The sequence below is a fragment of the Schistocerca piceifrons genome, chromosome 7 (genome assembly GCF_021461385.2).
Source record: "Schistocerca piceifrons isolate TAMUIC-IGC-003096 chromosome 7, iqSchPice1.1, whole genome shotgun sequence".
Taxonomy (NCBI): domain Eukaryota; kingdom Metazoa; phylum Arthropoda; class Insecta; order Orthoptera; family Acrididae; genus Schistocerca; species Schistocerca piceifrons.
Genome location: NC_060144.1, coordinates 20,587,251 through 20,712,398, shown reverse-complemented (window position 1 = coordinate 20,712,398; position 125,148 = coordinate 20,587,251). Strand labels below are relative to the sequence as shown.

General features: G+C 43.8%; 1 protein-coding gene and 1 non-coding gene across 2 annotated transcripts; one reads left to right on the top strand and one right to left on the bottom strand.

Moving 5' to 3' along the window:
• Positions 1-28,314: 28,314 nt before the first annotated feature.
• On the top strand, positions 28,315-81,402 carry LOC124805386 (myrosinase 1-like). The gene is made up of 5 exons (XM_047265948.1): positions 28,315-28,431; positions 28,517-28,697; positions 37,298-37,392; positions 81,043-81,195; positions 81,292-81,402. The coding sequence occupies exons 1-5, from the start codon at positions 28,315-28,317 to the stop codon at positions 81,400-81,402; spliced, it is 657 nt and encodes a 218-aa protein (XP_047121904.1).
• On the bottom strand, positions 79,811-79,894 carry Trnay-gua. Its single transcript is given in 2 exon segments — positions 79,811-79,845; positions 79,855-79,894. It is a non-coding gene; the product is annotated as a tRNA-Tyr (tRNA).
• Positions 81,403-125,148: the final 43,746 nt, after the last annotated feature.

Sequence of the window (125,148 nt, the reverse complement as noted above, 5' to 3'; positions counted from 1 at the left end):
CACCCTGCAAGAACGGTGATAGGTGGCGTAGAAAGACTCCTCAATGATCTTGGGTGTCTCCATATCAACTAGATGACTGAGGCAGCCAAGGAGGAAGAAGAGATCAGCGCAGAGAAGGTGCAGAAATCGTGGAAGTACGTAGTCCTGTCCCGTCAATTGATCAATGCAACGATGGTGGAGGCGGGAATACCCAGCGCATTTGTCTAATGGGATAGGCTGTGACCTTGCCGTTAGGAGGTATACAACTCCTCGGAGTTTTATTTATCGACTGCTATGAATTACGAAGGAAGTTGTCAGATAGTATCGCACCAGATTTGTGGCTCCCTATCCGACAAGGATGATAAACTACACGGCTCGACATGTTTCACTATCACTTTCACTCCTTAAGCACATATCACCATTATTGTGTTCCTAATGGATATTGCCACAGAATCGAGCGTATACAAACCATATATTCTACTAACTCGTCTCGTAGAAATGCTAATATTCCATCTGCCACTTCTTTCTCACCCTGCGAAATTCCTTTCCGTTCTGAAGAAATGTCAAGTTCGGCAACTGTTGTTGTTGATGTAATGCAATTTTTGTTTGCTTATCGTTGCCATTGTTCTGCTTTGTATTAACACTGTAGCACTGTTGTGAGTTACTCGTTGTCTACACAATTCAACTACTCTCCATCGGCTCATGCCGGTCTTGTCATTGTATATCTCCAGTCCCACCCCTGTTGCTATTAGCAGCCAATATTTTGCTTGCATGGAAGACATTATGTGGCATACGCATCACTGGCCTTTTGCGACCTGGCAGTCAAGAGGTTCCTTGTAAGAGGAAAACGAGGGTAATGAAGCAGATTCATCAGATGTTCTGACGACAGAGGCGAGGACAGAATTAGCGGTAGAAGAAGAGGATCAGGTACTGAAGGATGTTGTGAAGATGATGACGACAAATGGGAAGGTGTTTGGGCTAGCGACTCCGAAGATGATGAGATAGAGTACGTATGGTTTATTATTTAAGAAAAGGCCGCTAGCACGTTTTACACACTTCTTCATTCAAAAGGATGGATCAACCGGTGCTAGATATACCTTAAGGTGATGTTTATTCGAGGTGAGTAGCAAAGTGTGAACGAAGAATGTATGATAAAACACCAGGAAAACATATGTGCTACAGATACAGCGAATGCAGCTGTTCTGGTGGTTGAGACGGAGAGGAAAGAAGAAAGAGCACTGAACAGTGATGGTGAGAATGCTATTCGAGTTATGAGGCCTTAATGGGCGGTAAATGCTGGAAATAGGGGAACATATGCTACAAATTAGTTCGTGGCAGTAATATCAACGTGGATGTCTGCGCCAGTTAAAAGTGTATTTATAGTTAATCAGAAAGGCGTGAGAAGACAGCTTAAGCTTGGTGAAGGTGGAAAGGTTCTGTTAAAGATGAAGGAAATATCACGAAAAAGTAAGATCATGAGTCACATATTTTTCTGTGCCTACTTTGGACTGTGCCGAGTTAGGAGAATTATTCATGACAATGTTGTAGTGATCGAACCCATCAGGAGCTGCAAACTGAAGGGATGGCAACACATTTCCCACTTCAAATGGTTATAGAACAAAGGTAGTCTGAGATCTTACAGTAAGTCTCACATCCATGGGCAGAGGTACACCTGAAGAGAAGGAAGAGTAATCTGACTCGTGTTTGAACAGGAGAGGAATTTTGGTACATCACACTTAGCGAAAGGTACACTCAAACAAATTAAAATATGTTGAGATATTTAAATGCTGATAAAACTGAGAGCGCCCAATTTGCCACATTAGTCCTTTTATTGTAGTCGCTCAGACACTGGTAAATTAACGTGTGGATGACCTCCAGTGAGAGTTGGATCATAGTAGCAGAATGGAAGATGACAAGGATAAAAGCATCGAACGAGATACTGGATGAATGTTCCCAATCAGGATTGTCTGCCTAGTGGAATTTTCTTTAGGAGCCAGCAATGAGATCCATTGTGCCATGTTTGCCGATAGCATGGACACAGCGAGCCTTGATTTGCAGGTCATGATGGAGTACTGTGCCAGTAGGGAAGGGAGACAGTTGTGGGATACACTGGACCATTAAGGGGGAGAGTTAGAGCACCGACGCGCCACTTCACTAACAGATACATGAGTCACATGAAGTGAAGGTGCAGAATTTTTCGAGTCCTTATTATAATGTTCACAGAAAGTACAACTATCATCTGGAGGAAATCCATATTTGTGATTATAAATGTGATGGGAAAGACATCTACGGTCCACAGAAGAAACGAATAAGTAAAGAATAATGTAATTTTAAGAGATAGAAAGGTAAAGTTGCGAGTTCACAGATGTTGTTGTTGTTGTGGTCTTCAGTCCTGAGACTGGTTTGATGCAGCTCTCCATGCTACTCTATCCTGTGCAAGCTTTTTCATCTCCCAGTACCTACTGCAACCTACATCCTTCTGAATCTGCTTAGTGTATTCATCTCTTGGTCTCCCTCTACGATTTTTACCCTCCACGCTGCCCTCCAATACTAAATTGGTGATCCCTTGATGCCTCAGAACATGTCCTACCAACCGATCCCTTCTTCTGGTCAAGTTGTGCCACAAACTTCTCTTCTCCCCAATCCTATTCAATACTTCCTCATTAGTTATGTGATCTACCCATCTAATCTTCAGCATTCTTCTGTAGCACCACATTTCGAAAGCTTCTATTCTCTTCTTGTCCAAACTATTTATCGTCCATGTTTCACTTCCATACATGGCTACACTCCATACAAATACTTTCAGAAATGACTTCCTGACACTTAAATCAATACTGGATGTTAACAAATTTCTCTTCTTCAGAAACGCTTTCCTTGCCATTGCCAGCCTACATTTTATATCCTCTCTACTTCGACCATCATCAGTTATTTTGCTCCCCAAATAGCAAAACTCCTTTACTACTTTAAGTGCCTCATTTCCTAATCTAATTCCCTCAGCATCACCCGACTTAATTAGACTACATTTCATTATCCTTGTTTTGCTTTTGTTGATGTTCATCTTATATCCTCCTTTCAAGACACTGTCCATTCCATTCAACTGCTCTTCCAAGTCCTTTGCTGTCTCTGACAGAATTACAATGTCATCGGCGAACCTCAAAGTTTTTATTTCTTCTCCATGAATTTTAATACCTACTCCGAATTTTTCTTTTGTTTCCTTTACTGCTTGCTCAATATACAGATTGAACAACATCGGGGAGAGGCTACAACCCTGTCTTACTCCCTTCCCAACCACTGCTTCCCTTTCATGTCCCTCAACTCTTATAACTGCCATCTGGTTTCTGTACAAATTGTAAATAGCCTTTCGCTCCCTGTATTTTACCCCTGCCACCTTTAGAATTTGAAAGAGAGTATTCCAGTAAACATTGTCAAAAGTTTTCTCTAAGTCTACAAATGCTAGAAACGTAGGTTTGCCTTTTCTTAATCTTTCTTCTAAGATAAGTCGTAAGGTCAGTATTGCCTCACGTGTTCCAGTGTTTCTACGGAATCCAAACTGATCTTCCCCGAGGTTGGCTTCTACTAGTTTTTCCATTCGTCTATAAAGAATTCGTGTTAGTATTTTGCAGCTGTGACTTATTAAGCTGATAGTTCGGTAATTTTCACATCTGTCAACACCTGCTTTCTTTGGGATTGGAATTATTATATTCTTCTTGAAGTCTGAGGGTATTTCGCCTGTTTCATACATCTTGCTCACCAGATGGTAGAGTTTTGTCAGGACTGGCTCTCCCACGGCCGTCAGTAGTTCCAATGGAATATTGTCTACTCCGGGGGCCTTGTTTCGACTCAGGTCTTTCAGTGCTCTGTCAAACTCTTCACGCAGTATCATATCTCCCATTTCATCTTCATCTACATCCTCTTCCATTTCCATAATATTGTCCTCAAGTACATCGCCCTTGTATAGACCCTCTATATACTCCTTCCACCTTTCTGCTTTCCCTTCTTTGCTTAGAACTGGGTTTCCATCTGAGCTCTTGATATTCATACAAGTCGTTCTCTTATCTCCAAAGGTCTCTTTAATTTTCCTGTAGGCGGTATCTATCTTACCCCTAGTGAGATAGGCCTCTACATCCTTACATTTGTCCTCTAGCCATCCCTGCTTAGCCATTTTGCACTTCCTGTCGATCTCATTTTTGAGACGTTTGTATTCCTTTTTGCCTGTTTCACTTACTGCATTTTTATATTTTCTCCTTTCATCAATTAAATTCAATATTTCTTCTGTTACCCAAGGATTTCTACTAGCCCTCGTCTTTTTACCTACTTGATCCTCTGCTGCCTTCATTACTTCATCCCTCAAAGCTACCCATTCTTCTTCTACTGTATTTATTTCCCCCATTCCTGTCAATTGCTCCCTTATGCTCACCCTGAATCTCTGTACAACCTCTGGTTCTTTTAGTTTATCCAGGTCCCATCTCCTTAAATTCCCACCTTTTTGCAGTTTCTTCAGTTTTAATCTACAGGTCATAACCAATAGATTGTGGTCAGAGTCCACATCTGCCCCTGGAAATGTCTTACAATTTAAAACCTGGTTCCTAAATCTCTGTCTTACCATTATATAATCTATCTGATACCTTTTAGTATCTCCAGGGTTCTTCCATGTATACAACCTTCTTTCATGATTCTTAAACCAAGTGTTAGCTATGATTATGTTGTGCTCTGTGCAAAATTCTACCAGGCGGCTTCCTCTTTCATTTCTGTCCCGCAATCCATATTCACCTACTATGTTTCCTTCTCTCCCTTTTCCTACACTCGAATTCCAGTCACCCATGACTATTAAATTTTCGTCTCCCTTCACAATCTGAATAATTTCTTTTATTTCATCATACATTTCTTCAATTTCTTCGTCATCTGCAGAGCTAGTTGGCATATAAATTTGTACTACTGTAGTAGGTGTGGGCTTCGTATCTATCTTGGCCACAATAATGCGTTCACTATGCTGTTTGTAGTAGCTTACCCGCATTCCTATTTTCCTATTCATTATTAAACCTACTCCTGCATTACCCCTATTTGATTTTGTGTTTATAACCCTGTAGTCACCTGACCAGAAGTCTTGTTCCTCCTGCCACCAAACTTCACTAATTCCCACTATATCTAACTTTAACCTATCCATTTCCCTTTTTAAATTTTCTAACCTACCTGCCCGATTAAGGGATCTGACATTCCACGCTCCGATCCGTAGAACGCCAGTTTTCTTTCTGCTGATAACGACATCCTCTTGAGTAGTCCCCGCCCGGAGATCCGAATGGGGGACTATTTTACCTCCGGAATATTTTACCCAAGAGGACGCCATCATCATGTAATCATACAGTAAAGCTTCATGCCCTCGGGAAAAATTACGGCTGTAGTTTCCCCTTGCTTTCAGCCGTTCGCAGTACCAGTACAGCAAGGCCGTTTTGGTTATTGTTACAAGGCCAGATCAGTCAATCATCCAGACTGTTGCCCTTGCAACTACTGAAAAGGCTGCTGCCCCTCTTCAGGAACCACACGTTTGTCTGGCCTCTCAACAGATACCCCTCCGTTGTGGTTGCACCTACGGTACGGCTATCAGTTCACAGATACAAAGATAGATTTATGATAGATATAGTTATTGAGTTTGAGGATCGCTGTGGGGTATTTTCCATTCTTTCCCTTTATCGACCATTTGTTGTTCAGGTACGTGTTGTGTGTTTCAGAGCAACTACACATCATTTACAGAAACCATCATACGTTGAATGATCCAGGAACAAAACGGATGAATGTAACGACAAAACGGAGGTTCTGTCATTAAAGAAGAGTGTGTACACACACATGCTGCATGCAGAGTAGTTAGTCTTGCAGTGTGGCAATAAGTACCTTAAATTTTGCGTCACTTGTGTAATAGAAAAGGTTCCCGTGTTTGCATGTGTTAAACATCAATAGCATGACTACCAATTTGTACACATATACATCCATGTAAATCAATCACTTCCAATATTAGACTATGAAGTTAGACATTAGTACGCACCACTCTGCTCATGGATGCCACACAAACCGAGATTGTTCATTTTTAAATGATAGTGGAACTAACTTTTGTACAGTAAGTTAAATGATGGAAACACCTCTCAGTTTTAATTCATAATGGATAACCATTTTTCCTGATCAGTAACCCACGTTGAGTGGCATGAGTACTTTGTAACGACCATTTCTTGTACTTCTAACATGCAACTACGTAACTCTGTTTGAGGACAGATTGAGGTGGGCTTTGGAGCGCGAATGAAATGACAGCATAGCTGACCACATTGCCAGCAGCAGGAAAGCAGCGATCGTGGCCCACATGCCTCGGTGCGAGCATGAGAAGGGACTGGGCCAAGTTCTACTTGGAGGCCCACGATGAGTCCCCTGTCTAGGACAGCCACACTCTGCACTGTGCGCCACACCGCATGTTTATGGTTGGTGGCACAGAACCAGGATTTGGCTGCGTACAATAGGGATTTGTACCCGCTGATGGTGATGAGCAGTCATCCACATGACACAACTGATCACTGTCCAGTAATCCTCCTTAGAACATCCAAAACTGATGTCTGATGGCAAAGTCAAGAGGCAATGCTTCGGATGTCAACTCTTATCACAGTTGTAAAACCAGACAGCCCCTGCGACGATTGGAATAACTTGCGTGTGGACTGCACTCATCTATAACAGACTTTTTCATTGTGCTGTCCACACAAGACATATCATAATAATAAATATCAAGTGCAACGCTCACCTCGAACTTTTGCCTTGGTGTACACATAGTGCAATTTGAGAGTGATGCAAGTGCGATTGCATCCATACAGTACACATAACCAGTTTTACTCCATCTGCTTGTGAGTATGAACATTGCTAGGCAACTCACTGAAACCAACCAGAAGGACACATCACGTTGTCTTACTAATGCAACTAGATCACTGATCATCCATCAGGTCCTGCGGTCATGAAGAACAGAAAGGCAGACATTGGGAGAAGTGTAGATAAGAATAAGCCAGTCCTTTATTTCAAGCAGGCTATGGGCACGAACGGTAATACACACATCAAAAAAAGTTTTGCATAACCTCGGTTCCGAGAGTTCCGGAACCTGTATAGAAAATTGGAATAGAGATCAACATAAACATCATTTCCGCACTTTCTATTCCTCATGAAAACCACACATATCATGTTGTACCACCATACAGCGAGACCTTCAGAGGTGGTGGTCCAGATTACTGCACACACCGGAACCTCTAATACCAAGAAGCACGTCCTCTTGCATTGATGCATGTCTGTATTCGTCGTGGCATACTATCCACAGGTTCATCAAGGCACTGTTGGTCCAGATTGTCCCACTCCTCAACAGCGATTCGGTGTAGATCCCTCAGAGTGGTTGGTGGGTCATGTCGTCCATAAACAGCCCTTTTCAGTGCATCCCAGGCATGTTCGATAGCGTTCATGTCTGGAGAACGTGCTGGCCACTCTAGTCGAGCGATGACGTTACCCTGAAGGAAGTCATTCACAAGATGTGCACGATGGGGGCAAGAATTTGTCGGCCATGAAGACGAATGCCTCGCCAATATGCTGCCGATATTGTTTCACTATCGGTCGGAGGACGGCATTCACGCGTCGTACAGCGGTTACGGCGCCTTCCATTACCACCAGCGGTGTACGTCAGCCCGACATAATGCCACCTCAAAACAGCAGGGAACCTCCTCCTTGCTGCACTAGCTGGATAGTGTGTATAAGGCGTTCAGCCTGACCTGGTTGCCTCCAAACACGTCTCCGACGATTGTCTGGTTGAAGGCATATGCAACTCATCGGTGAAGAGAACTTGATGCCGATCCTGCGCGGTCCATTCTGCATGCTGTTGGGCCCATCTGTACCGTGCTGCGTGGTGTCGTGGTTGCAAAAATGGGCCTCGCCATGGACGTCGGGAGTGAAGTTGCGCATCATGCAGCCAATTGTGCACAGTTTGAGTCGTAACACGACGTCCTGTGTCTGTACGGAAAGCATTATTCGACATGGTGGCCATTATCCGTAGGTAACGGTCATCCACTGCAGTAGTAGCCCTTGGGCGACCTGAGCGAGGCATGTCATCGACAGTTCCTGTCTCTATGTATCTCCTCCATGTCCTAACAACACAGGTTTCGTTCTCTCTGAGACGCCTGGACACTTCCCTTCCTGGCACAAAGTAACAATGCGGACGCGATGGAACCGCCGCATTGACCTTCTTGGCATGGTTAAATTACAGACAACAGGAGCCGTGTATATCCTGCATGCTAGAATGACTGGAACTGATCGGCTATCGGACCCCCTACGTCTGATAGACGCTGCTCATGCATGGTTGTTTACATCTTTCGGCGGGTTTAGTGAATCTCTGAACAAAGGGATTGTGTCTGTGATACAACATCCACAGTCAGCATCTATCTTCAGGAGTTCTGGGAACCGGAGTGGTGCAAAACTTTTTTTGATATACGTATTATCTAGCCCTTTGACCAAAATACAAATGAGGGCAAATCAACCAAACGATATCTTAATACAAGCTGCAAATTGGTGACGCGGTTTTACAAAATGTACTGTAAAAGCTCTCCGAACATTAACCCATATGTAATCGTGACATTTCTGATTGCAAACTTTCAGTCAAGACCATCCGTGTGTTGAAAAGTGTGTGTTTGCTCGCAAACAGTACAGTGTATTTTTGTGTTTTTCTTTGACGCTTTTCTTTTTAGGGGCATATTTAATTTAATTTGTGTATGTGTGTGTGTGTGTGTGTGTGTGTGTGTGTGTGTGTGTGTGTGTGTGTAAGTGAGTGGGTAAATGTATTAGCAGCAGCTACCCTATAGGCCCATTCTGAGACATGCGAAAACACGTTCATGTGAACTGCCTACTTCATGAAAGAATCCAGAGGAGCATCGTCAGCGGTGTTGCAAGTTACACGGTTCTGTTACCTGGTAACATTTAAGTGTGTTTGTTGCATGTGAAAATAATTGTACTCTAAGTTGAGCACGTCAGTGTTACATTTTCTGCAGTTAAGATGGCACACCAATCAAGTTGGTTTTATTCCGGATTCCAGTACATCATACTATTCCCCGGTCTCCTTTTAATGCGACGGCCTTACGCCACCTTGCTGGAATGGCTTGTATTCCCGCATTGCTACCAGTCTACTGGTCGATGTCGGAGCCAACAACTTGCTGCATCAGTAACCCCCCACCCCCACCCATCATCCACGTGCGGCTTCCCGCAGAGAGCATCCTTCATTGGGCCAAACTGATGGAAGTCAGAAGGTACGAGATCCGGGCTGTAGGGTGAACGACAAAGAACAGTCAAAAGAAGATTTATGACCTCCTCTCGCGTGCGTAGACTCCTGTAGGGCCTTACGTTGTCATGGAGGAGGAGAAGTCCGTTTGCATCTTTGTGTCGACTATCACACTGACGACGTTTCTTTAATTTCTCAGCAGCGTACGGCCGGCTGGCACACGGGAGATCGGACAGGTTTGCGTGACCTCGTTGCCATGGAGACAGACTCCTCACCCGACGAGTCATTGTGCTTTTGTTCACTGCCACACCTTCGTATACATTCTGCAAGAGCCAATGAATATCTGTGATGCTCTCGTTTCCCGCAAAGATAAACTCAATAACAGCTCTCTGCTTGGAACACACCTCCGTTACAGAAGCAATTTTGAAGGCTGCATATAGCGGCGCCACCTATCGGAATTTCACGGAACTATAGGGGCTGAAGCGTGAATATTCCACCATGTCCCGCAACAAATTCTATTTGATTTCAACCCAAATTAGCCGAGAAAAAAAAAACTTGCTGCATTACTTATTGAACACCTCTCGTATGTTGAAAGGATACTATGCCATTGTATTTATATCTGTTTTATACACAGTGATTTATCGTGAATAATGACGCTAGGGAGAATATATAAAGTGTGAATGATTTGCGATTATAATATAGGAAGTGTGTATGTCTAATAAGTAAATGTTCAAGTGATTTTGAGTATGAGAAATTTGAGCCATCCATGTGTGTATGAGATTCTTAACGCAATGCCTTTTCTCTTGACTGTTCTAAAAGTAAATAGTAGGTCTGAGTGGAACTTTGTGAGCCGGTGCGCCCTTAAGTATAGATAAACTTAATGAAATTTTACCCTCACGAAAGCAAATAAGAGTACTTATGTGGATGCCCACCCGGCTAGCCGCTCGGTCTAACGCGCTGTAAGGCGTGCCGGTTCCCGGCACGTATCCGCTCGGTGGATTAGTGTCGAGGTCTTGTGCGCCGGCCAGCCTGTGGATGGTTTTCAAGGCTGTTTTCCATCTGCTTTGGCAAATGCGGTCTGGTTCCCCTTATTCCACCTCAGTTATACTATATCGGCGACTTCAGCGCAAACACTGTCTCTACGTACGTGTACACAACGCTTACTCTACGATGCAGACATTTGGGGTTACAGTATTCCGGTATGAGACGTTCCCAGTGGGAGAGGGGAGGGGGGGGTCCACTGGGGACCGCGAACCGCACAATAGCCCTGGGTTCGGTGCGGGGCGGCGGTGGGGTGTGTGGACTACTGTGGCCTTCTGTGGGGTTCCACTGAGCATTACGGCAGGACGAAGCCTCTCCGTCGTTTCTAGGTCCCCGATTCAAAACACACACACAATACACAAATTCGTGTGCATGCTTGTGGTGAAGTGTGAATGTGAATTTAATGTTGTGGCTTGGCAACCCAATTCCATACTATAATGTGTGCCATGATCTCCACAGAAAGAAGACTTTGTCTTGGGACTGCAGTCCGAGAACACTTTAGTAATGCATACGGAGATGTGTCCACAGTTCCTGGGGTGGAACTTAGAATTCTCAGCCACTGCCGCAGCTATCCTCTGCACCTTCACATTGATCATCATGGGTCTCATTTGCGTACGTCGTGACGAAGGGACAGCAAAGTTATTTGTTTGAGGTCAAGATTTCGTTTTCCTAAGTATCCGCTTACTCAAAAGAACTGGTACTTGTACGTACTTTTCTGGATCTTTTCTTTAGGCTGTAGTGATCTATTCAGCAATCATTGGCGATTATCGAACACATAGTTTTTGTATCATCTATATTTCAAATTCACCCTCCAGCGCCAAGGTTTTTCGACATATTTTTAGACCCTTGTGCCCATTTGAAATTATTCGTATTGTTTATTCAGTGGACAGGATCACATTAACGCATCTAGCAATAAATCGGACTGTTATGAAACCTTTACTTTCATATAGTAGCTAGATGGAAACTTTTATCGGTATATTTGTGTGAATTGCCTTACCCATATTTTCCGTTTAATTGGGTCACCCCTGTTTAATTCAGATTTTTAATTAGTTATCCGTTGCGTGACTTTGCTTTTACTTCTCGCACGATATGATGGGTAGCGATCTGTTCAGTGTATAGGCCACTGGGTTCAGAGCTGACGTCTTAATGCTAAATGCTTAACTAATACTTCACACAGGCTCCACTATAAAAATGATTTCTCTCTGTCACTCAAACACGAAGGCTTGTTTACCTGGCTTACTTTCACTCTGTTATCTCGTATGGTGTTATATTTAGGGCAGAGCTGTGGACTCACGAAGAATATTGTTGATCAAGAAACTGGCACTCTGACTGATCTGAGGCGTCAGTTCACGAACTATGTGCAGTCGATTATTAAGTATTTCTCACTGCTAACTCTGCGGTCCTCGTACATATATTCCAACATGGGATTTATTGTTGACAATGTTGACACACTCAAAAGAAACTGTAACATCAATACCACACGCAGAAACGATATGCATCTCGATAACGTTTCCCTAAGCACTGTAGAGAAAGATGTACACTTTTCAGCAGGTTTCATTTTCAAGGCGCTTCCAGAAGAATTGAAAAAAAATTGAGTGGTTAATCCCAAATATTCAAACCCGAGTTCAAAACTTTCCTTCTTGTGGCACAGTTTTTCTATTCTGTACAGGAATTTTTCGCTGTAGTTGAGAACTTTTCTTTGTCGTTTGTTATTTATTCCTATATTCTGGTTTTTCTTTAGTTTCATTAATTCTTTGCTTATAAATTTTCTAATCGGCAGTCTCGTAACTACGTACTGCCTCGTCCTATAAAAAGCAGCTTTGGCTCACATGATCGCATGAAAACTAATAGATAAATAAATAAATAAGTAAAACAAACAAACAGATCCATTGCATCCTTAGCGCTGTTCTTCGAGTAAACCTTTCACGGTGTTCGCCGCATGTAACAGACCACGCTGTTTCTGAAATATAGCGTGTGGAGTCACCAGGGGAAACTTCAGACACTAAAATCTCCTTAATGTAACGTCTGTTTCTCACACTTGTCACAGTACTTGGAATACTTCGAGATTATCCACTATGCCATTAGTGATGGGCACTTCCAATGTATCAGAGGCAAGATCTACTTCCTGTAGCGCAGGTGTTTCCAATCGACACAGGAAAGAGCAACTTGATACTTATCCGACAAGTGTGTTCGATAAAGAAGGACTTGACATTTGCACTTATCAGTTGATATGGTACATCGAACAAGTGGAGTACTGGCAGACACTCAAGGATCCTGTTTAATAACTGAGTGGTGAATCTAGGGATGTGCCGCAACCCACTACACATCGCTTCCATACAGGCCGCGAAGACAAATTTAGACTAATTACACGGCGTTTAAGTAATCATTCATCCAGTGCTCCGTATACAAATGGAACACGTCAAAGACCTAATAAATGGTACATTGGGATCTACCTCCTGCCATGAACTTCACAGTGGTTCCCAGAACAAAAATATAGATGCAAAATCGTTAATTTTGCATCCCCTTCTGGAGAAGACGCTCAGCGATATTACCATTTCTCTGTTAATCCATTAGCAAATACAGTTTATTTCATGGTCTGCGAACATATGGTACACTAAACAATTACACTGAAGTTGATCATGAAAGACGCCAAGCCCTTGTTGATTTGTCTTCTTCCATTTACCTTCCAATTTCATCACTCATTCGAAATGTCGTCGGTGGGAGCAGGCCCATTAAGCCATGGAGTAACGTGTGATCGGTTACTGACAAGGGAACCTTCCCATTGCACCCCCCTCAGATTTAGTTACAAGTTAGCACAGTGGATAGACCTTGAAAAACTGAACACACATCAATCGAGAAAACAGGAAGAAGTTGTGTGGAACTATGAAAAAAATAAGCAAAATATACAAACTGAGTAGTCCATTCGCAATATATGCAACATCAAGGATGGTGTGAGTTCAGGAGCGCTGTGGTCCCGTGGTTAGCGTCAATAGCTGCGGAACGAGAGGGCTTTGGTTCAAGTCTTCCCTCGAGTGAAAAGTTTAATTTTTTATTTTGAGACATTTAACAAAGTTCAGGCACTCACACGTAATCGACTTCGCTCTCCAAAATTCCAAGACATGTTCAGATTTGCTTGGACAAGTTAGGTGGTGGACAACATATTCCTGTCATGTGATGCACATGCCGTCACCAGTGTCGTATAGAATGTATCAGACATGTTTTCGTGTGGAGGAGTAGGTTGACCTATGACCTTGCGATCAAATGTTTTCGGTTCCCATTAGAGAGGCACGTCCTTTCGTCTACTAATCGCACGGTTTTGCGGTGCGGTCGCAAAACACAGACACTAAACTTATTACAGTGAAGAGAGACGTTAATGAACGAACGGACAGATCATAACTTTGCGAAAATAAAGAAAGTAAACTTTTCACTCGAGGGAAGACTTGAACCAAGGACCTCTCGTTCCGCAGCTGCTCACGCTAACCACGGGACCACGGCGTTCCGGAACACACAGACTCCTTGATGTTGCCTGTCTTGCGCATGGACTACTCAGTTTGTATATTTTGCTTATTTTTTTCATAGTTCCACACAACTTCATCCCATTTTCTCGATTGATCTGTGTTCAGTTTTTCAAGGTCTATCCACTGTACCAACATGTAACTAAATCTGAGGAGGGTGCCATAACAAACTCATTAAACAATCACGGTAGAAGGAAAAGCCAGTGATACCTTAGTAACAGCAACCCATATGCGGTCAAGATGAATGTCATCGGGTAAACGTTAGCGACTACTTTGCTCCATAAGCACCTCGATTCCCTGCTTGCAGCAGAGGGACGTCTGGCACAGGTCTGTTGTAGATTTCGTGTACGCTGCGGACAGCAACAGCCACTACTGTGAGAGATGGATACCTCGCCATAATCATCAGTTGCAGGGTTCAACAGCACAGTCTGCTTCCATCGCAGATGGGAGGACCTGGATGTCTTTCTTTCCCACCAGGATCAGGACACCAACGTTCCTGACGTTCCAGAGGCTTGAATGGAGCCTGCCAGGACTAGAGTCCAATATCGTCGAACTTCACGACTACACGGCAACCGTCTTCACGTTACAAAGGACGACGAAGGCGGGTGGTGAGCGGGAGGGGAGAGCACCTCCCAAGTCGGCGTGTGTGAGTTCAGTACAAGGGCCACCGTCACTCAGTGCCGCGGCGTCACGGCACAGCCGGGTCCAGGACCGCTGCCACAGGCGAACCTCCAGAGCAGCGGTCAGCTGGGAGAAAGTGTGCGGTTCAGCTGTCTCGAAGGGGTTGAAGGTCACTTACGACGCGATTCCTCAGCGGGCATTGACAGACGGTGCCAATCACGAGTCAAGTTGGAAACAAGTAACTAATTCTGAATCTTTTTCCGCTGTGTTTACCGGCGACCATAGGTGACTACCATCCTACTGAAGAAAACCGGCAAGGAGCTATCTGGGAGAGTGCCTCCTCACACAGAACCAACTACACTTACGCCTTCCCAATAGTCGCCTCTTGCAAAATTGGTGTCAGGAAGTGGTTGTGCTTCTAACCCTTGCAGAATCTACATCAAAAGGCTCTACGAAGTATTCCGTACAGAGCAACACCAGTAGTTTCAGTTGCGATGCGACTCACTGAAATCTTTGTTTCTCACACAAGCATGGTTAGGTGGTGATCATATCCAGAATAAGATACAGTTACTTCAGAGTTACTTTTTGCAAAGCCAAGTATCAGCGTTTAAGGGGAATATTAGTAAAACGCATTTTTTTCGATAGATTGTAAAATTCGTAATTTGTCTAGGCACAGTGCGCCTTGTGATAGGTTTATTCTCGTAATACATCCCACATGCGTATGGTCATGCAAAAGAGAGCTTTGTTAAGTGTCACTAGGTTTCAATGAGACGAAGTAATAAGTAAGTTTTGATATTCATTGCAGTGTATATTGTGTGTGGTATACAAGGGTTACTGTGATAAAAAAGGAAACTGCACAAATATGGCTCAAACGCCAGCAGCTACTACAGCAGACATGATATCAGCTCTGACAGAACAGGTTAAATAAATTAAGAGAATAGAACGAGCAAATGACTCAGCAATTGTGCAGTCAAATGGGAGATCCTTCACAATCGGGTTCTAGTGAAGTTTAATCAATACTGGCAGTACTTTCCCTTTCTGTGGATCTTGTACTCACTGGTCTTATTTCCCTTTTCTATGGGAACACATCAGGTGATGTCATTATTTTTATTCAGGATGTTATCAGCCGCCAGCTTGTGCAATTAGTCTGAAGAAAGATCACTGCAGAAGCCCAAATTACGCTTGCCGAGTAGGACGTACATCATGTACCACGAGGATTCGAGTAAAATAACCACATTTACAGATTTGACAGATGGCTTAAAGCAACGATACAGAAAACAAAATAGTGCTCGTTTCTTTCGAGAAAAGTTAAGTAATTTGAGACAATTGTTAAATGAAACTGTTGAAGCGTTTTTGGATACACACGCAAGGTCAACGGTCAAACTTGTGACTTGACTAACACACCGGACGCTGAGGATTGGGCGCTGGATGTATTCATAAGGGGATATCTCCAGAAATTTCTCGCAGAGTGAGAATGGAAAATCCACAAGTAGCAGCAGCGCTGTAGGTAGCCAATTATCTGCAAGAGACATATAGTGCTACTAAGTCTCAGAATGACCAGAAAATGTTTGTGTCCAACAAAGAATGTTATCGCTGCGGAAGGAATAGTCATTTTAAAGCACAGTGTCACAAACCGCAATGTTTTAACTGTCAACCGATTGGTCATAAGACACAGGAGTGTAGGTCAAAGAAACGGGGTAACTATAATGGGAAAAAGAAATCGTTAAACGACAACAGGAATCTTCATTCCATCGAGAAGCATTCACATTAAATAGAAGTGCATTCAATGCACACACAGAGACGGATTGTTCGTTGGTGGCTTGTTTGAAATACAAACAATATGAATTTTTGGTAGATACTGCGGTACACGTATCGGTCGTCAGTCTGGACCTCGTGGAAAAGAGCAGACTACAAGAGCCAAGGTACAGCTTGCGCGCAACAGGCGGCGATGCATTTGATTCAGTCGCGACAGCAAGGCTTGGGTTTAAAATAGAAAATCTAAGGTTTCGTAAGCAAATAGGAGTGTTGCCGACTGTGGACAAGTTGTTGCTGCGATACTTAGGTCTGATTTTGTGGTTAGGCATTGTGCTAGAATCAATCATTCGCAACAGGCGATTGAACTCGATGGTAAGTTCTTCCCATTGGGTTGAACAGTTGCAGATGCTTCCATATGTCAAGACGTACCCGTTGCAAAGATGGCTTCGAATAAACAAGTGCATTAAAAGCTGTTTTGCGTAACACAGTACCAGCAGATAAGAAAACCTAATCTGGATACCTGTAGATAGTAACATTAAACAGAGTGCAGTTTATTTAGTAGAACCGCTAGCAAGTAATGACTTGTTGGATGAGGGTTGAAATGGCTCTAAACGCTATGGGACTTAACATCTGAGGTCATCGGTCCCGTAGACTTAGAAGTAAGTAAACCTAACTAACCTAAGGACGTCACACACATCCATGCACGAGGCAGGATTCGAACTTGCGACCGTAGCAGCCGCGTGGTTTCGGACTGGAGCGCCTAGAACCGCTCGGCCACCACGGCCGACCATGTTGGATGAGCAACATTGTTTTGAACGTAGGTTTACAATACATACAATGGATATCAACGGTCAGGTTATTTTAGCAATAAGTGTGGGTGATTTTGGGGGAGATGAAGTGAGTCTTCCAAAGGGATTACTGATAGCCATGTTGGAGGTTCTCGAAGAGGAAGATATTGAGGATTCTAGGGTACGAGGTAGAACACAGCAACCTGTCGACACACCTGCATTGCAAGAAAAAGTTAAAAGTTAACACTTTCAGGGTAAAGACAGGGCATTGATGGAATCAGTCTTAATACGCTATAAGGCTTTGTTCCATCCACAAGGACTATTACTTGCTACATGAATCACAAAGCATAGAATACCAATAGGTAATCGTCCACCAGTATTTAGAAAACAGTATCAGCTACCTAAGCATTTACGGCCTTTGGTAGAGGAAATGGTGAATCAGCAATTATCGGATGGGATTATAGAACATAGTGATAGTCCATGGTCGGCGAGTATCATGATTGTGAGTAAGAAGTAACCAGATGGAACAAAGAAATATCGGATTTGTTGCGACTTCAGATTCAGGATATGAAAAGACAGTAGGAGATGCATATTCAATTCCTAATATTACTAACATATTAGATAATTGGGCCAGTGGAAATTCTTTTTTAACCCCAGGTTTAAGAAATGGATATCATCAAATAGATCTCCCAGATAGCTCCATTTCAGTTTTCCTCGGAACAATTGTAATGACGTATGGTCGCCAGTAGGCGCCGTGAAATGTTGAGAATTGGCCGCGCGGGGTAGCCGTGCGGCCTAAGGCGTCTTGTCACGGTTCGCACGGCTCCTCCCTCCCCCACCCCCCGTCGGAGGTTCGAGTCCTCCCTCGGGCATGGGTGTGTGTGTTGTCCTTAACGTAAGTTAATTTAAGTTACATTAAGTAGGGAGCGATGACCTCAGCAGTTTGGTCCCATAGTCCTTACCACAACAAATATTGAGAATTGGTTAAATATTTCCATAAAAGTACAGGTAGCGTCTTGACTCGTGGTTGGCATCATCTGTCAATGCCCGCTGAGAAATAGCGCCGTAAATGGTCTTCAGCCCGCTCGAGGCAGCTAAACCACACACTTCGTTCCAGCTGGCTGCTGTACTGGCGGCTCACCGCTTGTGGTGGTCCTGCCCCCGACTGTACCGCGACGCCGTGGCACTGACTGACGTCGGTACATGTACTAAACTAACACACGCCGACTTGGCAGGTGCTCTGTCCCCTCCTGATCACCATCCTTCGTCATCCATTCTACCGTAATGACTGCTGCTGTGTAGTCGTGAAGTTCAACAGTATTGGCCTAACATCCAGGTAGCCCCCATTCAGTCCGCCGGAATGTCAGGAACGCAGCTGTCCTGACCCTGGCGGGACAGAAAGTCATGCAGGTCCTTCCATCTGCGATAGAGGTAGCGGTAGCCATCTCTCCCAGTAACGACTGTTGTCCGTAGCGTGCAGGAAATCTACTGCAAACTTGTGCCAGACGTCACTTCACATCGACCAGGGAATCTAGTGCGAACGTCATGTATGCCACTGAGCCGTCTGACCGACTGCCTTATGAGCTAAACTGCTGGGCTATTTATGGAGCAAAGTAGTGGCTTATGTTTACCCAGCGCCACTCGTCTTGGCCACATAGGGCTTGCTGTTACGTAGGTATCAGTGGTTTACCTTCTACCATGCATAGAACTGCTTTGTAAAGCTCTTGGTACCATTTGTCGCATTCGCCTTAGACTTTCTTTCGTCAGATGCGAAGGTGACGTGACACAGTTTGGCTGCTGTCCCACTACATTCTGCTGACGTCTGCTGCCTGGCTCGCCAGAAACGCCGATGTTGTGTTTTGCCCTGATCCAGTCTCGGTGGTGAAATGTTTTCATTGCGGCCGCCTCGTGCCATTGCTGTAATAGAGTGAGATAGCTTCGTTCTAGCACTTTTATCCATTTGGTGCCCTAAACAAATCTGGCATGTAACACCACGATCTCTCCCTTGTCATTCACAAACGAATCCCCAACTTGAACCCGTCATCGTCCAATTACTTATAATCTTGACTAGGGCTACTGGGAGATTGCGACGTTAACTTTTTATCAAGAATGCCTAAAACATCTTGTATGTTAAGTCGCCATTCGACCCGTATTTCTCCCCTCTTCAGATAAGATGAAGACTAAAATCTTAAACAGGCCTTGCCGTAAAGCAAAGGGTGCTGTTATTCGTCGCGGTGGGACTTTCAAAACTGAGACGGTTGAAACTCTTGCAGTGTGCCGTTTAAAACGGGGACAGAAATTTAGTGACCACCTCTATATAAAAGATTAGGATACTACTGACGGCTTAAAAACCACCAAAAGATTTAAAATCACAACATAACTTTAAGAGCATCTGTCCAGTCATTTCCAATACAAGCCTATGGATAATACAGCTCTTCAGTTACTATTTCAAAAAGTTTCACATGTATCAACTCGGTCGGATAGAATGCTTTTAAGTGAAGGCCTTATTGTGGATGACATTCAGGCAGTGACGGCTTTCAAAAATGGCTCTAATCACTATGGGACTTAACATCTGAGGTCTTCAGTCCCCTAGACTTAGAACTACTTAAACCTAGCTAACCTAAGGACAATACACACATTCATGCCCGAGGCAGGATTCGAACCTGCGACCGTACCAGCAGCCTGGTTCCGGACCGAAGCGCCTAGAACCGCTCGGCCACATCGGACGGCAACGGCTTTCCTGTGAAGTTTTGTGTCAAGTTATATGCTCCTTTAAATGATAGTTTTGTTGTCAGTGCGAACAAGATTCACAGAGCCATCGTTGCCCCACAAGAGTTTTTTGAAGGTTTGATTGTCCTCGCTCCGAAAGCAGTAGCCACGCCCAGCACTTCCACCTTGAGGCTGACAACTCTGTTGAATGCACATAACAAAATCATAGCCGATATAACTCCAACAAACTGAAACTTTCGTTGAAGAATGTCGTAAGTCCTCCTCAAACGTGCGCCGTACCGTGGCGGAATATTTATGACGCAGTGTTTCGTACCGCGACTGCATTGCTTATGCCACTACACACAATGGATACAGGGCCGCTGTTCTTTCCATCGATTTTGAGAATGCGTTCCATAGAATTAGTCATGAATATTTAAGCAGAATTATGAGGAAAATGGGATTTGAAACGACTCATAACATTCTCCAGGCTGCAACATAACACGTAGTCATTAATGGGCGTCCTGCAGCCGGGTTCCCAGTCACACGATCTATTAGAGAAGACTGCCGCCTTTCAATGGGCCTTTTCGCTATTGCTATAGACTCCTTGCTTCGTAAATGCAGCAAAGAATGTTGAGGGATTTCCATTGGAACGACCTCTTGATCTGTAGAGCTGAAACAGGTGACTTATGCATCTTTACAGAATGATATGAAGATGTTGATGTGCTTCATTCCATCCTCACACAGTTTGAGAAGGCATCAGGGGCAGCTGTCAGTCCGAGATAATCCGTGTTGTTGTCTTTAACCCCCGTCACGAAGACTGCGCGGCGTGGCTGGTACATCATGAAAGACAAGCACAAAACCCCTCGTGTGTAAATGACGGCGAATGCGCATAGGATGGCGGCTATAAATTGTCACAACTGCGCTTCACTTTACTCAGAGCATCGCTGAAGCACATGCAAAATGGAACACGCTGTTAACAGAGAATAGAGAAAGGGATGATAGTCGGAACCTACATTCTGTCGAAGGCGTGACGCAAATGTGTGGCTTTCTGCCCACACAGCACACACCATTTTCTCCTCTCGCTGACGGAAAAACTCCCGTGTTTGACCTATGGAATGCCTACAGAAAGAAGCAATGTACACAAAAATATCGAGAACGGCAGGCTAGATTTCTAATCAACCCCACTGAGACAGAATTTATGACGACTGCTCTCCAAACCGTAATTTAGAAGCCAACGGCCATACAATGTTGAATACACCGGTTCTCGTCCGATCACCGTAATTTAGAAAATTACCCGATTTCAATTGTTTTGACGACGAAATCCGTGGAGGAAGGAAGAAGGAAAATTGGGTGTAACGTCCCGTCGATCTGCAGTTCATTAGATTCGGAGATCAACCTCGAATTGTGGCATGGAGAGGGAAGGAAATCGGCAGCGCCCTTTCAAAGAAACCATCCCGGCATTTGCCTGGAGTGATTTAGGGAAATCATGGAAAACCTGAATCAGGATGACCGGACGCGGGTTCGAACTGTCGTCCTCCCGAATGCGGGTCCAATGTGCTAACCACTGCGCCACCTCGCTCGGTGGAAACGTTAGATATGAGCTGTAGTTTTACTCCCTTTATTTCATTATTTTCTATTTCTTAATTTCTTGTCCATCCTTGACATTGAGTTGAATTACTCTACCTAGGATGAAGTAGATGGTTTTAGTACATTTTCCTTCGAACGTGGACTTTCAATGTGGCACTTATCATTCGTTACAACAAACTTTCTTTCTCAGCCTTCATCGAAAAATTGAAAATTGTGGTAAGTTCCTATGGGAGCAAACTTCTAAGGTTATCAGTCCCTCGGCTTCCACACTACTTAATGTAACTTAAATTTACGCTAAGGACAACAGGCACACTCATGCCCGCGGGAGGTCTCAAACCTCTTTTTTTCTAATCTCATTTTTTTTCGTTAATGTTCGCTGCACTTGTCCGGGGCGGACGTCCCGTGACACTTGTTCAAGTTCATCGTTGCTCCGCTCACTCAGTTTTTCATTACAAAGGGCAGCTAACTCTCCAACCGAACACGCTGAGCTACCTTGCCGGCAATGGCAGTGATCATTCGTTACAACAAACTTTCTTTTTCACCCTTCATCTGAAAAGAACCTCCGACGGGAGGTGGCGCGCGAACCGTGGCAAGGCGCCCAAGACCGCGCGGCTAGCCCGCGTGGCCCTTCATCAGCGATGGATGATTTGAACAAAACAGAACAGAATTTTTTTCATTTTGTTAAATAGGTTTTGAAGTCACCTGTTTGGGAAAATTCATTCTAATGAAGAAGAAAGTTTCGTTATCGCCCGCTTTTCATTTGATATCCACAGACTGCTCTTCCCTTAAAAAAATAAAAAAATAAACAAAAAAATAAAAATGTGCTGTTGGCTCCCTTCATTTTTTTCCTGGCTATTTCCTTGTCACCCTCTTCCCCCTTTTATCCTAGAGTACTGATGTGTTACTGAAATCTCTATTGTCAGTTTAAATTACGGTGATTAACATAAGATTCTAGATTAACGAAAATTTGAGGAATACGCGTGCGAAGAAAACTTCCAGAAAAACTTTAGAAGTAACAGAACTGTATGAAACTGCAGATATTTAATCGAATACCAAAGATGCCATTGTTTGGCAGGAATGTAAATTGCGAAATTTGTTAGTAAAAGTTAATGTTTTTTGTTAAAAAGGAAAGGAGCTTTTGGCTACTTTCTTTTCAGCAGCCGCTCATCGTTCTTCTCTGCCATATGGGCCACACACCCAAGCGGCATTCGCGCCAGGTCGGGTCGGTAGGGGACAGATGTACGTAAATGCGGTGTGCAGATTTCGCAAATACCTCCAACTATATTGTGTGTTTGTGTGTCACAGCGGATAGCGATAGCGGTGGCGCTTTCCAGCATGACAGTCTCATCTCATGCCGACCGGGGTGGCCGATCGGTTCTAGGCGCTACAGTGTGGAACCGCGCGGCCGCTACGGTCGCAGGTTCGAATCCTGCCTCGGGCATGGATGTGTGTGATGTCCTTAGGTTAGTTAGGTTTAAGTAGTTCTAAGTTCTAGGGGACTGATGACCTCAGAAGTTAAGTCCCATAGTGCTCAGAGCTATTTGAACCAATTTAGTCTCATCTCACTCAGCCAGCGTCCAGTCCACACTTTGCTCGGCCGTGTGTAATTGCGCCAGACGACAGGAACAATGTCGGAAGCCGGACGCGCGAACGGCCGGCGGTGCATCGAGCTAACTTGCGCCTTCCGCGTGTGCGGGAGCGCCTATTAATTAGGCAACCGTTTACGCTTTATCAGTCGTTCGGCTCGCGCCATCTTCGCGTTGGATGGCCAGAATACACCCGTTCTAAAAGCATGTACTGTGGTGGAAGGACTTGCTTTGCATCAAATATGACCCGATTTCGTCCGAAAATTGCGACTGTATGTGTCTGGAGACGGGACGTAGGCGACTTCTGGCGTGCCTTTACGTTACATTGGCGCCAACGGCCATACCATGTCGTATACACCGGTTCTCATAGGATCACCGAAGCTAAGCTACATCGCACCCGGTTAGAACTTGGCTGGCCGCTTGGAAACACCTCGTACCAGAGGTCTGGTTGGCTTATGCTGTGTGCGGCTAGTTGTTGAGCTCTGTGCCTTGATTTCCCCTCCATAAGCTGTTTGAGCAGATGTTCGTGTTTATGTTCATTGAGTCGTCATGGTCGCCTTATTATTTGGCTCTGTGATTCTAGGACTAGTGTACTGCCCTGTCTGCTCTGCATGATTTTGAAGTAACTTGTGTTTATCTACTGCCCAGCATTCTCTCTGAAAAAAATTTGAAGTGACTAATGTTGCTATGGTTATGTAGCGTGCCCAGCTGTCACACATAGCTACATCAAGGGCTTACGCCTTATCTAGTTTTTTTATTGTGTTTGTTTTAAAATTCTCATGCAAGACAGCCAGCTGTTACTGAATTTTAATATTAGTTTTCACGATTTTTTAGAAGCTGGTGGTCTCTCTTATCACTATTATCCAGCTCTTTAAGCATGTTGTGAGTTCCAGCTAATGGTAAGACCCTAGCGCGTTTATATTTATATTCCTTCCTGGAAGAGATTACAGCTCCCTTTCAGTAATTCTCTGTTAGCGAAACTTGTTTCTTAGGGTGTATCAACTTATTGGAAACGCTCTATAAGTGTCATCACGGTTAAACCACAACTTTTACTTGTAGTATAATCCAGTCAGACACTTTTCTTTCTTGTCTGTTAACAGCACTTACAAAGTTGTTTGGACAGTGTTCCGTGTCAACGGCTTCTTTCCTAGCGCGGCTTGTTATTCGTTTGCAGTCGCGTGTCCTGGCTGTCTGTGCACAAGCTGAGCATCATATGTTAGCTGACTTGCATTATAAACGAAATTAACTGACTGCACAGGAAAATACATATTGTACCCTTGTTTTAAGATTTATTGTAATTCCTGGGTGTAAGCCGTTTGGATAATCCCTAAAGGCCAGTTGTTATTTTTGTTAATATTTATCTTTTGGTGGTCGGCCTAATGTCTTGGATTCGAATTCACTTGAAGAAATTTATCTAGAACTGTTTTAATTGTTTTAATTGGCTGGTTTGTTTAAAATTGTTAAATTCAAAAATTTTAAAATGACAAATACTGTGAAGGTCTTATGTCTTGAATTTGTTTCAGGTTATTATTATTGTAATTCAATGGCTGTCTCATGCACCTTTTTGAACGCCTTCATGTTTATAATGACAAATTATCTTTAATTTTCCTGCCTGTTTTTCAAAGGGGACCTGTTGTTACCAAAAAACTATAAAAATTAATGTTGTTGCCCAAGGATAAATGATGTTAGTTGCAGGGGCCTAATCCTTCCATGTCATTTCTCCAGTCATGCTAATTCCCAATTTCGAAGATGTCGGACAACCGTATCGCCTCAATCTCCTTAGTATTCGGGGCAACCACTGCGCACACAGCTACCTGTGCCGCAGTTCTGCAGTGATGCCTGAGAGCCGCGTCTGTGTTGTCCAACGATTTTCTCTGATGTATTCATCAACCCGATTCCGATGAGTCTAGTCTGTTGCCGTAAGCCGGTCGTCCACTCCGAACAGTATCACACACGTTGAGGTCAGCACAGTCGTTCCCTTCATTACGAACAAAAAAAACCAACGTCGCACGCTACTGATGTCGACACAATCATCACCGAACACAGTTTTCATTCTTCTACAGATTTCCATTGCAGCCACGTTTCCCGCTCTCAGAAGCTCGATTACAGGACGTTGTCTCTGATGCAGTGACGCAGTTACATTACACACCGCTATATAACACACTATAATCCGGAGTCCTCTTGCGGCGGAGGGTTGCAACTTGTGTCAGCGAAGCGAGAAAGTCGACCGGACCGATAAATATGCATGAGACGTAATACCTCGGCCGGTACTGAGAACAGAATAAAAGATTGGGAGCCATTACTGATGAGCGCGCCCTCGTGAAATAGAGAAACGCAGACATTTATCCAAAGAGCCAAAAGACCCGACACAGCACCGGAAAAGCAGCAGTTGTGTCAGGACAGTGCAGTTGACTTATCTAACCAGCTAATCACCGTGGATGAATCCTGCTTGTATTGCTGTCATCCTCAGGACAACGAACAAAGCAAACAGTAAAAGCATTTCGAGTCGAGTCACCATTGCAGTGAATGCCCGACCATCATCGGCAAGGTGCTGTTGAGCGTCTTTCGGGACTGTCGTGGAGTGATGCTAACAGATTTTGCTTGTAAATACCAAACAGTGATAGGCGCGTACTATCTAAATCTCCTGACGAGGGTACGTGAAGCTGTTAACACCAAAAGTCGCGGGAAGCTCTCTAAGGGGGTGTTTGTTGGTTGGTTGGTCGGTCAGGGGGAGGGGACAGAACGGTGACGTCACCGGTCCCATTCGATTAGGGAAGGATGGGAAAGGAACTCAGCCGTGCCCTTTCAAAGGAACCATCCCGGCATCGCGGAAAACCTAACTCAGGATGGTCGGACGCGAATGCGAGTCCAGTAAGCTAACCACTGCACCTCTCTCGCTGGGCTGTTTGTGATCCACAAAAGCGCCCCGGCGCATTCTGCACATGCTGGTTCTGGGGGCTAGCAAAGTTTTCCTCATTGTCCGTATTCCCAAGAAATGGTACAGAATACTTTCTTCCTCTTTCCTAGGATGAAGAAACTGTTGCGTGGCAGGCATATCCAAAATGATAACGAAGCGATTTTTTATTTTCTTGAACAATCAAAATGCAAACTTCAACAGCCAACGCCTCCGTCCTTGGGAAAAATGTCACACCTGGAAGGATGAGTTTGTAGATAATGCGTAACACCAAGTTTCACTCTCATAGCTTGACTTTATCGCAGTGATAAGTAAAACCCTATGACTGCCCTTCGTAAAACGAAATACATTGAGTTATCAGCATTGTATGTCACTGCAGAGATAATTGAATTTGTACCACTGTTCTTTATATTTGTACAACCCGTACAGTCAGCTATCCACATATCTTTCTTTATGACTTACGTTGATGGGAAGGGTATGTGTTCAAATAAAGTCCACTGCACCAGATGAAGTCTGCGTTCTAACAGAAACAACTGTCTTGAGTTCAACATAAAAGAATAGATCAGGATACGAGGAACCTGTAACAAGTACCATAAAAAATATGAAAAGGGTGTATTACCGACTACTTTCTCCACATCAAGGTCTTTTCTTTCCATATTTTGGAGCAGCAAGTACTGACCAAAACAAGACAGGAAATGTCTACTAAACATCGGGTCTAGAACGCATACTTTACGAGCTATGAGCACTTGCTCCTCGTCGTTAGTGTGAACCGACTCTTCTCCTGAACAAGCGCTCATAGTTCTCATAGTTCTCTAGTTAAGCAGTTTAGAGCCCTTGTTTACTAGACATTTATTGTTTTTGTCTAAGAAACCTGTCCCTAAAGTTTATTGGTGTTTTCTTAGGCCGCTATGTACATTATGTTCACCTACCTAACTGCCGGTATGTCCACCTTTGGGACGCATAAAAACGGCGACGCCTCGTGGCATGGAAACAATGGGTCCTTGGCAGGTCTCTGGAAGAAGTTGCCACCACATCCACACACACAACTCACTTAATTCCAGTAAAATCTGGGGAGAGGGGCTAGGAGTCCTCACGTCACATTCAATCACATCCCAGATGTGTTCGATCGGGTTCACATCTGACGAGTTGGGGGCCAGCACATCAACTGGAACCCGCCACTGTGTTCCCCGAATGACTCCACCAAACGCCTGGTCTTGTGACATGGAGAATTATCTTGTTGAAAAATGTCACGCCATCGGGAAACATGATTGCCATGAAGGCTTGTAGTGGTCTACAACCATTGTACGATACTCCTTGGCCGTCATGGTGCCTTGCACGAGCTCCACTACACCCGTGAATGCTCACATCAATGTTTGCCGGAGCGTAATGGAGCCGCCATTAGCTTGTCTCCGTTCCGCAGAACAGGTGTCAGGGAGCTGTACCCCTGGAAGACGACGGATTCGCACCCTCCAAACGGCATGATGAAGAAGACCGTGCAGCGTTCGGCCACTGTGACAAGACCAGTCTCGATGATCACGTGCACATTTCAGTCGTAGTTACTGACGTCGTGGTGTTAACATTGGCACATGCATCGATCGTCGGCTGCGGAGCCCTAGGAGCCCTACCGTCAGGTGTGTTCGCTGCACTGTGCGTTCAGACACTCTTGTACTCTGCCCAGAATTAAAGTCCAGTGTTAGTTCCGCCACAGTTCGCCACCTGGCTCATTTAATCTGTAATGAGTAGTGGCCGCCCATCCTCTAGACATGGTTTCACCTTGGTTTTGCCACGTGTTGACGGCATTCACCACAGCACTCCTCGAACACCAGAAAGGTCTTTCCATCACAGTATGTCCTCGGTGAACCTCAGACAGACAGCGCCCCTGACTACCAATCTATTCTGTGAGCCGTGCATGTTCATTTTTTCTACCGAAATGAAAATCAGAGGTACAGGTAGTAGGCATTTCAAACTTGGTTTCAGTGCTCTAAACCTTATATCTCGTGAAATACTGTAAATAATGGAAGTGATGCCACTGTTTCTGTTGTGATGCTGTAATGCAGTAATACTGTTGCCTGGACTGTCCCGGGGCCTTGTGTAGGCCCATACTTGGTCTGCATATCACGGCAGAAACTGATGTGCCATTACAATCTTTTAAAGTCTATGTATTTCAGGAGGTACGAGGTTTCGAACAGTGGAAACAAGTCCATCATCGCTACCTGCACCTCTAGTTTTCATTTCCTCAGAAGTATACTTGTGCCCTTTAAAAAAACGTAATTTTGCGTTGAAAATGGTATTTGAGACATTTATGGATTGTGCATGTCTGCCCATTGCAGGAGTCTCTGGCATAGATGCATCCCAATACAGAGAGAGAGAATAACTGATATATTAACGGTGTTCCTAAATTACGGAATTGGACGTGATCGTTAATGCAGAACAGAGACAGTGTTAACATCTCAGAAATGAAATTACATTAAGATAACTGACAATGAACTGTGAAGGGAGCTTTCTGCCTGATACATGGAGAAACGTACTTTTGCTACAGGTGACGATGTACCACTGGGACCTACCCCAAGCGCTGCAGTACCTCGGTGGGTGGGTTAACGAGATCATGGTCGACTACTTCGCGGACTACGCCAAGCTGCTCTTCGACAATTACGGAGACAGGGTAAGTTCCAGTGAGGCAGCGCTCGTAACTGGCCGCCGACCTCATCTGTGGCGCCCTCAGCTCACGAGTGTCTCTGGGTGGGCAGGTGAAGTGGTGGATCACGTTCAACGATCCCGTCATGAGCGTCTGGGGCTACGCCATAGCCGGCGTGCCGCCCGGCCTTCCGGCGACGGGCGTCGGCGACTACCTGGCGACGCACACGCTGGTGAAGGCCCACGCGCGCGTCTGGCACCTGTACGACGAGCAGTACAGAGCGACACAGAACGGTTCGTCCACTTTGCTTTAAACCTGTCTTCGGTTTCCACGTGGGTGGGTGTGAAGTGACTGCAAACAAAATTGATACTCATAGTTTGTTCCTTCTTGATCAAATCCGGTATGCTGAATGCTCTGTGTACACGTGTCTACATATCTACATACGTGTGCAAGTCAGTTTGTGAGTGTGTGGAAGGAGGATCGGTCAACTCACCTCGTGTCTCCCTGTGGGTGCATTCTTCCACTTCCTTTTTACTGACTTTCTTGACTGTAAATACGTGTTATTCCCACATCAGCACTTCTTGTTTCTCTCGATCACACTTGATTTCTTGGACTCATTTTCTCTACCACACATCTCAGATTTGAATGTTTTATTCGATTAAATTTACGATATACTGTGAGCACCTGCTGCAAACAATTCGAATTTGCGCCAGGGTTTGTGCGGTGTCTCAAATACGCAACTTCATTCAAAATAATTGATGCTGTTGCAGATACAGTCGGCCCGTGTGTCCGTGCGGTTCTAGGCACTTCAGTCTGGAACCGTGTGACCGCTACGGCCGCAGGTTCGAATCCTGCCTTGGGCATGGATGTGTGTGATGTCCTTAGGTTAGTTAGGTTTAAGTAGTTCTAAGCTCTAGGTGACTGATGACCACAGATGTTAAGTCCCATAGTGATCAGAGCCATTTGAACCATTTGCAGATACATTTACTTAAGACAATCTTCCTGATAGCCTGATATGCTAGCAAACTTGGCCACATCGGCACTCAACGCTTTTCTCCAGTTTGGAGAAATATCGCTGTTCAAATGTCAGCACTATCCAGGTAAACAGCATCTCAGTCTTATTCTCAATAGTTCTCTCGGCTGGGCTTTTTTTAACTTGTTTCTCTCTTTCATCTCGTGTTTGCTATGCTCTCTCCAAACTTCTATCAATATTTACTCGTCCACTGACTATTCCTTTCTCTTCTTAATAACCACCACTAATTGATGCCCCAATATTAATTGTTATCTGAACACTACTATATTTACTTATATAGCCATGTTTTTATTAGTTTATATTGAATTATCTATAGTGGGATATCTAATTTTAACAGAACTTTGTCAAAATTATGATATTTAATATTCGTATTATCTTACTTAACTGGTTTCATAGCAGCCCTCCCTTTTTTATTTTTTTTATTGTTTTGTTTCTACTATCTATGTTGTTTCACACATTATTTTTCTGTTTCTGCCAATTTTGTTCTTTTGGTCACAAAAGAAAATTTTTTGTTTTCCAATATCCTTCCCCTGCAGTTCTTTTTTGAGCTCTGATCCCAAGTTCTGCTGATCCCTCCATCCAGGAGACCAAACAATGGATGTTTGTTTTCACAATCATTTCATTTCCATTTTCTATTTGTATCCAAAATAGATTTACCTTTCCTCTCACAATTTTTTCGTATACGTTTCAATTAAATATAGGTTTTTTCTTTACATTATACCTATTATTTTTAAACCATATTTTATATATCTCTTATCTCTCTGGCTTATACCTCGTTATGCATTCAAGCACACACAGTATAATGACCCAGATTTGTCTTTCAAAAAGGTACATTTCTCGTTATGGATACTTTTAGTTAAAGCACTGCTGAATTTAGCTGAGTCAAGCCGTCGTTCTGCTGCAACGTTTTCCAGATAGTTTCCTACCTGTCAACTTCAAGCAGAGTGTCAGGTTCGTGTCCTCTCCGTGTTTTATAGATGCTGGATCGCAGGCTTCTTTGCCTCGTCTTCGACGGCAGCGGCTATCACGCGCCTCCGGAAGGGGAATTGCGGTCCACGGGGCGGGATTGTGGGAGGCGGGGGGGAGGGAGGGGGGTGGACCTCACGGCCGGTGATGGTGGGGGCTTCCTGCGTCCTGGCCCTGCCTTCGCCGGTTTCGCATTCGAGCGTTCTTGTGGTATTTCTGTTATCGACTCATACCACGCTGTGCTAAGTTGGAAACCGCTATCTCGGTTGACAAGATTATAATGGACTCGTTTCTACACAGCCTCTTTAAAAACCAAATCCCAGAACCCGCTCGCCCTCCATACCATATTTGTTTGTTCGAGATCAAACATATGGTTTTCGTTGAGACTGTATTCCGCCACTGCAGGTTTCTCCGTTTGGCCTAGGTGAACGCACCTAACGTGTTCTGAGCAGCACTGCGATTCACATCACTGAGTCTGACCGAAGTAGTGTTTGCCACACTCGCAGCTGATGCTGTAGACTCCAGCTGTCTGTATTCCTAATATGTTCTTCACTGGGCCCAGCGTATTCTTGACTTTGACTGATGAGCGACAGATGGTTTTAATGTGCTCTTTTCTAATATCCTGGCAACCTTTGCCGTGGGCGGCCCAGCATACGGAAGGAACGCCAGACGCGTACTGTCTTCGTCGCTTACTTCTCTCGTTGTTCTTGCTCAGTTGGAAAGCGCATCTTATCTGCGTCTCAGCATAGCCGTTCCTGCGAAACATTTTTCGTCAAGTTCTGCACTTCGGAAACTAGATTCTCCTTGTCGCAAATGTCTCGTGCTTTTTGCACCAGTGTGGTGAGCACGGATTTGTGTTGTGTGGGATGGTGGCAGCTATCCACGTTAAGGTACAGGTCGGTTTGTCTTCTTCCTCTAAACAGAATGGGCTAACGTGCCATCAGTCTCCTTCTTTATCATAATGCCGAGGAAACACATCCGTTTTGTTCCACCTCCATGGTGAGTTTAATATTTTAATGTATGTCGTTGAGGCAGTTAAGAAATTCTTGTAGACTTTCTTCCCCATGCGGCAAAATCACGAACGATTCGTCCACATAGCGGTAGAACACTTTCGGTTTCATACACGTCGTTTCAAGAGCCGTTTTTTCGAAGTATTCCATGAATAGATTTGCGATACGTGGCGGCAGGGGGGAACCCATGGCTACTCCGTCTAACTGTTGGAAGAATGTGCCTCTGACCACGATGTCATCTTTGTCCAGACGTCCCTCGAAGTATCTTCACAAAATCTGTCGAGTTTTCGACATGGTGGGGACAATGACACACGAGAGGCTTCAATAACTGCGCCATGTGTTTGGCAATTCCATAAGTTGCTCAATTTATTGTGTCTGCTATTGGACGTAGTGGAACTCTCTTCTTGTATATATCTACAAGCGTGACGATATCGTAGCTCTGGGATACAGCCTTCTAACCATATCCTTGTCCATGCCTGAGTTGTTTAGCAGTGAGATGGTCTTCTCTGTCACAGCTGATGTAGGACCCTTTGTAACCTCCCAACAGAAAAAATAGGTATAACATTCACATTTAGCGTAATCTTCCAACAGTTTACTACTCCGTAACCTCACAATAATAACGTGACTAACCTCTCAATAAAATTGTGGCTCACTTATAACCTTTCAATAATTGACTGTGAATTTAAACTGGTAAATTTTGAACGTCAGCAGTGCTGCGTCATGGCCATTCTGAATAAATTGAAAATTCTTACCTCAATAAGGATGCCGGATAAGGCGTATACATCTGCTCCTATAAGAAATTTTTCTGGCACAGCCCAGTGCAATGCTGGCCGATAGATTTGTCATGTATAAAAAGAAACGACTGATTTTTCTTTACAATAATCGGGATGACCATGGATTGGAGAAATTAGTAAATTCTTTAAATTGAGATGAACGACTGTCAAAGGTTTATTTTTATAAGAAAGATTATTACTAAGAGATTTTTTTTAAAAACATTTACATGGGACTTGATATAACAATAGTACACATGCGCGAGGCTGCTTTTACTTTATACTACAACGCTCAGGCACCGCCATCGCTGCACACGACTGTCCCAGCCAACTCGATACACCAGACTGCTAGCTACTACTACTACAACTACTACTAACACAGTTCCTACTGCAGCCAACACTGCCCTCTGGTCTGAGATTCTCTTATAGCTTACATATCGCAGGCAGCGCGTGAGAAATCCATCGAAATTACATCTGCTCGAGTGCACTAGCAATAAATTCCTTAGTCATGGACCTCTTACATCTTTTTTCACTTGTTTGTAAGCTGGATTCTGTAGGACGATCTCAGTCTTCTGCCAGTAGTCAACTGATCGTAGCACTACTGTCACATTGCCTTTGTCTGCCGCCAGGACGACCATATCTTCGTCTTCTCGCAGGTCGCGTATCGCCCTGCATTCAGTCGTGGAGATACAGATTTTCGGCAGGAAATGACACGAACGCGACACTTCGCCTGAAGATGACAAGTAGAAAATTTCTTGAAACGTTGTTGCAGAATGACGCTTTGACTGAGCTGATAACGCGAGAAGATTTGCCGAGAAAGTCTAAATTATGACACTGCTCAATTGTTTACGAAATATTTCTAATAGAGGCGCTTTCCCATTTGACCTGTATTTCCTATAGAGGGTTGCAGAAACAGTCTGAAAAGCTTGTAAGGGTATTTCAGGATAGGCTTCTACTGATAAATACTTGTTAAGGAAAAAAGTTTATACGTTGCACTGTTTCCGAGCTACAGTACTTTGAGTTGAAATTAGTCAATCAGGTTGTTGGGCACGAAAATTCAAGCGGAGCGCCAGATACAAGTAGTGTCATATACAATTAGCGTAGATGATAGCGCGCAAAACTGCTCAGCCTTTGCCTTGGGTTCGATCCTTGTTACCGTACCAAGTTCGGTTCTTGTGTCGTTCGATTTTAGGAAAACAAACGGCGAATACGTTTTGCGGCACCGTCTCTGGCGGGCCGCATGAAATTGCTCGCGCAACAGCCTGATTGTCTAATTTCAATGTTAATAAACTCGGAAATGGTGCAACGTATCGAATTTTTTCTTAACTACTATTTCTCGGCACAGCCTACCCTACAACACTCTTACAAGCATTTCAGATTTCTTGACCTCTTAATTCCTTTCTGGCTCGAACAGCTAAATTTTATAAATTTGGAGATCGAAGTAGTAGATAAAGAATAATAGTTTTACAGGTAAGACTTAAGGAAAGATTAATTTTGTTCTATATGTTGTGTTTAATAGTGTTTTCTGTATGAAGGTTACAAATTTTATAAATGAAAAAACACGTGATACTGGAGTAATATTCCGCGATATTTATTATTTTCCCAACTACTTTTTGACTGTTATGCCAGTGTCAGATACAAACATAAATACGTGAGCAGTAAAAGTTTTGTGGAGATAAAGATTTTAAAATAGTGGAACTACAGAGTATCTCAGATGATTTCCGAAGATGGAAAATGTTAATGTTTGGTTTTGTATTAAAACAAGAGGGATTACTTCATTAAAACTGTGATGTGAAAATATTTAGTTTGATAAAATATGTAACTTATTAAATAATGAACTATGTGAAAACCTGAAATAGTTGTTCTAAGAGGAAAAATAAATTGAATAATATGTAGTAAACTTTGTAGACGTGCTCCAAGCTGATGACTGAACCAGGTAATCTTGTCCTAAAAAGGTCCCATCTTGCAAACAGGTACAGTGCAATATGTGGGACTAAACAGGTAAATGAAGCAATTTTTAATAGAGCAAGTGAAACTACCGTAAAATAAAGGAAAAAATTCAGCATTTCAGTACGAGGGGTAATTTAGAAAATAGTCTCGATGGATATATACCACATATGAAGCGGTTTCCTGATTGCGTCATTTTGGCCACCATATTTTATCACTCTTATTCATTTTAAGCACATTTTTTTGACGACGCCTAAGACCTCGAAATTGGTCGCAAAACAAACTAGGGAAATACACTCCTGGAAATTGAAATAAGAACACCGGGAATTCATTGTCCCAGGAAGGGGAAACTTTATTGACACATTCCTGGGGTCAGATACATCACATGATCACACTGACAGAACCACAGGCACATAGACACAGGCAACAGAGCATGCACAATGTCGGCACTAGTACAGTGTATATCCACCTTTCGCAGCAATGCAGGCTGCTATTCTCCCATGGAGACGATCGTAGAGATGCTGGATGTAGTCCTGTGGAACGGCTTGCCATGCCATTTCCACCTGGCGCCTCAGTTGGACCAGCGTTCGTGCTGGACGTGCAGACCGCGTGAGACGACGCTTCATCCAGTCCCAAACATGCTCAATGGGGGACAGATCCGGAGATCTTGCTGGCCAGGGTAGTTGACTTACACCTTCTAGAGCACGTTGGGTGGCACGGGATACATGCGGACGTGCATTGTCCTGTTGGAACAGCAAGTTCTCTTGCCGGTCTAGGAATGGTAGAACGATGGGTTCGATGACGGTTTGGATGTACCGTGCACTATTCAGTGTCCCTTCGACGATCACCAGTGGTGTACGGCCAGTGTAGGAGATCGCTCCCCACACCATGATGCCGGTTGTTGGCCCTGTGTGCCTCGGTCGTATGCAGTCCTGATTGTGGCGCTCACCTGCACGGCGCCAAACACGCGTACGACCATCATTGGCACCAAGGCAGAAGCGACTCTCATCGCTGAAGACGACACGTCTCCATTCGTCCCTCCATTCACGCTTGTCGCGACACCACTGGAGGCGGGCTGCACGGTGTTGGGGCGTGAGCGGAAGACGGCCTAACGGTGTGCGGGACCGTAGCCCAGATTCATGGAGACGGTTGCGAATGGTCCTCACCGATACCCCAGGAGCAACAGTGTCCCTAATTTGCTGGGAAGTGGCGGTGCGGTCCCCTACGGCACTGCGTAGGATCCTACGGTCTTGGCGTGCATCCGTGCGTCGCTGCGGTCCGGTCCCAGGTCGATGGGCACGTGCACCTTCCGCCGACCACTGGCGACAACATCGATGTACTGTGGAGACCTCACGCCCCACGTGTTGAGCAATTCGGCGGTACGTCCATCCGGCCTCCCGCATGCCCACTATACGCCCTCGCTCAAAGTCCGTCAACTGCACATACGGTTCACGTCCACGCTGTCGCGGCATGCTACCAGTGTTAAAGACTGCGATGGAGCTCCGTATGCCACGGCAAACTGGCTGACACCGACGGCGGCGGTGCACAAATGCTGCGCAGCTAGCGCCATTCGACGGCCAACACCGCGGTTCCTGGTGTGTCCGCTGTGCCGTGCGTGTGATCATTGCTTGTACAGCCCTCTCGCAGTGTCCGGAGCAAGTATGGTGGGTCTGACACACCGGTGTCAATGTGTTCTTTTTTCCATTTCCAGGAGTGTACATAATTGATAGCGCCCAGGAATTCGCCAGAAGCATAAATTTCATCATTTTAGGATTTTAATTGTTCTCAGCAGCTTCTAATAGTTTTCTGGGGCTAGACTAATGCCAGCAGTTTATACACATTGAAGTCAAGATTGGTGTAAGCAAGGTTAGTTGCACAACCAACCAGTAAACTTGAAAAATTGTTTCTTCGCATTTATTTTCAAAAATGATATTCAAAAACCAAACCATCATTGGATGTGGTGCAGTGATATGACAATGGATTTCAATTACCTATGTACCAATTCAGATTTAGCTCCTTTGTGATTTCGATAAATCACTTAAGGTGGATGCTGGGATGGTTCCTACCGTTCCTCAATCGGATCCTGGGCCCTACCTGTAACTGTCTCATCATCAACACCATCTTTAATCTTCCTTTTTTTTTAGACACGTTTCAGAGTTCAGAGGAATGATGGATCTTAAATCATGCAATAAAACATAACGAATGAAGTACTCATTCTTCAAAGTAACTTTTTGGTCAATTGCACACAGTGTGCGGACTGTCTAACTGTAACTCGTTTGTAATGTAAAAATATTTAGTTTGACAAAATATGTAACGTTTTAAATAATGAACTAAGTGAAAATTTGAAACAGTTGTTCTGAGAGGAAAAATAAATTGAACAATATGTAGTAAAATTTGGAGTCGTGCTCCAAGCAGATCATTATAAACGCCATCGTACCAGTGTTTATTGGGATCCTTGGAAATATTTTAGGTTTGTGGTGAATTTTAACAGATGCAGCACATATACACACTGGTATTAGATTGGATGTTGTACACAGAAGTCTTCAGATATCTCTAAACTATAGAGCAAGGAGCCTAAGGGCTTTACGTCCGTTTTTTTTTTTTTAATTCAAGTAATTTACAAGTATGCTTATACATATAAAAATTGTTGCATAGCTAGATTTGTTATTATGAGCATAAAACAAAAACAACTTTAATTTTACCAGTTGTGCCTCTCAAATAGGGACATCTGCCCCGAATCAGACACGTTTAAAACTAATACGTAAATTGTAAATATATTTGAGAAATCCGTTCAGTAGATGTTGCTAGTTTCAGAAAAAATGTCATTCTACTGAGTTATTCACGGTTATATTAAGTACTTCCGCCTCTTTCAATAATAAGAGAAATAGTAATCTAATGGCGCCAAGTATGAAGAAATGACCATGAAAATTATTATAAGTGTTTCTTTAAATGTAAATCAGGAACCAAATCTAGTTTAGACAGTTCCTCAATCGTTTCAGTATCAACTTTGTGTGATCTATTGTTGGAATTGCACATTCAACAACTTAAACGTAGCACAAATGATGTACAATAACTGGTATTATTTTCTGATGCGAAGCTAAAGGAATTCACCCAGAGGTAATGAAATATTTAATATAAATAACAGTTTTATCTCAAATTTGTTTCAGGTTCTGTGGGAATGACATTTAGCAGCCCACATTACGAACCGTATACAAACTCTACTGAAGACGTAGAAGCAACTGAGAGACAAAGACAGTTTAAGGTGAGTCAGCGAAGTGTTTGAGAGAGCTACAAAGTTATTAGCTACCAGTCAAATTGTAATTATACGTGATTTCATTTTATGACGATGTTCTTCAATATCCTTCTATTAACGAAAAACAAGAAACAGAAAATTGTGGCTATAGACTGGGTCTAAATTCCAGTGAACTTGTGCTACACTATACTAAAATTATGCTTACCTACCTTTCTTACTGGGCCCAGAAGTCAGCTTTCGAATTCGTGTGAAAGTGGGGTCCGCTTTAACACCCTTTATAGAGCATTCTCTGTTTGACATATTTACGGCACGTCAAGAAACCTCGGGAGAAATTAGCCAGAGAAGAAATCTGTTGAATCTACCATCAACTACAAAACAACATGTGTAGTGTAATGTGCTGCGAATACATAGAAAGAAAGATCCCTTATCATTTAGCTAAAAATATAGCAGGTCAGCAACTGGAAGCAGTTAATTCCATAAATTATCTGGGAGTACGCATTAGGAGTGATTTAAAATGGAATGATCATATAAATTTGATCGTCGGTAAAGCAGATGACAGACTGAGAGTCATTGGAAGAATCCTAAGGAAATGCAATCCGAAAACAAAGGAAGTATGTTACAGTACGCTTGTTCGCCCACTGCTGGAATACTGCTCAGCAGTGTGGGATCCGTACCAGATAGAGTTTATAGAAGAGAAAGATCCAACGGAGAGCAGCGCGCTTCGTTACAGGATCATTTAGCAATCGCGAAAGCGTTACGGAGATGACAGATAAACTGCAGTGGGAGAGACGCTCAGTAGCTCGGTACGGGCTTTTGCTGAAGTTTCGAGAACATACCTTCACCGAGGAGTCAAGCAGTATATTGCTCCCTCCTACGTATATCTCGCGAAGAGACCATGAGGATAAAATCAGAGAGATAGAGCCCACAGAGAGGCATACCGACAATCCTTCTTTCCACGAACAATACAGGACTGGAATAGAAGGGAGAACCGATAGAGGTACTCAAGGTACCCTCCGCCACACACCGTCAGGTGGCTTGCGGAGTATGGATGTAGATGTAGATGTAGATGTGCTATATAGACTACGACTGAGATGCGGTAGCTTCTGGTACTCTTGCTTGAGAGAATGTTACTATTCCGACATAGTCTGTGCCTAGCACCGCATCACAAATACTCATGACAGAAAACCAAGAAGTCAGAAGACGGCTTCCCTACCAGTTCTGTACGACGTTACGGAGCCCGTGGTAAATATAATCCTTACAGACTCGAGCATAAATACTCACACATGAAGATAGAGCGCAGTAAAAAAACTCCTCTGGCAATTGGGTCTTTCAAAGAAATAGTTCAACATGCAGAGCACTGCAACTGGCATGCGAAAAACCCACTTCACAAAGTTAGAACAATATTATCCATTCACTAACCGTATTGTGTCGCAGCAATATGATCCTCAGTAGTTCAAGGACTCACTCTCGGAAACGACGCAAGAGGAGCACATGGCGTAGGCGAATTTACTTGGTCTGGATAGAAGCAAAATCCTGAATGAGCAAATCAGCCCCTGAATTCATATTTCACTGTTTAATGTTCACACTCATACAAAATAAACTTCTCGAAACTGTCTTAATTCTAACTGGCTGTTTATTCTACAGTGACTACTGGACGCTAACGCTGCACCTGCGTGTCAATCTTCTCCCCCCCTTCCCCCCACCCTAGCTTCCCTCCCCCTCCTCTCTCCCCAAATCCACCGATTTTGCCTCTATGCCCTCAGCTAGGCGAGAATCCGCACAGGCGACCATCACTCGCAACTGTTACATCAGGCCGGCCCTTGTGATGTCCATCGTTACTGCACACACTGCGATTGACACAAAATTAGGCGTTACTAATACCGCCAGATGTAAAATTTAAACATAACTGTCCCATGGGATTTACTGTAGATTTGTTTCTCCACAAAAACTATTAATTTTCATCTCACGGTTTTTCTTCCCTTTCCACTCAGTTCAACAGGACGAGTTCATTCTCTCCGCTTGTTGGATGTCTTCGCACATAGTGCACATTGCATTTTTTGGAAATCCCAAGTCCATCCACGCCCATGTTCTAGAACATTCTCGGCGCCCTGCACAGTGCTCTCACAGGGACCCTTTCCGGTGACGCTCCGACTAAGTGTCGCCAACTACACCAACAATGCGCCTCTTAAGTCTTCTCCTGATGCGCCTCTGAATGCTGTTACCTTCTGGGGACGTCCCTCTGAATATGACGTATGCTGTATTGAATATAATCAATGTACAGATTACTTATTCCTTTTTAACCACAATAATTGTACATCCGACCCCCCCAGCACGGAAAATATCGCATTTCATTCAGGCGTATTGAAAGACTCATCTATTGATCTTAAACTCAAATTAAAATTTACGTTTCTTTCTGGGATTAGGAATGCTAATGGACACAAAGATTCCAGGTTAGCTTAAGTCACAAAAACAGTATAGTTGCCACGTTTCACCTGTTAGAGACTTCTATAGAGTAAACTGAGATGGCGGGATGTTCAACACACCAGCAACTTCCTAAGATCTCATAGTTTCATGTTTTATGTTCAACCGTTTTTCCGTTGTCAGATTCCAGCGCCCATCACAGTTAAATTTTCGTCTCACTTAACGAAATCAACTATTTCTTTAATCCCGCCATACACTCGTTAAGTCTCTTTAATATCTATGGTGCTAGTAGACACACTTGTACCAATGTGATGGGTCTTGGCTTTTATCTATCTTCGCTATGCATTCGTCATTCCTTTCACAGCCTTCACCGACATTACAACTTTTTTCTTGATTATTTGACCTACAACTCCGTTACACCTATGATCTCTTGTTAACAACCTTCCACCCACCTGGACACGAATCCTGTTCTTGCCACCACACTTCATTAGATCCCATTATATCTAACTGCGACATCCACAATGAGATTTTCATTGTGCAGCGGAGTGTGCGCTGATATGAAACTTCCTGGCAGACTAAAGCTGTGTGCAGACCGAGACTCGAACTCGGGACCTTTGCCTTTCGCGGGCAAGTGCTCGGCTGTAAATAGCCATCTTCGGTGCATTTTCGTTACAATTCAACAGACTCCTGGCAGTTTTAATCTCGCAGGAAGTTTCATAACTGCGACATATTAGTTTCTATTTTCAACTTCTCCAACCAGTCCTCACGATCAAGGAATCTAAAATTCAACACTTCGACCTTCAGAATACCAGACTTGTTTTATCCAGATGACATGCTCCTGAGAAGGCCCCTCCTAGAAATACGAATGAAGGACATTCCTATCTCCGAAATTTTTTAACCAAGAGCAACGTTATCATCACAGAACCATTAATGTAGAGCTGAATAATCTCGGAAAACATAATAGCTCTAGTTTCCCCTTCTTTTCAGCTGTTCGCAGCACCAATATAGGAAGACTACGTAGGATAATGTTACAAGGCTACATCAATTTTGATTCCATTAGTAACCGTTGCGCACAGCGACTGTAGATTATATGGAAGAAGAGGCACACAGCAGTCAGTCACAATTCCATTAGTTTTTATTATGCTTTCAGATATAGATTTCGGCTGTAAACAGCCATCTTCGGTGCATTTTCGTTACAATTGAACAGACTCTTGGCAGTTCATGGCACCATATGTTCTTGCTGGTGTATAGTCACATGTCTATTTATAGCCGAAATCTAGATTTGCAGGCTAATAAAAACTAATGGCATTGCGACTGACTGTTGTGTACCTTTCCTTCCATAAGACCACGTCAGCCAATCATCTAGACTGTTGCCCCTGCAACTATGAAAAGGTTGCTGCCTCTCTTCAGGAACCGCAGGTTAGTTCATCGTCTCCACAGATGTCCTTCCGATGTGGTTACTTACACGCTACACTCAGTTGCATTTTGTTGTTTATTCTTCAGTATTAAACTGAGGGACTTTGATTTAAATGTGCCATAGCCCCCCACCTATCTACGATATGATTATAATGGCTGTAGAATGTCTGTTGGAACATCCCTTTTCATATAAATTTTGGGCGCGAAGTGAAACTCTTCCACATTTAAGAACGTGCAACTCATTTTATTAACTCTAAAGAGTTCTAATGGAATCCAGTTGCGTTTTCTATGATCAGATCTTTCGGTTCTTTGTCAAAATTGACCACTGATCTGGAAATCCTGTATTCTAACTGGTCGACATTTTACAGACTGTTCACAATGTACACACATCAAAAAAAGGTTTGCCTCGCCCCGGTTTCCAGAACTCCAGAAGGTAGACTTTGACTGGATATTGTATCACAGACACAGTCCCTTGACTGTTCAGAGATGTCACTAAACCCGCCCAAAGATGTAAAAAAGCCATACATGAGTGGGTCCGACAGCCGATCAGTTCCAGTCATTCCACCAGGAAGGAGGTACGCGGCTCGTATTGTCTGCAGTTCAAGCTGCCTAGACGGTCAATACCGCCGTTCGATCGCTTCCGTATTATTACTTTGTGCAAGGACGGGCTCTCAACAAGGGAAGTGTGCAGGCGTCTCTGAGTGAACCAAAGCAATGTTGTTCGGACATGGAGGAGATCAGAGAGACAGAAACTGTCGATGACATGCCTCGCTCAGGCCGCCGAAGGGCTACTACTGCATTGGATGACCGATAGCTACGGATTATGGCTCAAAGGAACCCCGACAGCAACGCCACCATGTTGAATAATGATTTTCGTGCAGCCACAGGACGTCGTGTTCCGACTCAAACAATGCGCAATAGGCTGCATGTTGCTTCACTCCCGACGTCCATGGCAAGGTCCGTCTTTGCAACCACGACTCCATGCAGCGCGGTACAGATGGGCCTAACAACATGCCGAATCGACCGCTCAGGATTGGCATCACGTTCTCTTCACCGATGAGTGTCGCATATGCCTTCAACCCGACAATCGTCAGAGACGTGTTTGGAGCCAACCCGGTCAGGCTGAACGCCTTACACACACTGTCCAGTGAGTGCAGCAAGGTAGAGGTCCCCTGCTGTTTTGGGGTGGCATTATGTGGGCCGACGTATGCCGCTGGTGGTCATGGAAGCCGTCGTAACGGCTGTACGATACGTGAATGCCATCCTCCGACCGATAGTGCAACCATATCGGCAACATATTGGCGAGACATTCGTCTTCATGGACGACAATTGGCGATCCATCGTGAACATCTTGTGAATGGCGTCTTTCAGGATAACGGCATCCGTCGACCAGTGTAGCCAGCATGTTATCCAGGCATGAACATTATTGAACATGCCTGGGATAGCTTGAAAAGGGCTGTTTATGGACGACATGACCCACCAACCACTCTGAGGGATCTACACCGAATCGCCGTTGAGGAGTGGAACAATCTCGACCAACAGTGCCTTGATGAACTTGTGGATAGTATACCACCACAAATAAAGGCATGCATTAATGCACATGATATGCCACTGGATATTAGAGGAACCGGTGTGTACAGCAGTCTAGACCACCACCTCTGAAGGTCTCGCTGCATGGTGGCACAACATGAATTGTGTGGTTTTCATGAGCAATAAAAAGGGCGGAAATGATATTTATGTTGATCTCTGTTCCAATTTTCTGTACAGGTTCCGGAAATCTCGGAACCGAGGAGAGGCAAAACTTTTTTTGATGTGTGTATTTCTAGAATGTATGGTAGATATTAGTATGCACATCGATATATTTTTGCGGGAAAAAATTAAAACGTAGCATTTTTCGCTCATTAGGTTGGGATTTTCGCCCACCCTATCTACAGTCAGGAGGGTGACTACCCTGCAGTAGTGCGGGAAAGGGTGGACAACAACAGCAAAGCAGAAGGACTAGCGCGCTCAAGGCTGCCAAAATTCACGCAGGAGGAAATCGAATACATTAGAGGTGAGTGATAACTGTGCTATTCGAGATATTGTGGAGTTCTCAGCAGCTGCATTGCGGTTGAAAGAAATTTCGAAGAAGGGCATTATGAGAAAAGCATATCCATGATCATAAAATTGCCAGAATAGGTTTTCGTTCATTATTTTACAAGGCATGTGAATGAATTTAGTCTGCATTTATTCGCCATTTGCATCTAAAAATCTTAATATATTCTTCAAACGCGATTGTGATCCCTCTTAACAATAAGACTTATAATTAAATGTTGTAATAATTATCCGTAATCCACGTTTCTGTTTATATGAACCGCGTAGTGATACATTTTTTTGAGTAGGTGCAGGTTTGTAGAGAAGCTGCATTACTTGACCCTATATGTTGTCTTGCTATATCTGTACAGGAAATTTCGACAAAGATCTTAGAGCTGCCGATATATTACCGATAGCGTGTTTGTAATACTTATTTCATTTAAATGAAGCAGCTGTGCGTTGAAGTCATCAATACAATTAATTATGTGAGCAACTATGTCTGCATTCGATTTTAACTACTTCATAACAATATTATTCAGTCGCTAGAATTGTTCGATTACGGTTTACTACGTTCTGAATGCTAGAAAGGTGGGAGGGGCGGGGGGGGGGGGGGGGAGTGATTGTGGTTGGGATGCGAAAATACGTGAGCCTTTAAACCGCTCCAACATCTTGAATTGAGACTCTTCTTCTACAGAAGCTGTACCGTGCACTCTGATCTTTGAACAATGCCTGATCTCTCCTGCCGGCTGAAATAACCGAAACCCACTGATAACCGATTACAGGGCGGTCAGAAACTGTCTGAGAAGCTTGTAAGGGTGTTGTAGAGTAGGATGCGCTGAGAAAAAATTGTTAAGATTAAAATTCGATACGTTGCACCTTTTTCTAACTAATTAGCACTGATCCTTCCTATTTCATTTCACGTGTAATAGTCATGCGCAAGTACCAATGTTCAAACTTTTCGCTACAGCTATGGGGAAATGGAATTTGCATCCTACGATTCTTATATCAGTCCAGACTTCACTTCCAGGTTTCATTCTACTGCCTTCTAAGTCTGAAAAGATTATTGATGGTGAAAATTTCAGACCTAGATCATTACATTTATCAACAACTGTTTGAAAGGCATACTGAGTTTTCCTCTGTCCTTCAACAAAGGAGAAGACCAATGGAATATAATGTCCATTAACTAGCCTGATTACTGTAAACAGTTGACAAAGAAACTTTGTGCAACACTAGAATATTCTATCAACGTATAATGTCGCACTGAGAAAGTATTTTAACTTTTTCGGATTCACAAAGAAGAACAATAGAATATAATGTCCCTTAACTAGCATGATTACTGTAAACAGCTGACAAAGAAACTTTGTGCAACACTATAATGTTCTGTCAACGTATAATGTCACACTGAGAAAGTATTTTAACTTTTTCAGATTCACAAAATATTACAACATTCTTCTTGGTATTATTTTCTTGCAAGAAATTTGTCCCATTAGTAGTTTCCACATTTAGCGTGTTGATAACATTTATGAACCCCTTCAACATTCTTTGGCAATTTCGGCAGAATTTTCCGCCTACCTGGGTAAATAAATTTACGAAAGCTGTCGAAATTTCTGTTATTTTTTGCTTATCTTCTCTTTTTAAATTAGCTTTCATGGACTCTCACAAAAATCTTCTATGGCTTTTCTCTTCATCATACGAATTATTTTTTTGCCTTCGAATTTTGTCATAAGGAATTTCCGTGTGGCCAAGGTCTTCTTGAATCTCCACGACATCCAGTTTCATAATAGAAACAGTTTTAATAAGGCTTCTGCAACCCCTAAAGATGCATGTGCATTGTGCTCTATCACTTTTCAGCACTTTTTGAAACCCGAAGGTGTTACCTTTCGGAAGTAATATTTTCCCTCCCATTCTGCTTAATGAAACTGCAAGCGCGTCGGAGCTCATGTCCACTGTAAAAAGATCTGAGACACGAGTCCATAAACCGCTATGAGGCCTCGGGGATATTACCTGCAGGCCACTTGTCTATTTCGAGAGGAGTGGGGCCTGTTACCTGTGGACCTATTTGGTTTCTGGAGGTACAATTCCTGCATCCGTGTAACCTACAACGCACGAATACTCGGTGTTTACCACTGAATACCAGTATTTGAGAATGAGAGCACTTAATCACTTGCAACACACTTTACACTTAATTTGAAACGGTTAAGAAATGTTTCCTCGCTGACAAGCCCCAAAAAAAGAAAAAATAAAAAAAGTTTATCGCTTACTACATTTTCGCAGTTAATGCAGTAAAACTGCGGCATGAAGCATGATGCTTTAATTTCTTACTTTTGAACGACTAACTGTATTCACGATGCATTTTTGCAGACAGTTTTCAAATATACCACAAAATGGACCCAAAAAACTACACTAGTGTCCTTTAAAATTGCTACGCCAGGAAGATGACGTGCTTCAGACGCGAAATTTAACCGACAGGAAGAAGATGCTGTGATAAGCAAATGGTTTCTCATACTCAAACAGCTGTTGACCGGCGTTGCCTGGTGAAACGTTGTTGTGATGCCTCGTGTAAGGAGGAAAAATTCGTACCATCACGTTTCCAACATTGATAAAAGTCGGGTTGTAGCCTATCGCGATTGTGGTTTACCGTATCAAGACATTGCTGCTCGCGTTGGTAGAGATCCAATGACTGTTAGCAGAATATGGAATCGGGGGGTTCAAGAGGGTAATACGGAACGCCGTGCTGGATCCCAACGACCTCGTATACTAGCAGTCGAGATGACAGGCATCTTATCCACATGTCTGCAACGGATCGTGCAGCCACGTGTCGATCCCTCAGTCAACAGATGGGGACGTTTGCAAGACAACAACCATCTTCACGAACAGTTCGACGACGTTTGTAGCAGCATGGACTATCAGCTTGGAGACCATGGCTGCGGTTACCCTTGACGCTGCATCACAGACAGGAGCGCCTGCAATGGTGTACCCAACGACGAACCTGGGTGCACGAATGGCAAAACGTCATTTTTTCGGATGAATGCAGGCTCTGTTTACAGCATCATGATGGTCGCATCCGTGTTTGGCGACATCGGGGTGAACGCACTTTGGAAGCGTGTATTCGTCATCGCCATACTGGTGTATCACCCGGCGTGATGGTATGGGGTGCCATTGGTTACAGGTCTCTGTCACCTCTTGTTCGTACTGACGGCACTTTGAACGGTGGACGTTACATTTCAGATGTGTTACGACCCGTGGCTCTACCCTTCATTCGATTCCTGCGAAACCCTACATTTCAGCAGGATAATGCATGACCGCATGTTGCAGGTGCTGTACGGGCCATTCTGGATACAGAAAATGTTCGACTGCTGCCCTGGCCAGCACATTCTCCAGATATCTCACCAATTGAAAACGTCTGGTCAATGATGGCCGAGCAACTGGCTCGTCACAACACGCCAGTCACTAATCTTGATGAAGTGTGGTATCGTGTTGAAGCTGCATGGGCAGCTGCACCTGTACACGCCATCCAAGCTCTGTTTGACTCAATGCCCAGGCGTATCAAGGCCGATATTACGGCCAGAGGTGGTTGTTCTGCGAACTGATTTCTCAGGATCTATGCACCCAAAGCGCGTGAAAATGTAATCACATGTCAGTTCTAGTATAATATATTTGTCCAATGAATACCCATTTGTCATGTGCATTTCTTCTTGGTGTAGTAATTTTAATGATCAGTAGTGTATTTCAATGTACGAGACATAGTTCAGAAGGCATGACGTCATAAACACTGAGATGCTTGAGAAACTGCTGCATCATGCATGACGTTTTAGTTTATTGCTTGTTTACTAGCAACTACATTTACAACACATTTCACAGACAGTAGCCACATGTACCACACGATGTACCTGTGAAGTTACATCATTGTGCAGCATACAGTTCAGGAGACATGACATCTCAAACATCAGTCTGCGTGAAACTGAAGCTGCAGGGTGAAATTCGCTGGAGATACAAGTGAAACATGTGCACAAACAGGTGTGAAATATGTTAAATATATGTGCAATATATCTGACATGTGCCTACACAAGCAAAGAGGTCGGTAAAAAATACATGTTAAACCACTGGAACGATTTCAAGTAAATTTGTATATTTGGTACACATATTATTGGTCAAATTGCATGCTATGGAATATCGTCTTAGTTACGTGACTGGCTTCCTGATTTCCTGTAAGAGATATCAGTTCGTAGAGGTAGTGTTACAGGCCCTCTGTTGTTCCTTATCAATAAAAACGATTTAGGATGCTATCTCAGCAGCAGTCTTGTTTGCAGATGATGCTGTCGTTTATCGTCTAGTAAAGTCATCAGTTGATCAAAACAGACTGCAAAACGATTTAGAAAAGATACCTGTATGATTTGGAAATTGGCATTTTACCCTAAATAACGTAAAGTGGGAGGTCATCCAAACGAATGCTATAAGGAAACCGTCAAACTTCGGTTACACGATAAATCAGTCAAATACAAAGGCCGTAAATTCAGCTGAATACCTGGGAATTACAATTACGAACAACTGAAATTGAAAGAATAAATAGAAAATGTTATGGGGAAGGCGAACCAAAGACTGCGCTTTATTGGAAGCACGCTTAGAGGATGCAACAGATCTATTAAAGAGACTGCCTACACTACGCATGTCCGCCCTCTTTTGAAGTACTGCTGCGCGGTGTAAAGTCCATACCAGATAGGATTACCGGTGTACATCGAGTAAGTACAAAGAAGAGCAGCACGTTATGTATTATCGAAAAATAGCGGAGAGAGTGTCTGTGATATGATACAGGATTTGGGGTGGGCATCATTAAAACAAAGGCGTTTTTCGTTGCGGCGAAATTTTCTCACGAAATTTCAAACATCAAATTTGTCCTCCGAATGCGAAAATATTTTGTTGACACCGGCCTATATAAGGAGAAATGATAGTCATAATAAAATAAGGGAATTACTGTGTAGGTGGTTCGATGAATCCTCTGCCAGTCTCTTAGGAGTGATTTGCAGGATACCCATGTAGCGGTAAATGTACAGTCTGGAATGACATACTGTTAGGATAAGAACCACCAACCACTATTGGGGTGAACGTGATAACGTGGAGACAGAAGGGGGAGGAGTAAGTGGACAGATAGCTATGGGAAAGGCGGAGATGGGAAAACTGGAGCTGGACAGAGAGAAATGAGCAGAGAGAGAGAGAGGAGAGGAGGAGCTGGACAGAGAGAGGAAAGAGTGTGTAGGCAGAGACAGGTTGCCGAAGAGACAGGCAGACAGAGGGGGGAGGGGGAGATGAACAGAGGAGGAGAAGGAAATGTATGGGAAGGGGAGGAGATGGATAGAGAAAAGAACAAGGAGACGGGGGAGCAGGAGTTGAATAGAAAGAGGGGCGAGAAGGAGGTTGACTATCAGAAGACTGGAATAAATACATACACAAGCACCGCCAAGTACTCAGCTACTGAGTATTGATTCGTAAAGGACCACGAATTAAATTGAGCATGTGTTAGCTTTCTGGTTATAGCATCCAGCGCTGCAATTAGGACGTTTCCTCTGTTCTGTAATTCTTTCCTGAGAGCCTAAAGAACCTGTAAATTATGGGACTCAAAATATAAATCATGAATACATCTTTATCACAGCCCAATAATGTGTTAAATCTGTCCGCGTGATATGTAACCAACAGCAATTGCCGAAACAGATCCGTTCACCTCTCTTGACCGGACCTGAAATCTAATCATCTGCGAAGGAAACTCGCTTACTATCAATGTGCTGTGAGACTGGAATGCATTAACTAATTTCCGACGCACCCCCAGTGTAGGCTGGCAATGGCAAAGAAAGCGTTTCTGAACTAGAGAAATTTGTTAACATCGAGTATTGATTTAAGTGTCAGGGAGTCATTCTGAAAGTATTTCTGTGGAGTGTAGCCATGTATGGAAGTGAAAAATGGACCATAAATAGTTTAGACAAGAAGTGAATAGAAGATTTCGAAATGTGGTGTTACAGAAGAATGCTGACGATTAGATGGGAAGATCACATAACTAATGAGGAGGTATTGAATAGAATTGGGGAGAAGAGGAGTTTGTGGCACAACTGGATTAGAAGAAGGGATCGGTTGGTAGGACATGTTCTGAGGCATCCAGGGATCACCAATTTGGTACTGGAGGGCAGCGTGGAGGGTAAAAATCGTAGAGGGAGATCAAGAGATGAATACATTAAGCAGATTCAAAAAGATGTAGGTTGCAGTAGGTACTGGGAGATGAAGAAGATTGCACAGGATAGAGTAGTACGGAGAGCTGCATCAAACCAGTCTCAGGACTGAAGACCACAACAACAACAACTCAGTGGTCGTGCACCGTAAGCTATGCTACGATGTTCAACATGATGGCGCCCATGCCTGCAGTTTTATACGCCGTGAAAGGGTAACATAATTGAATTTGCAATCATAACGAAGGGAAAATATAACGTACATCGCCGTGATCAACATCCATTCAACTAAGTGTAAGTAACTTATGAGCTTCCGTTTTCTACGTGCAGGCACACGCCCAGATTACTACTTGCGGAATGATGGCAACAAGTGATGCCAATATAATCTCGTCTCAATAACTAAGCTTCACCACGACATGTGAACTGAAATGGTCCAATCCAATCCTTCATTTGTGGTAGAATCACCATAACAGCACAGACTTCCACCAGACAAAGGCAGTCTTCTCTCTAAAAACACGCCTTCACAAATAACCACCCAAGCGAAGCTGGAGCAGACCATACATCGTAATATAATGATCAGCTCTCTGATAAGCTCTCTTTGAGACAAGGAGCTAATGGGCTGCAACCCGTCAAAAATTCCCGTCGACCGAAAACAAACTTGTTGTGTTGGCTTAAGAGCCAACACCGTGTTACTAATGGAGGCCGAAATGCACGCGTTTTAGCTCACGCAGGCTGGCATGAGGAGGGAAGGACTATACTGACGTGAGATCTGGAACATGACAAGGAATTAGAATTCAGAAAGCGGGCGTAATTAGTTTGATACTTAACTTTAATCCAGTAATGATGAACGTCGCTCTTGACGGTACATGAATCACAATATCTGCTCAGAATACATTCTTATAGTAATTGAACATGGCGCCTTGCTAAGTCGTAGCAAATGACGTAGCTGAAGGTGTGGGGCAGCGGGTGAAATAATTGGTTATATAATGTAGAATGTAATCTAGAAAAAAATTTATGCTCAAGGCATACAATCATAAATCCTATTTAATTTCAATTTATTATTTCTGGGCCGGAACACTGAACAAATGCTCGGAGCATTCCTGATACATTTGTATTTTATTTACTTAGCTGACTCATCTTCGATTACCTTATTCTTAGAGATATTATTAGTATATTTGGTTAGTGGTTGTCTTCTCAGCTTCTTTGTACATGTGAGTAACTTATGGTAATAGTACAGTTCTGAGTGTTTAAAACACACTACGTTTAGTTGACTACTAAATCCACTTATTGGTCCTCTGCTGCTGTGTCAGTTCCACATCTGCAATTATGTACTTAATTCATCGAAGTGTATTTATGCTGAGCTATAAATAATGTTTCATGTCTGCCATTATGTTACTCAATTATGTTGCTAGTGTATGTAGTGTGTATCAGATCGAGTGGAAATGGATTGCCACGTGAGCAAGCTGATCAGCTGCAATACACTATAGATATGAAATAAATGTGCTATCCTATGCTTTAAATGTTAATAGAGTGAGTGTTAAATAAACACTCACTCTATTAACATTTAAAGCATAGGATAGCACATTTATTTCATATCTATAGTGTATTGCAGCTGATCAGCTTGCTCACGTGGCAATCCATTTCCACTCGATCTGATGCTGAAACCACAGGTAGTCTCTCTCGACCTACCACTAAAGTGCATTAAGTAATTATGGACGAGCGTAAAGCTAAATTCCTTAAACCTATAGGACACCATGAGCTGCTCTGTCTCATCTAACATAAGGGTACCTATGGTCGCATTCACGCCTCCAACTCATAACCTCAACACGTGTAGGTGTGTCCTGTCACACACTACACCAAATAACAGCCAGCTCCAACCTTATAAATATTTCAAGGACGTGTCCTTCACGTCTCAACCACAAACACTGTTCAATTCTATTACACTGCCATTCCTTGCTACACAAGGTGAGTTCATTTTTACAACTTATCTGCATATTTTTCATAACACTTAGCAATCTCTTTTACTGTTAATTAGTTAGCTCTACAGCATACAATAGGTTTCATTGCCACTTCACATCCTGCTTGTACACAAATTTGTATATTTTTTTTAAATGTCATTGTGGGACCATTTCCAATAAAACAACAACTTTGTACTTATAATATTACCAGGGTTCTATACATACTTGTTACTCAAATACATTTGTATCTTAACTATGTCATACTTCCCTGTTGCGTATGTCACTGTTAGGTTTGTCACATTAGGTATTTTCTTCACTAATCGGTGGATAGAATGGTTACAGAACTCATGGCTTGATAGCCATGACGGAAAATTTTTGTATTGCAAAGAAGGAGTCGAAACTTTGGTGGATAGGAAAGATGAAGATTGAGTGAAATCTGAAATGGGGAAGAAGATCTCACACAGCTGGGACTGCACAGCTGCCACACTGTGTAGAGGTTACAGAACAACCTCCTCCCTACAGAATTCATTAGTTTATTATTGGCTTGATAACCATAACTGGAAATTTAATGTGTTGGAAAGAAGAGCTCGAAATTTTAGGTGGATAGAAAAGATGAAGAGTGAGTGAGACCTGAAAAGGAAAGATCTCACACAGCTGGGACTGCACAGCTGCCACACTGTGTGGAGGTTACAGAACAACCTCCTCCCTACAGAATTCATTGGTTTCAGAAAATTTTCGTATTGGAAAGAAGGAGTCGAAATTTTTGTAGATAGGAAAGATGAAGAATGAGTGAGACCTGAAAGGGAAAGAAGATCTCACACAGCTGGGACTACACAGCTGCCACACTGTGTAGAGGTTACAGAACAACCTCCTCCCTACAGAATTCATTCACTACCTATGAACTTCTTTAGGTCGATCACGTTCTTCAGACCGAATAGCTTTTTACTCTTGTCCAAAATAATTGCTTCTTCTTCTTCTGTGTTTAGCTTATTTTTACTAAGATTAACATCTTCGTCCCAATACCTCCTATTTTTCAGAACTCGTATAGGCAGCTCCCAAGTTTCGTCATTAGTTACTACATGTTTATCAATAAAAGATACCGTAATTACTCCGGTTATCGGCAAGTCCATTTTTAACTGACTTCTTTCAAAGTCAACAACACTCTGATATTTTGACAAGAAATCTATGCCAATTAAAACCTCAATACTGAGACAACGTACATTGATACCCAGCATATTCACTAGTATTATAGGGTGGCCTATTCTAGTTTGTACAGGTGGTTCCTCAAACTCATCCAATAGTTCCTTTTGGATTTGTTTCCAACTAAAGTGATCGACATCTGTCTTCATGTAGGTCAAAGTGTGTAGGGGTTTCCTGAATTACATTTTCAGCTGCCTTTTCCAGCCGGTCTATTAATTTCAAATCGAAACACCGCACGACTTCATTACATTTAGTTTGCTGAACATGACCCAAATTACTGTAACCTGAGCGATTCTGCGCCTCCAGACCGGGCATAACACTAGTTACAGCTAAACCACTTTCATTATTATCGTCGGGTTCCTTCTCAAGTGACAACTGGTCACAGCAACTGGGTTCATCGACCCCCAACAGGCTATCCTCTACAGTCTCACTTGCCTCCTGTCCTAAATCTATTAGTACAGTATCAACATCCTGCACAGGCACTTTAGATAAGAGCACATCATCCTCATCGTAAATATAAGCATGAATTTCTTCTTCTTCTTCACCTGACAATTCAGTATTTTGTAGCTCTTCCCTACCATTACACTGTTGCGCCTTCTCTTTCTCTTCCCACTTAGAAAGCGTCTCTAACACGGTATCTATCAAATACTGTGAGTGATCTAATATTTCTGCTGTATCCTTAGATGCTACCGACCCCTCATCCACATGTTCAGTCTGAGTATTCTGATCTGTCTTACCAATTACTGTAATTACTGGCTTAGGAAAAGTAACCGCCTGGTGAGCGCCAGTGTCCTCATAGACGGGAACTAGTTTTCCTGCCTCGGCCTACAACTGTTTCCTTTATTTCCATTATAGCTAACTGGCACAGCATTGCTTTCCACACTGTTGTTTACCTGCATAATTTTGTTCAGAACAAAATTACTATCATTTGGATGCCATTGTTGGTTCTGATAATTATTTCTCCAATTCCTACCTCTCTTAGGATGGCGAACACCTACTGTTCTGATGTTTACATTGCCATTCTACTCGTTCTTAAAATTACTATTAGTGTTATTAGCATTTGTTATTACATGCTTGCTCCTCATTGGCAGCCACACGCTCTACATGTTCCAAATATTCAATGAAGCGATCCAGACTGTCTCTAGGGGCAGATATAATTCTAGTTTGCCAATAACATTGCTGTTTGGCTTCAAGACCTTGTATTATCATTTCAAGTTTTAGCTTTTCGGCCAAATGTGACAAACGTGAGATCCATGACCTAGCAAACTCTTTAATAGATGCCTTGCCTGCATTGAAGCGTTTTCCACTCAAAAATTCTCTCAACACTTCATTTTGCTTATTGCTAGACCAATACTCATTAATGAAAGCTGTCTTAAATTCCGCTAATGTTTTACACTTCAACATAACATCAGCTGACCAACGTATGGCGTCATCTGCTAAATGGTTTCTAATAAATGAGATTTTCTCTCGTTCAGACCAAGTTGGTGGAATCACATCTTCAAAATCGTTCCAGAAATCTAGTGGGTTGATATTTTTATCTGGATCGAACCGCAAGAACTGCCGACACCCGATGAAAGCGGCGTTTGCAGCTACAACTTGTTGCATACTACTATTACCAGAAGTTACTGAAGCTACTTTACTCTCAATGTTAGCAGTGTTAGTACTGATATTTTCTACTCTCATTTCAACATTATCTACTCTTTGCACAATATGAGTAGTATCAGTTTTGATTGCGTCTAGTTCTGCTTGACATATATTTACTTTTATATTAACATCTTTAAACCTATCTGAGCACAGTTGAGATTCCGCTTCGATCTTTTCTGTTAACTTGTGTTCCAGCTTCGCATCTTCCATTTGGAAGTCTTTGCGAACCTCAGCAACTTCGGATATTACTGCTTTATACATTTCAGAAAATTGTTGAGCAACCTTTTTCTTAATATCCTCATGATTGTAATCAATTTTATAATTCAAACTGTCCAGATCCTCTTTCAACTTATTGCAACCAGCCTTGAAGGTATTGTCCATTACCTCCAATCGTTTATTCAAATTAGTTTGGCTGGCCACAATCTCATACTTTAATTCAGTTGTCATTTTAGCATTACTGGCTGACATTTTTGCATTACTGCTTTTGATCTCAGTTATTTCAGACTTTAATTCAGCATTACTGGTAGCTACTGCTTGTAATATAACATTTAAATCAATAGCCCCAGTATCTTTGGGTTGCTCACTAGCTGGCTTCTTATCACCCTCAGGTGACGAAAAACTAGCTCCAACACCAGAATCATCAAAACTAAATGAAACTTCTGATTGATCAGTCATATCTAACTTCTCCTGTTTAAACTCTACCACCTCTGATGACTGTTTCGTTTTTAACTCATTAGTTAAACTATCATCCAACAAATTAACAATTTCTGATTTCTGCTTTACTACAGGGGTCTCTATTATTGAATCATCACCCCCTTTCGCACTACTGTCAGGAGACAATACTTCATATTTCACTTTAACATTACTATTGTCAAGCATATTTACACATGAACCATTGTCTAGATTTACAGTTCCCTCAACAGACATAGGTTCTGATTTAAGTTTAACCTCAGTTTCCTCTGGCGGTTCCGTCGCCGACAGTCTTTTAGTGCAGGTTAGTAAAATTTTTAACAGCTTTTCACTTAACTTAGTTCCTTCTGCACGGCGTATGGTGTTGCCGGCGCGGCGTACGAGGATTACTGATGCGACGCGGCACGTTAAACTGCAGACGGCACTTCAACGGCTACTGTGTGTTTGCGTGACCCGCAACTGCAGGCGCGGCTCCGGTTGCTCCAGAGGATGACTGCGGTGAGGCGAAACTGGCTTCTCGCGATGCCGGCAGTGCTGCTAGACTCAGTGCCAGCTCCGTCAATCCAGCTGCGTTGTTAATCCAATTGCGTCGTCCACATGCACACGTAACACTGTCTATCACTGTTCCATTGCTCAGTTGCCTGTCGCATTTCACTTACGAATCCTAATATTTAAAAATCACTTTCACTTTGACTCAGTTTGTTTCCTGGCCGATTAGCAACATAAGTGGGGCGGCGGGTGTAATTAATGTTATATTAAATGTTCAATGTAATAAAGAAAAGATGCATTTCCTGGCCAATGCACCATATGTGGGACGGTGGGTGGAAATTAGTAGAATAAATATTTTGTGTTTATGCTGTTGTTTGCCGTTCTCAACACTGGCTCTCTATCTACAATATTTTCAACCATAAAGTGATTAGCAAAATGTGAAGCCTGTAATTAGAATTCCTAATGCCCACTTCATCTGAGAAATACATTTATAGCTACAGCTTATAGCTCTGAGGAATTAGGAGATTGTCTGGGATTCATAATCAAAAACCATTCTCTCTAAAAAGTTCACTATATTCTGAAAGTCACAGACCAAAAAGAATCCACACAATCCAACTACCAGAGCAGTTCAGAGGATAATGAACTGATGCAACTGTAACTGTTCAAATTAAATGTTTAAGTGAATGCTCGCCATAATTTGATGATAATGTTCATCAAACGCCATGCTAAATAATGGTAGAACGTCTGTCCCGCGGCGGCACGTGAAAATACGACATACGCAAACTGAAGATAGATCATTAAAGTCATCCCAGAATTAACACTTTACTCGAAAACGATTTCATGGTTACACGTATCCCGAGTAACTTATTACGGCATCCGAGGCTGTTTATAGCAATGATACCGACGCGACGCGACTCCCGGCACAGGTGGTGCAGTAATCAACATCTGGAGAGAACTGGGGCCTTCCTCTCTCGTGCATCGTTCTTATATATAAAGCCGCGGTGCGGACGGCTAAGAGAACGCCTGATCAAATCCGCTCTCCCGACTAGCCGCTGGGCTAGTAATGCACCACTTTAAGTTATCGAATAAATTATTGCTTCCTTTGCTGATGGCCGATGAAGCTCTTGATTTAAATGTGCAATCAGCACACAAGTAAGTAATCATAATAAAAGTCTGACGTGGCTAAGTCAAATATTTTGGGCGAGAGAATTAATTTAATTACGCTACACGCAGCAGACGAGCTCTGAACTTGCCCTTTGGAGATATGCTATCGCTATAGTTTTATAGTTATTCAGTTGAAACTTCTCACATCTTTATGATTATAGCGGATCTCCCTTCTACTTAAATTTAAACATCCTAGCTTTATTTATTCACTTACTTAATCTATCTGGTTTCCTTAATTTTTAAGACAAAAACCAGAAAATAATGAATTTCAACTAAAATTTTAATTTGTGAGATCCAGAATACTGTTTCTACTAAATTAATATGCAAAAGGAATCTAAATATAAATTTTTAAGTTTCTAACTCTTTTCTGTTGCGCCAATGATTTTTACAGAAAAACATCCAAATTTCGAAAATGGTTAAAGTTATGGAACTGATATTCAACGCACATTAATTTAGTATTACTCCTGACATGCTAGAAACGTTTCAGGTTATTTACTTAATTTTTAAAGTATTGCGCAACATTTATGACGTCAGAGCTAGTTACTGGCTGGCACACAATGGAAAGACTGATGTGAATTTTATATGGCGTGAGTAGGCTGCTTCCCTACAAAGGCTATGCTAAACTGTCGTCTCTGCAAATGAGAGCGTATGTAGACAGTGAACCATCGCTAGCAAAGTCGGCTGTACAACTGGGTCGAGTGCTAGGGAGTCTCTCTGGTCTAGACCTGCCGTGTGGCGGCGCTCGGTGTGCAATCACTGATAGTGGCGACACGTGGGTCCGACGTACACTAACGCACCGCGGCCGATTTGAAGGCTACCACCTAGCAAGTGTGGCGTCGCGGTGACACCACTAAACTGACTCCGCAAAAAAGTAAAACTGTTTCAGTGACAAGCAGAGAGGTTGCTGCAGTACTTTTTTCGATTAATCGAAACTGATTACAGCAGACATGAGTATCGTAGGCCCTTATGCAAAGATAAATGTAGCGATGGGCTAGAAGAAATATCTAATGGTAAGAAATGGGAGTGCCAAATGAACAGGCAGCTTTCAACACAACCAGTAGTACCATGGCCTCGACTAACCGAAGTGGCGCGGTGGTTACCACACTAGACTCGCATTCGGGAGGACGATGGTTCAAACCTGCGTCCGGCCATTCTGATTTAGATTTTCTGTGATTTCCCAAAATCGCTTCAGGCAACTGCCGCGGGATAGTTCCTCTGAAAGGGCATGACAGACTACCTACCCCATCCTTCCCTAATCCGATGGGACCAATGACCCCGGTGTTTGGTCCCCTCCCTCAAATCAACCAAACATGGCCCCTTTCTATGGTACCACAATCACCTGCTCCACTTGACTTTTATTCCAACGATGCTGGTCATGCACATATATTATACGATCGTTCACTTTGTAATTCTGCGTGTTCTTGAAAAGCCTTACAATGCAGTTTCCTTTGACTGGAATGATTCTGTCGATTGTGAGGTGAGACATCCGAGAGGGAGTTACGTATTCTTCTTGTACTCAATGCGGTACTTTTAGTAACAATTCATTTGATTCTTATTATTATTTTGTTTATGATCACTCAGCTCGAGGTCAATATTTTCAGAGCTTCCAACAACTAATTTTGTTTCAGGTTCTGCTGATTTCTTCGGTTTCAACACATACGGTTCAAAGTACGTAGCAGCAGGAGACTTCCCCATTGCACCGTCTCGCAGACACGATTCCGGCGTCATCATAAAGGATGATGAGGTGATGTCACAAAAATTTTCATTACTAGTCTCCATTTTCAAGGAAGGGGTAATGGACTGACTTCAGACGTTTTAAATGTTAGTCAAACATTTATGTGTCGATTCAAAAGCTATAATGTCCTCGACTTTGTAAGGGTAGTGACCTAGACTTCTTCGACTACGAGTGGGCCCGAAATGAAATCCTATCTCCTGGATACGACGCACACCAGACGTGACTTCTCTCGTTTTTAAGTCATCGATGATTCATTTCCGTTGTCGAGTAGGGTGATCTCTATATTAGTTCAGTGGACGACTTGGAGTGTCATCTGCAGTTTACTGGCGTTTCCAACTGAAAGGTGTGTGTGTGTGTGTGTGTGTGTGAGAGAGAGAGAGAGAGAGAGAGAGAGAGAGAGAGAGAGAGGGGGGGGTAGATAAGGGGGGGGATGAAGAACAAAGACTACATTAGTTGTTAGTAACAAACAAACTCTGATAGTTTGAAGATATGCAGAATGTAAATTTATAATGCCCAAGACAACAAATTTAGTAATGCAATCTGATTCGAAAATAAGCAGAAAATAATCTTACAGCACACACTTTCATAAATTCAGCCCAACGAAAGGTAACGAGAACCCACGAGCTAATACATGTTATTAGCACATTAATGAATAGTTTTCTGAATGTAATAGTCTACTTCGAACATGTGCAGCCTAAGTACATATAGCGTGCAGATAAGCAATAGTGCTATCTGCCCTATTGTGTACACATAAAATCAAAATTGAGAAGATAGCGAGTAATCCAACTGATCAGTTATAATCCTAATTCGCTAAGTACATAACATTGTATTAGATAATTTAAGCGAAACAACACAGTGTCTCATAAGAGCAGCCACCAGCCAAGTATACGTCGACATAAATTTTATCATCACCTGATACCTAACTAGCATGCAGAGAGTGTTGTGTACATAGTTCCGCGTAGTAAGCGCGTACACAACTTTCCCATTAGAGCGCGCCCCACTAAGCACAACAGCGCAGGCGCAGCGCTCGTCCGTTTCCGCACTACGAGATGGCGCTGTCTTAGAGACGGACCAAATTCTGCTTCGGCCAATCCGCATATTAATATGTAACGCAGCCAATGAGATTGCTGCTAACGTAGAACCTTTTCTCCTCACGGATCACACTCGCACAGTGATACCTGAATGCGCGAGGTATTATAACGAGTGTACAGACCTCCGATTAGTCAATCTGCATTAGTCTGCATTACTCTATAGTCAAGTTTCAGTCTGTGCCTAATAAGATTACCATGTTCCTGTACATCGCCATGAAGAGAAATGTATAGACACTTTGTCAAGTATCAGAGATATGTGAGAATAAGATTAACGTACCAAGACCAAAGGAAATACAGATGTCCATTGTCAATAGCATCCAGAACCAAGTTAAGTTATTTTTATGCTTGTTATTATTTTAATAAATGTGTGTGAAAATTAATCAAGTTCTGTTTAAAGTTAGTCACCGTCAGTCTGCTACTCTAAGCATGCAAGTGGCATTTCTATCGTCTGACCTAACGGCAGAAGATAAACACGCCACGATAAGACCACGAGACATATTGCTGACACTCGCCTACTTCGTTAGAGCGACAAGTCAAATAATCTGATGGTGTGTGTACCGAAGGTCTTACGGTACGCACACCACAGAGAGATTCTGTTTATTATTATTTATAATTCTGAGACCCAACTCCGTAGTTGAGTGACCGTTCATCAGAGTGGCTGTCACTTAAATTTCGTAAGACAACGAGATGGCAGTACATAAGCGCGGTGCATGCAAACAGCTCAAATAGCAAGAATGATGTGGTTCTGCCAAATGAATTCGGAAGACATGAGTACATCAAGTAATCTATATTGGCTTTAAAGTCAAGAGAAAAGCTTTACAGTGCCGTAGGAATTCTCCAACCTACATTCTGCTTTACAAACCAAAGTAAAGTCGTCTGAAATACATGACTGATACCTGGTAAAATAAATATTACACCTCAGGAAAAGTTATTTTTATGTTTCAAATAGCACAGAAGTAAATAAAGCAGTCAGTGAAACAGTAACCTTCTTCCAGGCAGTTAGTGAAAGCAACCTTTGAGCATCTATTGCACTGAGCCGAAATAACGCAATCATATACCTACTTGCAGAGTGGTACAACCAGCCATCCAAAATTACCTCTCTTCACAAAACTATCCTTCATCATAGTAAATAAATTGATTTGGTCTCATCCGCTTCCTCATGCACAGCAACGTCTGCTCAACAGCGAGATTTCTGCCAGACAAAAGCAGCTCTTTTCTCAATATCATAAACACAGCACAAGATGCCTTTTCGACTCTAGTGTTCAAAGTCCAGAAAAGAAGTGGCCAACAGTAACGGCAAAACATTTTCAAACGAGAGAGACCGTATGTTCCACACCTGTGAAGGTAAAGTATTGACCGAGAACAAAACAGATACGCCTTAGGTTTGTCACAGTGATCAAGCAAAGAGGTTGCAAGCAAGCCAAACTGGTTAGAGAAATGTGCATTTTCAACTTCTCGCGGCGTAATGAATAGTTCATTAAATTTCGGTCATGCAGCCGCGCAAATAAAATTTCCTCCGCGTATCGTCCGGCCATCCTCAGAGTGAGTCACAAAATTGACGACAAGATACCAAGCGCGGTCTTATATGCTCCACCGCGGCGGTACCGGTACTGGTTAGAGAAATGTCTCATAGATTATAGCAAATCTGAGAATCACTTTTATGTCCGTAGGTTTGGATGGTAGTCTGTATTGCACCCAATGGCTGATGATTGCACAATTAGTTTGATATTTAATATTTATTGCAGTCACACCATCGAAAAGTAATGTTACACGTAACAAAACGATAACAGAAATTATCGACCTTGACTATTATCAACGTAGCAACACCATGAGTTTCTCGTGATCTGGATCGTAAATTAGGTCATGACGTAATCGACTGGCTACTGAAGAATGCACCACGGCTTAAATATACCACGGCGGAGAAATATCCGCTGGCAAAATATACTGCGATATTGATACCTTAATTATATTGTTTTCTGAATTTGTTTTGATATTTATGTATGCCCCATTAGATGAAAAGTGTGTAAGCTGCAGCATTTTTATTCAGTTTTTTCTTTCAATGTATCTCAGCTCTCTCAGCCGCAACACATTGATTTCAATTCTAAGTCAACCATAGTGCTGGCAACACTAAAAATTCTCTGAAATTCGTTTTCCATGGATGAGCTAGAGAATTTTAGTCGGTTATTCGTGACCTCTTCACCGTGGTTTCTTTTTGAGTCTGTCGTGTCCTCTACAACTTTCATTCTTTCGCTCTTTATTATCTTTGCTCCAGGTGCAAATGGACTACACTGTAACACAAAACGATCTGTTTAACAAGGCTAGAAGAAGCAGCTGCATGAGACAAAAAATGGCTCTGAGCACTATGTGACTTAACATGTGAGGTCATCAGTCCCTAGAACTTAGAACTACTTAAACCTAACTAACCTAAGGACATCACACAGATCCATGCCCGAGGCAGGATTCGGACCTGCGACCGTAGCGGTCGCGCGGTTCCAGACTGAAGCGCCTAGAACCGCTCGGCCACACCGGCCGGCCCTGGATGAGACAGACCGATGGTTTAGCTCAGAGCATGGTAGAGGCACCAACACTTTTTACTACTACTCACACCAATGGCCTTCCGTGCCAGTACGTTGAAGTGAGGATCACTAAAGGTCTAGAAAGGCTCGTACGTATTATGTCCCGTACCAGTTTGGCCTAAGCCGCAAAATCTCTGGTTTGCGCCTTTCATCTCCGTATCTAGAGGATTCCCGACCACATGGAGAAGAGCTCTGTTGGAACATTGTCCTAACTTAATTATCTCGTGTGGATCATGCCGGATCCGCATACGAAGATCAGACCCTCGTCGACACTTGTAAAATTGCTGCTTCCGCCGAGAGGTACAGAAGTGAGATACTGCACAAACATGCACGGAGTCTCCTAGCTGAAGTCTGTTAACACTTCATCTTTATGAATGATGAAGCGTAGACACACTCTGACAGATGTATTTATAGCGTGCAAAAGGCGTCCACTGTAGATGGGAGCCAAACAGATTTCCTAATTTGACTCTTATGGAAGACGTCTAGCCGCCCCGAAGTTACGGACTGCAGCCTGCGGTCTTTTCTAAACTCGAGGTCAATCGACAATTAGATTCTGAGCCCCCATTCTATTGCTCTACAAACCAATATAAAGGATTTCATCGACAATCAATGACGAATTAATTAAACTGGCTCCATTCCATTCCAAGAGTTTGCTCACATGGTTCCCTTGTGCTATGCACTTTGTTCTGTGAAACAACTAATAAATCAAATTGAATTGCATTTATCACATAATCACTCTTCACAAAATTTCACGATAATATAAATTTACAGTAATAACAAACTTTGGTCATGTTTTCTAACTGTTGTCATCCTAAATTTGGAAGGCTTTCACTGAAATATAGGTATTGTCGATCACGAAGACCTACCTCAACATCATCTCACACTGAACTGCTCTGTGGCAGCTCTCAAAAATCCATACATAAACACGCCTCTCTGCATCAGTCTAAGGGCGTGAGGCCACAAAAACGAAGTACAGATACGCAGTTCGCAGCAGAATCAAGCCGTCCGCTAGCCAGCAACACTCTAACTTTTATTAGATGTAACACACACTGAAGAACCAAAAAAACTGATACACCCGCCTAATTCGTGCAGGGCCCCGGCGATCACGCAGAAGTGCCGCAACACGACTTGGCATGGACTCGACTAATGTCTGAAGTAGTGGTAGAGGGAACTGACACTATGAATCCTGCAGGGCTGTCCATAAATCAGTAAGAGTACGAGGGGGTGCAGATCTCTTCTGTACAACATGTTGCGGGGCATTCCAGATATGCTCAATAATGTTCATATCTGGGGAGTTTGGTGGCCAGCAGAAGTGTTTAAACTCAGAAGAGTGTTCCTGGAGCCACTCTGTAGCAATTCTGGACGTTTGGGGTGTCACATTGCCTTCTGGAATTGTCCAAGTCTACGGAAAGCACAATGGATATGAATGGATATTCTTACGTGCATGTCACCTATCAGAGTCGTATCTAGACGTATCAGGGATCCCATATCACTCCAACTTCACGCGCCCTACAGTATTTCAGAGCCTCCACCAGCTTGAGTCCCCTGCTGACACGTCCATCGACTCGATACAATTTGAAACGAGACTCGTCCGACGACGCAACATGTATCCAGTCAACAACGATCCAATATCGGTGTTGACGGGCCCAGGCGAGGTGTAAAGCTTCGTGTTGTGCAGTCATCAAGGGTACACGAGTAGGCCTTCGGCTCCGAAAGCACATATCGATGATGTTTCGTTGAATGGTTCGTACGCTGACACTTGTTGATGGCCCAGCGCTGAAATCTGCAACAATTTGCGGAAGGGTTGCACTTCTGTCACGTTGAACGATTCTTTTCAGTCGTCGTTGGTCCCGTTCTTGCAGGATGTTTTTCCGGCCGCAGCGATGTCGGAGATTTGACGTTTCACTGATTCCTGATATTCATGATACACTCGTGAAATGATCGTACGGTAAAATCCCTAGTTCATCGCTACATCGGAGATGTAGTGTCTCACTTGTCTTATATAGACGTTGCCGACCTCAGCGCCGTATTATGCCTGTTTACATATATCTGTATTTGATTACGCACACCTATACCAGTTTCTTTTGGGCTTCAGTGTAGAAGAGTTATCCTCTTCATTAAATTAATCGTACTGTATATTACTCGTATTACGGCAGCCATAATACACTCCTGGAAATGGAAAAAAGAACACATTGACACCGGTGTGTCAGACCCACCATACTTGCTCCGGACACTGCGAGAGGGCTGTACAAGCAATGATCACACGCACGGCACAGCGGACACACCACGAACCGCGGTGTTGGCCGTCGAATGGCGCTAGCTGCGCAGCATTTGTGCACCGCCGCCGTCAGTGTCAGCCAGTTTGCCGTGGCATACGGAGCTCCATCGCAGTCTTTAACACTGGTAGCATGCCGCGACAGCATGGACGTGAACCGTATGTGCAGTTGACGGACTTTGAGCGAGGGCGTATAGTGGGCATGCGGGAGGCCGGGTGGACGTACCGCCGAATTGCTCAACACGTGGGGCGTGAGGTCTCCACAGTACATCGATGTTGTCGCCAGTGGTCGGCGGAAGGTGCACGTGCCCGTCGACCTGGGACCGGACCGCAGCGACGCACGGATGCACGCCAAGACTGTAGGATCCTACGCAGCGCCGTAGGGAACCGCACCCCCACTTCCCAGCAAATTAGGGACACTGTTGCTCCTGGGGTATCGGCCAGGATCATTCGCAACCGTCTCCATGAAGCTGGGCTACGGTCCCGCACACCGTTAGGCCGTCTTCCGCTCACGCCCCAACATCGTGCAGCCCGCCTCCAGTGGTGTCGCGACAGGCGTGAATGGAGGGACGAATGGAGACGTGTCGTCTTCAGCGATGAGAGTCGCTTCTGCCTTGGTGCCAATGATGGTCGTATGCGTGTTTGGCGCCGTGCAGGTGAGCGCCACAATCAGGACTGCATACGACCGAGGCACACAGGGCCAACACCCGGCCTCATGGTGTGGGGAGCGATCTCCTACACTGGCCGTACACCACTGGTGATCGTCGAGGGGACACTGAATAGTGCACGGTACATCCAAACCGTCATCGAACCCATCGTTCTACCATTCCTAGACCGGCAAGGGAACTTGCTGTTCCAACAGGACAATGCACGTCCGCATGTATCCCGTGCCACCCAACGTGCTCTAGAAGGTGTAAGTCAACTACCCTGGCCAGCAAGATCTCCGGATCTGTCCCCCATTGAGCATGTTTGGGACTGGATGAAGCGTCGTCTCACGCGGTCTGCACGTCCAGCACGAACGCTGGTCCAACTGAGGCGCCAGGTGGAAATGGCATGGAAGCCGTTCCACAGGACTACATCCAGCATCTCTACGATCATCTCCATGGGAGAATAGTAGCCTGCATTGCTGCGAAAGGTGGATATACACTGTACTAGTGCCGACATTGTGCATGCTCTGTTGCCTGTGTCTATGTGCCTGTGGTTCTGTCAGTGTGATCATGTGATGTATCTGACCCCAGGAATGTGTCAATAAAGTTTCCCCTTCCTGGGACAATGAATTCACGGTGTTCTTATTTCAATTTCCAGGAGTGTATTTCAGGCAACCACTACTTCCACAACTCGCTCTGCCATCCCAACAAAAACAAAATAAATGCAATTTCTACGAAATCCAAAACAGTTCAGAATGATGTGTAAAATGTCACATCCTAAAGGAATCCTTGTGTTGATTCCAAAATTGGTCTTAGACTGAAATATCTTCGAAGTTGTGAAGAGCCTAATATTACCACTAACTTCCATCAATATTAATTCATCTAACGTGTCGGGTCACAGCTGCACGTGCAAAACATAATCTTTTACTCTCAGCACTAGCTGAATGAAATATGCTTCCGGTAACACTACCGCTTCACAACTCCCCCTTTAGTATGTGACACAACACACTGGAACCATCCAAACAAATAAGTCGCCCGTGAAATCCACCATCCTATTACGATATTCAGCTATTACAAATATTCAATTCATGGTAGCAAAACATGGGCTGATGAACCCAACTGGCTTCAACATTCGAAATGTGGACTCGTAAAGAAATCCGAAATTACAATATCAGTGTGTCCTCGGAGTCGTTCCGCGGCAGTGTGCCTAAATAAAATCTTCTTGAGTGTTTCATTCCAAATGACGCCGCTTGAAAAACCAGGAAAATTTTATTCAACGAAATATCAATATAGATTAGGCGTCAAAGAGTCTATCGCAGGGTGTCACGTTCGACTACTTCAATAATCGATAGTCGATTATGAAATTATTCATAAGCCCGCTAACAATGGTTAAAAATTAATCTTTGGTGGGGGGGGGGGGCGGGAAGGGGGGGGGGGCGAACATGTGTTTTAACGTGGCGAGTTATTCCGTGTTAGTAAAGGTGCAAGGTGCAGTGAGTATGGAGCCGTGAGCGCCTCCGGTCCAATAACTGCACGAGATACTTTTTTTTCCCTTTTTCTTTAGTTAGAATGCAGCTGACGCACCGATATCTGATGCTGCCTGTGGCAGTGACTCAGCCTGCCAGAAGGACAGTAGGAATATTTATGTTCGCTATGAAATTAGATAAACTACATTACTCTCCGATTTTGTTCAAACCTTACACACCGGTTTTTGTTATTACTGTACTGATACCGTCCAAAATCCGTTCCGTTATTTATCATTGTTTTGAAGATAGAAAATTTTACCTAAAAGACATAAAAAACAATTCTTGTATTTCAAAACTGATCTAGTAACAGCAATAGATTAGCTGTCAACTTCATATGCAGCTGATATGAAAAATTCAGCTCCTAAAAACCGGTTAACTAGAATCCTTCATTTTTTAACGTTTGTAATTTTTATTAGATATAATATTGGAACCTTTTAAAATTAATGTTCAGTTATAGTTCATTATGCGTGTGCGTGAGAGTGATTCAGAGAGTGAACGAGAGACGTATGAAAATTCGAAATCTTTTATTTTATGAAGAACTTCAAACTATGGGAAAAATTCCTGGGAAGAACCACGAGTCATGTGACAAATATCTGAGTGAGCATTCTTGCGTAAAACGCAGCCAGAAAAGCAGCTAGGAACGTAATAAGCTTGTCATTTAATTTTGGAATTATTTCACACTGTATTTGAGTTATAATTAAATCTAATGTAATAAACTGAAGCTTTGCTTGCGTAAAAGTACTTTCTAAATTGTGATTGGATAAGAGAGGATTTTGTCGCGAGACTCACCTACAAAGTATGTCCTGACTTGTCATTCAGATCAACGATCTTTATAACTGTAAACTTCCAGAAGCAACTGCAGTTGTTTCAAAGAAAATGCCTTTTTTGCATGCTGCACTTCTAAATTTTTATTTTTAGTTATGCACCCAGACGCGTTTAGCCTTTTTTACAAGGCATCTTCAGTGAGTGACCTGAAATATTACATGATTTGTCCATTTTTACACATAGGTTATGGTTTCACATCTAGGTTACAGATTTAAAAACAGTTCCTTAACATTTTCTTTAATGAAATGGAAAGGTACTTACAGGTAACTTCTAATTCATTGCATCTAAGCAAACTGCTTTTTCTCATCTGGCAACCAGGTGGACATCTTACAGTTTACTTTCAGTTCACTGTTTACGTTACACATCACTGTAACTACCATCTTTTTAATACAGAGATTCATTTGTTTTTCTAAGTAATACCAACATTCTCAGCTTTCTGCATTCAACTGTTTTGTGAATGTGTGTGTGTGTGTGTGTGTGTGTGTGTGTGTGTGTGTGTGTGTGTGTTAGAGAGGGAGAGAGATTTCTTTTTTTAATAAAATAAAAATTATTTTATTTTACTTTTATTAATATTTTTCATTTATTTATTCTTAAAAATAATAATTATTATCATTATTATATTTTCCTGTATATACTTATGAGAGGAATCAGATGTGTAATCATTTGTTGGGATTTCTGTCTGTTATATGATCAATCAGTGTAAACAGTGAGTTGGTAGTCATATTTACTTGGTTATTTAGTAGTTGTTTCTTTTCAGCCTTTGTTTTGTATATATGATAATTTTCCTGTAATGTTAGGAGATGTCTTTCATTATTTATTCTATTTATTTTCATATCATTTTCTCGTGTAGTAGGTTTGTGGTTATTTTTTCTCTCAAATGTTCAGCATAAGTTGTGTGGCTCGTTCCATATTTCCATGCTCTGATATGTCTTTGTACCGCGTGTCAATGTTCTTCTGGTTTGTCCTATATACCTTCCATCACATGTGTTGCACTGTAGTTGGTATATTCCTGATTTTTGGTAGATATCTGTGTTTTCTGTTATTTTTGTAATGTGCCTTTGGATTGAATTGTCTGTTTTGAATGCTATGTTTATCCCTTGTCTTTTGAAAATGTTTGTTATTTTATATATGAGTTTGTGCTTGTATGTCATTGTGTACCATCTTGAATCTTCTTTCTTTTTTTCCTGTATTCTTTGTGTCGTTATTGTTCTGTCACAGTGTAGTGTTTTGTTGTACTGTTGTTTGTGGGTGTTTATGTACTGTGTTCGCTGACTGCATTTGTTTTTTAATTTTTTTGTTTAATTTGGTTACTAGATCTCTATTGTACCCATTGTTTGTTACTATTTGTGTGATGATATCTAGTTCTTTCTAGTAATTTTCTGTGCTGAGTGGTACAGTATTGAGCCTACAAAGCATGTATCTGAGTGATGACTGTTTCTGTGAGTGTGGGTGATTTGAAGTCTGATGTAAGATTGTGTCAGTTCCAGAGGCAGTACTAGTGCATAAGTAAAGACGGACTTCATAACCATTTCATGAGTCTTAGTGGTAATAAATAGTCAAAAAACTTTAAACATCTTGTTACAAGAAGGTAGAATCCCGAAAGCCCGGTATTTATCATGAACTTCCAGGAACTTATTTGTAACTATAATTTTGCGGCCTCGATCTGGAAGGTTTTAGGCGGCTATTTCTTCTAAGCTGCTTTGAACTACCTAGATGGCAATTGTTACGACAGAGTGAAGGTACGTGGATTTAACTGTGTGAATGTAATAGCAGTACGAAGAGAACCTAACCCTGCCCCGCCACAGTATGAATAGTTAAACTGCTCTCGCCTTGGTTTCAAAACTGTAATTGATTTGCAATTTGCCACTCTCTGGCAGATTAAAGTGTATGCAACACCGAGCTTCTATAACACCAACTCTAGCTCGTCCTTTCGCTCTCAAGTTGCGTCTTCATCGGAGAGTTTCCCCGCTATATTTTTCTAAAAAGAGAAAAGCTTTTTTTGTATGTACTGTCAGACTTCCCCTTTTAGTTGTTTAACCTTCTAAATAAACAGGAATAATAAAGAAAAGGAGTACTTCTTCATGAAGTAAATTAAATGTAACGTAGCTTGATAAAGTTCCAATCCTTCTTCTTGTTAGACTTACAACTTTTTGCTTCATAGCTAATCAATTACAATATTTTTCTCTCCTAGTAACACAAACAATACCTTCTAAAGTCGGAAAAAATTTGAAAGGAAAGTAAATGTGAAAGTAACACATTCTTGACAAGCTGAGTCTCATAGCTCAACTTTCTGTTAGAATCTTGGTGCAACTGACTAAGATCTTTGAAAAATGGAAACTGCAAATGAGAACTGGATTTTATAACAAAGTATAAACCTCAGTTAGCTCTATTTATGTTTTTAAGTTGTTAATCAAAATTGCCTTCGTGATTAGATGCAGTTCTCACACTTAAGAGATTAACTGAAATAATTTTGTCTTAGAATTTTAGGATTACCACAAATATTTCTCTCTGTTCTTGGTTCTGTAAGACTGCGTATATGTATGGTTTACTTTTTGTTACTAGTCTCGAAGTTTTCATTATTTTCCGTTTTCCTTTCGGCAGGCAGTCCGGGAAACCTTTGCGTGTAGTTCCATCCATCTTAGCACTTGTTTCCGCTACACAAATTTCTGCATTTACTATATCATTCTGTGTCGGATCATCATTATTTCCTATTTATTCATTCGGTGGGTCATCTGCCCACGATGCAGTGTTTTGCTCCCCAGCCTTTTCTTGCGAATCATGAAGCTCTTTGACATGCAACGCAGAGATTAGCGCGATTCCTTCTTTTCCCTTTCATGTTTCTCGATATTCGATACTACATTGTACTTCCCTTGTCAGTTTCTTCGCTGCTTGCCTTATCTTATTCAAACAAGGTAGTATTGTTGGCTTGTACTTTCGCAATGAAGATTTTGAAGACTGTCGCAGTGCAGAAGATGTTTTGTTATATCGCCCACTTTCCTCGGATTTTAGCAGCATGGTGCCTTCGTTGGTCATGTACGTTCACCGCCTCATTTGTTTTATGCTTATTCAGAATAGCTATTCCCACTGTTTATGAATACCTCTTTGCGTTCACTAAAGCTTGCTGTCACCTCCACATTCTCTTCCACTCCCATAGGCGAGTTCTGAAGTTCCTGCATCTCCGGTTGATCTACTTTGGTTCCTTGCTGTTATACTCTGCATTTGCTTCCCTTGCACTGCGGCGGTACTTTCGCTAAATCTTGCTCCCGTTTGCACATGCTTTCCCCTTGCATGGCCACACCACGGTGATCATCATCGCGTGCGTTATCGATCACGCTAATGGGATCCTTGTGGGTTTATATACTTTCTTTGTCACATTACTTCCCATTAGGTTCTGCTGCCTGTCGAAGATGGATTCCGCAACTTACATTTCTCCAACATCCAGGCCCTGATGTATCCGTAATGGGTTCATTTTGGCATGACGCGTGCCATTGCTCCTGGTTAACTTTTTCAGTACGCATTTGTGCAGGGCAACTACAGTCATAATCTACCTACAGAGGTTCAGTTGAAATGCTTATGGAGCATGTGCAGATATGGTTCTCAGGACACAACATACGCCAGATTGTAAGCTGTGCGTGTGACACAATACTCGTTAAAGCCTGTGCTATGGTAAGTGAGCGGGGTTCACCTTATGAGAAAGGATTTTCGTATAGTTATCGACCGAGTGTGCCTGAATGGTGGCAAATCAGACTTACAGCCACTCTGTAATAACAATGATACGTAAAGCAAGTTCGAAATGCAACTACACGTCAGGATGGATCAAAAGCAACCCAGAAGATGCTACCAATTAGATAATAATACGGTCGCCAGCCTAATTAGGCATTAACTGAGTTTCTTCCCTGTATAAGTTGGTATATATTCATGCAAAACAACAAGTAGTAACACTGCATAATATACACTCCTGGAAATGGAAAAAAGAACACATTGACACCGGTGTGTCAGACACACCATACTTGCTCCGGACACTGCGAGAGGGCTGTACAAGCAATGATCACACGCACGCCACAGCGGACACATCAGGAACCGCGGTGTTGGCCGTCGAATGGCGCTAGCTGCGCAGCATTTGTGCACCGCCGCCGACAGTGTCAGCCAGTTTGCCGTGGCATACGGAGCTCCATCGCAGTCTTTAACACTGGTAGCATGCCGCGACAGCGTGGACGTGAACCGTATGTGCAGTTGACGGACTTTGAGCGAGGGCGTATAGTGGGCATGCGGGAGGCCGGGTGGACGTACTGCCGGATTGCTCAACACGTGGGGCGTGAGGTCTCCACAGTGCATCGATGTTGTCGCCAGTGGTCGGCGGAAGGTGCACATGCCCGTCGACCTGGGACCGGACCGCAGCGACGCACGGATGCACGCCAAGACCGTAGGATCCTACGCAGTGCCGTAGGGGACCGCACCGCCACTTCCCAGCAAATTAGAGACACTGTTGCTCCTGGGGTATCGGCGAGGACCATTCGCAACCGTCTCCATGAAGCTGGGCTACGGTCCCGCACACCGTTAGGCCGTCTTCCGCTCACGCCCCAACATCGTGCAGCCCGCCTCCAGTGGTGTCGCGACAGGCGTGAATGGAGGGACGAATGGAGACGTGTCGTCTTCAGCGATGAGAGTCGCTTCTGCCTTGGTGCCAATGATGGTCGTATGCGTGTTTGGCGCCGTGCAGGTGAGCGCCACAATCAGGACTGCATACGACCGAGGCACACAGGGCCAACACCCGGCATCATGGTGTGGGGAGCGATCTCCTACACTGGCCGTACACCACTGGTGATTGTCGAGGGGACACTGAATAGTGCACGGTACATCCAAACCGTCATCGAACCCATCGTTCTACCATTCCTAGACCGGCAAGGGAACTTGCTGTTCCACCAGGACAATGCACGTCCGCATGTATCCCGTGCCACCCAACGTGCTCTAGAAGGTGTAAGTCAACTACCCTGGCCAGCAAGATCTCCGGATCTGTCCCCCATTGAGCATGTTTGGGACTGGATGAAGCGTCGTCTCACGCGGTCTGCACGTCCAGCACGAACGCTGGTCCAACTGAGGCGCCAGGTGGAAATGGCATGGCAAGCCGTTCCACAGGACTACACCCAGTATTTCTACGATCGTCTCCATGGGAGAATAGCAGCCTGCATTGCTGCGAAAGGTGGATATACACTGTACTAGTGCCAACATTGTGCATGCTCTGTTGCCTGTGTCTATATGCCTGTGGTTCTGTCAGTGTGATCATGTGATCTATCTGACCCCAGGAATGTGTCAATAAAGTTTCCCCTTCCTGGGACAATGAATTCACGGTGTTCTTGTTTCAATTTCCAGGAGTGTAGTAGAATTTTAGAACCAGAAAATCTATCGAACTGATAGTTTCACGTTCTGTGCTGATATGGAAAAACCATGAATACATAACACTACACTATAATGTATACTACAAAACTTTATACTGTCTATTAATCTGATCAAAATCTGGCATAGGTTACTCTAGAAATAGCACTTTCGTACCACACACAAAATGTCAATTTTGATAAAGATAAAACACTGATAAATTTTGACTTTTATATTGACTTTAACTTTTGCTGGTCAAACCAATTTAGAACACTTCAGAACTCAAATGAATAAAAAGAAAAAGGAGGGGGGGGGGGGACCCTGAAACTGTTATGATCACTATATTAAAAAAATGATTACTGAATTTATTATGGGTTCAACATTTCCAGTATATAAGTTACTACTCTTTTCATCTTATTTACTGCTCATTTAAATACCTTTATATCTGTCCCAAAATAATTAAACTTCATTACTATATCAATATTAAACTTATATTTCAACTTCGTTAGACCTTCGTTATTCATTTACTGGTTCATTAACAAAACATTTCTTTAAACACCATTCTAACATAGCTAGGTCCGCAAATAATTATTATTAACACAAAATTTAATTTTTCATTTCGGGGCACTCAGATTGCACAATGTTTGGAAAGGAGCCTGTCTAGGTTAGTTGTGAAGATAATTAAATGAGGGGAAAGTTCTGGTAAAATTTAGGTTATTATTGCACGGTTCACTCTCTGGTGCATACGAATACAGTACTAAAAGTTTCAACCTGCTTGTATCGATGCGGCGGTTGGCGGGCGGCGAGATGACGAGGCACAGAGCACACATACAACCACAGCTATGGCTCTTGACGTATCGGAACTTTAATTCTTCTTAACGTAGCAATACTTTTCCATTTAGTGCCTATGGAATTTTACCATGCTGTGTGGGCGTTAGAACAGCATACCCGAGGCCCAGTGAAGCTATGTCTTGCAGGATAGCCTCCTCACTCCAGAAGGTGTTGCTCAAACCAGTGCCAAACTCCAACTACTACTGCTGAGCCCGTTGTGCCGTGCAGTGCCCGTGCGCATTTTCCCGCGCTCGCCTGCCATCCACCTTTTACCGCTCCCTGACAGACCGGGTATTCACCCGAGGGTTTGCATTCTACATATCCTAACACATTGCCTACGTATGGACCAGACACACAGTTACAATTTTAAACATCTTACAACAGTTTCAAGATTTGTTACATTTCAATTCTATTACAATATTGCTTGACATTTGACATAAACATTACTATTCACATTGAAACTTATTTACAGTTTTCTTAACATAATGACATGAAAAAAAAGGAATGAAATCAGAGCATCAATTACACAAGTTTATCGAAAAATCAGAAAAAAATTACTTATATGTACAATAGTATAGCGTCGTTGTTGTTACACTATGACCGCTGCTGACATATAAGAGGATATATGACTTTGTAATTCTGCTTCAGCTACCCGTCTGTCATTGAGCTTCACCACGCCAAAACTTTTCCCACTGCACTTTTCTCTCACTCGGTTCACTACAACGTACAAACGAAACATTCCTTTAATTTTTTCGATCGGCACTTCTGACGTTAACTTGGAGACTCTCAGAGATCGCAAGGCAGGACCTGCCTATTTTATTGATTGGCAGACCCTCTGGTTCGAAAGGCCGCCAGGCGAGTTCTAATGGCCGCCAGAAGGCGTGCACCTAGACGACACCCGCTACGCGGCGCTCCCAGTAGTTGCGAGCGCTGCCGTCGCCGCCTCAGCACTAGGAGCGGGCCACGTCTAGAGAGCCTGTATACAGAGAGAGTGGCCATAGGTGAAGTTGCCCGTGATTGGTTGATTAGCTTTGGCGCCATTTTTCTGCCAAACGTCTCTCGCGCTTCCTATGTTCGCTGTGCTTTTGAGTAGAATTGAAGTTCAGAGGACTTTTGGAAACGATTAGAAGGTATTTGAATTATTGAGAGACTTGTTATGCATTGTGCATGCATGTTAGATTTAGTTGTATATCGTTTTTAGTACGTAATTAGCGTTTGCGATCTTAAATACGAGTTGAAATAATGAAGTTGTAAGCAAAAAAAAAAAAAAAAAAAAAAAAAATGGTTCAAGTGGCTATGAGCACTATGGGACTTAACATCTGAGGTCATCAGTCCCCTAGAACTTAGAACTACTTAAACCTAACTAACCTAACGACATCACACACATCCATGCCCGAGGCAGGATTCGAACCTGCGACCGTAGCGGTCTCGCGGTTCCAAACTGTAGCGCCTAGAACCGCTGGGCCACAGGGGCCGGCAAAGTTGTAAGCAGGTTTTCCACAGTTCTCGTGGTTGCTGAAGCATTATTCGTAGTAAATAATTGTAGGTACTCTTGAAGACAGTTTTTAATAGGCCTACTTAATGTGGGGTAGAAGGGATACAGTAGATTTTTTGTTATAGTTGGTCATTATTACAGTAGCCTACATTTAACATTACCTGATTTTTGTAATCTTTTTCGTTTGTTATCTACGAGAGGTATTCAGCATAAAGAAAGTCGTAAGCAGTTGTTTACTTGTGACATGCAAAAAGTTTGAAGACGTGACAAGAAGTACTAATACGTCTCACACTTTTTGCATGTCACAAGTAAACAACTGCTTACGACTTTCATTCATCTGACGTAATACAGGTACGTTAAATCTTTAGCGTTATGCACTTCCGATACAATACAAATGCTATACACTATATTTTTTTATTAACGTTACTTTCATTGCAATATGTCTAGTAAACGAACTTTAAAAGAGATAAATGCAAGTAACGAATAATTTTTACAGCCACTGTATCAAATTTTCCTGTGCTGTGCGTAGTAGGCTACTATGAGTATATTATAGCTGTAAAGAGAGGCATTTAACGAATGATTTCGCCATATTGTCTTGTGCTTTTGATTCGGTTAGTTTGTACTCCACTACTCCACTACCGGCCATTCAAAAGTCCCGCCCGCAGTTTGGCAGAAAAATGGCCGCCGTATCGTCCGGTTGGCCACTCTCTCCCTATACAGACTCGCTAGCCACGCCGAAAACGCCACCCTGCCGCGCTACAGAGTTTAGAGCAAACAGCGCGGGCGGCCCGACCTCTGTAATGTTGTGGCTGCGCTCTCGTTTGTTCATTGCACACTGCGTTGTTTTGTTTTGGCTACTGCTACGTCTAATGTTCCCGGTTTGGATTCTACTCCGGCCTTGTCGTTCTGTCGTGTTGTCTTGTTGTTCGTCCATCGCTCTTGCTGTCTTTGTGGCTTTCGGCGATTCGCTGTCGACCCCCTCGGACAGGGTCAGCGTCTCCTGCCGTGCCACAGTTCCAGTTACCATATTTGGCGACGAGATAAAACGTTGACGGTGTCTCACGGATGAGAAACTCGTGCAGCTCGTGAAACAGCAAGAGCAACAAGCAATTGCTGCTCTTGCAGCTGAAAATTCAGCTTTTGTCAGAATGCTTGCAGGTGCGGGGTTCACAACCCGTTCAGGATGTGGTCGCTTCCCAGGCGCAGTCGCGCCCACCGGCCTTTACGCCGCTTAACGACTCCAAGGAAGACCGGGGCAAGTAGCTGCAGCGGCTGAAACACTTGGCCGCTTTTCGTGTTTCTGGTGACGCTCTCCAACGCTCGCTCTTCCTTCTTCGCCTTTCTCGGAGACATTTTTCTTAACAAGTTGGCTGCCCTATCCAATCCGGTTGGTCACATTAGAGGAGATGTGTTTGTTGCTGATGAACTATTCGCTACGATTCCATGTGTTCCCGTCGCGTCACTTCCATCAAGACCACTAAGCATCTAGGTCTGTAATATAGCTCGAGGGTGACGATTTTGCAAGGACTGAGTAAAAATTGTGATTTCACTCGTGCAAACCCGTCTTTCGAAACCTCAAGTGCGGATTCCTTAATTCGAGCCGTGTTGGTCCAGTTAGTCCCCCAATCCACAGGTACGCACAGCACTCTTCAAACTGGATAGTACCTCCCTGGACGATATTTACAAAATCCCGCACAATTCGAGATCGCGCAGGCAGCAGATCAACGCCTTATGGCTCGTCTCCAGGTAGCAACGGTTCACCCACCACCAAGGCGTCGAAATCATCGTATGTCTTTTTCCCGACGACAGCGTCGTGATTCGTCACTTTCGGACGTGTCAGTGGCCGATGAGTAGCCAGTCGCACCACGTCAGCATAAGCGGCGGGGTCTCCCATCTTGCTTAACTGTCTCACGACGCACCGATTCGGAGACTGTTCAGATTGCCCGGCGCACTGCACTCTTTGTGGAGAGAACGGTCATCTCCGAACTGTGTGCCATCAGGCATCAGGACAATTCGTCCTGAGGGCTCCACACTTGCGTCAATGGACAGTGCATGAACTCCAAGCCATTGTCCTCCAGTGCAGTCCTCCAGCTACCAAGATGTTTATTGATCTCACGGCTGCACATCGGGACTTGCGTTTCCAGGTGGACACGGGAGTGACGGTTTTTCTGGTGAACCTGCCAGTGTATGCTTGTATGGGGCCCGCCGTCCTGCAAGCTGGTTGCATACGGTGACAGCTCCATTCCCCTCAGAGGTCAATTGACAACTGCGGCAGCAAGCAACTTGATCACACGGCCGATAACGCTGTTTGCTGTCTATAGTCACTCGGCTGCCAACATTTTCAGCCTGGATACCTTCTCGTCATTTGGGTTTTCCTTCATGGAGGAAGTTCAAATCGACTCGGACACGGTTCCCTTTCAAGAACTTGACGATGTTTGTGCCTCTTTCACGTCTCAGTTCGAACCTGGTCTAGGTGCACCACCAATTTCGAGTCACTTACTACTCTACATCCAGGTGCAGTGCCCCGTTTCTGTGAGGAACGTTCGCTTCCGGTCTCTCCATGGACGGTAGTTAAACTCGAACTCGATCGCCTTACGAAGCTGAGTAATTAAACCTGTCAAAACTAGTGCTTGGCCCACACTTCTGGTAATGATTAAAGAACCAAATGGCTCCTTCTGGCTCTGTGGCGTTCAAATCAATGGCTCTGAGCACTATGCGACTTAACTTCTGATTTCATCAGTCGCCTAGAACTTAGAACTAATTAAACCTAACTAACCTAAGGACATCACACACATCCATGCCCAGGGCAGGATTCGAACCTGCGACCGTAGCGGTCGCTCGGTTCCAGACTGTAGCGCCTAGAATCGCACGGCCACTCCAGCCGGCTGGCTCTGTGGAGATTTTTGGTCGACAATCTGTTATGTCCTAGCCAGTAATGCCAACCGAGCCCGCTGCCAAAAGGTTGGCAGCATCAAAGTCCGGACGCCGTCCGCATAAGCAGCGCCAGCGATACAGGAAATCGCCGCAAGTCTGCGCGCGCCACCGCTGGCTTCCGGGTTCTTAAGCGCAGGAGTCGCGAGCGCTAGGACAGTTCTGTATTCGCCGCTCAGTTGTATACTCGCCACCGAATTGTGTACTTGCTAGTCAGTTGTGTGTTCATCGCGGCAGAGTTGTTGTTTGTCGTCAGCCGACGCTGACCTAGCCGCTCCGACTCGAACTAGACAGATTTCTGTAGACACCGAGTATCTTCATGAATAAAGATAAGTACCGACTTATTTAATCAGAGTGTTTGGGGTTTCATCTTTCTGTTTACTGTTCCAGCGGACCGGTCGGCCGCTATTAAAAGTGTGGCGGTGACTTCGTAAGCCATTTCTACCGCCAAGTGTTTGTCGCTACGAACACCGCCACAAAACAATCAATGGCCGGGAACATGTGGATACCTACCCCATACTACGTCTGGAGGACCTGTGCTCATTTCCAGATCCCACTGGACGAAGAATCACAGTGCGTAATGGTCATCAGTACACCCTTTGGCTTGTTTGCCCTCTGGAGTCTCTTCCAGTCTGGCAGTATTCCAGAGATACCTAGAACAGTTAACTATGTCCATTACCTAGATAACTAATAGTTTCAGGAGCACCTGCGCAACCTCTGCACCATCTTTACAGTGTTGTGTGATGCAGGACTCAAGTGCCACCTGCATCGTCTCAGCTGTTGACTCCTCTCGCATTTCCAAAACCTACACGAGCTGTAGGGTTTTTTGGTTAAGGTGAATCATTATTTTAAGTTCCTCCTGCAAAGACCACTCATTACGGACCCACTGAACCAGTTACAGAAGAAGAATGTTCTCTTCTGGTGGTGGGCTGCCTGTGATCATACTTTCACCCAGCTTTATCACATTTTATGCTCAGTGTCCTGCCATTCACCTCTCGAAATTTAAAGTCCCTTCAAAACTTGAAGTGTTGTAGCGGCCGTTCACGGCCCAGAATCAATCACCTTTATGACTGAATCACGCACGTTACCATAGGTAAGTCTGCCTTCTTTCAGCATTCGATACAGCCCTCGAATCACTCCACTGCGCACTTTCCTCGAACAGTCCCTGTCATCGCTTCAATCGAGCAGTGTTTTGCCACTGCACAACTGTCATCGGATGGAGACCATCCCCACCAAGAGTACATCGTTCTCCAGGTCTGCTGACGTTATGTGATTCAGGCTGAAAACTTCGCTGACTGTGCAACAATACTAAAATAAAGAAATTTCATAAATATTCTGTTACTCTCAGATCACTTACAATAACTATTAGTGATAACTGGTTCATAAATAAATAAGCCGACGCTCTTGGACAAGTGCGCTCACGTTAAATAACTGCAGATTATCGCTATGTAATCTTTAAACAATAATTTATACATGCTTGACAAGAATGTCTTCTGGCACTCTTTACAGTAGCGGAGTCGGCTAACACAAGCGAATGACCACTTTTAAATTAGCAGAATTATTAATAGCACTTGCAATCAACATTTAAATAAAGTTAGTGGCAGATTACATAAAAACACAAATATAACAAAGTATTTCATTTGCCGTGTAAATATGGAGAATACGATGTTCTGACAAATATTTACATAATGAAAAAGATGTAAGAAACGTCATAACTCAATAAATAAAATAGGTGGCTTTCAAAAAATGGTTCAAATGGCTCTGAGCACTATGGGACTTAACTTCTAAGGTCATCAGTCTCCTAGAACTTACAACTACTTAAACCTAACTAACCTAAGGACATCACACACATCCATGCCCGAGGCAGGATTCGAACCTGCGACCGCAGCGGCCTCGCGGTTACAGACTGAAGCGCCTAGAACCGCTCGGCCACACGGGCCGAGGTAGCTTTCAGGGATGACAGCTACCACGAGTGCAATGCTGTCACCTAAGAAACCGTTTGTTAAAATCGCATGAAGCGATTGAAAGTTGTTAATTCAGAGGTTCGTTGTGAAAAAGTTTATTCTCTGTTAGAGATTAACTTCGATGTTTTAAAGATATTGGGGTATTATTGGATCTTTGGATGTTCCTCATTTCTCGGAAATCGCAGATGTATTCAGATTTGCGCTAATATCTGTTAGTTATTGTGGAATCTCAGAGAGCTGTAACATAGCCACCTTTAAGATTTTCTGACACCGCCATTTCCTGGACGATCTCCTACACGAATGACATGCGGGTAACAGCCGCCCAAATTCCCCAGCTTCGGGACTTCCCCCACACCCGGTCCCCAGTCCTGTGCTGACGCACGTGGCTTTCCTGGAGCGGTCGCCTTACCTTGTACTGATTCTAGGCTGCCGATTGTTCGCCTACTTCGGAGTAACGCTAAGCTCTAGCACGGCCGCAGCGTACTTCCGCTCGCAACGACGTCCAAACGTGGACTAATTAATAAATACTAGCAGGCGGTAGGTTTTGAACGGGCGACTCGCAACACGACGACAGCCAGCGAAAAAGCTATCACACTACATGACGTGCGCCCATGCATGGCCTGCCCTCAAAGCTCAACTTATGCCACTAGTTCTCTCCCTCTGGACGCTATGGCTCGCCTCAATCAACTCCTCGCGGTAATTCGAAAAGTACTCCTAAAGTACACGGGCAGGTTCACAGCCATACTACAAATGCCTGTTGGGTTACCTAGTTTTTCACTTGATGCTATGATTTCCTCAGTGATTAAGGAAAATAAAGAAATAACGTCGCCGAATATTGGTATTAACACTGCGTCTTCTCCAACTCATCTAAGTTCCCAACGCACGTCATTGTTATTTAGTGCATGTGACGTTCCTTGCACTGTCTCACGCAATAGGTGAGTGGTTCAGTATGCTCTCCTTACGCAGTTCTTTTCTGACAGATACGCCCAACGAGATGCAGAAATATTCGTAATTATTGCTGACAAAAGCATACTATGAATGACGCTGGATGTATATACAAAGTCTACTTATTTGTCAATATATCTCATATGCATGACTCAGACACGTATTTCTCTTGCTTCAGATTCCACTCGATCAGTCAGCCGCAGGGTTCAGACAGATACTGAACTGGTTGGTTGCCGAATACCCTGGATACCCCATTTTCGTGTCGGAAAATGGCCTAGGCAACGACGGTAGCGTCGGTCTGAACGACACGGACAGAGTAGAGTATTTTGCGGTGAGTACACGATTGCTAACGAGATCTGCTTCCAATTATTGTATCACTTATTTTAAAGAGCCGCTAATAGCCTACCTAAATTGTTGTCTCTTCCAGGCTTTCCTTCCTGCCCTTTTGCAAGCTGTGAACCTAGACAACGTTCCCGTGGTCGGCTACACGTGCTGGAGTCTCATGGATAATCTGGAGTGGCAACTGGGATACTCGTGAGTTATCCGAGCTACGATTTACCTTAATGATTGTTGCGATAAATTAATACACAATGCAGTCACATTAATCTGACCACCACCTCCATTCGACGTCGACGCGCAAAAACCAGTCACATATGGTAGGTGCCTGCACTAGCGGTGGAGAGTATATAAAGCGAGAAAGGGTGACGCGGAAAAGCGTGCAATGTCGCCGTTATGGAAATGGAGCATTCACCTGACGTGCAAGAGGCATGGTCATCGGCCTTCGGGCCACGGGTGGAAGCATTTCCGAAACGGTTAAGGCTGTAAACTGTTTGGGTGCCACCGTGGTTAAAGTATATCTTATACAGCAAATGAAGTTATACAGAACTACTGCCGAGGCAACTGCTATGCAGCGTGGATCAATAGATGACAGGGGTGAAAGACGTGCAACTGTTGAGCAACTGGCCGCCCAAATGAATAAGCGACTACCGACAGTATCTCAATGACGACGGTTCAGCGAACGTTGGTGCACATGGGCCTCAGCAGCACGTATCTGGTTCACGCAGCCACGCTGACTGCTATCCATAGGCGACAAAGGGTGGAATTTGCATGCCAACGTCGCAACTGGACGTCCGCTGAATCACGTTTTATACTGCTTCGGACGCATGGCTGTTGGCGTGTTCGGCCCTGCATCAATCGTTGGAAGGCTCCAGGCCGAAGGTAGAAGTGTTACGGTCTGGGGAATGATTTCGTGGCATTTCTTGACTGATCTCGTCATTCTGGAGGGCACAATGGATCAACACAAGAATGCATCTATCCTCGGGGACCGTGTCCACCCTACACGCAGTTTCCTTTTCCTTGACACGATGCCGTCTACCCGCAGGACACTACATCGTGCCACACGATTCGCAGAGTACACGGATGGCTCGAAGAGGACCAGCACGAGTTCACTGCACTACCTTGGCCAGCAATCTTCCCGAATTTAAATCGAACCTAAAATCTATGGGAGCACCTCAATTGCACTGTTTGCAGCATGGATCCTCAACTAAGAAACTTAGCGTAGGTGGCCACGGTGCCAGAATCAATATGGCAACGCATCCTTGTCGGCACCTTCTAGAACCTCACTGTCTTTCTGCACGTCCACACTGAAAAAGGTGGCTGTTCAGGCTCTCGACAGGCGGTCACGTTAATGTAACTGCTCTGTGTGAATTAGCGTTCTCACTTGTTCTCACAAAGTGAAAAATCCTGTTATCATGGCGATAAAAATAGTGTAATTCATTACTGTCAGTACTCTCGATCATTTGGTAAAGATAGTTCTGAAGACATGCAGTAGCCATTCGCTTTTTGTATTGACACGTTGTGCGCTTTTACCCATCTTTATGTGGCGAATTATCTTCGGCAGTATAACATTTTTACTGATTGCATTTTGAATGGTGCAACTGTCTTTTGCTCTGCGATTTATACCTCTTTTTCCGCCTTTATACCTGTAGAAGAACCACTTTTATGTTCACTGATGCAATGACTCAGAGTGACATTCATCATGTTACCTGCTAGTGTGTTGGTTTATATTGTTCTTTTTCGATCGGAAAGTACATCTTAAGTGAAGCTGCAGTTATATCACACATTCCAAAGCTAATTCTGATGTCAGTTATGTTTACAGACTTAATATTTTTCTGACCTTTAAAGTTAGTACATGCATCCGATGGCTATAAAATTGTGTAAAATACAATGAATATGCTGTAATGAGTCGTGCCAGATTACCTTACTGACTTTGTATGTCCAAATCAAATGGTTCAAATGGCTCTGAGCTCTATGGGACTTAACTTCTGAGGTCATCAGTCCCCTAGAACGTAGAACTACTTCAACCTAACTAACCTAAGGACATCACACACATCCATGCCCGAGGCAGGATTCGAACCTGCGACCGTAGCGGTCACGCGGTTCCAGACTGGAGCGCCTAGAACCGCTCGGCCACTCCGGCCGGCTTTGTATGTGCTCTTCATTGCCATTATATCTATTAAGTATGACCTCAATGATGCGTAGCATCCAGAATAATAAAACTTATACCGCTAGAGTGAAACAGCCCTCAAAAATTGTGAGTGGATTGAGATTTTTAGCTTCAGGTCTATATTCGTGCCTCCTGTAACAATTAGTTAACACGCACGAAATGTATTCAGAGTTGCGAATACAAAAAACCCTTCAGCTATATAATGGAATAAGGACAATGAAACTGTGCGGGACCGAGACTCGAACCCGTATTTGCCGCTTAACCCAAGCGGTTGCCTTATCGTTGGACTATCCGAGCACAACTCACGGCCACACCCAAAGTTCTACACGTCGTCAGTCACGTGTCTACAACCAGCACTCGTATATCTATTATGTACTGTATATTTCCGTACAGGGGAGACATTTTAATTGAAAGTCCTTTGCTCAGTGCAGATAAATACGAAATTAGACCACCTGATGAATGACGAATCGGAACACGATACAACAGCGATTCTGCGTGACATGTATTCGAGAAGTCCTCGGTAGGTTTCAGGAAGTACATGCCACCTGATGTCTGCTCACAGGCAGAGCAATTCCAGTAAATTACAAGCCGGTGGTCTGTGGGTTCGGAGCTAACCCCCGATAGCGTCCTAAACGTGTTTCCCTTGATTCAGACCACGCGATATCAATGGGTTTCCCCAGTTGTGACCCGCCTCGGCGCCGCGTACATACTTCCCTCATCCCGTCGTTCGCCTGCAGTGGCACCAGACGTTATTGAGTCTCGTAATGTGAAGTGGGGCATCAGTATATGAAACTATTAACTGACGTTTCTTCTCCATTGGCGGGAGAGATATTCGGAGATAAATCGCAGCCACATGGAAAGCTCTAAAGGATCTATCTGCATTACGAGCTGTATAGATGACACCAGTTTCCGTCACGTGATGCTACTTGCTTGATTATTTCTGGCTAGTCATACTGTTCTCAATTAAAAGCAATTGATCGTATAGACAGCCTAAGGAAATTGTTAAGCACCATTATAATTACAAGAGAAAAAACTTTGGAGGTGAAGTGAATAAAACATGCACGCCACTTTTGCGCCAGGAGAATACGACCGATTACTTCTAATCAAGAACTATGTGACCAGTCAGAAATTGTAACACAATCATTATTATGTGACAAACAGTAGTGCCATGTATACGGCTCATAATGCGCTTACGATTTCAGGATGCACTACAGCTTTATATACAATTCCCAGTTTGAGTCTGAAGATACTCCAACAGATGGGGATGAAACGTCAGTGAATAGTTTTATACATCAGTCACGGAGCGACAGTCCCAAAATTTTATGTGAAGAAAACACTGGCTGCTACGTTCACACTGCACCTTCTCGGATTCTGTTCCAATCACTGGTGACATGCTGCCGTGGGTTGTTGGCGAAGCTAATACTGGGTACGTTGTGGGTGCATGTGGCCGCTCTGATCTCAGCCTTACCATGTTGAGTACTTCAGACGGTAAAGATGTAAGAGAAGCCGAGTTCCTGCTTCTGCAAATAGATGTGCCTTATCAGAAATTTTTAATCGGAGTAAACAGTAAATCACCCAAAATCGGCGCAGTGGTACTGTCATCCTAGCCCGCACTCAAGTCACATAGTAAGAGCATTTGATTGTCATGGGAGACACAGGTAAAAAACCTGAAGCTAAAAGTTCACACTACTGGCGATTTAAGGAGACTGTTTCACTCTAACGATTTGAGTGTCACACCTCAGGGTCCGATCATTCAACGAATCGTTAGAGTTGATATATTGTATTTTAACCTCTTTTTCAATCAAACACACGTATCTATCAACTTTTGAGGTCAGGAATAAACATAGCGAACTTTAGTAGCTCTGGAACATGTAAGAAAATTGTTACTTCACTTCTCACGTAATTTACGATAGAAACAAAATATACAGGGTGTTTGGGGAGGAAAGGTCAATATTTTAAACAGTGATAGTATAAGTAATTCTGAACAAAAACTGCTACATGAACGTAGGTCTGCAAATGCTCCTTTAGGGAGGTATGGGTATTGAAAGGAACTTTAATTCTGCAAAATTGATGTGCACAACATGAGCGTATACACAGTACAGCTGGACCGTAACGTGGTTCAAATGGTTCAAGTGGCTCTGAACGCTATGGGACTTAACATCTGAGGTCATCAGTCGCCTAGAACTTAGAATTACTTAAACCCAACTAACCTAAGGGCAGCACACACATCCATGCCCGAGGCAGGATTCTAACCTGCGACCGTAGCGGTCGCGCGGTTCCAGACTGGAGCGCCTAGAACGGACCGTAACGTGATTTTCTTGCACGGGTGCATGCCATGTTTACGCCTTGCAGCCTACCACGTATTATGATCATGTTACGTACGTAATACAATCACCCGTTGTTTGCGTAGCTGTGCCGTGTAAGCCGCACTGCGTAGTGTAGCGCCAACTGATCCGTTAGCTGTGTAGTGTATGGTCTTAACTGTGTTCGTACAAGCGCTGCTAAGAATGCGACACGTCTACAGTAATGAGGAATACGCAGATATGGTGTGTTATTGCTTCTGCGACGTTAGTGTTACCGTTGCAAGAGAATAATAGCACAGGCGCTTTCCGACTCGACGATTACCTTATCGCAGGGTGATAACCGAAGTGTTTATCACTTTGCGTGCAACAGGCTCTCTCACAAGTAGACATTTTTCGTCCGAGCGTGCACGTCAACAAACTTTGTAAGAACGGCGAGAAATTGTCGCAAGTGTTGAGCGAAGTCCCAGTGTAAGCATACAAAGAATGTCCCTGCGTATGAATGTCCCACAGACGCGTGTATGCGAAACATTACATGCGAAAAACCTGTATCCCTTTCACATACACCGTGTCCAAAATCTCCACGTTGGCGACAATGCCCATCGACTTCAATTCTGTCACTGGGTAACTGACAATAGTCATTTGCTTCCACACTTACTATTCACTGATGAAGTCGTTTTCACGATATGGAATAATTATCGATGGTCACGGGAAAATACGCTTCAGTGGGTAGCAATTTCCAAGTTCGTTTTGCCATGAACGTTTGGTGCGGCATGAGCGGTAATCTTTTGATAAGTCAATTTACCATCAATCAGCGATTGACGGGAGAGAGGTACCTGCATGTTTTGGAAAATTCATTTGTGGAACTATTGGAAGACGTTCCTTTAGCCAAGCGAACTGGAATGTACTTTCAACATGACGGTGCCCCTCCACATGTTACCTTACCTGTGAGGGACCATCTCAACCGTACCTACCCTAATCGCTGGATTGTACATGGCGGTGCTATTAACTGGCCCCTAAGATCACCTGACGTTAAACCTTTAGATTTCTGTTTATGGGGTTGGATGAAATCAGAGGTGTACAAAGTGAAGGTGTATTTACTCGAGATGAACTGCTTCGTCGCATCGTGGACGCTGCTGAATTGATTAGCAACCATCCACAGGCAATCGAACAAGCAACACAACAACTTATTGCTAGAGCGCAAAAGTCCATTGACGTTCATGGTGGGATATTTGACTGTGAACTGTACAACATCTGTACGATAAGTGTCAAAGCTGTTTGTAAAAGACGTGGTACGTCTTTTTCAACTGAATACATATAACATGCATGTTGTAATGCATTATGTACTAAATGCAAAGTAAATAAACATTATGTAAAAATGTGTAACATAACTGTAGTTCTCTGCAACTTTGTTTTCAAGAAAATCACGTTACGGTCCAGTTGTACCGCATATACGTTCACGTTGTGCACATCAATAAAAAAAAAGAAAAACTCAGTTTGTTCAAAATGGCTCTGAGCACTATGGGACTTAACATCTGAGGTCGTCAGTCCCGTAGAAATTAGAACTACTTAAACCTAACTAACCTATGGACATCACACACATCCGTGCCCCAGGCAGGATTCGAACCTGCGACCGTAGCGGTCGCGCGGCTCCAGACTGAAAAGCCTACAACCGCTCGGCCACACCGGCCGGCCTGCAATAATGATATGCCCAAAGCATCTTAATTTCATCTGCACTATTCTGGCCTCCAAATAATTTCTTTTTTGTCTTTCTCTTTTCAATTTTCAGTCCATGCAGTTTTCAGAATCCTTCTCCAAACCCACATTTAAAGAAATCGCTTTTCTTGCGAATCATAATGTTTCAGTGTCCTGAAATCACATCCGTACAAAACAACTGGAAAGATTAAAGTTTTAGCCATTTTTAATTGGCCAGTTGTAACAGTTTCCTTTCCTTTCCTTTTGCAACTTAATTGCATCAGCTTTTTCAAGATGTACAATTTCTCTTATTTCCTCACTGCAGGAGCTACTTTTCGCTATCGTATATCCGAAAAATATATACGTATGCATCGATTTGCAGAATGATTTTTCCATCTGTAGTAACTTTTTTTTCAAATTTAGCCGTAGGCTAACTTTTTCACTTTCTTTTCGCTTCTTCGTGTAGTACAGATTTCTAACTAGTTGAATAATGTGATATGGTATTCCCATAAAGAATAGCGCGTCCCACATTTTTGCGTGGTTTACACAGTCAAATGCTTTGCTGTAGTATATGAAGGACATAAATTAGTCTTGTCGATAATTCTCATGTTTATGTTTTGCAAGCATTTGGTACCAGAGCTACTGTTCTTACTGTACTGTAATTTTCACCCATTTTTGGTTCTGTTTTGTTAGGATTATAATGGAAATGGCTTTTTCCATTCTGTAGACCAAATGCATGTGGGTGAAATGTTTTGGTGTTATACCGTTACTAACTAAATTGCTTCATTTCCTCCATTTTTGATTATTCGAGTTAGAAACCTTTTTTTTTTTTTTACTTTATTGTTATTTTAACACCTGAACAATCAGGTAGGCTGGCAGCGGCATGCTACGCCGCTCTTCAGCCATAGAGTTGACAATTACAGTACAAGAATGGAGAATGAAAATGAACATAGTGACGGGCAAAAAATAGTGGTCACAGTCACACAAAAAACACGGAGCCGTTCACACTCGACGAGAAAGACACTGAAAACACGTTGACACGGCGCACATAACACTGATGAATCCGATGGCACAAGTGAACGGAGAAGCGTGACGGCGGACACTAAAAACACTAAACGACGTCACACACACAAGACACAGATGACGATGATCTCCGGCGCGTGAAAGTCCACGTAGCGTGTGCGAGTCCGGGGACCTTTCAAGAGGGGAAGAAGGGTGAGGGCGGGTGGAGAGGGTGGAGAGGGGAGAACAGAGATGCCAATGGCTGAGGAGAGGGGAGGAGGAGTAGAAGGACAGGGGAGGGGTGGCCCGGGGAAGAAGTGGGGAGAAGGGGGGGGGAGGGATGGAGGGTGCCCAAAGGAACAGATACAGGAAGAGGGAGGGAGGATCAAAGTTGGGAGGAGGGGTAGATGGAGGGGAGAAGGACATCATCAGGGAGGGGGGGCTGGCGAAAGCCACCTTGGGAGAGGGTAAGGAGGGTGGAGAGATGGAGACCGGGTGGGACGTGGGAATACAGGCACGGCAGCGGGCGGTGGTGGGAGAGGACCGGAGAGACGAGCGGGTGAGGAGGATCGAGTTTATGGGAGGTGTACAGGATCTGTATCCTTTCAAGGAAAAGGAGGAGGTGGGGGAAGGGGAGGAGATTGTACAGGATCCGCGTGGGGGAGGGGAGACGGATGCGATAGGCGAGGCGGAGAGCATGGCGTTCAAGGATTTGGAGGGATTTATAAAAGGTAGGGGGGGCGGAGATCCAAGCCGGATGGGCATAACAAAGGATAGGGCGGATGAGGGATTTATAGGTGTGGAGGATGGTGGAGGGGTCCAGACCCCACATATACGGCCAGAGAAGAGCTTGAGGAGACTGAGTCGGGAGCGTGCCTTGGCTTGGATTGTCCGGAGGTGGGGAGTCCAGGAGAGGCGACGGTCGAGGGTGACGCTAAGGTACTTAAGGGTGGGAGTGAGGGCGATAGGACGGCCATAGATGGTGAGATAGAAATCAAGGAGGCGGAAGGAAGGGGTGGTTTTGCCTACAATGATCGCCTGGGTTTTAGAAACCATCAATCCCCGGATCTCTTATACCAGCAGTTTCTTTCAACGTTTATCCAACCTCCTCTTCTGTACTTGCGGATTCATCATATTGCGCCGTTTCCTGATTGTCGTTCAGTCTTCCATTGTCCCTGTATACTTTCTGCAAATATTACTTCTCCTTTCTAAATATGTCATTCCATTTAGTTAGTCTCTTGTTTGTGGTATCGATAGCTATGAAGTCACAATGTAGGTGCGCTCTGCTAGGTTGACACTACGACAGCGACGACAGAGCCCTCTAGCCGGCGCTGTGCAGCTCTACGAGCGCCGCTCCAGATTCAGCCCATTTGATTCCGAGGAGACGACCAAGCAACTTAGCTTTTACTTCATAGGGGGCTAGTCATTACAGACTTTGTTACTTCAGTTACTTCAATGATAGTTTGTCTCACTGCTAGTAGCTCTTAGCGTTGATACCTGTACGCTTCGCACGTACGACCTCATCTCAGGGAAAGTAATATTATAATTTTTACACGTTCATACACCAGTAAAAGAATTTTAACTTACACGCAATACCGCAGTACTTCACCTTTTCCTGCTCCTACTCGCTTCCTACATTCGGCCCACCCTTCAGTTTACAGGAGCAGACCCACGCGCCGCCTACCATGCGGGATACAAAATTATTGCTGTTCCTTTGTACTACACTAGTAGCCAGTTGCTCATTAACATCGCTGACAACAGAGTCGAGTAAGAAGCTGCTACCTCTGTGGTACTGCTCTAATTCGCTGCTGACCGTGGACAGTCTGGTCTTTCCGTCGCCAGACATTTTACCGTATTCAGCCAAACACTTCCTCAGATTTCAGGCGTAATCCGGTCGTCTCTTGGATCGTGTTCGTGACTGATGCCGTTGCCGCATCCCTGGCTCTTTGCACAGTGAGGTTTGGCTTGTCGTGACCGCGCAGGGCACCATTTTGCTGGTACTGCTCTATTAAAAATATGGTCGAAATTCAGTTTGAAAAATCCATTAAATAACAAATAGGATCAACTCATCTTAGCAATCACGACAAGACCAGACAAGGCGCTACTGCGAAATTCTTCGCAGTTCCACAATTCCATGAGTGTTGTTTTTTATCAGTCCGTTTAGTTCTGAGTTACAATGACGGAGAATATGACAGTTCCTAGGCTCCATATGATTCAAATAATACTATCTGATAGTGTTGGTAAGGGAAATGAAGTCCCATGCTTCTTGACAGAGCATTGAGGAACGATGCGGGAGACCAGCACAGCCGTACTAGGCAAGGTCCTAATGGAGGTGGTTTGCCGTTGCCTTCCTCCGACCGTAATGGGGATGATTGATGATGAAGACACACGAGACCCAGTCATCTCGGGTCAGGTGAAAATCCCTGACCCCGCAGAGAATCGAACCTGGCACCCCGTGCTCGAGAGGCAAGAACGGTACCGCGAGACCGCGAGTTGCGGACTGATAAAGTGTTATTGACGCCAAACAAAAAAAAAGTGTCTGATTCGTGTAAGTTTGTTACAAAGTAATGTGACAGAGCAAACTGAAAGTTCATAACACTGCCACAAGTTAAATCCAGGATACTCATATACAGCTTACAAACATATGTGAATTTATCAAATCTTTTAGTTTAATGCTTAATAAGTGTTTTGATAGCTACAGTCTGTATTAGTCATTATTTGCTTTCTATTTCGTACGACGACATTATTTCATTGCTATCCCATTACTGACAATCCTAAACTTTTAATGTTCACTTATGTAGAAGCAACATTCAAGTACAATTTACGCACCTACATTTTATAATTTGCAGGATGAAATATGGCTTGTACCAAGTGGATTTCGATAGTCCAGATCGAACGAGAACACCAAAGGAGTCTGCACATTTCATGTCCACAATCTATGGGACCAGACGAGTTCCAGAAGAATTCTTTCGCTAGAGATGCTGAGACAGTGTCACTCCATGTACTTCAGTAAAATAAAATACTAGTTACTAAACTTTTCTTTTAATGTGTAACACGTCCTGGTTTATTACCCGTCACGCATCTTTTGGTATTCATTATTGATGTTATTATTATGTCGTACTCCACAAATCAGTTAATGCATTTCTTATATCTGTGTCACAATGAATAGCTACCGATAAATTCGCAGTTTGCTCTTATGACATCATTTTTATGCGCTGTTTTTAATACATCTGCTTCTAGGCTGTACCTGCTGTGTGTTTTGATTAAAGACATCTGCAAATTCTAAAATTAGATAAACGAAATTAATGTATCCATGATTTTCTTTATGAAGTTTTTTTGCTTATTAACTTACACCTATTTAATGAATGGAAAACAATTACATGTTTTTGATCTGAAGCAGAAATACAGTGCAGTCCTGAAACACAAAAACAAACTAATCTCCGGCCGAACAGGCCACGGAGGTCCAACGGGACCGACCGGCCGCCGTGTCATCCTCAGGCCCCCAGGCGTCACTGGATGCGGATATGGAGGGGCATGAAGTCAGCACACCGCTTCCCGGAGCCGCCACTTCTCAAACAAGTAGCTCTTCAGTTTGCTTAAAAAGGACTGAGTGCACCCCCCAACAGCGCTCGGCAGACCGGATGGTCACCTATCCAAGTGCTAGCCCAGTCCAAAAGCACTTCACTTCGGTGATCTGAAGGGAACTGGCGACACCACTGCGGCAAAGACGTTATGCTACTACGACGCTGTGCTTTTTTTCTTTTATTACTTCAGTTACCTGAGCAACACCTTCAACAAGAAGTGGTACGTTCTAGATAGAGAATCTCACTTACAGTTCTTCAGGAAGGCTCATTACGATGAGAAGTATGTTGAAGAGTAACAGTACTTATTCTTTAATGATTTTCACATTTTGCCTGTTCTTGTGAATACAACTCATTTTGCTTTTGATTTTTCTAATATTTACGTTGTTGGAATATCTCTTTTGAAATAAAAGAGAGCAAAATTATGCATTTGCAAGCACTATATTTAGCCTGAAAAAAGACATCTGTAAATTGTAAACTTACATAAATGAAATCAATGTGTCCTTGATTCTCTTTATGAAGCTTTTTGCTGCATATTGACTTATAACTGTTTAATGAATTCCAAAAAATATATGTTTTTGATTTGACGCAGATATACAGTACCGTCTGTGATGCACACGTGGAAAGGTTGAAGGTGAATCAGATCCTGAATCAGATCGTCCCATTCCACTCTTTGGTTATGCAACGAAGTTGACGGTGAGAAAAATCCATTTGGACAAGAAACGCAGAGAAAGAGAACATACACGAGTAGTTTTCATAAATTACGCTACACAAGAAAAATTTTCAGTGTTCCTATAAAAAATACACTGCTCAGGTAGAACATTATGACCACCTACCTATTAGTCGGAATGTCCACTTTTGGCACGTATAGCAGTGGCGAAGCGCCGTAGCATAGAAGCAGTGAGACCTTGGTAGTTCGCTGGAGGGAGTTGGCACCACATCTGCACACACAAGTCATCTAACGCCCGCAAATTCTGGGGAGAGGGGCGATGAGCTCTGACGCCACATTCAGTCACATCCCACATGCTTTCGATCGAGTTCAGATCGAAAAATGCAACTGCCTCGGGGAAACATGATCGCACGAAGGGGTGCACGTAGTCTGCAACCAGTGTTGATACACCTTGGCCGTGATGGTGCCTTGCACGAGCTCCACTGGACGTATGGACGCCCACGTGAATGCTTCCCAGAGCATAATGGATCCGCCGCCGTCTTGTCTTTTTCCCGCAGTAGAGGTGTCAAGGAGGTGTCCCCTGGAAGGCGACGGATTCGCGCCCTCCCATGGGCATTGTCATATCTTGATGATTCCCCCTTTCATACAACACTCTGCCACTGCGCCAACATCCAGTGCCGATGGTCACACGCCCATTTCAGTCACCCCTAGTTGCCGATGTCGTTGTGTCAACATTGACACAGGGATGGTTCGTCAGCTGTGGAGGCCCATCTTTAGGAATGTTGAGAATAGTGCACAAAAATGGTTCAAATGGCTCTGAGCACTATGGACTTAACTGCTAAGGTCATCAGTCCCCTAGAACTTAGAACTACTTAAACCTAACTAACCTAACGACATCACGCACATCCATGCCCGAGGCAGGATTCGAACCTGCGACCGTAGCGGTCGCGCGGCTCAACACTGTAGCGCCTAGAACCACTCGGCCACTCCGGCCGGCGTGTGTGTTCACACATCTACAGTCTTTCCGACATTAAAGTCTGATGTTAGTTCCGCCACTGTTTGCCACCTGTACTATTTCACCAGTCTGCCAGTCCGCCCCTATAGCTGAGTGGTGAGCGTGACGGATTGCCGGCCTACGGGCCCGGGTTCGATTCCCGGCTGGGTCGGGGATTTTCTCCGCTCAGGGACTGGGTGTTGTGCTGTCTTCATCATCATTTCCTCCCCATCCGGCGCGCAGGTCGCCCCATGTGGCGTCGAATGTAATAAGACCTGCCCCGCAAGGGGCCTCTCGGCCAATTACGTACGACGTCCGAGAGGTGAACGCCCAGTTCCACAGCGTTTGGATGTGGTTTCACTTTTATTTCGTTACGTGTTGAAGGCATTCACCACAGGCCGGAGTGGCCGTGCGGTTCTGGCGCTACAGTCTGGAGCCGAGCGACCGCTACGGTGACAGGTTCGAATCCTGCCTCGGGCATGGATGTGTGTGATATCCTTAGGTTAATTAGGTTTAATTAGTTCTAGGCGACTGATGACCTCAGAAGTTAAGTCGCAAAGTGCTCGGAGCCATTTGAATTTGAACCACAGCCACTCCTCGAACACCCAACAAGTCTCGCAGTTTCCGAAATGCTCGTGCCGAACCTCCAGGCCACCAAACTGCTCTCGGCCAAACTGAGCGATCGCCCCCCTTCCCTATTCTACACACGGACAGCACGCTCTCTGATACTATATGCAAAGTGCGTGTGTCTGACTAGCAGTCATTCCTCGCCAGACGACGCTGCTATCGCCTGGACGTGTTTATATCGACAGTAGGTTGGTGGTCATACTATTACGGCTGATCAGTGTATAAAATAACGTCCGAATGTACACTCCTGGAAATGGAAAAAAGAACACATTGACACCGGTGTGTCAGACCCACCATACTTGCTCCGGACACTGCGAGAGGGCTGTACAAGCAATGATCACACGCACGGCACAGCGGACACACCAGGAACCGCGGTGTTGGCCGTCGAATGGCGCTAGCTGCGCAGCATTTGTGCACCGCCGCCGTCAGTGTCAGCCAGTTTGCCGTGGCATACGGAGCTCCATCGCAGTCTTTAACACTGGTAGCATGCCGCGACAGCGTGGACGTGAACCGCATGTGCAGTTGACGGACTTTGAGCGATGGCGTATAGTGGGCATGCGGGAGGCCGGGTGGACGTACCGCCGAATTGCTCAACACGTGGGGCGTGAGGTCTCCACAGTACATCGATGTTGTCGCCAGTGGTCGGCGGAAGGTGCACGTGCCCGTCGACCTGGGACTGGACCGCAGCGACGCACGGATGCACGCCAAGACCGTAGGATCCTACGCAGTGCCGTAGGGGACCGCACCCCCACATCCCAGCAAATTAGGGACACTGTTGCTCCTGGGGTATCGGCGAGGACCATTCGCAACCGTCTCCATGAAGCTGGGCTACGGTCCCGCACACCGTTAGGCCGTCTTCCGCTCACGCCCCAACATCGTGCAGCCCGCCTCCAGTGGTGTCGCGACAGGCGTGAATGGAGGGACGAATGGAGACGTGTCGTCTTCAGCGATGAGAGTCGCTTCTGCCTTGGTGCCAATGATGGTCGTATGCGTGTTTGGCGCCGTGCAGGTGAGCGCTACAATCAGGACTGCATACGACCGAGGCACACAGGGCCAACACACGGCATCATGGTGTGGGGAGCGATCTCCTACACTGGCCGTACACCACTGGTGATCGTCGAGGGGACACTGAATAGTGCACGGTACATCCAAACCGTCATCGAACCCATCGTTCTACCATTCCTAGACCGGCAAGGGAACTTGCTGTTCCACCAGGACAATGCACGTCCGCATGTATCCCGTGCCACCCAACGTGCTCTAGAAGGTGTAAGTCAACTACCCTGGCCAGCAAGATCTCCGCATCTGTCCCCCATTGAGCATGTTTGGGACTGGATGAAGCGTCGTCTCACGCGGTCTGCACGTCCAGCACGAACGCTGGTCCAACTGAGGCGCCAGGTGGAAATGGCATGGCAAACCGTTCCACAGGACTACATCCAGCATCTCTACGATCGTCTCCATGGGAGAATAGCAGCCTGCATTGTTGCGAAAGATGGATATACACTGTACTAGTGCCGACATTGTGCATGCTCTGTTGCCTGTGTCTATGTGCCTGTGGTTCTGTCAGTGTGATCATGTGATGTATCTGACCCCAGGAATGTGTCAATAAAGTTTCCCCTTCCTGGGACAATGAATTCACGGTGTTCTTATTTCAATTTCCAGGAGTGTATTTTACCTCCTTGAAGCCTCTCTTTAAAATTGGGATTTTTGTTACAGCAGATGTGTCTGTTAAGTAAGTATGTAAACTTCATCATGTAGTTATATTTTCACGCTGCACGTAGTTCTACAAACACACACACACACACAGACACTCCATACAGTAGCGATTCTACGTCCTATGACTTCGACAAGTGCTTGTCAGATGTAATTCGTCGTGGCATCAGTAACGGAAACGCTAGACGGTTGGAACTAAATGTGAATGCTTCATCTGTGTCACGCCTCCAACATTCCTCTGTATGAACACGGCAGTACTTCATACGCCGACTTTCGGGCAAGTTATGTGGCTCCCACTCGCTATGTGTACTTCATCTGTTCCTCAGAGCAAAAACACCCCAGCCCCGCACCTCACGCAAGAGATTGAACAGCTGTGTCGCATCATAACTGAAACACAAGTCCTACTGTGCCCGTTCATAAAACAAAAACACTCGCACATTCCTCCGCTGTTGCTGCTTTCATCCTCTGGATGGAGCTACCCTGCATTCAGCACGCAATTCAATGCCGTGTTTCTTTTAAGGAGAAGTTGATGCACTTCCTTCTCTCACCCTCATTAGGATTCCTCAAAAATTAACGTAAGTGGCCAGTTGCCTCTCTGTCAAACAATAAAGCCTATGTTCCTCTTAGTTATATTTATTTCTCTTTTAGCTTTGCGATGGGTCACGCCACTTTGTTTTCGCTGACATTTGTTAATTGTGAGTTTCACGTTCCTGTTTCCCCCTCTCTTCAACCCCTTCCTATCATGCCCAATGTACTAACGCTTATAATTAAGGCCTACCTTCTCTTAATTTCTATTTATTGTAGTAGGTATCGTTAATAAATATAAACTGTGTGTGTTTTCGTATCTGCACTATTGTAATTTTTAATTTCTAAATGCGTTACAAGATGCTTACCACAGTCTATGTAATGTAAAATATGAAGAATGCCTGGCTAGGTGCACGAGACGGCTGGGTGGTCGCATTATTGCCAGGTAAAATGACTAAATAAATAAAGATGTCTGGGCCATAACACCAAAAGTAAAAGCCAGTGAGTTTGCTCCCCATGGTGTAATTACTCAGGGACTCACACCCATTGAGTACGTGGCTGGCGACCACGGGGTCCCGAGCTGAGTCCTGGCATTGCTTCCACTTCCTTATGCCAGGCTCCTCACTTTTATCTTTCCTATTTGGCCACCCTCGGCCAACTCTTGTTCTTTTCCGACCCTGACGCTATTAGGTTTCGAGGGCTAGGGGTCTTCCATTTCCAACCTATACTTATACTGAGCCGAATATCTCCCGGGATAAGGAGATTACCTTCTATCAAGTGCCAACGGCCTTCTAGGAGGGCGGATGAGCGGCTAGAAGGAAGGGCACTCTCTTGCCCTTGGGGTGGGAAACTGCTCCTAAAGGCGGAGGAGCCACAAGGTGGCCAACGGCATAGAATGGAGAAGGCAACCCGGGTGGGTATCCCAAGTATCAACAGCTTATGATGGAAAGCTCTTTGGTTAAATTCTCCGGAGGTAAAATAGTCCCCCATTCGGATCTCCGGGCGGGGACAACTAAAGAGATACCAAAACCCAAAAGCATTAATGTAAGAAGGATAGCAACATGGAACGTCAACTCACTTCTTAAATGTGGTAAACTGGAATACTTGAAAATGGAAATGAAACGAATGGATATTGATGTACTGGGAGTCTCAGAAATGAGATGGCCAAACGCTGGCGACTTTTGGTCAGGGGATTACAGAATCATACACACTGGAACAGCACAAGACAGTCCCGGGATTGCAGGAGTGGGAATTATCCTCAATAAAGAGATGGGGTTAAGAGTAAAAGGATTTGTTCAACATAGTGAGAGGATAATTTATGTCCGATTGGAAACTAAACCAAGAGACACAATCATAATCCAAGTATACATGCCAACTACGAGGCACGAGGATGATGAAATCGACATGATGTATGACCACCTTGAAGAAGTAATTGGCAGAATTAAAGGAGCTGAAAACCTTGTCATCATGGGAGATATGAATGCCGTTGTTGGGGAAGGTAAAGAAGAGGATGTGGCAGGGAATTTTGGATTAGGATTAAGAAATGAAAGAGGGGATAAACTTGTAGAATTCTGCCAAAGAAATAAACTTTGCATTACAAATACCTTCTTTAATCATCATCCAAGAAGAAGATATACTTGGAAAATGCCTGGTGACATTAACAGATACCAAATTGACTTCATATTAGTGAAGCAAAGATTTAAAAACCAAGTTAAGGACAGCAGATCATATCCAGGCTGTGATGTGGAAAGTGACCACATACTCGTTATGATGACGACTGAACTAAAATTCAAGAACATTAAAAGAAGAAGTACATGTAAATGGGATTTGACAAACCTGAAAAACGAAAATACACTGAAGCACTATCAACTAGAAACAGACAAGAAAACAAATACACAGGGCTACAATGACATCCAAAGCAGCTGGGAAAAAATAAAAACTGGTATTTTAGAAGCAGCAGAAAAAGTAATAGGAAAAGAAAGGACAGAGAAAAGGAAGGAATGGATCACTAATGACCTACTAAATATGATGGAAGAAAGAAGGAAATTAAAAAATTCTGTGAAGAAGGAAGACCAAGAGAAATACAAGAGTCTGAAAAACAGAATCAACAGAGAGGCAAAACAAGCAAGAGAAAAATACCTTGTTGATCTTTGTATTTCAGTTGAGGACAACATGAGCAAGGGAAATATCGACAAGGCCTATAAATGTGTGAGACATTGCTTTGGAGACAGAAGAAACAAGTGTAGGGCTGTGATGGATGAAAATGGCAATATGTTGGATGACGATGATGAAGTTGCAAGAAGATGGAAACAATATATAGGAAAACTGTACAGCGGACCAGACCTGTCTGAAAACATCATGGAAGAAGAAACAGAAGTAGATGCACACAACATAGGTGAACCTATATTAAAGGTAGAGTTTGAACTAGCTCTGAAAAAATTGAAAAACAACAAATCGCCTGGTATAGACAATATCCCAGCCGAACTTCTGAAATCTGGAGGAGCAAAACTGAATCAGGAGTTGTATAATCTTGTTTTCAACATGTACGAGCAGGGTAAAATTCCTACAGATTTTGAGAAAAACATTATGATCCTCATTCCAAAGAAGGCAAATGCTACAAGATGTGAAAATTATAGGACACTCAGCCTAGTTACTCACGCCTCTAAAATATTAACCTCAATTATCCTAAAACGCATAGAACAAAAAGTCGAAGCTACACTCTCCGAAGACCAGTTTGGATTCCGGAAAGATAGAGGAACCAGAGAAGCAATATTTGCTCTAAAACTAATAATAGAGAAACGACTAGATAAGAACCTGAAAACATACATAGCTTTCGTAGATGTAGAGAAAGCCTTTGATAATGTTAAATGGGATAGGATGTTTGAGGTACTCAAAAAAGTAGGAATAGACCATAAAGATAGAAAAATGATATGGAACCTGTACAAAAACGAGACAGCAGTTATCCGTGGACGGACAAAATAAGAAGAGGTGCAGATACGGAAAGGTGTCCGACAAGGTTGCGCACTATCCCCTGTTATCTTTAACGTATACATTGAAGAGGCGCTGAAAAAAGTAAGGGAAAATTCACAGACAGGTGTAGTAATTCATGGCCAACGAATAGATATGATAAGATATGCCGATGATATAGCTGTCCTGGCTGAAAGTGAAGAAGATCTTGTAGTCCTACTGAATAGAATGGATAAAGTTATGGGTGAAGAATATAATATGAGAATTAATAAAGCAAAAACAAAAGTAATGGCATGCGACAAAGAAGATCAAGTGAAAGTCCAAGTTCATGTAGGCAATGAACTGCTTGAACAAGTTGATAAATTTACTTATCTGGGCAGTAATATTACCAGGGATGGAAGGAGCAAGGCAGAAGTGAGAAGTAGAATAGCTCGAGCAAAGGCTGCTTTTAACAAGAAGAAAAACATATTAACATCTAAGAGCATCAGCCTTGAAACCAGGAAAAGATTTTTGAAATCATATGTGTGGAGTGTGGCATGCTATGGGTGTGAATCATGGACTCTCGGGACAGAGGAACAGCAGAAGCTAAATTCTTTTGAAATGTGGTGCTATAGACGCATGCTCAAAATAAAATGGATCGACAAGGTCACCAACGAAGTGGTTCTGGAAAGAGCAGGTGAGAAGAGAAGCTTCTGGAGTTTCATTGTTAAAAGAAGAGTGCAATTTACAGGCCATCTATTAAGACATAAAGGACTCGTGAACACAATCATAGAGGGATATGTCGAGGGAAAAAGACCAAGAGGAAGACCACGACTGAGGTACATGGATCAAATCGTGAAAGATGTGGGATGTGACACCTATAAAGAAATGAAGAGAAAAGCTGAAAGACGCACAGAATGGAGACAAGCTGCCATTTTAGCTGTTGCAAACCAATCCTTGGATTGACCACTACAGAAGAAGGTGTAATTAGATTTAGAGTCTAGTGTGTAGTTACTATGAATACTTAGAAACATCCACTACAAACCAAATATCGTAAATCAACAACATTGCAACAATTTTTGTTTTCTTCTTGAGGCATACAGAAAACTGAGAAGCTTATTCATCAGATGCCCACCCGGTTGGCCGTGTGGTCTAACGCACAGCTTTCGGGGCGGGAAGAAGAGCCTGGTCCCCGGCACGAATCCGCCCGGCGGATTCGTGTCGAGGTCAGGTGAACCGTTCAGTCTGTGGATGGTTTTTAGGCGGTTTTCCATCTGCCTCGGCGAATGCGGGCTGGTTCCCCTTATTCCGCCTCAGTTACACTACGTCGGCGATTGCTGCGCAAACAAGTTCTCCACGTACGCGTACACCATCATTACCACGCAAACATCGGAGTTACACTCGTCTGGTGTGAGACGATCCCTGGGGGGTCCACCGGGGGCCGAACCGCACAATAATCGTGGGTTCGTTGTGGGGGGCGGAGGGGTGAAGTGGACTGAGATAGTCGTCGTGGGGTTGCGGACCACTGCGGCTGCGGCGGCGCGGAACCTCTCCGTCGTTTCTAGGTCCCCGGTTAACATACAATACAACACAATTCATCAGATGCGATTCAGTTTTTGGAGCAGTTCCAGTGGTTATACTGTAAAGATCAGAAGCAGGCAACGCGTCTTTTGATCATTATAGATACAGGATGCAGGAAAGGACCAGTTTTAAAAAGGTGAATGAAACCAGAACTTGCCAGCGAATTATCTGCAATGACATCAAGAAGTAGTTAATCGCATTCAGACTGACTGTTTAAGATATTGTCCTATCAATTAAATACATTAATAAAATAGGTGGTACATCTGTTTGTTAATACAGACAGCACAACAGAGGGGCATTTCATTTGAGTCATACCTAAGCGAAAAGGTTAGTAAAATCAGTTTCTAAAGATTATAATTAAACCCAATTAATGTCGTTGTGTACTTGCAATTAGTATCCCTCATATCGTAGATGCGCTTAAAGTATTCTGACGTAGGGCCCTATGCGCTGCCTGTGTGTGTGTGTGTGTGTGTGTGTGTGTGTGTGTGTGTATGTTACTTTTCATTACTCAGAATAAGTAACCCATTATAGTATTAAATAAACTTACATATTTCGCTACGGTTTACACAGTTCGAAGTTAAAGCAATTTGCATGTGTTAATTTCGTAACTGAAGGAGTCTGAGAGATATAGTCATAAGCCACATTCAGCTAGTTTTGAGATATAGCGAGTTTAAAGTTTCATGGAAGTTAAAAATGTTCAAGACAAAATAGACACTTCCATCTTGCTTTTAATTATACTGTCATACATTACAAGCCTTGTGTAAAATACTCGTACATGATCTTCTTTCTGTTATGTAACAATTTGAGAATCATTTTAATTACGATGTGGTCGAAAATGGCTTATGACTGTGTCTCCCTGAAAATAATTTACAACACAAAATACGTTTTAAAGGTTTTATTTTGAAAATTATGTAACAATTGGTAATTTTCAACAATTTTTGCACTTTCACAAACACACATACATAATAAATAAGTTAATCTTATACTTTATTATACGCTGTAAATGTGAAAACAAGGAAGTTCTTCTACTTCATCATCGTTCACATTATTTCCAGTACATGACCGGAAAAAGCTTTGACATGCTGGAGGTATGTAAGCCATAAGAGGCAGTACGTCATCAATCTTTTTCTGATTAATTTGAAGTGGCTTTCTATATTTTATTGGCATCTGAAATAGATCTGATTCAGCAGGTCTTCCTTTCCTCTTGCTACGTAGATCCACTGACGTGAAGGTTCCGGTTATACAGGAGCCAAGGTAGCCCCTGAGGGTCGGCAACCCATATAACACCACAGACGACGAGATTGTCTATGCCCAAGGTGTACCCAAAAGAACCATGGTAAACACCGGCTATTTACATACAAGGTAATGGAAGCAGATATTCCGACCACTACTTCCTGCAGGGGGAGCTCGAGCCACGGCCTGCAGGAAGTATCACTACGCCAAAACCTGATTGGCTGGAGACAGCTATTTATGGGCTAGAACCAGGCCTGAAGTTCAGTTCAGACCAGATGCCGACCTCGTATACTGCGACCGTTGAAGATTACGTCTTCGTCTCGCAATTGGACTGTTTCTAGTGTGTGAGAGAGTTACGGCGAACCTTTGTGGAAAATTAGAAGTGAACTTTTGTTTGCATCTATTAGGAGACTTTTTTCGTTATTGTCATCAACCTTGTGGGCTTACATCAATAAAAGTTTGTGAAAAATTGCGAATTGTCAGTCACAACACAAGTGGCGACGAGTTGGTGCCTGCATGTGTCGTCCTCATGGCGGAAGTTGTCCTTCAGCAGCTGGTCCAAAGTGTGCATGACTTACTACAAGGTTTTCAGCAGTCTTGCAAGAACTCACATACTACACAGGAACATTTATTTAGGGAACTCCTGCAAAACCGCCCGGTTTCGCCGCCCCCGCCGTTTCCCGCTTTCAACGAGGATGCTGAAGACTGGGAAACATAGGAGAAGCCGCTCCAGCAGCATTTTAAAATCCACCAGGTTGTCCAGGAGGCTGCCCGTCGTTCCTACTTTTTGTCCTGGAACCAGTCCAAGGTTTATATTCTCCTGTCGAAAATCCAATCTCGACCTCCGGATTCTTTGACTTTCTCCCAGATTTGTGAGGTTCTCGCAGCTTACTACCGACGATGGTTCCACGTGTTAGCTGCCCGTGTCGAATTTTACCAGTGTCGCAAGAAGTCTGGCCAATCCTATCGCCAGTGGGCAGCGGAACTGCAAGGTCTCAGCCGGAAATGTCACTTCAACACACAAGTCTCCAAAGAATCCTACGCGGACGAGATGGTCCGCGACCACCTCATCCAGGTCACCCCTGAAGCGGCTTTCCGGCGCGACGCACTCGGTCTCGACGATCCAACTCTGGACCAGATCATTGATCTAGCATTTAAGTACGAAGTCTCTATGGCGGCCGAGAAGCGCTTGGAATCCTAGGCGGAAGTGGCGGCCCTCCGCGACCACGACGCCTTGGAGCCCGTCGCATCACTGGTGGAGGTCGAAGACGTTGCCGCCATCCGTCCCATGACCGGCGTGGGCCATCCTGTTCTGTTCAGCGTCGACAGGGCAGCCGCCCTGTCCAGGAACTTGCGCCCTCGGAGGGCTCCACGAGTCTGGCGCAGACTGTCAGTGCACGGAGGCCCCCGCGCCCTAGTCAGTGCCACCAGCCCCTCCAGCTGCCATCCTGCCGGGATGCTTTAAGAACCTTTCACGGGAAGACTGCCCTGACAGGTGTGCGTATTGTACAGTGTGTACCCATAACAGACATGCCAGCTCGGTCTGCCGATCTTGGCAGCCCCCTCCTCATACGGCCATTGACTGTCGGGGGCCTATACCCATGGATGTCAACCAGGTGCAGTCTTCGGAATCTTCCAAGCTGATGATCGACGTTCAGGTCCACGGTCGGCCACTGCAATTGCAGGTGGATACGGAGGCAGTGGTCTCACTGATCAACTATTCCTCTTATGCAAAGATTGGCGTGCCCCCCTAAGCCCACACCTCGGCGCCTCCTTACTTATAATTAGCAAGCGATCACCCTCTTGGGTCAGTTCACGGCTTCCCTTCCTCATCGTCAACACTGAGACCACGGCGGATCTCTTCTGGTTGGATGCCTTCCGGGCCTTTGGCTTCGCCATCGACGACATTGTTCATCTGGGGTCTTCCTAGGTTCTGTTCCCGGTAGTCGATACCTTGTGCATGGAATTCCAGGACCTCTTCTCGCCGGGAGTCGGCTGTGCTCAAGATTTCTATGCGTCGCACCAGTTTAAACCGTCGGCTTGCCCTAAGTACTTCCAGGCCCGGCAGGTTCCCCACGCCCTCCATCAGCCTCTTCAACAAGAATTGAACCATATCACCTTGGACGGAGTCATCACTCCGGCCTGTTACAGTTCGTGGGCGACGCCCTTGGTCGTCCTCAAGAGACCAGATAGGCGTCTTCGAGTTTGTGGTGACTTCAAGGCTACGCTTAACCCTCAGTTACAGGTTGAAGACTGTCTCCTCCCGCATCCCGAGGACCTGTTCTCCAAGCTCGCAGGGGGACAATTTTTTTCGAAGATTGATCTTGCCGAGGCCTACCTCCAAATAATTTTAGATGAGCCTTCTACTTACTTGGCCATCGTCAACACCCCGTTTGGGCTGTTCCAGTTGAACTGCCTCATGTATGGCATTGCTAGTGCACTGCCCATCTTTCACCGTTACTTGGAGCAGCTCTGGCGGGATGTGCCAGGTTGCATAAACTACCTCAATGACATCATGGTCACCGGCCATACCACAGATGAACATCTCAGTCATCTGCGACAATTATTCCTGCACCTGCGGACTGCAGGCCTAAAATGCAACCTTGCTAAACTCTCCTTTCTTCAACCTGCTATCTCCTACGTGGGTCACATAATTTCCCACGGTGGTATATGACTTCCTCCTCCCACATCGCCGCTATAACGGCCCTTCCTTGTCCGTGCGACGTCCACCAATTGCGGTCTTCCCTGGGTAAAATTGCTTACTATCGAAAGTTCATTCCCTCTGCTGCCCACATTGCGGCGCTCCTCCATCACCTATACCGGAAGAACGTGCCTTTTCATTGGTCCCCGGCTTGTGAATCAGCTTTCCAAACCTTAAAGTGGAGGTTGCACTCTGCGGAGTGTCTCATGCCATATAAACCCTCTCTTCCTCTCCTCTTGGCTAGAGACACCTCAGACTACGGTGTTGGAGCTGTCCTTTCACACCATCTAACCAATGGATCAGAATGCCCAGTGGCGTACATATCTAAATCCCTTGCTGAGGCCCAATGCAAATATTCTCAAATTGAGAAGAAGGCCCTAGCCATCGTGTTTGCCTGTACCACTCTTGTACCTTTATGGTAGGTCTTTTCGCTTAGTCACTGACCGTAAGCCCCTCGTGGCCTTATTTTCTCCATCAGCCCAGTTACCCAGGAGCACTTCCCACCACCTGCAGCGATGGGCCCTATTCCTTTCACGTTTTCAGTACACCATCCATTTCCGGCCCACCTCTCAGCATGCCAATGCTGATGCCTCACTGCGGCTCCCCTCCAGCCAGGATTCGGCATTCAATTCGTCGTACCTCCTAATTTTTCAGATCAGTGATTACATACATGATGCGTTAGCTGCATTCCCAGTCACAGCTGAGAGGGTGGCCACAGCGACGACCATCGATCCGCTCCTCCAACTGGTGCGCCGCTATGGTCTCTGCCGCTGGCCAACGCTTCCTCCACGTCACGCCCAGGCTGACCTCCAATTCTTCTTCTCCATACGCCATCAACTGCTGGCTGTCAATGGGGTGCTCCTCCGTGCGGAAAATGACACCACTCCTCTAGTCATCTTACCAACTTCCCTCTAGTCCCAGATTCTCCACATATCAAGGCCACTGGAGTATTGCCCAGACGAAATCCTCAAAAAAAATGTTCAAATGTGTGTGAAATCTTATGGGACTTAACTGCTAAAGTCATCGGTCCCTAAGCTTACACACTACTTAACCTAAATTATCCTAAGGACAAACACCCATGCCTGAGGGAGGACTCGAACCTCCGCCGGGACCACGAAAATCCTCGCAAGTCGCCATGTCTTCTGGGTAGGCATGACAGCGGATGTGGAGCACATGGTTTGGGGTTGTCAGCAGTGTACCCAGGCCCTTCCCACACCGCGCCGGTCCTTCCAATCATGGCCAGCCCCTCCCATGGGAAATCATCCATGTGGATTTTGCGGGACCCTTCCTCGGCGCTTACTGGTTACTCGTCACGGATGCCTACTCCCGCTTCCCTTTATTACCCAATGCTCTTTTATCACCACAGAGAATACCATCATCGCCCTGGCAAAAATATTTTCCATTGAAGGCCTTCCCGTCACCTTGGTATCAGACAATGGCCCACAATTTCGCAGTCAAGAGTTCGCCAAATTCTGTCACGATAATGGTATCCACCATGTCTTTACCCCTCCTTTCCATCCCCAATCCAATGGAGAGGCGGAGCACCTTGTTCGCACTTTTAAAACTCAGATGATGAAGTAAACAGAGGACTGTACCTACAGGGCCACGCCAGTGGGTGACAAGAGTCCAGCCGAACTGCTCCATGGTTGCCAGCATCAGATCCTACACCACCTCCTCCTGCTGCAGGTCAAGCCTCATGCCCTGCCAGCCGCTTCCTGATATTCATCCGGCTCCAAGGTGTGGGCTCGCAGTTTCGAGCCCCGGTCCAGCTCGCATCCAGGGGTCGTTATCCGGCCCCGTGGTCGACAACTGTTCGACGTATGCCTGGACGACAGAGTGTTTTTGCGTCATCCACAACCGACTGCGTCCTGATTTCCTCGAGCAGCCGCAGCCCCAAACGCTGGCTCCTCTCTCTCCCCCATCGCCGGTCCCTTCCTTGGGGCCTATGCTGATGCCCTCTCCTCAGTTGGTAGATGATCTTTCTGGAGATAGCCACCAGATGCCAGTTGCTAGTCCCGCGCCACTGCGTACTCCGGACCCGGGACAGTTCCAGGGCCTTCCCCTGAACCCACTTCCCGGCACCTCTTCGGCGCTGCCTCGGTTGGACGACACGGACGTCCCCATGGCACTTGCGCAGCCCGACGTCGCCTCGCAACCGCCACTGTGCGGCGCTCCAGCCCCCTCATGCAGAAAGCGTCACCCTACTCTCCAGTGGCCGGGTTCCACCGCCTCCTTCAGGAGGACTTAGCTGCAGATCAGCCTACGGCATCGGGCTACATTGGTACTCTCTCCCCCGCTGTCACCTGTGCCACACCAGCTTTTCCAAGAGGGGAGAGGTGTTATACCAGAGCCAAGGTAGCCCATGAGGGCTGGAAACCCAAATAACACCACAGACGATAAAGCACCATGATAAACACTCGCTATTTACATACAAGGTAATGGAAACAGACATTCCGGGCACTACTTCATGCAGGGAGCTCGAGCCACGGCCTGCAGGAAGTATCACTACGCCAAAACCTGATTCGCTGGAGACGGCTATTTAGGGGCTAGAACCAGGCCTGAAGTTCAGTTCACGCCGGATGCCGACCTCGTGTACTGCGACCGTTAAAGACTACGTCTTCATCCCGGAATTGGACTGTTACTAGTGTGTGAGAGTGTTACCACGAACCTTTGTGGAAAATTAGAAGTGAACTTTTGTTTGCATCTATTAGCAGACTTTTTTCGTTATTGTTACCTTTCGTTTGTATGTTCAGTCATCAACCTTGTGAACTTACATCAATAAAAGTCGTGTTAGTGAAAATTTGCGACTTGACAGTCACAACAGTTCCTATATCTGAGTAGCAGTGCTTTCACACTTAACGTGAAGAGATCTTTATACTCAAACTTAAATTGAGTCGCTTCAATAAAACGAATTGGATCCTCAGATCTGAATAGAGCTGGTATCGAGATTGATGACTTCAGATCGCCCAAGCTTCTGAAGTCTTGGCTGTGCATTTTCGTCACAGTAAAATTTTTTGGACTAGCAGATTTGACTACTTCTGCCCATTCATCTGGCGTTTACATTATTGGACGTCTGTTTCTCGCATAAATTTCAATGCGACCAAAATCACGATCGCAAGTTAGTCTAGTATGACCTACCCCAGGAAAATAATGCTGCACAGATTCAAATCGTTTGGTGGCAACGAGAGTCCTTTCCAGGGCAATACGAGACCAATTCTTTGCCTGGCCCTTACAGTTATCTCTGATTATGTGGAGATTTTTGGCTTGAGTGTTAGTTATCTCTAAGTATTTTAATAAACTGCTCCCAACTTCATCTAAACTCCTTCCTCCGTCCTTCTCACTCCACAGAAACATGTATCTCTTATTTGACTATTTGACCCACAATCGTGGATACCGTAGTTATACTTCCATATTTTTCCTCTTGTGGAATGCTGGGCGAGCTGTTAGTCTTGGCGTGGGAAACGTTTGTTGCATGTTTATTGCTATTACGTGTTTCTCTTTCACATTCTCTTTAGCCAGAGAAGTTAAAGACACGATCATATTTTGCCCACTATCAGCCTTTCTTAGATGCAACTCATGTTGTTTTTTCCTTTGTGTAATTCTTCTGTACATAGTTCTGGAGTACTCGTTGCTGTTAGAAAGGCACCACATGTTGAACATGTGTCGCTTTTCGGCAATTTGAAGCCTATGTTAAATTTTGACACAAAAAAAGCCCTGAATTTGCTTTGTGAGACAGTAGGGACACCCTTTTCCTTGCAGTATTCGGAGTATTTGTCCCTAAATAAAGATGCAATTGTGAGATCGCATCCAAAATATACTTTTTTGGGATTCTGCTGCCCTCTACAGTGGCTGTTATATTTTGGTATAGCATTGAGGAAGTCTCTGACACCTTGCACGGCTTCGTCTTGAAAAGAGCGCATAAGTTGAACATTACTTCGTGTTATTATTATACTTCAACATTATTTTCTTTGGTTATAATGGATACCTTGTAATAAATGTAATATAAAAACCTCTTGCATCTTCTTTTGGAATTGCGCGACCCAGCTTCATTTGTTGTTGAAATTCCTCGCTCTTATTGTGTGGTTCTGTAAAGCATGAACCCTGAGGAAAGCTTGCTTGCATATCATGACATCCATTCCATTTACTTTCACATTGTATGAAAATGTCAGAGCTCTAGATGAAATTTGCTTTGCAGCCTTTTTTGGATAGCTGTGAAGAAAAAAATGTGAAGCCGAACAAAGTAAAGTGAATTTGTGACACTTGGTCCATTCATGTTTAAAAAAAGTGAAACGAACCTTCGCATTTTTGGTACCATTTTCATAGAACACATTGGGTAAGTATTCTGAGCGTTAAAGTTTCCTATGTACCAAAACGAGTGGAAAATATTTTTTTCTTCTCCGATTAGTTTCCTATAGCACTTATTTGAACAACTACAGGGACTTCCCAAAGATGCTGCGTCAACAGTCTTGTTGGTTTTAGAAGACACATACTGCTGACCCGCTTTATGTCGACGTTTGGCCTTAATTTTTTTCCACTGATCAATAGTACGCGTTCTTCTTCTTCAAGAGCTTGGTTTCTGGACTGATACTTCATTTGCTCTACTTATTTCAAGCTGCAATATGAATAGAAAAATAGTCACAGAACTTCCGTGAGATATAGTCACAAGCCACACAAACCCACAGATGCCGCTGAAGAGGCACTGATAATAAAAATATTCTTACAAGTTTATAGCCGTGAAAACTATACTATTATTACAATCAGTGGTCATTAAAATTAAGCTCTAAAGGTGTCTCATTAACACAAAAGGCGACAATCAACTATGAGAGCAATGTTACGGGAAACAAAGTCACTAGCCACTGAACAATGATCACCAGCAAAAAATAATTTTGTATACTTACCGAAACATCTTCTGAGCTAGTACTGTTGCTTGATGGGCACCAAGACTCACCACCATTACTGTCAAAAGGATCAGAATCCTCATTTACACTACTGCCACTGCCATATGCGTCTAGAATGTGCAAAGCACCTTCAGATGCACCGGTACGTGAGTAGTAGGGCAAGGAGAGCGTCACCCCAAGTACCATTATCCAAGATGGCGGCTGTCACCCCAAGGGCATCCCTCACTTCAAAGTAGGTCACCCCAAGTACCATTATCCAAGATGGCGGCCGTGACGCAAGTACATGACGTTAACTGATGATACGATTGACGTCAGCTGATGGCGGCTTTTGGAGGGAAGATAGTTCAATTGCGCTACCTCTGCTATACTAAGAAAGTGCCACGCCGCCCCCCCCCCCCCCCCCCCCCCCGGTGGCAAGTATGAATTTTGGAGGGAAGAAAGCTCAACTGCGCTTCCTCTACTAGCCTAAGAAAATGGCGGTAAAGAAAGGATTACCTCTACTAACCTAAGTCACCTCCTCCTGGGAACTGGGCATATGTCTTTATTTAAACAATTAGAGGCAGTACCACCACAAAGTGTGTTCGCCATCCACTTCGAATTTCGAATTTTGCTCTAAGAGCTTACTCTCGCCACCACTAGAGACAGCTGATTCGATTCGAATATATTTTTTACAAAATTCTTTAAATTTGTTTAAATTTATTACCTACCTACAGCATTAGTGTCTTGTTACCGCAACAAGACGCTGAGATATCGGTTGTCGGTGTATTACATGCACTCATTCAGCTCTGGACATAAGTCTTTATTTAAACAATATTAGAGGCGGTACCACCATCAAGTATGTTCGCCATCGTCTTACAAAATGGACGTTAATTTTGCTCCAAGAGCTATAGCGTCCCCAGTGCTATATTATGAAAAGACTTAGAAAACAGCATTTATAAAGGAGAGACATTTAAAATTTGAATAATAAGTGGACACTAGCCGCTCAGGCGAACATACTTTTTTCTCTATATTATGATAATTACTCTGTGTAAGTTTCGAGGGCAAAGAAATATAACAAAATGATCTAAAGAGACGACAAGATACGCTCTTTTGTTAATTTTTTAGTCATCTTCACTTCTTCTCTTGTCTTGGTTGTGTGTAGACGGACATCTTGCGAGTGCTGGCAAATGTAAGCATATTTGTACGAATTAAGCAGATAATATAGTGATTTAATATTATTGGGCACTGTTAATTTGTAAGAGGTGATCCCGATTTCATGTCCGCCTTCCTTGAATTAACCTGCATTCAAGTAATTTACAGTTCAACAATCGCAGCGGCCGATGCAGCCAACGACGCCATTACGTGGCGATATTAACTTATGAAAAATTAGCGGAAGCGAAAAACTCGCCCGCTAGTGACATACGAGATTTTTCTCCACAGCCGCCCGACGTTGCAGAAATACGTAGCTTTAAGATTCTTATATTCTGTACCATAGCCGACAGCCAGAGCCAGGACTCCGACTACGAGGCAATCGTTAACGGAGGTAAGAAAAAATACTCTCTCGCGTGTGTGGGCCGCAAGTGTAATTAATAAATAAAGATCTTTTGCTTTAAAGTGAGCTGACTGGCCGAGGAAATTAATATGAAAAGTTTATTACATTGTTCAGCTTATAAGCTCATGTTTTAAGATTCAGAGAGTCTAACATTCATTAACGTAACAAATAATTTAAGATTAATATTGTTAAAAAGGAGAACTTCACAAAAGCATTTAATCGTAAATCAAAATTGAATGAAATATCATTTTTATCAAGGCCCACCACGTAAGTCTGTAACAATCAAAAAATAATAATAACAATAATAGTATATTAAATTAAGACGGCCGACGGACGCGAGAGAGCTTACTCCTGCAGCTGAGGCGAGTTAGTTTTGTGTTGACTGCACTAGACGCTGCTCACTCAATTCGAATATAATTTGTTTAAATTTATTTTATACATCATTAGTTTCGAGTTACCGTCACAAGAGGCTGAGATATCGATAGCTCTATTACACACACTCATTGAACCAAGTAGTAATGCTCCAACATTTGAAGAGGAAGAATGTAGTCCTGCAAATAAATGTTTTACACAAGAGGCAAAAAGCATCCGTCCGAAGAACTGGCCTACTTCACCGCTAGTAGAGCGCTTCGGATATGTCACGTTGTCGTCCGGCTGCATGTGTGTGTCGAGCGTTGATAATAAGAACGACACCCGACTGACCTACTTTCAGACCCGCCAGCGTCTGCCGGACACACAAACATCCCCTTTTCTCTAAGAACACTCAGAACCGCCTAAGCTGAAGTCCCACAAAGCTTTACATGGGTAAGAAAAGGGGTTCGCTACGCTTTCCACTACCTAGTTTCAACTACTTTTCAAGGTCATCCAACCACTCACGTCCACATTTCCTACATACATCGAGGGACGTATGTCACCTAGTTTATTTATTACACTGGTACAAGACACTCACGCTGCCTGCGGTCTGGAGGGAATAAAATTGGTGGGAAAAACGGAATCAGCCTGTTCTGGGCTGCTGGAGAGAGGAGGGACTCTGCTTTATCTACTTTTTTGAACAATTTATTTAGCTACGGATTTCACCTAGCTTATTTGTTACCTGATGCAAAACATGCACCCTAACGTGCTTAGAGTCACAATATACAGTTTACAGATCTCGAAACTATTCCCAAATAATAATAATACATTACGCTGATATGCAGAGAAGCAAACAACTTGTAAATTACGAAGTCGCGCAGTGGTTAGTGCTGGACTCGCATTCGGGAGGACAATGGCTCAATCCCGCGTTCGGCCCCATCCTGATTTAGGTTTTCCGTGACTTCCCTAAATCGCTTCAGGCAAATGCCGGGATGGTTCCTTTGAAAGGGCACCGCTGACTTCCTTCCCCAACCTTCCCTAATCCCATGAGACCGATGACCTCGCTGTCTGGTCTCTTCCCTCCAACAACCCAACTCCTAACTTACTGAAATAATCCAGTACATACCATGCAGACGTGCAAATTATCATCGAAATAATGCATGCAAACACGCTCACAACGCTTAATCACCCGAAAATAATTCAATGCACAAACACTCGCTGCTAGTAAAAAGCCCAACTTATCAACCACTCGAACCCTGATTCTACTGGATGGAAATCCTATGTGCAACCCCCTTAACACATGGAAACTCCCAGATGCAGGAGAGGAAGGTTAGGTTAGTGTACCTTATTTATTTTGCTCAGGAAACTGACCCAAATATGGATCCTAATTACATAATTAATCACAAATATCGGCCCTAATTACACAACTATATGCATAGCGTTGCATAAGGACGACTTAAAATCGCAAAAACTAACTATACAATTCACCTTATCCTGCTTTAATTACACAACTATATGCGTAGCACTACACAAGAACGGCAATACTCGGCAAAAACTGACAACTCGTGTTATCTTATTTGGGAAAAAGAATGATACCACTCGAAGTGTGGTGTGACGTCATAAGCGAGTGGCTGCGTGTGAGATTGCTCTCCAAGTTTTTATATATTTTTAGGTTTCAGATACATATTTTAACGGTTTTTGTGATAATATTTACTATAAAAGTGACGTATTAGTGCTTTATTCATTCACCTCTGCCTTTCTTGTGTTGTGACCTGACATTTGTGAGTGTTTCGTATCGAGCAACTTAATCTCTTGCCTGTGTTTACATTCCGCGCTGACCAGTTGCAGCTGCAGCGGCGCATCGAAAGCTAAGTACTAATTAATTTTTTGTGTACAGTGGTTTATTTAGGAACTTTAGTAGTCTTCAACCTGTGCGCTTGGTGTTTTCTGGTGAAATAATTTCAGAAGAACCTTTGGGAACTGTTTTCAGCTTCGTTACTGTGTCATTAGACGTTTGATTCTCTTTCTGCATTAGTCTTTTGTTATATTCACATTTGTTGTTTATACTGGGGGCAATGCAGTGGGGAAGCCAGTGGGCATTCTGGTGAGATCCTCTCCTGGAACTGCACGTTATGTAGCAAGAGTAAGTTGATAGAGGAGCAGAAGCGTAAGATTTGTGCCCTTCAGGTGCAGTTGAAAAACGCACAGGAGGAGCTAGATAGGATGAGGAGGGAGAAGGGGGTTGGGGAATGGGAGCTGGCTGTTGGCAAGAGATCTGCTAGGAGAAGAAGATTTTCAGATAGTTTTACTATTGGTGTTTACAATAGATATGAGCAACTGTCAGAGTCTAGTGGAGAGGAATCTCTAGTAGCTGTAGATGTAGGAAGTATGCAGCAGACCTCAGTAGTTACGGTGGCTAGAACAGCTGCAAAGTCGAAGAGGAAGAATAAGGTTCTGCTGTTAGGTAGTTCTCATGGCAGAAGTGTAGGCCAGCAGTTGCAGGAAGTGCTGGGGAGTGAGTACCAGGTCACCAGCATTGTGAAGCCTAATGCAGGATTGGCTCAGGTGACTGTTAACATAGGGGGGTTATGTAGGGATTTTACTAAAGAGGATCAGGTAGTGATTGTGGGTGGGGCTGGTAATAGTATTGATAGGGATGGGGAGTATAACATAGATGGTGACCTGGAAAAGATAGCCACTCAGACTGGCAACACGAATGTGCATTTCGTGGAACTGTTTCAGCGTCACGATCGGCCTCATCTTAATACAGCCGTCAGGTGTAATAACATGAGACTTGGGGGTGCGCTGATGACAGAAAGCATGGGTCACATTTCAGTGGTGTCGGTGGAGTCCATCAGCAGGACGGGTTTCACTAGACATGGCCTGCACCTCAACAGGTATGGGAAGGGGAGGTTGGCAAAGCTTATGGGTGACAGCATAGGTGGGGTTGGTGGGATCACTCATGGGAAAATTCCTGCAGTAGTGGGTGTTAGAGAGCTGCACCTTTTTTAGATTGAAGTCAGCTGATAGATATTCCTGCTTAAGGGAAGTCTCTCTAACGAAGGAACCACTTTCGACAAAGCTTAGGTATCCGAGTAATGAGGGAATTAGTATATTTCATCAAAATATACAAGATATTAGAGATAAAGTTAGTGAACTGCTTATAGATGTTGACTCTGAAATTATTGGTATATCTGAACACTTCTTAAATAAGGAGATAATTCAGAGGCTTCCTTTACCAGGATACAGGTTGGCTGGCAGCTTTTCGAGGAGCTCTTTGCGGTGTGGGGGAGTAGCCATATATGTGAAAAACGGCATCCCATTTAGGTCAATTGATGTTTCAAAGTACTGCACTGAGAAGGTGTTTGAATGTTGTGCAGATGTGGTTAAATTTAACAGAGCTAAACTTCTAACTGTTGTGATTTATAGATCCCCAGACTCCGATTTCACAACATTTTTGCTAAAGCTAGAGGAGGTTCTTGGTTCACTTTATAGGAAATACAAAAAGTTAGTTATATGTGGTGGCTTCAATATTAATTGTATAAGTGATTGTGCAAGGAAGAGGATTCTGGTAGACCTCTTTAATTCATATAATCTTATGCAAACCGTATTCTTTCCAACGAGAGTGCAAGGGAACGGTAGAACAACCATAGACAAAATTTTTGTTCATTCCTCGTTACTAGAAGAGCATTCTGTTAGCAAAAAAGTGAATGGCCTTTCAGATCATGATGCACAAATTTCAACTCGAAAAGGTTTTTGTGCTGCAACACGTGTTAAATATAGTCATCAGCTGTTTAGGAAAGCTGATCCAGTTGCTGCAGAGACCTTTGTAAACCTTATCAAGGAACAAGAGTGGCAAGATGTTTATAGCGCTGATACAGTAGACGATAAATATAATGCTTTTCTCAAGACTTTTCTCATGCTCTCTGAAAGTTGCTTTCCGTTAGAACGTTCAAACTCCGGCCGCGGTGGTCTAGCGGTTCTAGGCGCTCAGTCTGGAACCGCGCGACTGCTATGGTCGCAGGTTCGAATCCTGCCTCGGGCATGGATGTGTGTGATGTCCTTAGGTTAGTTAGGTTTAAGTAGTTCTAAGTTCTAGGGGACTGATGACCACTGATGTTAAGTCCCATAGTGCTCAGAGCCATTTGAACCATTTAGAACGTCCAAAACAGGGTATTAGCACAAACAGGCAGCCTGAGTGGCTGACTAGAGGGATAAGAATATCTTGTAGAACAAAGTGGCAATTATATCAAAACGTTAGAAACAGTCAAAATCTAAATGCAGCAGCCCATTACAAACAGTATTGTAAGGTCCTTAAAAATGTTATTAGGAAGGCAAAAAGTATGTGGTATGCAGATAGAATAGCTAAGTATCAGGATAAAATTAAAACTATATGGTCAGTCGTAAAGGAAGTGGCTGGTCTGCAGAGAAAGGTCGAGGATGTAGAATCAGTGCGTAGTGGGAATGTCTGTGTTACTGATAAGTCGCATATATGTACACTATTTAATAATCACTTTCTGAAAATAGCAGCTGAACTAAATAGAAACCTAGTCCCAACAGGGAATCATATAGCGCTCTTAGAAAAAAGTGTTCCGAGATTGTTACCTGACATGCTCCTCCATGATACTGACAAGAGGGAGATTGAGTTAATAATTAAATCACTAAAGACCAAGAACTCTCATAGATATGACGGGGTATCTAGCAGAATACTGAAGTATTGTTCTATGTATGTTAGCCCAGTACTTAGCCATATCTGTAACCTTTCCTTTAGAAGTGGTCGGTTTCCTGACCGATTAAAGTACTCGGTAGTGAAGCCACTTTATAAAAAGGGAGCCATTGATAATGTTGACAATTTTAGATCTATTTCTATGCCATCGGTGTTTGCTCAAGTTATCGAGAAGGTTGTATATACAAGGTTACTGGAGCATTTAAATTCACATAATTTGCTGTCAAATGTTCAGTTTGGTTTTAGAAATGGTTTAACAACTGAAATGCTACATTCTCTTTTATCTGTGAGGTTTTGGACGGATTAAATAAAAGGTTGCGAACGCTAGGGGTTTTCTTTGATTTAACGAAGGCTTTTGACTGTGTTGACCACAAAATATTACTGCAGAAGTTGGACCATTATGGAGTAAGGGGAGTAGCTTACAATTGGTTCGCCTCTTACTTTAAGAACAGAAAGCAGAAGGTAATTCCCCGTAATGTTGAGAGTGGTAGTGAAGTTCAGTCCCAATGGGGCACTGTTAAGTGGGGTGTTCCCCAAGGGTCGGTGCTGGGGCCACTGCTGTTTCTTATTTATGTAAATGATATGCCTTCTAGTATTACAGGTGATTCAAAAATATTTCTGTTTGCTGATGACACCAGCTTGATAGTGAAGGATCTTGTGTGTAATATTGAAACAGTAACAAATAATGTAGTTCATTAAATAAGTTCGTGGCTTGTGGAAAATAATTTGATGCTAAATCTTAGTAAGACTCAGTTTTTACAGTTTCTAACTCACAATTCAACAAGAACCGATATTTTGATCAGACAGAATGGGCATATTATATGCGAGACGAGCCAGAATTTGTAGAACAGTTCTGAGAGTGACTCGGTCCGCTGAGGGCGCTCTGGTCACCCACCCGGTATGGATGACCACCGAACTCGCAGGGGGATATCTAATGCTGCGAGGAGTGTACACGATGCCGTCTGTCTTCGTGGTATATGTATGAATGATGTAAAAGGGGCGATTTTGTATGTTTACTACATCGAGACGGTACGTGGTGATATATTGCTGGTCTGAAAATTGGTTTCACACTCTAATATTCAAGCTCCTGCCCTCAGTGGGCGAGCAGTGTAATTGAGTAAGAGTCTTTCTGTATTTGACTATATGTGGGGCACATTGCAGGGTTTAATAGCATGTGCAATATGGTGATCTGTACAAAATACAGGGTGATTCAAAAAGAATACCACAACTTTAAAAATGTGTATTTAATGAAAGAAACATAATATAACCTTCTGTTATACATCATTACAAAGAGTATTTAAAAAGGTTTTTTTTCACTCAAAAACAAGTTCAGAGATGTTCAATATGGCCCCCTCCAGACACTCGAACAATATCAACCCGATACTCCGACTCGTTCCACACTCTCTGTAGCATATCAGGCGTAACAGTTTGGATAGCTGCTGTTATTTCTCGTTTCAAATCATCAATGGTGGCTGGGAGAGGTGGCCGAAACACCATATCCTTAACATACCCCCATAAGAAAAAATCGCAGGGGGTAAGATCAGGGCTTCTTGGAGGCCAGTGATGAAGTGCTCTGTCACGGGCTGCCTGGCGGCCGATCCATCGCCTTGGGTAGTTGACGTTCAGGTAGTTATGGACAGATAAGTGCCAATGTGGTGGCGCTCCATCCTGCTGAAATATGAATTGTTGTGCTTCTTGTTCGAGCTGAGGGAACAGCCAATTCTCTAACATCTCCAGATACTGTAGTCCAGTTACAGTAGCACCTTCGAAGAAAAAGGGACCAAAAACTTTATTGGCTGAAATGGCACAGAAAACGTTCACCTTAGGCGAGTCACGTTCATACTGAGTTGTTTCCCGCGGATTCTCAGTGCCCCATATACAGACATTGTGACGGTTGACTTTCCCGTTAGTGTGGAAAGTTGCTTCATCACTAAACACAATCTTTGAAACGAAAGATTCATCTGTTTCCATTTGAGCAAGGATAAAATCACAGAAATCGATTCTTTTAATCTTATCAGCTGCAGACAGTGCTTGAACCAATTTCAGACGATAAGGTTTCATAACTAACCTTTTTCGTAGGACTCTCCATACAGTTGATTGTGGAATTTGCAGCTCTCTGCTAGCTCTGCGAGTCGATTTTCCTGGGCTGCGAACAAATGCTTGCTGGATGCATGCTACATTTTCATCACTCGTTCTCGGCCGTCCAGAACTTTTCCCTTTGCACAAACACCCATCCTCTGTAAACTGTTTATACCAACGTTTAATACACCACCTATCAGGAGGTTTAACACCATACTTCGTTCGAAATGCACGCTGAACAACTGCCGTCGATTCACTTCTGCCGTACTCAATAACACAAAAAGCTTCCTGTTGAGCGGTCGCCTTCTTAGCATCAACTGACGCTGACGCCTAGTCAACAGCGCCTCAAGCGAACAAATGTACAACTAAATGAAACTTTATAGCTCCCTCAATTCGCCAACAGATAGTGCTTAGTTCTGCCTTTTGTCGTTGCAGAGTTTTAAATTCCTAAAGTTGTAGTATTCTTTTTGAATCACCCTGTACAATCATAATGCTCTATTCATTCACAAGACATCCTTTGTATCGGGATGTAGGGGCATGTACATACTGATTCGAACAAGATGGGGGGAGGGGGGGGGGCAAAGTACGTATGGAAAGTTCTGAGAAAGCAAGTGTTCAAAGACAGGATGAAGCAGACCATCCATCTTTGGCAGGGATTCCGTCACTCATCCGCCACTGTGGCATTAAGACATCTGCAGACCTGCAGCTGTAGGATACCGAAAATTCCGGCCATTTTTTTTTTCTATTCTGTATGACAGGGTTTCGAATTCTGTTTGCATAATTGTTCTGAACCGCCCCCGTCTGTGCTTAAAGAGTGCTCTCTTTCCAAACAACAAGAATGCTTTTATGAGTAATGGTGTTTTAGAGAGTGTGCACTGGCTTTTAGCAGTGAGAACGTTAGCGTATGTTGAAAGCAGGAAGGGTAACACGTTGTAAGAGGCCCATGACTAAGGAATTTATTGCTAGTGCACTCGAAAAGATGTAATTGCGGTGGATTTCTCACGCGCTGCCTGCGATATGTAAGCTATAAGAGAATCTCAGACCAGAGAGCAGTGTTGTCAGCAGTAGGAGTATTAGCTCGCAGTCTCGCGGTTGTGTCAGAGAGCAGTTGTCGAGTTGTATAGCTCACAGAGAGCACTTGTGTCCTGTATGGAATTACCAAGGCCAGTCGTGAAGAACGGTGGCGGTGCCTGAGCAATGTACTATAAGGTAAAAGCAAAAATTTGCAACAATTCATGTTGTACTATTGTTATATCAAAGTCACATGTAAATCTTTTTCAATAATTTTTCAATAATAATCTTTCTTATAAAGATAACTTTTGACAGTCATTCATCTGACTTTAAAGTTTTTACTAATTTCTCCTATCCACAGTCATGTCAATTATCGTAAAGAAAAATCAGTTTTTATATATATAACAAAATCTAGTGGCCAGCATTGCACTGGGCTGTGCTAGAAAAATTTCTTATAGGAGCAGATAATCCGGCGACATAATTGAGGTAAGAATTTTCAGTTTATTCAGGCTGACTTTTCAGGGCCATGACGCAGCATTGCTGACGTCCAGACTTACCAGTTTAGATTCACAGTCAGTTAACTATTGAAAGGTTTTATGAGTCACAGTTTTATTGAGAAGTTAGTCACCATTTTTATTCCAAGGTTACGGAAATTAACTCTTGGGAGGTTACAACGTGATGGACGGGGTGCCACGTTAGGACCGCGAGGAAGAGTGCATTCGGCGTTATTCCGCGCTATTTTCGTAAACAGGTTGTGTTGGGGCAAGAATTTCCGTGCATACAAGCCGAGACATCAAGAAAGCGAGCGTTAATTATTTCTGGGACACTATATAATTTTCGGGAGGTCGACTCGGTTCTTATTTTTTACGTAGCCATGTGACGTCAGAATAACATTGAGCACCATTTAGATGGTGAGACACCACGCGAACGTTTCGCGGCGAGGTGTCAGTATGTTCCGTTAGGATTGCTAGGGAGAAAGCAGCCTGTGCTATCCTGGAACAGGTTTCTATAGCGCGGTCTCTCACGTCAGTATCCATAGGTGTAGCGTCAGCAACTACGTAAACACACGAACTGCCTGGAGGCGTTTCGCGTATGGGATCGGTCAGAGCGTGCCTTGGAGTTCTGTGTCAAGGTGGACAGGGATGTGTGCTGCACCTCACGTGCTTGGCGAGGACATGACGGCAGAGGAGGAGATGCTGCAGAATCGGGTCACTGCGAGCAGCCTGGTTGCTGCAGCCCTAACCTGCTAGCTTGAGGGAGGGCAGTCCATGGACGCCAGAACGATGCTGTTGTTGTGGAGGCCGCGGCTGCGGCGGGGGGGGGGGGGGGGGGGGGGGGGCGACGTCGGGCGTCGAGTGGCGGGATGTGTTTGTTTTTTACTAGCGTCTTTTTTTAAACTGTATTCCATCGATTTCACCAACCAATAGGATACTGCGAATTAAGAAAAACGACCCCATACATATGAAGAATATCGATTTAATTAATTTGTATGAATTTTTTATATCAGCATGGTGTTAGCAGTACAATAGTTAAGGGGAAGGAGCGCGTGAGTGGGTGAAATGGAGCAGAATAGCAGGTTAAGTGCAGAACAATAGGTTAATTTGCATAATTTTTGTGTAAATGCAGTACAACAGTTTAAGGGGGTGGGTGACAAAGAAGAATGCGACAGAAATGGCGTTCAAAAGCATGTGAAATTCGAAAAGTGTACCAGAAAATGGTGGGAGGACATAACTAATTACTTAATTTGGTATGAAAGGCTGTACAATAGTTTAAGGAAATGGGGGTGATACGGAAAACCACTTAACAGAACATTAGGTCAAGACACCCAGAGTACAGCGCTGAACGGTAGGTTATGCAACATGTTTGCTCCATGTAATTCCTTCTTACAAGACCTACATGTTGCCAGACAGTAGAGAATGTTCAAGAGAAATCCAACCCCCACAAACTGATTTTTTTATAAATAAACAATATACCTTTCCTCTCCACCTCGAGACCACCATCTTGGATTACGTCATGGAAGAGACGACAGCACTCTCTGGTGGCTCCACTGTGTACTAGGTCAGTTGGACTCCAGAGCCGATGGTAATCACACCGTTTCCCACCATTTTCCCTGCCATCTTGGATTACATCACAGAAAGGACGACAGCGCCCTCTGGTGGCAGTACCATGTACTAGGTCAGTTGAAGTCCAGACCTCATGGCGAAAACGCTAGATAAAGACTGGTGCATGCAAAATAAAGACTTATGTCCAGCACAGGTTGAGTCCTTCCCTGCCAATCCCTAGGAGGAGGTGGGTGACTTAGGTTAGTGGAGGTAGCCCCAGTAACCTATCTTCCCACCATTTTCTTAGGTTAGTAGAGGTTGTATTGTCCTGATGGGATTTGAACTACCTGCCAGGGGGGTGTGGCAGGAACTTTATTGTTTTTAAGAGTCTTGATAATTGCTTTAACTTCCTCCAGTGTTGGTTTCTTGAGGCTTTCCTGATTCTCTTGTTCTCTGTTTACTTCCTGCTCTACTTCTTCTTCCATAACAGCATCCACTTCACCTTCTTCTCCGTTTCTGTATTCAATAGTTCACTAAAATACTCCACACATCTGTTTAAATGTGATCTTTTCTTAGAATCTTTACAGAAAACTGCTCTGGATTGGCATCCTTTCTTCGTATGTTTCGCCCACAAATATAATTTCCTTGTTTCCTGAGCAGTCTGTCTATTCTCTAAATGCATCAATCCACCATTTTTCAAATTCTCTCTTTATCCTCTTACTTTCCTTATCAGCTTCCTTTCTCTTCTCCTGGCATTCTCCTGCAGTTATTCTTGTTCTCCTCTACAGCATTTTTTTTCTTGCCTCATTACTTTCTTCTGTCTTCCTCCTACAATCTTCATCAACCCAGACCTGGGTTCTCAATTGCCTCTTTCTATCCATTACAGTTTCAGCTGTCTCCTGTATTATACCTTTGATTGTTTCAAGGCGTATTGTCAGAAGAACACCCCCAGTCAGGATTTTTTAAACTGAGGAGTCTATGTCAGGGGTGGAGCTACAGTTGTAACGAGTCTGACTGCAATGTGCTATGGTCAGCAGCAGGGGCGGCCGGAAGTACAGCCTTAAGAAGGCTGTCGTGAACCGCAGCTTCCCGGCTGGCTGGCTCTTCACGTACACAATACACTCGGTACACTACACACACGGTCTATGGCGCCGGGCTAGATTGGAGATGACTGGTCCGTTTTACTTTTCGTCTTGAGATACTATTTATCTGGAACTGAAATTGATCTTCCCTGAGGCCGGCTTCTTTCCGTTTTCCATTCTTCTTTAAATAATTGATGTTAATAGTTTGCAGCCATGACTTGTTAAACGGATGGTTCGGTGGTATTCACACTTGCGAGAACGTGCCTTCTTTGAAACTGAAATTATAACATTCTTCCTGGAGTCTTAGGGTATTCCCCAGATCTCGTATATCTTGCGCACAGGATTGAATAATGTTGTCACAACTTTCTCTCACATGGATCTTACTAATTCTGAAGGATTGTCTATTACTTGGTCCCTGCTTATAATTAGGTCTTTCAGTGCTCTGTCAAATTGTCCTCGCAGTGTCATATCACCCATCTCACATTCAGCTACTTCCTCTTCTCCATCTATAGCATTGTCCTCCAGTTTGTTTTCCTTATATAGGCCCTATATACGCTGCATCCAACTTTTCGCTTTCCTTTCTTTGCTTACTGCTAGCTTGCTACCTGAACTTTTCGTATTCGTACAGCTGTCGTTTCTCCATTCTTCAAAGGTCTTTTTTATTCTCATGTTGGTGGCATCTACCTTTCCCCTACTTATACATACTTCTACAACCTTGTATTTATCCTCCAGACATTCTTGCTTAGCCATTTTGCGCCATTTACCAGTTTCATTTTTAGACGTCTATATTCCCCTTTTGCTGCATTTTTGTATTTCCTCCTTTCGTCAATTAAATTCAGTATTTCCTGTATTACACAGGGATTTTCAGTACACAGTGCTTATTTACCCGTGTGGTCTTCTGTTGTCTTCCTAATTCCTCTTAAACCTACTGTCTCTTTATGCAATTTCTTTGCTTTTAATCTGCCGTTCGTAATCAGTGACTTATCGTCAGAGTCCACATCTGCTCCTGGAACTTCCAGTTTAAAATCTGGTTTCAAAATGTGTTTTAGCATTATACAATACGTCAGAAACCTTCCGGTGTCTTCAGGTCTCTTCCACGCGTACAACCTTTTTTCATGACTCCTAAACCAAGTGTAAGCGGTAATTAAGTTATACTCTGAGCAAAATTGTAGTGGGCAGGTTCCCCTGTCATTCCTTTTATACAGTCCACATTCTCCCTCTATGTTTCCTTGTCTTCCTTTTCCTGCTACCGTTTTCCAGTCCCCCATCACGATTAAATTTTCGTCTCCCTTAACTATTTTATAATTTGCTTCATATAATCATATGTTCTTTCAGTCTCTTTATCATTTGCGGAACTAGTTCTGTCATTAACCCATATTCCTTCTTGGCTTATTATCTATCTTGGTTACGATATTGCGTTCACTATGCTATGCATGGTAGCTTTCCCGCATTCCTATTCTCTTACGCATTATTACGGGTACTCCTGCAATACCACCAATTTTCTTTGGACAACTCTGTACTGACCGGACCAGAAGTTTTGTTCTCCATGCCACAGCACTTCACTAGTTCCCACTAGGTCTAACCTATCCTCCTCCCCTTTTAAATTTTCTAACGAACCTATTGAGTTGGGGGCTCTAACATCATACGCTCCGACCTGTAGAATATCAGTTTTGTTTTAACGCGATGACATTCTCGTGAGTAGTTCCCGTCCAGAGATGCAAATGAGGCGTTATTTTCCCTTCGAAATATTTAACCCTAAAGGAAGACATCATCATTAAGCCATACGGTAGAGCTACATGCCTTCAATAAAAAAAGAAATGCTGTAGTTTGCCTTGCTTCCAGTCATTCGTAGTACCAACACAGCAAGGCCAGATGGCAGATGTTCAAGGCCAGATCAGTCAATCATCCTGAGTATGTACCCTGCAATACTGAAAAGACTGCCACTCATCTTCAGAAACGATGGGTTAGTCTAACCTCCCCCCAAAGACACCCATCTGTTGTGGTTGCACTTACGGTACGACTGTCTGTATCGTTGAAGCACGAAAGGCTTCCCAATTCGTTAAGGTCAATAGTTCCGGGGGGGGGGGGAGGCAGCGTAGTTTATTACCTTAAAATAGTAATGAAACTGCAGTATTTCTTGTATGGTTGATTTAATTTACTTACATTTATCTGTGAAGGCAATCAACACACATTAACCAGTAAGAATGAGAAAAATGGCGTTTAACGGAATTAGGTGTGGACAAGAATTTAAAGTTTTTTGAGCTATTCCTGTTCATTTCGAACAGCTCGCTTGGGTTAATTTATCCGGCGACAGTGATTCTTGGTACAAGATATGTTATACCGAGAATTTTAGGGTAAATCACACACTTTCGCTTGCTCATCACTGATATTATGTCCATAATGGCTTCAGCTCCAAAAGGATTTGCTGCCGCCTTCTACCTGCTCTGACCCTGTGATTCTTCTGCAGCCGTTATACTTTATCTGAGATCCTCT

Excerpts from the sequence above, each read along its gene's own strand:
- LOC124805386 (XM_047265948.1), top strand. The coding sequence starts at position 28,315 with ATGTACCACTGGGACCTACCCCAAGCGCTGCAGTACCTCGGTGGGTGG. Across the intron at positions 37,393-81,042 it reads AGAGACAAAGACAGTTTAAG|ATTCCACTCGATCAGTCAGC; the intron begins GTGAGTCAGCGA and ends CTCTTGCTTCAG. Across the intron at positions 81,196-81,291 it reads ACAGAGTAGAGTATTTTGCG|GCTTTCCTTCCTGCCCTTTT; the intron begins GTGAGTACACGA and ends TGTCTCTTCCAG.